The sequence below is a fragment of the Dysidea avara genome, chromosome 3 (assembly GCF_963678975.1).
Source record: "Dysidea avara chromosome 3, odDysAvar1.4, whole genome shotgun sequence".
NCBI classification, from domain to species: Eukaryota; Metazoa; Porifera; class Demospongiae; order Dictyoceratida; family Dysideidae; genus Dysidea; species Dysidea avara.
Window position 1 is genome coordinate 48832984 of NC_089274.1, and position 111796 is coordinate 48944779.

The 111796-nt window shown below is 38.4% G+C and overlaps 10 protein-coding genes and 3 long non-coding RNA genes across 21 annotated transcripts in view; 6 read left to right on the forward strand and 7 right to left on the reverse strand.

Annotated features, from left to right (window-relative positions):
• The window catches only part of LOC136251433 (putative defense protein), a 14648-nt gene extending 12384 nt beyond the window's left edge, over nucleotides 1-2264 (forward strand). The window contains exons 3-6 of the mRNA XM_066043887.1: nucleotides 1612-1703; nucleotides 1750-1835; nucleotides 2014-2034; nucleotides 2083-2264. Of these exons, the coding sequence (XP_065899959.1) occupies nucleotides 1612-1703; nucleotides 1750-1835; nucleotides 2014-2034; nucleotides 2083-2141 (258 nt within the window). The 3' untranslated portion in view covers nucleotides 2142-2264. The remainder of the gene's footprint in view (nucleotides 1-1611; nucleotides 1704-1749; nucleotides 1836-2013; nucleotides 2035-2082) is intronic.
• A 5805-nt stretch (nucleotides 2265-8069) lies between these two features.
• On the reverse strand, nucleotides 8070-24176 carry LOC136251434 (centrosomal protein of 112 kDa-like). Its single transcript, XM_066043888.1, has 29 exons — nucleotides 23937-24176; nucleotides 23772-23829; nucleotides 23605-23722; nucleotides 23488-23560; nucleotides 22631-23290; nucleotides 22332-22456; nucleotides 22219-22282; nucleotides 22092-22168; nucleotides 21656-21742; nucleotides 20001-20100; nucleotides 19831-19949; nucleotides 19636-19779; nucleotides 19487-19582; nucleotides 19369-19427; nucleotides 19188-19317; nucleotides 18483-18575; nucleotides 18296-18435; nucleotides 17879-18014; nucleotides 17035-17142; nucleotides 16393-16494; nucleotides 12277-12357; nucleotides 12083-12226; nucleotides 10940-11026; nucleotides 10646-10708; nucleotides 10538-10590; nucleotides 9698-9794; nucleotides 8587-8676; nucleotides 8473-8538; nucleotides 8070-8344 (listed from the first exon to the last, which is right to left on the reverse strand). The coding sequence occupies exons 1-29, from the start codon at nucleotides 24028-24030 to the stop codon at nucleotides 8165-8167; spliced, it is 3444 nt and encodes a 1147-aa protein (XP_065899960.1). The 5' UTR covers nucleotides 24031-24176; the 3' UTR covers nucleotides 8070-8164.
• LOC136251435 (uncharacterized) lies at nucleotides 23867-26469 on the forward strand. Of its 2 annotated transcripts, XM_066043890.1 has the most exons (5): nucleotides 23867-24613; nucleotides 24657-24829; nucleotides 24875-25001; nucleotides 25084-25806; nucleotides 25852-26469. In XM_066043890.1, exons 1-5 carry the CDS (start codon nucleotides 24197-24199, stop codon nucleotides 26386-26388), a joined length of 1977 nt encoding a protein of 658 aa, XP_065899962.1. In that variant the 5' UTR covers nucleotides 23867-24196; the 3' UTR covers nucleotides 26389-26469. The 2 variants fall into 2 exon arrangements, with proteins under 2 accessions (XP_065899962.1, XP_065899961.1); XM_066043889.1 differs by having other exon boundaries at nucleotides 23869-24613; nucleotides 25084-26469.
• Nucleotides 26429-28870, reverse strand: LOC136251438 (ribonuclease H2 subunit A-like). Of its 3 annotated transcripts, XM_066043892.1 has the most exons (9): nucleotides 28544-28858; nucleotides 28420-28491; nucleotides 27854-27977; nucleotides 27720-27807; nucleotides 27540-27677; nucleotides 27402-27492; nucleotides 27232-27355; nucleotides 26634-27186; nucleotides 26429-26584 (listed from the first exon to the last, which is right to left on the reverse strand). In XM_066043892.1, exons 1-8 carry the CDS (start codon nucleotides 28677-28679, stop codon nucleotides 27057-27059), a joined length of 903 nt encoding a protein of 300 aa, XP_065899964.1. In that variant the 5' UTR covers nucleotides 28680-28858; the 3' UTR covers nucleotides 26429-26584; nucleotides 26634-27056. The 3 variants fall into 3 exon arrangements, with proteins under 3 accessions (XP_065899964.1, XP_065899966.1, XP_065899965.1); XM_066043894.1 differs by lacking the exon at nucleotides 27232-27355 and having other exon boundaries at nucleotides 28544-28870; XM_066043893.1 differs by lacking the exon at nucleotides 27540-27677 and having other exon boundaries at nucleotides 28544-28861.
• LOC136251436 (hydroxyacylglutathione hydrolase, mitochondrial-like) lies at nucleotides 28680-34296 on the forward strand. Its single transcript, XM_066043891.1, has 9 exons — nucleotides 28680-28829; nucleotides 28975-29135; nucleotides 31130-31194; nucleotides 31247-31364; nucleotides 31416-31521; nucleotides 32003-32106; nucleotides 32154-32255; nucleotides 33770-33849; nucleotides 34138-34296. The coding sequence occupies exons 1-9, from the start codon at nucleotides 28685-28687 to the stop codon at nucleotides 34235-34237; spliced, it is 981 nt and encodes a 326-aa protein (XP_065899963.1). The 5' UTR covers nucleotides 28680-28684; the 3' UTR covers nucleotides 34238-34296.
• A 358-nt stretch (nucleotides 34297-34654) lies between these two features.
• Nucleotides 34655-36422, reverse strand: LOC136251439 (rho GDP-dissociation inhibitor 1-like). Its single transcript, XM_066043896.1, has 6 exons — nucleotides 36271-36422; nucleotides 35962-36164; nucleotides 35832-35912; nucleotides 35196-35272; nucleotides 35087-35150; nucleotides 34655-34968 (listed from the first exon to the last, which is right to left on the reverse strand). The coding sequence occupies exons 2-6, from the start codon at nucleotides 36155-36157 to the stop codon at nucleotides 34766-34768; spliced, it is 621 nt and encodes a 206-aa protein (XP_065899968.1). The 5' UTR covers nucleotides 36158-36164; nucleotides 36271-36422; the 3' UTR covers nucleotides 34655-34765.
• Nucleotides 36423-42882: 6460 nt separating this feature from the next.
• On the forward strand, nucleotides 42883-50179 carry LOC136251440 (regulator of G-protein signaling 7-like). Of its 2 annotated transcripts, XM_066043897.1 has the most exons (18): nucleotides 42883-43022; nucleotides 43246-43452; nucleotides 43589-43688; nucleotides 43781-43831; nucleotides 43886-43998; nucleotides 44051-44102; nucleotides 44802-44863; nucleotides 44921-45000; nucleotides 45156-45237; nucleotides 45715-45786; nucleotides 45839-45871; nucleotides 46285-46346; nucleotides 46407-46520; nucleotides 46923-47126; nucleotides 48179-48290; nucleotides 48392-48510; nucleotides 48929-49486; nucleotides 49722-50179. In XM_066043897.1, the coding sequence occupies exons 2-18, from the start codon at nucleotides 43258-43260 to the stop codon at nucleotides 50065-50067; spliced, it is 2355 nt and encodes a 784-aa protein (XP_065899969.1). In that variant the 5' UTR covers nucleotides 42883-43022; nucleotides 43246-43257; the 3' UTR covers nucleotides 50068-50179. The 2 variants fall into 2 exon arrangements, with proteins under 2 accessions (XP_065899969.1, XP_065899970.1); XM_066043898.1 differs by lacking the exon at nucleotides 42883-43022 and having other exon boundaries at nucleotides 43384-43498; nucleotides 43533-43688.
• Nucleotides 50098-58606, reverse strand: LOC136251441 (ribosome production factor 1-like). Its single transcript, XM_066043899.1, has 8 exons — nucleotides 58363-58606; nucleotides 52153-52233; nucleotides 52010-52105; nucleotides 51460-51613; nucleotides 51025-51107; nucleotides 50799-50977; nucleotides 50341-50467; nucleotides 50098-50287 (listed from the first exon to the last, which is right to left on the reverse strand). The coding sequence occupies exons 1-8, from the start codon at nucleotides 58546-58548 to the stop codon at nucleotides 50246-50248; spliced, it is 948 nt and encodes a 315-aa protein (XP_065899971.1). The 5' UTR covers nucleotides 58549-58606; the 3' UTR covers nucleotides 50098-50245.
• Nucleotides 58607-68216: 9610 nt separating this feature from the next.
• On the reverse strand, nucleotides 68217-78596 carry LOC136251445 (inter-alpha-trypsin inhibitor heavy chain H5-like). Its single transcript, XM_066043902.1, has 6 exons — nucleotides 78348-78596; nucleotides 78134-78289; nucleotides 69446-69589; nucleotides 69257-69391; nucleotides 68685-69200; nucleotides 68217-68634 (listed from the first exon to the last, which is right to left on the reverse strand). The coding sequence occupies exons 1-6, from the start codon at nucleotides 78400-78402 to the stop codon at nucleotides 68399-68401; spliced, it is 1242 nt and encodes a 413-aa protein (XP_065899974.1). The 5' UTR covers nucleotides 78403-78596; the 3' UTR covers nucleotides 68217-68398.
• A 387-nt stretch (nucleotides 78597-78983) lies between these two features.
• LOC136251448 (uncharacterized) lies at nucleotides 78984-80761 on the reverse strand. 4 transcript variants are annotated; one of them, XR_010699092.1, is made up of 7 exons: nucleotides 80513-80761; nucleotides 80243-80459; nucleotides 79566-80193; nucleotides 79453-79505; nucleotides 79250-79403; nucleotides 79158-79205; nucleotides 78984-79103 (listed from the first exon to the last, which is right to left on the reverse strand). It is a non-coding gene; the product is annotated as an uncharacterized lncRNA (long non-coding RNA). The 4 variants fall into 4 exon arrangements; XR_010699089.1 differs by having other exon boundaries at nucleotides 79566-80198; XR_010699091.1 differs by having other exon boundaries at nucleotides 79566-79648; nucleotides 79701-80459.
• On the forward strand, nucleotides 80757-83648 carry LOC136251449 (uncharacterized). Its single transcript, XR_010699093.1, has 3 exons — nucleotides 80757-80850; nucleotides 80900-81011; nucleotides 83194-83648. It is a non-coding gene; the product is annotated as an uncharacterized lncRNA (long non-coding RNA).
• Nucleotides 83649-93592: 9944 nt separating this feature from the next.
• LOC136248582 (uncharacterized) lies at nucleotides 93593-95182 on the forward strand. The gene has a single exon (XM_066040350.1). It carries the CDS (start codon nucleotides 93593-93595, stop codon nucleotides 95180-95182), a length of 1590 nt encoding a protein of 529 aa, XP_065896422.1.
• Nucleotides 95183-100864: 5682 nt separating this feature from the next.
• Nucleotides 100865-103541, reverse strand: LOC136251442 (uncharacterized). Of its 2 annotated transcripts, XR_010699087.1 has the most exons (5): nucleotides 103042-103541; nucleotides 102887-102974; nucleotides 102006-102618; nucleotides 100965-101959; nucleotides 100865-100908 (listed from the first exon to the last, which is right to left on the reverse strand). It is a non-coding gene; the product is annotated as an uncharacterized lncRNA (long non-coding RNA). The 2 variants fall into 2 exon arrangements; XR_010699086.1 differs by having other exon boundaries at nucleotides 100870-101959.
• Nucleotides 103542-111796: the final 8255 nt, after the last annotated feature.

A 111796-nucleotide genomic window follows, 5' to 3' on the forward strand; every position in this document is an offset into this window, starting at 1 on the left:
GTCTCTAGGATGATTTTTTAAAGACAGCATTTTTAAGTGGCACGTGTCACTTTTGGGGAATCCCTACTTAAACAGTACTAGCTACTGTACTGTTTGATTATGCCACATGGTAAAAAAATTTGAATCTAAACTTATTCTGCATGTAAGGCAGGTACCAATGTTTTGTTTGTTCTTTATGGTGTATTGAAGACACTGGTGCAGAACATTCCTGTCAAAACCACAGACAAACAAACTTTGGTGTTTTGTGCTCTTAACTCCAAATTATTAGCCAACACCAGGTTCAATCCCTAAACCTCTCTGCACCCATTTTATGCATAGCCAGGGGCATAGCTAGCCAGAAGGTGGTGGGGGGGGGGGGGGGGGAGGGGGGGGGGGGGGGGCAGGCATCCCCCACAAAACACTCGACATTGTTCATAATTGCACAAAAGGCTAATGACCCAATGATGGGCTAGCCAACATACGGTGTTGTATTATTACAGCTTATGTAACTAGCTACATAACTACTTCATTACTGATTGCTACCAGTTATCACTATCAATGGAAAAATTTTCGTCGAGCATCATCGCACGTGCCACAACTGTACTCCAACAAATTCGTCCACATCCAGTAGAACTATATTGTGAATATTTTAGTACAAATACAGTCATAGTACAAATACAGTCATAGTACAAATACAGTCATAGTTACTTACGTCTGTGATGCAGTCCTAGCACACTGGCACAGTATGACGAACTCACTCACTTCAGCCAGCGAAATTCAAAAGCCATGCCGGTTTTGGCACGAAATCCCATCTCTACACCTCTCCTGTCTGTTGGCAGTATTTGTTAGCTTGTAACAGATTGTCTGACTGACTGACAAAGTAAAAAAATTAAACTGGCATGCCACTGCACTGTACGAAGATCCAGTGTGATCAACTTGGGAAAATAAAGTTGGTCCATTTAACACTTTTCACCTCGTAGGCAGTAGGTTTGTAGCGTCATCGCATATCACCATGGCTTGTCATTTCTCAGTTGCGACTCTTGCGAAGTCACTTTGAGCGGGTCACTAGTCTTTTTAGGTTCGAAAAAAGCACTATCACGTGAGTAGTGTAGGTTAAATATAGAATTGTGTGTCTAATATTTTCATTACGGGGAAAACCCCTGGGGACTCGGGCATGCCCTATTTTTAGCACATCGTTTTATTCATTGCTTGTAATGTGCAAGAAATCATCACATTATTATCATGATTCACAAATGAGTTGAATATTGTGTGTACTCGCATAGTAGCGCATAAACAATAATTTGGGGTGCGTGTCAGTTACTGGTAAGCTTGTGATGGAAGTTTAAAAATCACCACTTAGTGATGGGGAGGCAAATACCCCCTTGTCTATGCCACTGTGCATAACTTTTTATCTGTTTAAAGTTTCAGTACTGACATACAACATAGAGCATAACATGCTAGGGGAGATGAATTACAGATGTGTTGACATCTGTTTGTTTGTTTGTCCTGTGTGACGTTTTCACAGTTTATTTTGTTATACACATACTTGTGCTATATTCTAAGCATATAAGTGTGCATTGACATGCAAACATCGCAGTAAAATTGTGATACTGTGATGCTTTGCTTTCACAGACAGCGGCTACTCATACTGGTAGAGAGGAGAAGACTATGGTAGAGCTATTGTGGATCGCTCCAGCTAGAGGAACTGGTACAATTTATTTCAGGTACTGTATGCTGCTTGTTGGAATGTTATTCATATGAAAAGAACAGGTATTCATTTGTTGATCGATATGAACCAACTAACAATATGAACATGTTCTGGGCCAACTTGACTACCAACAGTGTGATGGAAAGTGGTAAGGATAACTTCTCGTGACTATGTACAGTGAAACCTTAGTTGTGTTTTACATGGCTAATGTTATTTATGAGGCTCTGTTGTAGCTGGTGTGTCTTGTATGTGTATCTGTAATGCACAAGTGATGTATGATTTGTGGTAAACTGAAGTGTCTAATTTGTTTTGTCTTTTTCCTTTAGGTGCAGGTGGTGATGCTACAGGTAAGAATTGTTATATCATGTGATGACATGTGATGTAATATGATGTAGCCCTCCACTCCTACATCATATTGGTGGTGATCTTGACCACTCTACTGATGTTTCTCTAATATATGTGAACATTTTGACCACTAGTTTTATAGCCTCCTAACTTTCCTTGTGTGACATTACAGAGTTGAATATTAGTTATACAAAGTGTACATAACTTCAAAATAATGTGCATTACAGTAGTACTACTAAATGATCTATGTTTAGTTGAGATGGTCACTATAATGAGGTGGTCTTATTAATGAGGTCATGAAGTACACCTTAGCTATGTTTGAGACTTACTTGACATGGTCACTATAATGAGGTGGTCTTATTAATGAGGTCATGAAGTACACCTTAGCTATGTTTGGGACCTACTTGACATGGTCACTATAATGAGGTGGTCTTATTAATGAGGTCATGAAGTACACCTTAGCTATGTTTGGGACCTACTTGACATAGTCACTATAATGAGGTGGTCTTATTAGTGAAGTCATGTGGCTATCTGCTAGTGTTGTTTTAGTAATGCATTTGACTTTAGTTTTAGTTATAGCTGTAAATAGAAAAACGTTTTAGTTAAAATTTTAGTTTTAGTTACCATCATTAATATATGAGAGTAGTTAATAGTTGCCACACCAGTGTGTAAGAATATTTGACTCCATTTCTGGGTGAAATCCTTCGTGATAAACAAGATTATCACTATCCAGATGGCTGATTTGCTGTATACATAGCGGAGGGAGACGTAAGCGCTTGAGGAGACATTAATTTTTCAGTACTCTCAGCTTTTCTTGACATTTCTTGCTGTGTGTAGCTTTATCGTCGCATTTGCCCGTGTGCATTTATCATCCATGGTTAATTACAAGACGCTTAACAAATAATATGTGCTTAACAGATGCATACGCTTAACAACCCGACTCTACGGTAATTTTAGATGTTACATTTCAAGTGTTTTAGTTTCAGTTATGATAGTACTATATAATAGGGATTGTAAACATTTGGGCTTTTCTGGCCAAAATTGCACCAATGCAACTAAAATTCAACTTACATATTTGCTTCCCTATAAATTCTAAATCCCAAAGCCATGTGGGTATACATGCATGTATTTAAGTGCTACAAATTACACAGCTGCAAATTGAAAATAATAATTGTGACTGAATTTTGGAAAGTCACACATATGGGCGTGTGTGAAATAATTAGAATTTTCATGTTTAGTGGATTGCTAATAAGAGTAGGGCACAGTTTTAAAAATATTTCAAGAATTTTCTTGTAATTTAAGGCATTGAGAATGGCTTACAACTATTAACAAGTAGATGTTTACTATAAAGCTTGTGATTTGATCATTAAATATTTTAGGTGTCAAATGCGTCCATATGGGTGATTTTCCAAAATTCGGTCACAATTATATTGTTTGTTTTTCCATTAGCACTTAAATAATACAAGATACACAATGTGACAATATTAAGGTGCCAAGATAAACATGGTAAACACAAGACCAATGTACCACAATCAAAATGATCAAGTGCCAAAACAATTGCAGTAAATATGAAGACCAATTTAGCAGTCAGTGCATGCCACCCTTCAATAATTTGATGCACATTTCAACCCACCATATTTGGTTATGTAGTAATGAATGACATGATTCTTTTTCAAAGAACAAGTATAATACAGTGCATGTGATTTCACTATAAAGGGCTATTATTACAAGTTTAAGGAAAATTAGGAATTTTAAGGTTGATTAGGGCTAATAGAAAGGGAAACAGGAGGGAAGTTGTCTACACATATACTAGTAAACATTTAATCCCCATCTTAGTCTATAACCATGACTGAATTAGTGATAAATGTTCACTATCATATCTGCAGGTGTAGACGATCTCCCTACTTTTTTCTATGATCACTAATCATCCTTAATATTCCTTAAACTTGTTTGTTTACTTTTTGTAACTGATACTACTTCAAAAGAAAAGATGGTACCAGAGGTAATGTGATTTTCATCTGAACATGCACCTTACTTAAAAGTGAAGTGGCCATTATGCTGCTATGTTCAGCCCATTACACAGTGCTACAAATAAAGAACAGTAGGAGAAGCGCCTCTGCAATCATTCCAGTAACCATAAAAATACAGACGATTTGCAAACCCCAACTATCAAATTATTACTGACTCAAAAGTGAAGTGGCCATTATACGCTTCGCTTTCACCTATTTTCATCCTGTTACACAGCGTTACAAATGAAGAACAGTATTAGAAGTGCCTCTGCAATCAATCAAGTCATCACATTAAATACGGACAATTCCCATTTACAAACATATGCACCGCGCTACTGTGAATTGATACCTTGGGACTGTCAGCAAAAAGAAATGGGACACAAATGAGAACAAAAGTAAGTCCATTATGTGTACATTGTACATACTGTGGTATGCCAAAAGGCACATCCCAGGACAAAGTGACGTCAAATGGTGAAGACATCAAGCCTGTACCCTTAGCCTTTATTGAATTATGCTTGCCTGAAGGCATCAGGTAGCTAGTTAGTAGAAAATTCCTAAAAGTTTGTAACAATCTATCAGAAGCATTTAGGGTCATATTGGAGGCACTTTTGAGCTTGGTAACACCTAACCAATATATACTGCCAGGGTGCCAGTATGGTATTATGAAGCTGGTTTTTGGGTGATATTTTTGGTCAGAAAAACTGAAACCTCTAATGTACAGTACTACTGTACTGTACGATTTTAAATTCTGTGATAGTAATTTAAGTTAGCTACATTCTGCTTGAAAACATCACAGTAGTAACTTGTTAGCATTAAAGCGGAGATATCTTCATAGCAAAGCACTTTTAGTTGCTTTCATATTGACAATTTATGTATATAGTGAATAATTAGCTATAGTGTTACTACAATAATTAGATATATTCAGGGCCGCCCACAGGGGGGGGGGGGGGGGGCAACTGGGGCATTTTGCCCCGGGTCCCAGCCTGAAAGGGGCCCCAGGAGGCCCCATGAAGGGCACTCTGAATACCTGTTTAAAAAAGATCGATATACTCTAATAGAGCAGTCAGATCTAAATATTCTAATAGAGCAGTCACAGTATTCTTCAGAGGAACAGTGTAGCAAGCTTATAGATAAGGAGATGTGGTTGGTGATGGGTAGTTATTGTCATTGTCAGCAGGTTGTGACCTTCTTTTCTTTTTTTTTTTTTTTTTTGGTCTTCAACTTACAACTTGGGTGAAGGGCCCCACTTTAACTCTTTGCCCTGGGCCCCTTAATTTCTCTGGGCGGCCCTGGATATATTATACCATAGCAAAGTACTTTTAGTTTTAGTTAATTGTATTCGTGGTAAGTACTTTTAGTTTTAGTTTCAGTTGTTTGTAAACATTTAGTAATATTTTTAGCTATAGTGTAAGTTTCAATGTAAAATTGAGGCACTTTTAGTTTTAGATAACTTAAAGTAAAAGCTACCACTTTTAGTTTTAACTAAAGCAACACTGCTATCTACTTGACATAATCACTGTAATGAGGTGGTCCTATTAATAAGTTTATGCTTGGGATCTTATATTATAGTATTAACATACTGCAGTTATACCAGGACCATTGTTTTTTTAAAGATGTTATAATAATACAGTAACCTTTTTAGTTGATTTGTTATGCTATGATAGTGCTACTAATCTCAAAGTGTTGCTTCATACTGTAGTCAACTTTAATACACAGAATCGTAGGGAAGGGAATTTCCAACAGTTTCAGGAAACTCCTTTGAAATTTAGATTTCCAAGTTTACAGCATGCAAGTGCACCATTTAGTTTGGTAGTACAATAACAATGAGTTACAACATGCTGTACATACAGTGAAAGAATTTATAGAGAGCAATAAGCTTGTTGAGACCAAGATACTGTATATAGTATTATCCATGAATTTATATTATAAGGAACTCTATTATTAGGAAAGATCAGATGTCATAATAATATAACAAAAGTAGGTGATGCAAAACGAGTGATGAGTGTGAGATGTGCAAATAATTTAGGCAGCACATGTGATGACATTAATAAATTTTACAAGTTTTCAATTCTGCCATCTGAAATTTCCTAACAATGTTCCTCGGTGGCCATGAATAATTGTGTAAATGAGGCTAATAGAGTCTCACATGCATAGTTTATGCCTTGTGACACTTATGAGCTCATGATTGTTCCAGTCTTACATGATTCTTTGAATGTTGGTACTAGTTGCTTGTGCTGAAAGCCTAGAACCTGACCAGTAAACACAGTAAGGTACTATAAGCTGTGCAGTATGCCAGAATAATTAGTAGGTAAATATGTGGGAATCAATGCATTGCACATTTTGAAGCAATTAACAGTAAGTAAATCTTAATTATTTTCAAAGACAAAATATTCTAATAGAGCAGTCAAAAATTTTAATTACAGGTAGAACAGTGGAACCCAAGAGAAATATTTATTTATTTATCGAGGCCTTATACTTTATACAGCACAAATGCTGAAGGTATGTATTAAGTATGTTTGAAAAGTTGCAGTAAGTAGAGAAAATCAGATCTGAGTACAGTGGAACCTCGATTATCCGAACTAATTGGGGGGAAAGGATGTTCAGATAATTGAAAGTACGTAAGATCGAACATCCATACATTTATATACTGAGCTTAGCTCAACTACTCTAATAAAGCACACACTTTTGACAAAATGCCCTAATTGAGCAGTCGATTTGGTGTTCGGATAATCAAGGTTCCACTGTATATAGCCTCAATCCTGTATCCATCTGATCTATGCTCAAATGCTTTCAGGAGTCTGCCAGGCAGTCAAGATATTTTCTTGTTAATATATTTGTATTCATAGGAACCAGTTTTAATGCTTATTACAGCTATATATTGAATAGCTCTAGTGTCTGCATAAAGTATAATACTGGTGGAATACTATACTGAACTCACAGCCTAAAGTAGTTACAAGTTTTCATATAGGCTATCTGCAGTTGATCATGACTATAATTGTCTGGTGTTGACAAAGTTCTAGTGTTACTGTACACTGACAACAATTCCATGACTAATAAAGATTGTGATGTCACTGCTATTACAAAGAACAACAGACTTCTATAGCAAAGCAATAATCAGCAATGGACAAATTTCAATTTCATAATGAAAAAATCAACTGTTGCCCCTAGCAACCTAAATTTTACATTATTTGTAGGCATCAATGTCTTAAGTCACCTCTCCAAATTTTAAAAGGATAGCATGTATAAGTCATGAGATATGACATTTTGAAGTTGCAATTTTTGCATACATTGTCAAAGAGAGGGGCAACAGTTGCCCCTTCTCGGTAATCACACAAATCATGGGATTCAAAGAATGTCATATCTTATAACTTGGAGAAATTATAGTTGACATTCACACCTACAAATTATGTAATATTGAATTTATGGTTTTTGAATATGTTGAAATACCTCATTTTTGTGGCTGCCCAGAAGGGGCAACTGTAGCCCTCTCACATAGATATATATGGGAAAACTGAAAATTTCAAATTGTCATCACATATATATGCTATCCTTTCAAAATTTGGAGACGTTACTTTAGACGTTATCACCTAAAAATAATGGGAAATTCAGGTTGCTAGTGACAACAGTTATTTCTATATGCTATAAAGCCTTATTATGGAATTTGTCTATTCAACATGAAGCTGTTCAACATCTAGTACAAGTCCTACAGCACAATGACACATTACAAATGCTACCTAGCTACACTGAAGATGTTAAGAAAAACAATTAGTTCACTACAAGAAGTTAACAATAACAGAGAAAGTAGAATGTCACAAAAATTTTTGTATTATATCGACAACTATAGTAGCTATAGTTTTATTATTGTAAAGGCTAACATTGGCTGGTCGTGAATGTGTTTTTGTTCTATAACTAAAAAGACATAATCAATTTCAGAACTTAAAGCCAAACACTGAGCCAGACTATATAGCTGCTGATAATAAGCAATGATCAGCTAGCTATACACCTGTATATTGGTTATTTTTAACACATTTCACTGATGGCATTGACTTGTTTCATTATCAAATGATGTACAAAAATAAACATGATCTGATTGGTTCATTGATAAGGCTGTAAGGGGAGGGGTTCATGAAGATGATGAAGAGTTTAATTTGCTGCTGTTGCTGACTGGAGAGGTGATGGGAGGGGCTAGTAGCTTGCTAGTGTTGAGAGAGACACGTCTGTCCAGCTCCTCTTGTAGTAGAGATGCTCTCTGGCTTAGCAGTGATACCTGTGTCTTTAATGATGCTATTGTGTCCTCGTACTCCTAGAAATGACAATGTAGTATAGTGGAAATGATATAGCAAAATGATGCTGTAGAGAAATGGCCCACAATGACATGTTTACAATATAATAATAATATTATACAGATATTGTGTTATACGTATTACACACCTGTTTAACTGATGCAGGTAATAATCCTCTAACTCTTTCTTCATTTTGTAGTTTTAGGCGGGAAATCTAACAAACACTCTTGCATAATCTCACTCACACTACATACCCACACACCTTCTCATTGGACGCTAGCTGTAGGTGATGATGTCGTTCCTCTAACTGTCGTGTATTGTTCTGTACACTGTCCAGCTCCTGGTGTAGTGTCTATAGTGATAACACGGGGTGAGGGATGTGTGGTGCTCATATGAACAACTCTGCCCTCAAATTGAAGTTGTTCAGATTGGTGCATCCATTTGAATACTACAACAATGCTCAATTACTCTAATAGAACACACAGCTGAGGGGGTTGAGGTAAATACCTCATAGGCGAAAATTATCAAGGGACAAACTTTTTGCAGAAATATACAAAACTTAAAAAGGTGATACATGATGTGACTCAAGCAAATATTCTCACAAAGCTATCGCCACTCACAAAATTTATGAAAGTTTCCACACTAACAATATTCATGAAAATGATGTCAGTGCAGGTCTATAATGGAACAATCACTTTAGCAGTGGTTTGGATGGCTGGAATTCACAATAGTGGAGAGGTAGAATTAGTGGAGAGGTGGAAGTAAAAGAAAAACACAATTATCACACTCTGTGAATTATGGCAAAACATCCAATTATCAGAAGTTACCAAATAGTAGAAACAAGTGTGACCGGATTTTGGAAAATCAGTCTTAATGTCATAATTCACAACTCTTCTATTTATGACCAAATAAGGCATGCTAAACTTTCAATCAGCTTTAGTAAATATTTCAACAGATAATACAGGGAGTTGTGTAATTCTAATTGTTCCATGCATGATTATGACTGGAAATATTTCAGATATTTTATCAGTTTCACTGCTATCCAAATATTATATTGAATAAAATGTGGCAAACTTGTTAGCAATAACATTATTAATCTGTTACAGATCAACAGGTATGGTAGCATCTCACTTTTAAAAGCAATTGAATATATTTGGATAATTAATGCCCATCCTATATAGCCTGTTGAAATACTCTAATAGAACAAACACCAATTTTATTGAAATATTCTAATAGAACAGTCATTATTTTATTTTTGGGTTGAGGATCTAAGACACCACAAAATCAAGCAAAGTTTGGAATATTAATTTAGTAGTCTAAGACAACAAAACAAGTGATCATCATAATTTATTATTAATGGGGTGGTACTACACCTTTAGTTGGCTCATGTGATGCTGCTTGAGAGTTTCCTTGTCTTCTTCACAACGTCTTGCTAATTCTGAAAGTTGGTCTTCATGTGTGAGACGCATTCTATAACACATTAGATACACTTGTCAGCACTACACCCTATTACACTTTGCTTTTGTAAGGAACACCTACTAATATCATATTGCTAGAAATCTTCATAAGACACAATGCTGTTATCACAATTCAATAATCCTACAAATGTTTCTATCCTCTAATAAAGCTAGCTTATGAATTCTTTGTGCACTTTGATCAGATTATCTTGAAGTGTTTAGTCACAAGATGGTAACTCAGTACAGTGGAACCTCAGTTATCCGGACCCCACTTATCCAGATTCTCGGCTAACCAAACCACGGAAATGACTGCTCTATTAGAGTAGTGACTGTTCTATTAGAGTAGTTGAAAATACTGATATCTAAAAAAAATTTCTTCATGCTATTTTATACACAGTTTCAGAGATATGGACTTTTCAGACTTATGGATCACCCCTGGTCCCAAGGGGTTCGGATAACTGAGGCTCCACTGTACAGTCTTTTCACATTCAGCAGAATCATTGTTTTTAGCTACTAACTCTTGTGACACAGGTCAGCTGTTCTAGCAGCACTGTGAAGTCTTTTACAAGTGGAACTGTTCATTACAAAAGAAGAAAGCCATTTGATACAACAAATAAAACCCTTTACTTGTAAAGGACAAGTTCAGACACACAAATATTATACTGTTACGTAGTACATAGAAAACTATTAGTAGAGAACACATGTGTGCTTATTTGATTTTAGTAACAGCTCAGGTGATCACAACATATCACTAACTTGTCAGACACATCCTGAAGATGTCTCAGTTGTACCTGTAGACTAGTGATGGTCTATAATAGAGGATCACATGATCACTGTATACACAAAAGGGGTGGGGCTGAGTACCTCACTGGACTGAGCTGCACGCGCAGCATAGTCTTTTTCCAACTGCTTCAGTCTAGAATTGGTCTGTGGACAACAAGGAGGACATTGCATCACCAGCCATTCCCACACAACTATGTTGAACACATGAAATAATCCCAGACCAGGTAACTATATCTCCCAGACAATCTAGGCATGTTCCTAAGGAGTCAGTCAAACAGGTATCCTAATTATCAAAGTGTACAGGTCTGTGACATGTGATCAATGCCCTCTGGCTATAATAAATGTCTCAGTTATGTAATCTCTGTGATATAGTACCTTCTCCATGACAGTGTTCATCTCTCGATGATGTTCCTCTTGTAGCTGTTGTCTCTGTTGTTCCAACTGTGACTTCAGTTTGGATATCTGCAATACGTGATCCATAATTATGTCATATTACATCACACAACATGGGTATTAAGTAAACCACACGGCTATTATCTACTAAATAAGGCTGCGGCATTTATAAAGTTTCTTTAGCAATCTACTTCTTGGCTTAAGCCTTTCTATGTTACCCTTAACTTTACCCAATTCCCACTGTATAAATGGTTATTCACTATACTCCGAATATCATTTAGAGACTGTGGTGTTAGCTGTACTGAAGCTACTACTAAACAAGTTATACATATGTACATGTCTCGTACTTTATACATCACTATACGACAAGCAATGGAACTTTAAGCTAACAATACTGCTGTTATTCCAACTGTCACTGTAAAGTGACTGCTCTATTAGAGTATTTAGTTGGCAATCACAATGACTACTATGGGATGAACAACTTAGTAACATATAATGACATTACAACAAACAGGCCCCACACACACACACAGAGAGAACTGCAGGTGTTCACCAGCTGTTGGCTGCTGTTTGAGCCACATGAATTAGTATACACAAATCATTTACAGAATGTTGTAGTAAAATTAACAAATGGTAAGCAGCTCACTGTATGCTTTAGAATTTAAATGAAATAACTTTCGTGGTGAGCTGATGTGTCTTGTAATATGTAGTTTCATTGGTGGCCACCTTCTTATCAAGTCAGCAAGGTGTACATTACTACAGTGGCTTAGTACAGCTCATTTATAATCTACTGTTAGACCAAACAAGCAGTTAAACTAATAGAACATTTGCTTGATAAAGCAACCAACCCAGCAGGCAGAAAGGGTATAGCTACATAGCTGATCAGTTTATTTTCTCTCCACATGGCTAGCTAGTCACAGTAAACAAATAGTTTCTTAAGCCTACACTAATTCTATGGTTGATTCTTTCATCAGTGACCTCACTTATATAACCACAATCAAAACTATATTGCTGTCCCTGTGTCACCGTTCTATCAAAGCTCTCTCAATTTTATCCATGCAAAGAGTTGTTTTCCCTCAGTACACACATCATGATACTCATCACACTATCACATTTTTGGCTCACAGTAATTTCATGAGCTTGGTTTATTCTTTTCTTTTCTTGCTCCAAGCGTCGTCGTACATTAGTCACTTCTTGTTTACTTTGTGTTCGAGACTCATCAAGTTGTTGTTGTAGCTGTCGTACTTGTGCCCCCATTGACAATAATTCCTGTGGTCACCATGGTAATATTGCTGATTAATGTGGCACAGTAATCATACCTTACTACTCTGGCTGGCCTGTAGTTTAGCCTGCGACTTTTGCTCTGCTATTAATCCATTAAGTCTTGAAACAGTTCCTTCCTATAATTAGAACATATTATGGAGTTAGTAATATTTAATTTCATAAACAGTAGTGGTCCTCAATCACAAAGGAGGTTTAATACACAGCATGTAATAAATAGTCTGATAGAGTATATACACTTGTTATATTAAGGCTGCAGATCATGTAATTTTCACTGATATACTTTTAATTACAATTTGGATAGTTGGCATGCTACACTAGCCACGAATTTTTCACAACCTAGACATCAAAACACACGGTAGTGTGTCGTACGGCCCAAGAAGCCGGCGCGCAACACCCGTGAGTATATTGACAGGAAGGAAGAAAACGCAATTTTCGCACCTCCGTAGCTCTGTGCTGCCTTGATGAAACAAGACGATTTTTGCTGTGGACGCTCCCTCCACCTTCAGCACTCCACATTCCAAATTTGAGCGAAATCGCTTCAAGCGTTCCCGAGATATGCGACTTCAAAAATTGGCTTAGTTTCTTCGGTTTTTTTTTCTTCTTATTTTTCTTCCTCTTTTCGCACACTTACAAAAACTGCTATAAAACGCGAACGCCTTATCTGATTGCCTTGAAATTTGGCACACTGAAGCGGGGTATAAAGGCGCATCTCTGTACCAACTTTGGCTAGGATACGATAAACAGGAAAAGAGTTATGATCGATTATTCACGAAAAATAACACCAATATGTTGTCACGCCTACAGGGTAAACCGCGTATGGGAAGTAGCTGAAAATCGGTGGGTGAATAGGTTAACTATTGAACCTCAAACCTTTTGTGGTTTGAAAGAAATCGAGCTAAAAACCAGGAAGATACAACGAAAAAACCAACAGTGTGTAACAATTATGCAATCGAGATTAGCTAATAAAAAACGATTACTTGCCACGCCTACCAGATAAACCGCTTGGGGTAATGCTTTGAAAATCGCTGTATAGATGGAGTAATCATCTTAGAAAAGCTCTTCAATGGTGTAGAAGAATCAGACTTAAAGCCACAGAGTTATAACACGAAATCCAACTTGGTGCAGCAAGTGCGAGATCGAGATACTCTAATAGAGCAGTCACCCTAATAGAGCAGTCACTCTGAAGAGAATTCAAGAGATCAGCTAGAAACAGGTAAATTGTATAGAGATCAGCTACAAACAATTCACCCTGTAGAGTGATCAGCTACAAACAATTCATCCTGTAGAGAGATCAGCTAGAAGAAGTTACCTTGTAGGGAGTTCATGCAACTATGGAAAGAGATGGTTCAGCTAGAAGAAATCACCTTGTAGAGTTCAGCTACAAAGAAACTACCATGTAGAGAGTTCAACTACAAACAAATCGCCCTGTAGAGAGATCAATAGAAGAAGTAACCTTGTAGATAGTTCAGCTACAAAGAAACCATCATGTAGAGAAATCAGCTGCAAAAAAAATCACCTGTAGAGAGTTCAATTACAAACAAATCTCCCTGTAGAGAGATCAGCTAGAAGAAATTATCTTGTAGAGAGTTCATCTACAAACAAATCACCCTGTAGAAAGATCAGCTAGAAGGAGTCACCTTGTAGAGAATTCAGTTACAAAGAAACCATCATGTAGAGAGTTCAGCTGCAAACAAATCTCCCTGTAGAGAGATCAGCTAGAAGAAGTTTCCTTGTAGAGAGTTCAGCTACAAACAAATCATCCTGTAGAAAGATCAGCTAGAAGAAGTTACCTTGTAGAGAGTTCAGCTACAAAGAAACCATCATGTAGAGAGTTCAGCTGCAAACAAATCACCTGTAGAGAGTTCAGCTACAAACAAATCACCCTGTAGAAAGATCAGCTAGAAGAAGTCACCTTGTAGAGAGTTCAGCTACAAAGAACCATCATGTAGAGAGTTCAGCTGCAAAGAAATCACCTGTAGAGAGTTCAGCTACAAACAAATCTCCCTGTAGAGAGATCAGCTAGAAGAAGTTTCCTTGTAGAGAGTTCAGCTACAAACAAATCATCCTGTAGAAAGATCAGCTAGAAGAAGTTACCTTGTGGAGAGTTCAGCTACAAAGAAACGTTCAGCTGCAAACAAATCACCTGTAGAGAGTTAAGCTACAAACAAATCTCCCTGTAGAGAGATCAGCTAGAAGAAGTTTTCTTGTAGAGAGCTCAGCTACAAACAAATCACCCTCTAGAAAGATCAGCTAGAAGAAGTCACCTTGTAGAGAGTTCAGTTACAAAGAAACCACCACGTAAAGAGTTCAGCTACAAACTAGTGACCTTGTAGAGACATCAGTTACCTTGTAGAGAGTTAAGCTACAAAGAAACCATCATGTAGAGAGTTCAGCTGCAAACAAATCACCTGTAGAGAGTTCAGCTACAAACAAATCACCTTGTCGAAAGATCAGCTAGAAGAAGTCACCTTGTAGAGAGTTCAGCTACAAAGAACCATCATGTAGAGTGTTCAGCTGCAAAGAAATCACCTGTAGAGAGTTCAGCTACAAACAAATCTCCCTGTAGAGAGATCAGCTAGAAGAAGTTTCCTTGTATAGAGTTCAGCTACAAACAAATCATCCTGTAGAAAGATCAGCTAGAAGAAGTTACCTTGTGGAGAGTTCAGTTACAAAGAAACCATCATGTAGAGAGTTCAGCTGCAAACAAATCACCTGTAGAGAGTTCAGCTACAAACAAATCTCCCCGTAGAGAGATCAGCTAGAAGAAATTACCTTGTAGAGAGTTCAGTTACACAGAAACCATCATGTAGAGAGTTCAGCTACAAACAAATCTCCCTGTAGAAAGATCAGCTAGATTGTAGAGAGTTCAGCTACAAAGAAATCACCTGTAGAGAGTTCAGCTACAAACAAATCTCCCTGTAGAGAGATCAGCTAGAAGAAGTTTTCTTGTAGAGAGTTCAGCTACAAACAAATCACCCTCTAGAAAGATCAGCTAGAAGAAGTCACCTTGTAGAGAGTTCAGTTACAAAGAAACCACCACGTAGAGAGTTCAGCTACAAACTAGTGACCTTATAGAGACATCAGTTACCTTGTAGAGAGTTCAGCTACAAAGAAACCATCATGTAGAGAGTTCAGCTGCAAACAAATCACCCTGTAGAAAATTCAGCCACAAACAAATAGCCCTGTAGAAAGATCAGTTAGAAGAAGTTACTTTGTAGAGAGTTCAGATACAAAGAAACCATTCTGTAAAGAGCTCAGCTGCAAACAAATTACCTGCACAGAATTCAGCTACAAACAAATCACCCTGTAGAGAGATCAGCTAAAAGAAGTTACCTTGTAGATAGTTCAGCTACAAACAAATCACCCTGTAGATAGATCAGCTAGAAGAAGTTACCTTGTAGATTATTCAGCTACAAACATTCACCCTGTAGAGAGAGCAGCAAGAAGAAGTCACCTTGTAGAGTGTTCAGTTACAAAGAAACCACCATGGAGAGTTCTATGATAAATATATGTATTATATATATATATAATTTGTACATTTACTGATAAAATATTTAAAGTACATCTGCTTCACCTTTTCTTCTTCCTGTAGTAAAGAAAAAAAGACAGGTTAAAAAAGTCCCAAAGCTGGCCATAGGCTGGCTTTGGGGTATACAAATACAAAAAGAAATGAAATCTAATCCAAAACAGCCAAGCTGTAAAAAAACAGTGCGGCCCTCAAAAAGGTTATGGTGAAAAAAGATGTGAAATCCAAGGTGGCGGCCAAGAAATGGCTGTGATGGTAGGTTAATGGTAAAAATTTTAATAACGACAATTTAGGTGAATTTTTTTGCCAAGACCAAGTGGCACAAAAATTCACCTGAATTGTCGTTATTAAAATTTTTACCATTAACCTACCATCACAGCCATTTCTTGGCCGCCACCTTGGATTTCACATATTTTTCACCATAGCCTTTTTGAGGGCCGCACTCTTTTTTACAGCTTGGCTGTTTTGGATTAGATAATACTTAGCAGCGTGGTATCCGTGATGTTTGCTGCAACACACACACTTAACCTAGATTCCTTAAAGCTTAAACAACACACAAGCTGTAATAAACTCCAAGTATTGCTAGAGTTGTCAGATCTTGAGACAGACAAACACACAGACAGACCTTATCTTGTTGATATTCCTTCTTTACAGTCTCCAGTTGCCATTGGATATCTCTTGTTAACTGTGCCTTGTCTTGCTCGTGTTGTAGATGTAGTGTGGATACCTGATGGGAGGGGAGGTAGGGAGAACATAGTGCAAGGGACATATGAACAGAGCTATAATGTCACTTGTAGCCACCTCATTAATAAGACCACCTCATTATATTGACCATGTCATGTAGTTCCGAAAAATAGCTTCATGACCTAATTAATAAGACCGCCTCATTATAGTGACCTTGTCAAGTAGGTCCCAAACATAGCTAAGGTGTACTTCATGACCTCATTAATAAGACCACCTCATTATAGTGACCATGTCATGTAGTTCCGAAAAATAGCTTCATGACCTAATTAATAAGACCACCTCATTATAGTGACCATGTCATGTAGTTCCCATCATTATTTAGGCCAAATTTCGGTGATACAAGTAAAGAGCTTCACTGCCACAATATTGTATAATATGTGACACGTAAGCCAATTTGTAGTTCTGAAACTTTAAACAGCAAACCCATCAATGCAGCCACCTGCTTATTGAGGTCAATTTACTTGCTAAGCATAACTAAATCAGAATTTCTGCCTGGCTCATTTACCCATAGCAGCAAACTTACCTCTTTGTTTCTAGCTTTTCTCTCATCTTCTATTAGTCTCTTGTGGTCCTTAGAGCTCTTACTTAGCTGTCCTCTTGCCTGACTGAGCTCTGCCTCCATGTTCTGCAGCTGCAGAGAAAATTACTAGCCACGCCCACCAAGTATTACACTGGAACCTGCACAATATGGACACCAACAGTGTCAAGGTGTCCTGATAGTCTACGTCAGTTTAGGCACTTTGGGACCATAACTACCGTATAGCTGGTAATTTTTGAAAGGTTTTTATTTTCGGATATTTTGAAAAGGCCCTTCACTTCGAAAATAAATTCCCACGTCTGGTTGTTCTTCGAAAATAAATTCCCAATGATCCAACTTTTGGCAATTCGCTTGTGTATTCCTAGAGTTTTAGCTCAGTGTTACTGATGACAATGAGTAAACTGTATCATTACTATGCAAACCAGAAAACAGGTGATCCAGAATGGGAATTGATGCCGTCTGCTCTAGAATCTATGGTAGATAGCTAGATACAATCGATCGTGATTGAGCCAGTGAATTTACTCCACTCAAGACTCCCTCAGTCTTCTCTCCAGTACACAGGGATGGGGATTATTCCATCAGTAAGTCAGTTTTTGGCAAACATTCATGCATCTTCATAATTTTTGACACTAATTTCCATTTATTTGAAATCCATCTGGACTTTGAAATATGCATTCTTCGAAAATAAAATCCTTCGAAATTCAGATTTTGCTTCTTGAGTGAAATGTTCTGCTTCAAAAATAACCTGCTATACGGTAAGTAAATGTCTGGATTATGTAGGTATCCTCAAGTGTCCACATTAACAGGTTCCAATGTACATACCCTCTACCTCATTTTTCATTTGCTGGAACAGTTGTGAAGTGCTGTGCTCCATCTCAACCTTGTATTCTTGTAAAGCTCGCTCAGACTGTTGAGACCTGGCCAACTGGGACTGACGTAACTGGCCTGCCTGCTCCTGACTATCTCTAACAATTATAACAATATTTCCTTATTTGCTGTTACTATTATTAGTATTTGCACAATAATAAACAATAAGCCACTAGTTCCATGGTCCCAACCCCTGAAATCAGGACACTTCTCTAAGAAAGGTGCCAAGATCAGATGTCCTGATTATCAAGGTGTCCTTATTAGTGAGATGTCCTGATTTCAGAGGTCTAAATGTGTGTACACTAATACAAATGGGATTATGGACAAGTGTCCTGATTGTCAAGGTGTCCCATTCTTCCATTTGATAAATCAAACATACTTGAGGGCAGATTGCAGCTTGTGTTGTTTCTGCTTATATTGTTGCAACTTCTTCTCCAGATCAGCAATAGCACTGTGTGCCAGTTTGTCCCTTTGCTCTAGTTGTACAGTCATCTCTTTCTTGTATTGTGCCTTGAGCTCCTATAGTTTTTTTTAAATGTGGGATTGAATTTTGTGATGTATCTTACAGTTATCTGGTTGTGATGAGCACTCTCCTTCTCTGCCATTACTTGTTGTAACTGAATGACTTGATTGTTGACTTGTGTCAGTTGACTGGATGACTGAAATGGAAAATAAAGCATCTGCATTAGTGTGATGGGGCACATATGTGAGTGTATGTGTGTGCATGTGTGTTAGTAGTAGCAGTAGTAGTACATATGTGTGCATTATTGTATGTGAGTGTGCATATTACAGCATACAGGATTGTTTCAGCATTGCCTTTATACCAGCTAATGGTGATAATGGCATAAACCAAAAGATGTCGGTTGTGGTGAAGACATGAAGGCAACATGCAGGGAGTCACTCAAAATTAAATCCCGACCAAAGTGTCTCAAATGCTCCATGGCTAGTAGCAGTGCACTATATTAATACTCAACCAATATAAAATATAATCACCAAGTAACCACAAACACCATAATAATGAGGTCCATTAAAGCTAAAGAGGTGGGACAATTCATTATGTATCACACACGGACTATAGCATGTACTCATGTAATAAACCCCAGCACATATCTTCATTGCTGATTCATTCTATTTGTATAGTACATCGTAAGCCAAGCCTTGTCATTTCTACACTCATTAAATTTGGAGGGAACAGTGCTAACAGGATAGATGGGTGTTAGCAAAAGAAAGTAGTAAAATTATTATAGTGTTTATTCAAGATGTGACCATACCTCTTCTTCTTGAACTGCTAGCTGTTGTTGTAACTGTTGTACAGTCATGTCAGTCTGGGAACGGAGTTTTTGCAGCTTCAAATCCCATTCCTGTTCTGCCTGTTTGCTTTCATCTTCCAATTGTAATGCCCTGACAACTCAGGATAGTCTTCAATCTCAGGATACTACTCAGTATACTAACCTATCCTGCGCTTCATCAAGTTCCTTTTGTAGTCTGGCACACTGTGTCTCCATTACCCCCTATAAGACGAACAAGAATTTTGTCACTGAAGGTACTGTACTATAACAATAATTCAAACCTTTTCCTGCAGAAGCTTTGAGTGCGTGGAACTAGTCAGCCCCGCCTCCTTATTGAGTTGCTGTAGCTTCAGCTCTAGTTCTGTGATCACAAGAGTCTGTAATGATATAATGATCACATCATTATGATACTTATGACATCATCACTCACTGATTCCTGTGCCTGGGAATTATACTCTTGTTCCAATCTAGTCATACGAGAACTCGTTTCATCTAGTAGTTGTTGAATGTGTTGGGAATGACTCTGTTGTAACTGTTGTTTCTCCCTCTCATATCTCTTCATCACCTCCTCCAGCTGTTGGATGAATTTGGTGGACAGACAGGACATACTAACAAACAGACACACTTTACTGTCACACTCAGCCTGCACACTCTGCTTGTGGTACTGACTGGAATTTTTCCACTCCAAATATTGCTTCTCCTTCTGCTCTCGAAGGTGCTTGCACTCTCTTTCCAACTGTGCTTCTATGATTGAACAAACATGCAGCCACACCCACTGACAACCCTTCCCCTTACCTCTCCTCTCATGTCTCTTAACTAGTGTCTCGAGCCTCTGCAGCTGCAACCGGTAATCTGCTCTTGAATCTTCCAGCTCCTCATTCTTACGATCTAATACCTGAAGTGGAGTAGAGATAACACTAGAGGCTGATTAGTAATATCTGTCTACTGTCTGATACCCCAGAGGAGGTTGGATGCGTTCTAAGCGCCACATAAATATATTGCATTATTTTATTTGGTATTTCACATGACTCCAAAGTCTCAATAGTCACAATACAAAATTTGAAAAATGATGGGTTGGCTGGGGTTGATTAGATATTCGGATGGTCCTTCATGTAAGCTTCAAGGTGATGTACTCTGTTTGTAAAAGCGCTTGGTGATTGGGGTGAAATTAACAAGTTGTGGTTTGGTGTGTAGAACTTCTCCAGAATTGTCATGTACATATTCTATAATCAGAACAATGATACTTTACCAAATTAAACTGAGATCGATGCATAAACTTCTTCAATAAAACTAGTTTCGCATAATTTGTTTTAGGGGTGTGTAAATCGTGTCCAACCTCCTCTGGTGTTATCCCGAGTATCAGGAGCCCATAAGTGTTTTGCAGCACTTATTGGCTCCTAGTTTAATATTGTGAAAACTTTCCTTCTGTGTTGTACCCTGTATGTGTGTGTGTGTGTGTGTGTGTGTGTGTGTGTGTGTGTGTGTGTGTGTGTGTGTGTGTGTGTGTGTGTGTGTGTGTGTGTGTGTGTGTGTGTGTTGGTGTTGTGCACATAGCTAGTACGGATAAAGAGAAATGATTACGTTTATTGTCACGATTTTGATTCTATGCCATATAGGCTATCAGCCTTCTTGTAGGCCCCTTATTTTTGACCTATACTTATATGCAATTACTTTCAAATGTACCTGGCAATCATAAATCAAACACCGCTGAACAAGACAAGGTCAGTTGGACATTTGCTTAACACCAGGCCACCAGGTCCCCACTATACTGTGGAGCAATGTGAGTAAAGTTTCTTGTTCAAAGAAACAACCAACACCAACTGGGCATTGAACCTGGAACCTTGTGGTTTCCAGGCTGTTGCTCTAACCACTTGGCTGTGCTGTCTCACACAGCACACACGCAAACACACAGTATAATACACCAATACCAATACACACACACACACACACACACACACACACACACACACACACACACACACACACACACACACACACACACACACACACACACACACACACACACACACACACACACACACACACAAAGAGCTTTGGCTCGCATATCCTAGCATTTCCTCACCATCAAAGAAAGGTTGTGTTGACAATCTAATGAACATGTGAAAGTTTTCACTGTGGGACTCTACACTGACATGTGACAAGCATGTTACTAGAACCAAGAGTACATAATAATACTCTATTATTATGTACTCTTGCTAGAACATGATCACTGTATGGCTGCTACATGGGCAGTGTGGGTCCATGTGGAGCTATTCTTTACTTGTTACATTGCCACAACATTGTTGCAATGTGTACATCATTGTTGTTGTTTGTAATACTACTTAATATAAATATATCACACATGCAACTAGCTAGGTGTGGCTATTGAACAGCTAAAATTTGGGAGTACTCAATCTAAATTTCCTCAGCCCTACAATATGAGGTTATACCTGTTTCATGGCTAGTTCATGTCTCTTGTGTAGTTGTAGTTTATCTTCATTGTGTTTCACTTCAGCACTTTTCAGTCTCATTTCCATCTGTAGGAGGAGTGGGTTAACTTTGGGTAGCATGTACTACACACACGACAATTTCAAATTACACACACATACATACACATGTGTGACAATTTAGCAAAGTAGAATACCTTTTGAACTGTGTAATAAGGTCTGATGGAAACCGTGAACCCTAACTGTGGACACCTCAAACATTACCATGGTCTAACACCATACACAATTTAAACCCGAAGATATTTTACTAATATGGACATCCTACTAATAAGGATACTTGTCCATGGTTCCATTTGTATTTAACTTGAGACAAGAAATATGCTTTCTAAATACAAAGTGTGCAATTTGTTTCTTCTCGTTAAAGTGTACTCCTTTATACCTCTTTATTGTAGAGCCTGGATCGACTACTATCATGTTTTAGTGGTGATGTCACTTGGTAACCAGATGCCTCAGGACCTGAGAGGGAATACCCATACACAGGAGATCATGTGATCAAACAGGATTACTTGTAAATGAAGTACGTGCAGTCATGGGGCTAGCGATGGAGCCGAGACTGGGTACAGCTGGTGACTATGGCAACAGGAGGTGCAGTAGACACACTAACAAACAGACCACTCACTTGTGGTAAGGCCACTCTTGGCTGTGGTTTACTCTGTAGTAGTGCAGCAACGTCTGACACGTCACTTTCTGTTGATCCTTCTGTTGTTAAGTCAACAGATGAAATGGAAGAATCATCTAGTGTTCCTGTGTGAACGTACTCATATGCATGTAACATAGCATGTAAAGTGTTTGTGCATCTACATGGTTTAGTGTAGTGTGTGCATGGTATATGTGTTTCTGTGTAATGTGCTGGGAGTACACTTCAACAACTACACAAATATTATTGTGTACATGATGTCACTATAACACTCAGGTCACCTGTAGTCTGGTTCAAACTGTTCTCATCATCAAAAGTGCCATAGTTTATTTGATCAACATCATGACCAGCACTGTCCGCTTGTGTTGCATTTACCTGTGTCATCATTACCCCCATAGGGTAATGCTGTTGTGTCATTGTTGCTCCCATAGAATGGGGATACTGTATCATTGTAGGTTGATGTTGTGTCTTCATTAATGTATTAGAGTGTGCTACCGTTAACCCCATAGGGTGCTGCTGTTGTTTCTTTATTAATGTATCAGAGTGTGTCACTGATACACCGTGCTGTTGTGTCACAGTTAATCCACTAGGTGGATGCTGTTGTGTCACTGTCACTCTAGTGGGATGGTGGTGTTGTGTCATTCCCATCCCTGCAGGGAGAGGGTGTTGTGTCACTGTAGTAGGGTGGGGCAGTGATGCACTGCGGTGCTCACTAGCCCCACCCACTGATGATGGCACACGAGGTGAAGAATACCCAATCGATGCAGATTGGACAGATCTGCTGTCAATAATTGGTTGAGTTGCTTTGTGGAAAGGGTGTGGCTCCTGCAGCTGATGACGCACTGGTATTCTAGAGCCCCTCCCCTGGGGCTTTGCAGGTGTAGATGCTGCAGTTGGACCAGCTACACTTGAAGACCTCTGAAGACTAGTGCTAAAGCTCCCTACACAACACAGACAGCACATTCAGTCTTACTATTAGCTACCTGGGTAGAAAATTTGAGGGACACAAAAGTGGTTATATGATCTTAAATGAATATAGCAGGTCCAGTGATTATCCTTGAATTGTTTGCTGAGTAAACCCCAACTTTTAGAAAATTTTCACCCTCAAAATTTCTAACTGCACAGATGTTAAGCTGACCTCCTAAGAAAGTTGTGTTAGCTCCACTGGTAGTCATGAAGTCAGTGTGGACATCTCGGGACGTTTTCTGCAGCTATACAACGGGTATGACAGATACACAGGAAGAGGTATGCTTACCATATATGGCACGACACACTTTAACATGCCAGTAGGTGGGCTTGAGGTGAAGGGATCTCGTAGTACTCCTTGTTGGAGCATGTCCAACAACAACTTGCTATAATCATTACGTTCCTTCCTGCAACACAGTGATAATATAGGGTGTAGAACAATAGTTAACCAATTACTTCTGATTATTGCAGGATAACAATTTCTTGATCCACAATGCTGTGTGCCTCCTGTCATCTGAAATATTAGGTGCGTAATTCGGGATGCGCTTGTAATCGGTCAGTGTATTATAAACATCCTATTAGTGCCTAATGGCCCATACAATGGACCGGTTGGCGACTCACCTGATTTGTGTGGTAGTAGTTTGGCGTATGGCTTCAGCTGGGATATCGTCAATTTAAATTCCGTGTCTAAGTCGCTACCTGCGCCCTGTGCCATGTAATCGGGTGGCGAGGAGGCGCACAGGCCAGCAATCCCTTCTATCCAATATCGATTAGGTGAGGTGAATCATGGGGCCGCCTTCTCTCCGCCAAGACTCAAATCTCGCGTGATCTGCTTACTACCGTTACCATGACAATTAAGTGTGGATGCAGACGCTAATTAGATGAAGGCGTACAACAAGCCAACCCTCCCCATATTCGGGGAGAGGGATGTGAAGAAAGTTAGCTTTGGACCTGACCACACTATAGGCCAACAATATGATAGTCTGTATGATACTAGCATGACTGAGTATTTCAATAGACCTAATATTAAGAAGAGATTGTTTCAGTTAGGACTAACAGACGTTAATGGTAATGCTGTGACTAACACTGAACAAGAGAAAATATCACAAAAACTTAAGCAACTATTAAAAGAACGTGAAGATGTTTTGAGGAAGTTGAGGACAAGAGAAAGTACCAGAATTGCTCGACTAGCTTGTAGCAAAGTCATCAGACCATGTGCAACCTGTGAGACACATGATAGGATAACTACTTACCTCAAGACTCATTCGTGTCCTGTTCATTCTAACATGTCCTATCAGGTAAATAGAAGCAGTACAGGATCTTTATGATCATGTATCATAGACTGCACTGGACTCGGTGAAACTTATGGCAGACAAAGAAGTCAATTTGGCCAAGTTAGAGGTTGAGAACAAGAGACTAAAGAACTTGTGGAATGGTGAGGTGTTACGAATGGAAGAGGAAGCTTTGGAACAAAGACTAAAGTACGAGAAGAAGCGCAAACAACAGGTCGACATGTAAGTCAATGTAACTACACTACACCTGAATTATTATTGTGTTAGGGAGCTGGATAAACTGAGGCAGCAGAAAGAGGTCATGAAAACAATCAACTTAGAACAAATCAAGATAAACCTGTATGCCAAGATAAGGAGAAGGCTAGGCCTACAGGCCCTTTTAACCACACTGAGGGTAAACAAAGTGACCACTTACTTAGTACAGTTTCTATAACTAATTGGTGGTTTGCTGTCAGTAAAATTTATTTTATATGCAGGAAGCTGAGGATGGTGTGACAACTACTTTGTTTGGAAAATCTGGTGAAGTTGAGGTACCACCATCAGTGGCTGACAATGAGTTCCAATATGGAGCTGAGGTGACTAGTCAGCAGAGCAGGCCAGCAGGCAATGAGTTCCGATATCTACCGCCTCCTCCTTCACTGACACAACTGGTTAGACCTGTAAGTGCCCCTCCGTCACAAAGGACACCAAATCAGTCAGAGATCTTACTTGACCAATCACAACATGATCAGATAAAGAAGAGACCCAGTACATCAAGAGGTTACAGGACTGCTGACAGAGGACCATACATTCGCAGCACTTCTAGTGGTGTAAAACAAGCAATTGTCAGTCCATTAGTGAGCTCTGCTACTAATAAGACAGTCACCAATGTGTCAAGTGGTAAGTTTGACCCAAGCACTGACACTGAAGAGGACCTAGATGATGACACAATGCCACTGGAAGAGGCAGACACGATCCTAGCTGGTGGCTTATCTAACACAGAAATTGTAACACCACCAGGTAGTATGGCTACCTTAGAAGAGCCATCCACTTCTAGTAAGATACAGCCACAGAGACAGACAGGATCAGCATTATCCCTCAAACCATCCTCTTCATTGTCTTCAAGGCGGCAATCCAGCTCATCAGAGAAGAAAGTAAACTTCTCTCTAACCCTAGGACTGGCAGAACTACCAGGAATACCAGAAATCACCGAACCACCAGTGAGTAAACCTCAAGTGAACACAATGGTTTCCAACATTATTCAGATGGCTAAGGAACAGTGTGAAGCTGACCTGGTACCTGGCCAAGCAATACCAGTTGATACAACACTAGTTGATGATGAGGCAAATATGACAGGTGTAGACACTGCAGATGAGGGTACTCCCCCCGGGGAAGGGATTACCAATACAACTGACAACAAAGGTGACCACCCTTCAACACTGACCACAAATAAGCCAGATGGTGTGGTCATTACACAAAGCACCATCGATGAAGTAATGATCCCTCAAATCTCTTCTGAAGTGTTGGGAGAGGCTGTTCCTATTGCAACCAGCCAGCTTGTGTCAAAGAAAACCTCTAAACTTAGCACTTCTAAATCAGACAGTAAGGCAAATGTGACGAAGAAACGTACAAAACTGGACACACAAAAACCAAGCTTGAACAGAAGTACATTAAAGCCTGCCCAAAAATCTGCTAACACTAAACAGTCACCAGAAAGTAAAGGCAAGAATGCTGTACAACCATCGAAGAAGAAACTAAACTCACAATGGAAGCAAGCAATTTTGAAAAGTATGAAAAAATGATCTGTATAATATCACGTGACCGTTGTCAATAACAAACATGAATGGTGAATAATATTAATACAATTTTCACGTTACAAACAACATTTTCACACATAGCTAGATACTGTTAGTTTTGGTGCCGGGACATCAAAGGGTTTGATAGGTGAAGAGCTTCGTCATGTATCCAATTTCAGTGCTATATAATTTGATGCTAATTCTGCAGGAACAACAATAAATAATACAACACGAAGGAAGTATTTGCGTACCTTTGCGGTCATGAACTAACGGCGGCGATTTCTGGTACGGTGAATCCGCCCTCTTTGTGTAATGAAGGTAATTGAGAGGTAGCTACGAACTTTAACGCCTTATCGAAACTATCGTGCCAGAACACCATGGCTAGGCAACTCAGTAGGTACACACCAGACACCACCGCGTCTGCTATCAATACGGGCAGGAACGTCAAAATCAGTACTACTTCCAAAGGAGCTGTTAACAATCCCATCTTCTCCAACAGCGGATATTGCTTCAGTAGATAAGCCAGTTATTGTCTCCAAGGCTTGTATTAATATTCACCGACGACTAAAGACGTTATTTATACTTGTCTAGTTGCGAATGCAGCACAGCCACAAAAGCGCACACCGACAACACGAGATTTTCACGTTATGTAATGCATGAAAACCACATGTAAATCATAAGCACGTCACAAATTTTAAATTTCTTTCGCGAAAATATCTGTGCGAACTGTCTTGAGTGGTGGACCGTTTAGAAGAGAAGAACTGTGTGATCTTAGCACTGCCACCTGTGTCTTCATCATCTTCCCTATAATACAATATTGCAACACTAATATTATTATTGTCTGCAGACCAGTGCACTGGTAGTGATTCTGAAGCTAGGATGTTAGCCGCGGTGCTCCAACTAAACCTAACCACTGACGGAAACCCAAACACATGATCAGTGTTACTAGCAAGCCATTGCTTGGTAATAGGGTCTGAGTATGGGATGAAGTGATACACAACTGAGTGATATAGCCTAACCTGCTGGATAACCAGATCCAAATTCTTCATTGTCACTAGAGTGACCCATCTCTGGAAACTTCCAGCTTGAAACAACATGATCCCTTGCTACCTGAAGATCACACAGTCTATTAGTATAGTAACAATCAACTCCACTACCTTAGCACAAATGCTGGCACAACTAACAATGGGAAATAGACTATCAGCCTTAGCTGATACAGTAATCTTGATGTGGGGAAACTTTGATGACAACAGTGCTTGATACTTGGTGGGGTCCCCAACAGTATCAACGTACACCTTAACTACATTGTGATAACATCAGCAATACTACATGGTCACCTCAGTGATATTGATGTTTCTTTGTAACAACTTGTTAATCAAACCAGCAGCACTGTCATGAGATATGCTGTTCAGATTGTACTTAGTCCTGATAACGAGAGAATGAGTAATGACACACACAGACACACACACACCTTCTTAACATTAAATTAGAAATATAATTAGGAGATAATATCTCAACAATCCATCCAAGATGAGATGAACAATTTATTTTTTCAAAATATTTCTCTCTGCTTGCTTCACTGAGTGTCTTGGAATCTAACCAACAGCAGTGTACAGATAATAGACCAGTAAACAATACATCATGTATGTATGTCATCAGTATGGTCATCAACCACAACAAAACATCCTCCACCTCATTATGATGTTGTTTACTAAAGTGGTACATCAACTTCCATGTGATCAGCATGCACGCCACTACTTGGGACAATAAAAGGTGTCCTGAATTATCCAGGTATCCTGAATTATCAAGGTATCAGTGAAGTGTACTGATTTCAGGGGTCGGACCATGAATAAAAAAGGTGTCCCGATGTCAGTATGTGCAAACGGGACCGTGGACAAATGTAGGATTCCATATTAGTAGTGGTCCATAAGCAAAGTGCAGCGCCTAGATTTCAATAAATGAGCTATATAACACAAATGAGACTATGGACAAGTGTAGGCATCATGCAGGGCACCCCAAAACATTATTTTATCATACCAGCAAACCCCATGTGTTTAAGCTGATCCTTCATGGATACTGGACAATAACTGGCTCCATAGACCATCGGACCTGTCAAAGACAAGGATAATCACGTGATACTTATGTAGGGGTGTGACGTCACCTAATACTGGCCCTCTACCCGCCTCGTCTATTCCTAGTATGCACTCGCGTGATCCCACATCACTCGGCACGTCAGACCAGAGGGTACATTTCGTGTCAATATTGTCCCAAAATAAATCCAGATTTAGCGCCGCCATACTAAATGCACCGAATAATTTACCCAATCAAATGCAGGCGAATGTATCTTAATATTTTAAGGCGGCTGTGCAATTCGTTTCGCACTACACGACTCACTCCCGAGCTCACTCCAGTGATTATCCTTGCTGCTAATTGTAGAGTATTAACCAGTAAGCAAACAATGTACCGTTGGTATCATATGGCTTCCTTGAACTTTGTTGTTTACATCGTAGATTTATTATTAACCCCCAGGAATTATAAATCTGTTTACCTGTGTCAGAGTACATGCGAGTGATGTTTAATGACATCTTACAGGTTCACCAAGAGTTCACTACAGTCACTCAGTTCAGACACTAGAGCAATTGAAGGACATGAGGGTACACATCATCCCAGCACTACAGGACAATTACATGTACCTGTTGGTGGACGAGGCCAGTAAACAAGCTGCCATTGTTGATCCTGTGGAACCAGAGAAGGTATCCTCTTACCAGCATTATAGTCCCATTAGTGGCCAGACCACGTTCCCCTGTGCAATGGGTATAGATGCCTCACACTACCTCTTCCATCCAATCATGAAAAGCGGTGTGGTCATGTGGCACTGCTGTACAGTGAAACCTTACTTAGTGGCCACCTTACTAATAAGGCCACCTTCAGCATAAGTATAGATGTATATTTGCCACACTTTGTTATAAGGCTAGCATCCACATACATATGTACTGTGCAGAAAAAACTGTTTTCTCACAGTTGAGTGGGCAGTCAAAGTATCACTGGAAAAGTTGCTGCTCCTAAGTGCCTAATTTAACTGCCAAAAGCCATACCTAGTATTCTGCAATATACACTAGCCATTGTTCTTCAAGAAATGCTGGAATAACTGGTGAATTCCTACTTTTCACTGTAATAAAACTCTACTATAGTATGTTCACGTTGAGCTGAATCCTCAAAAACATTTAATAACTCATGGATGCAATTACACACGATCTTGAAATTTGGCTCATTTGTAGTACTGCTTGACCCACTAAAAACATTTCAAAATCTTTTTGTTCAAATGTTTGTCATAATATTTACGGCCAATCAAAATTTTCACAATACATTTCCTATGGGGAAGCCATATAAGTACAGTGTCCATTACAGCCCTTTCCCGAACTTGGAGTGGAGCCAAACCGTACATGTCTGTTGTTGACACCTTTGCTGTTACCAATATTCATCTGGTTGGCTGAAATGTTAACTCTGTTGAGAAAAAATCCACGTTTAATTTTTAGCTGTTTTTCAGGATTCAGCTCAACGTGAACATACTATATATAGTTATATAATGTCAAATGCAAATTGTTGATACAGTAACTAGTCAGAAGTTGATATTGAAAACCTTGATGAGGTTTTCAGTAATAGGGCCACCTCACTAATAGGGCCACTTATCGTGGATCCCATAGGTGGCCCTAGTAATGTATACGTTTGTGTGTGTTGTGTGTGTGTGTGTGTGTGTGTGTGTGTGTGTGTGTGTGTGTGTGTGTGTGTGTGTGTGTGTGTGTGTGTGTGTGTGTGTGTGTGTGTATTATAGTTATCAATACTGTATGTGTCAAACATCAGTACCATTCATGTTCTATAGCAGATATGGTTGAACACAATTATACAATGTTAATATTCAACACACATTACCACATAGCCGGATAGCAAAATACTAGTCAGGCTATGTTCCTAAATATTGAAGCATTTAGAGTAAGTAAAATGCTTCGATTGTAGTACTCAAACTATATTTATTTTGTAATATATGGCCTCAGTTTGAGGATTAACACACATCTGTAACATGCATTACAATTATAGTGGTATAGTTAGTAGTGGAATGGTTAGTAGTGGTGTAGTTAGTAGTGGTATGGTTAGTAAGGTATGGTTAGTAAGGTATGGTTAGTAGTGGTATGGTTAGTAAGGGTATGGTTAGTAAGGTATGGTTAGTAGTGGTATAGTTAGTAGTGGTATGGTTAGTAAGGGTATGGTTAGTAAGGTATGGTTAGTAAGGGTATGGTTAGTAGGGGATAGTAATAATAGATAGTTAAAAGTTGGTGGTGGTTGGTGCTGGATTAGATCTGAATTCCACAATATTAATCTTGAGTTGCTGTATTTTTTTTGTCCTTGAGTAGATATGATCGTGGCCTCTGATCTATACTACTCAAAATGATTAGTTTTGGTCATAGCCTCTGATCTATACTCTTCAAAATGGTAATATTAAATCCTCTTTGAATATTATTTTGGCAAACGCAAGCTACTAAATTGAAGAAAATCCTGTACTAAAACAACATTATTCGCTAGCTCTGCACAGTGTATTTACCTTTATCTCCTTTGTACAACATTATTATCTCCTTTGCTTGTTCTATTAGACATCAGTGTATTCAGGTACAACCATGGCTCAAATTTATTCAATATTTTTGTGATGTAGCTGAGGCCGTTATTATACAACTGATGGATATATTGTTTTTAGGTAATGAATGTTGTTAACAAGGAGCAGGTCAAGTTGACAGCAGTGTTGACCACACATCATCATCTGTGAGTAACGACTCCACCTTCTGTGTACTGTACATGTCATTGGTTGTCACAGTGACCACTCTGGGGGTAATGCACAGATCGTTACCATGGTACCCAACCTGTTAGTCTATGGTAATGACGATAGGATTGCTGCACAAAACAAACCAGTGAAACACCAAGATAAGTTTCAAGTGAGTTGTACATACTCTATTACTTTAGCGCACTTTTCATTGTGTTACCAGGTTGGTCAGTTGTCCGTAACAGCATTGGCAACACCCTGTCACACCAGTGGACACATTTGTTACTATGTGGAGAGTGAGGATCATAAATCTCGTGCTGTGTTTACGGGTATGCGTTTTTGTCTGTCCTTGTGTAGTGTCCATGTGTGTGTGTGTATGTGTGTGTGTGTGTGTGTGTGTGTGTGTGTGTGTGTGTGTGTGTGTGTGTGTGTGTGTTGGTGTTGGTGTTTGATTCCCGACATAGTTATCAGGTCCTCATTATTACAACTAGTAGACTATTTCCCCAGGTCCTCGACTGAGTAGACTACTTTCCTGACTGGTGAGTTTCAGGTAGGATTTATATATGGCTAGTACAGCTTCCTGTGGGTTACTGGTCCTGCCCCAGGAGGATTTGCTGTAGGAGATGCCTCGGTGTTCCACTGGGTAGGCATGACCATGTACAAAGCAACTGTTAGACTTTTGTGTGTGTGTGTGTGTGTGTGTGTGTGTGTGTGTGTGTGTGTGTGTGTGTGTGTGTGTGTGTGTGTGTGTGTGTGTGTGTGTGTGTGTGTTTGCCTGCATGTGCGTGATACATTCACTTGTCACTACAGGGGACACACTGTTTGTTGGTGGTTGTGGAAAGTTTTTTGAGGGTACCGCTGAGGAGATGTTCCATGCTTTGTGTGAGGTTCTAGCCAGCCTACCAGGGGACACGGTACATTGATAGTATTGCGTGTCATACTGTAACATGCTATGACACAGCAAGTATATTGTGGACATGAGTACACTGTCAAGAACTTGATGTATGCCAGTCACGTGGAACCTGCCAGTGATGCTGTTAAGGGAAAACTAGACTGGTCTAAGGTAACTTAACGTTTTAGAGTCAGAGAGGATGGGGAGGGGGTGGTGGTTGCAAGGGGGCAATTTACCCTGTGCCCTAGCTATCCTGTCGGGCAATGTGTCATTTCCCTATTTTCCTAGGGTCCCACTTTCCTCTCAGATGCCCTGTTTAAACGATGAACTTGTGTGTGACCTGCCCACTGCACAAGGAGACCTGTTAAGAATTCATGAACTGTGTACAGCACAATAGAGTGTACAGTACTGGGGTCATGATCACGACTAAAGTACACAGTTCTTAGAATGGTAAAATGGCTTCATTCTTGACTGCACTTCAAAATTCTAGCATTCACTGTTTCCTATTTACATCATATCCTGTAGTGAGTCCTGGTAGATATACAGTTTCAAAGCTGGTCTTGATGAGCAGCACAGCCCTATACATTGGCAGGGTGGATATACCACTCAATAGGAGATTGGTGGTGGCTGTTTGCAGCAAGTATAGCATCATCATCATCATCATCATCATCATTGTCTTAATGTACCACATACTCATACTCTAGTCTCGTAAATTAGAGACATCTTGTGGGGTTACAAATGTCACTGTTAGCAAAGCAGTAAAACTAGATGTATCTTTTGCATAATTCAATAAGGTGTTGTTGACTCCTTTTAACCATTCTTACACATATATGGTCAGTTAAATTTCTCTATTCCAAAAGCATGTTTGACACTGTCTGCCACACCAATAAGACACCATCACCCTGGGATTAGAGGCTTAACTGATAGTAGGTGTGTTCACTGTCACAGTCTTGGTCTAAGTCCTCTGCTGAATGTTGTCATGAGCTCCACTGCCATCTCTTTCTACTCATCGGAAGTATCTAACACTATGATATGTCATGTTTCCTTGACCTTTTCCAGCTACATGTACTTTATTCTCCCCTCTCTCTCGTTACTGTGTAAACGTTCAAGTTTTTTTGTTTTTTGTAAATGATATCTTTTTCTGTAATTGTTTGCTGCTTGATATACTTTCTGTACCTCATTGATCCCCTTTAAATGTTGTATAAGTTTTTATGTTATTTGTTTTGTACTGATGTGCTTGTAATGTTTGTTGTGCTTTGTTTGTTTATTTATCTTGTGTTTTTGTAGGTGATACTCCTATAGGTGTTTGCCTTTTGTACCCACCTTACCTACACTTTGTGGTTAAACAAATAAAACACTGTCTCAGACTATAGTGTATCAGTACTGGTGGGTAGATGTACACTTCACTGAAGTGTTGAGTGAACAAGACTCAATTGGAATCATGTTGCACAGATTAATGACAAAAGTTTGGCGGAATTTACCTTTATTTACTAATTAACTATTTGGTATTGTGAATTGACTAAATCATCAACTTGATTTGCATTTCAATTTGCCAAACTAAATTCATGACAAACTTTTGTTGTTTATGGTATTGTGGATTCCTTTATTGGCTATAAATGGTACTAGAGTCCAGATTGTCCCATTGTATGGACACACCTCTCATGCATTACTATTTGTTTCCTTAGGAGAGACGCAGTAATAATGAGCCAACAATACCATCCACCATCAGTGAAGAGCTTTCCTTCAATCCCTTCATGAGAGTCAAGTAAGTGAAATGGTTTGTCATCATCACCTTTATCAAAGTACATGAACAGTGTATATCTATGTGCTTTGTTTCTCAGAACCCTCACAAACCTTCTTTCAGCCACCCCCAACACAATGCACGGCTTTCTTAGCTAAGAAGAAAGCCGTGCTACATTATCCATATTTTTGTTAGGAATATCCGTATCAAGTTATCAACACAACTGCCATGTTTGGTTACACTCACTATGTCATAGTGTATGTTATGACATGTCATTGACCTCCTCTGTCATCACAATACCTCCTCATACAGGGAGAAGACTGTTCAGGAGCACTGCAGCACAACTGACCCACTAGCTGCCATGGCCTACTTGAGGAAAGAGAAAGATGGGTTCAAATATCCTAACTTGTGATTGGTCATTTGCGTTTATTTTTATATTTCACCTATTACATATTAAGATTTGTTTTGTGATATTATTTGAGGGGTTGGTCTTTATCATGAGTGTCTGGAGTGGTGATATCTACTGATCATGGTTGATTGAACAAAGCAAGTTGTTCTAAATGCTTAGCTTATGGGGGGACTAGGGATGTCAACCTCAGCTATTAGTCAGGTAATTTCCCAGCCTCTGCCCTTTAACAATGTGCTTGTATGACTTCACATTCCATTATAACAATGACATCTGACCTTGTTGCTAATAAGGAGGTGTGGTGCTGACCTGGCAATACTTGTGGTTATTACCAAATTACAAAATTGACCACTTGTGAATCATGAGAAGTTCACTTTAGTGCAATGAAATCCCCCCCCCCCCCCCCCCAATTTATGCAACATGTACTTATCATTGCTTTATTGAATACATATCAAAGCTACGACACAAAATAGATAAATACTATGGCTGTCAAAAAAGGCAGTTTAAACTGTTTTATTCTTCAATTACTCAATGTTATGATGCAGGCCAGTCCTTCTTAATTTCCAGGCCCCATTCCCATTCCAAGTACACATTTTTGTCGTCATCAGTGAATTTGCTTTTTACAGTGTAACTTCCACGGCCCATCATACCACTTGGTGCCTCATCTGGCTTGGTGCTAAACACATGAGGTTCTGTCTTTGGTCCATAACTCCCAACCATGTGTTTGCTGGTGTCAACTGCATGGAACAAGATGAAGTGTTATTGAAATGAAAAAGGTTTGGTTCTATTGATAGTGATACTCAAAGTTAATTGTTCATTTCACAGTGACTATATTTCGTTTAATAGTGCCATTACCTTTAATTCCCTTCCTGTATGTCAACTGTACATATCTTAATCCAGACACAATCTCTCGTTGAACCTGTGAAACATACAAAATGGTTGGCACAAAGAGTCACTTACCTACCCTGAATTGGATTCTAATGATATAGGTGCAACCTTCCTTGATAGCAAGAGGGTTCTTTTTGAACTTTGACAAATCACCTGATGAAATAACAAGAGAAATGTTATAGCCATTTTGATACTGATTGATAGGGTAGTACACTACAATTAAGACCTATTCATACCAATCATCATAATAATTGCTATGCTGTGACAACAGGCTGGAAATGGTATTCTAGCATAATCTGAACAAAACCATACTATACAAGCCTCCATTGCTGTAATATTCATGTTGCTATGATGGTGGGCTTTTAATAGAACAATAACATCCAAACATGCCAGATTCCTGTTACAACTGTTTGGATTATCAGCACAGAGGTGTCATACACCCAACAACAACTGCTGTACTTGTAACAAATATGTTAAGGAATCGAAGTCACAAGTTACTTCACCAGACAATGCCTAAATTCACTGGGTTATCTGCTTCAATCATTGTGCTCATTAACCAAACTTAGTTTCCTAATTGATTGGTGACATCAGCAAAAATGTATTTATGCAGGCTGTCTTTGACAAGAATTAGCATTTGAGTGGGTTGAGAATGCAAGTACATTAAAATAATAGAATACACTATTACTAACCCATTAAAACAACACAATCCTACCTTGTAGGTCCAACTCCAAATCAGGTCTGTCCGCTACGGATAAAATCAGCTTCTGCAAAATGATATTCGGACCACCCTCGTCTGCACAAAACAAACAAAGTTACCGCTAGTTAGCGCGCAAATTATCAACCTTTGACATTAGCAGTCGCTCCCAAGAGTTGCTGTTTGTACTTCACCAGCGACTCATCATCTGCGTCCAAGTCTTGTAGGGTTTTCAAGTCCACTTGTTTAGGCGCCTTGTATCCTGGAGTATCTCCATCGTCACCTACAGTAGCCCCTGGACTAGGCAAATCACCCTGAGGTGGTGCATCCGTTGACTCAGCCATGGCGTCTCTGTATAAACGCGACCAACGTTAATCAACAGTCAACACGAAAGTTGTGACCCGACACTAAGTTCCGATCAGATCAAACCCCTTACAACGCCACTAAACTTGCTAACCTTTACAGTCTTGTTTACTGACAATCAACCGATCGAAAAGACCAGAAGACAACCAATTATTTGGTGCGCATGCGCCAATAAGTACGCCCTGAAACGGGCCTCTGGGAGACTGCTTGCTTCATGGAGTTTTACAAGATCGTGACTAGATGGGCAAGGATCGCTGAAGCATGAGCAGGAGTGACTTAGTGCAACTTTCAGAAACGAAAAAAAAGTTGCAATGTTTTTCACGTGCGTGATTATGATTATGATTATATTATATTGGAAAGACAGCAATGTGCTGATATACATCCAATAATATAAATTGACTTATAAAGGATGTGCTGATATACATCCACTAGCTGCGTGATCAGGTTGGATCCGCAGCTAGTGCTCTGCCTGGGTAACTGTTTCAGTTCTATGAATTTTGGCAGCATGCAGTGCATGTGGCCCTATACAATTCAAAGCATAGCTACTATATTAGCTAGCGAAATGCAACTAAACAACACAATACCAACAACAAAAATGGAGTAGCTATAGCTAGCTAACTAGCTCAGTACAAAGACACTAAACTACAGTGCTTAAAAGCAGATTTAAAGGTAACAAAGTAACGACATCAAGATCAATCAATGTAGGGGTAACTGAATTGTTCCAAATTACTGCTCCACGATAATAAAAAAGCACTTTTCCTAATAGAAATGCCATGCAGTTGTGGTGACATTACCAATTAACTTTGGATGGACATAGCTAAGGTCATGATTTAAAACATTGAAACTGATTTAAGGCAACACTGATAGTGCAGGCGTCAATGAAAAGACTGCTGCTGTTAGGTAACGTCAAAAGTTATCAACCATACATCTATTGCTATATGATTTAGCATCAGAAAATCAGGAAAATATTGATGTTGTCACCTGGAAATTTATAGTATTGCATTTTCTAATACATTTGCATTCAAAATGCAATATTACAAAATACTGAAAATGCCAGGTGATAACACCATTATCAGTTTTCCTGATTTTCTGATGCTAAATCATATAGTAATAGATGCCAGTTGATAACTTTTGACGTTACCTAACAGCAGCATGCAGTCTGCTGCACTATGTTGCCTTAAATTTGCATTCCCATATGTCTGTACGGTACATTCTATTTTTTATCATAACTTTATGTCCATCCACACTTGGTAATGATAAACAAATGATGCTGATTGTGCGGCCCATCAGTTAGGTTTGAGCTCTGATTTCTTTTTTTAAGGCTAGCTATGTGATTAACTAAAGTTTAAGGCTAGCTATGTGATTAACTAAAGTTTAAGGCTAGCTATGTGATTAACTAAAGTTGAATTTGGCTATATGTCCCCAAAAAATGGCCTCCCCAGCATGCAATTGAAACTATGTTATAACACAGTTTGTAAATCATTTATGATTGCATGGGCCTGATTCTTTCCGCATTGGACTTTTAACTGGGTAGCTATAGGTCTGGAGGGATACATGCATGCTCCTATATATAGTTAAAAATAGATACCAAAAAAGTCAGTCAGGCTGAATTTTGAGTCACTAAAATTATAGGTCACTTTCGCTGGGTGACTTTTATATATACTGAATTTGTGGACATATAGTGCATGATGTACTTTTTTCAAGTTGGTGAAGGACCCCCCTGCCTACAGGCTTAGCATTTTTCATAATGTGTGGCTGCCTAGCTAAGCTATACCATATTGCATTACAGTTGTACCGATTAAGTAGCTAGACTCCTTTTGAGGTAAAAGTAAACCCTAAAATGCTAAAATTTTGAAACTTGTTTTATATGAAGAACATGTAGCTATTAGAACAATTAGTTGTGGGTGAGTATACAGCTGCACATTAATTTCAATCTATATAGCTAGCTCTGTATATAACAAAAAACTGTCCTTGTGCCCGGCACTAAATATTTGAAAATCAATGGACTGTAAATCTCTACATCTTTATGCCTGTCCTTATATGGGTATAGCCATTGGGCTCAGACGCTTGCCAATTGTGGTGTGATGAAAACATAGCATGCGGCCTGACTGCATGCTGGTACACAGTACAAGCACTGAAGAAAATACTGAGGAGCTAAGGTACGGAATTAAGGGAAGTCAACCCTAGAATGCTTATATAAATTTTGAAACTTGTTCTATGATGAAGATTATATAAGAACATGTACTAGAACAATTAGTTATGCATAAATATTGCGGGTGGGGCTCCATTGTGCAGATATTCTCATCGGAATGTTACATTTCTACTATCTTCAGCTGAATTCTGCCACATGTAGTGATAAAACATCCATTGTTTTAGTGAATAGCCTGCAAAGATCCTACAGATTTAAAAAAACAATATAATTCTTTATACACGTATTATATGCGAATTCCACCCTATAGTAGTAAAGAATAATGGTGTGTTTAAAATAATTCACTAAAACAATGGTAGTATGCTTTATCATTGTGGCAGAATTTTAAGCTGAAGATAGTAGAAATGTAACATTCCGATGAGTGTATCTGCACTATAGCCCCTACAATTGCAGAGCTGCATAAATTTATGTTTTAATTATCTCTGTATATAGATGATATGATGCCAACGCAATCCAGCATCACTGATGTGTGACTGTATGTGTATGTGCATGATATTTTGCAAAGTCTCTCCTATAAAAAAGAGAAGTCTCATATAAAGTCCCTGCATGCACTCATCTCACTTAAAGCCAAACTGTCTGTCAGATACATGTATAGAGGTGAACAGACCATATTGAAATTACACAATGTTATAATTGCTATGTACATACATAATTATAATTGCTTTACAATGTAGTCTGACTCAGCTGTGTCTGATGACTGTTTTATTAGAATATTTAGTTGAGTATCTTGACCTAGCAAAGTGAAATCCAACGTGCATAAGAACTTGAGCCCACATATAGCCACCTTTCTATATAATCTATATAAGCTATTCTATATGACATGCATGCACATGATTCGATATCATGTGATAAAAATGGACTATCTTGAAATACTATATAATTTCAGTTGCTGAGTCTATCTAATGAGCACCCTATGAAAAATTATGTCATTCTTTATGGCCACAACAGACATCAATACTGACTTGCCAACATACATTATGTTTTACAGAAATCAGAAAATCAACTAAATGAGCCATGCACCGCTGCACTGCCCGCATAATTGCTACTTGACCTCATGTGATCTTCAGTTTCGAGTCAAGCAAGAGAACCTTAAGAATTCCTCTAGTCCCACTTCCTGCTTCAATTCAGTAATCTATGGATGAAAGACAGACTCACAAGTTACTATAAACACTATACCTTTGTATATAGGTATAGGTTTTGTATTTTGTGTTTAGTGTACCCTCGAGCTCTGTATGGTATAGTATAATACTCAACTGGTATAATGTTTAATAGACTAGCTATTGTATAGTTGCTTGACATGAATGCATTCATGACACAGTTTGCTTGAGTGAATATATCTATACTGTAGACATCAACTCCATGGCATGCATAGATGCATGCATGACTTACTTTGTGGGAATTCCAATGTGAGTTTGCCACAAAATGTAGCTAGTGATGATCACAAAGTCGTATTTCAGTATGATGTGCATACAATTGTCACTTGAATTAAGAATCTAAATTAGTTGATGTGACTTTTCTGTATAGTAACTTAGAACATGCAGCTTATATTCTATTAACTTGTATTGCTATCCCATCCATCCATGGCATGCTGTATATTCAGTACCAAGCATATTAGCTATATAGATACAAATAATTAATATACATCCATTTTTATGTGGCTCCGTAGTGCACATCAGTCTGCGTAATGCAGCTGGGTCATTTCACATTCATATACTGTTGCTATGAGCAATATGGTTGTAATTTCAGTAGTCCACTGATGCATGATCTGTAGGTGCAAAAGGTTAATGATTGGTGAAAAGGTTCCATGGGAAATGCAGTTCAGAGATACAGTACATGGCTATTGGTTAAACTAATTTAGCTAAGCATGTAGCTATGATCTGTTATTTGCTATAGACAACCTGTGAAACCATACATGCAATCAAATTAGCAACAGCCTGGCAAAGTGACAGTACTACAATTGCTACATCTGCAAATTGAAACCTTGTTTAATCAGATCACTATTAAGGTCACTGCGCACCCAAATTGTGTCCAAAGTAAACTGTCTAATGTAGTCACCTGTACTAAGGTCAATTAAGCAACCAGAATAGATCACTTGCATCATGCAACCATGGAGTGGCACATGCAGGCAATTTCCTGCACGAAGGCATTGTATATACTAGTGCTGAAACGATTATTTGGTTATTTGACTATTCAGTCGGTATGACACTATTCCATTCATTAATGCGCTATTAGTAGTTTGTACACTGTATTCCGATGGAAAAACCAACCTTGAAACTTAAGAATGTGAATGAAGTGATGTATTTAGAAAAGATAGAAATAGCTCTTAGGCTTTACCTTGTTCCCTAACAAAAGGTTTCAGTACTTATTCAATATGAGTATAAGCTTTAAAAAAGAAGAAGGAATATTGGGTCATTTTGGTCACAACTATTCGAATAGTAAAAATTGCAATTCATTTCAGCACTAATATTATACTCTTCTTAAATTGCTTATGCTTATTACACTGTATATACTGCATGGGATGACTAACTGTATAAAGCTGCATGCCATGCATGAGCAGTAATGCATGCATCATATGGTACTGCATGCCTTAGATCATGTATTCCATACAATGCATATATGTACATGATGCAATGCATGCTGCTGCATGGCTGCATGCATGTATATTAGCATTCACTTATGCATGTATACATTTGAATTAACACATTCTGGCATGGCATGCACGTACTGTAAAAATAAGTATATAATTAATACTGTGGCAAATAGTGACGTCACTGGTAATTCTTAGTAATGGTCACTAAAATATGCATGCACTGACGTTCACTATTACCACAGTACTCTTTTTACAGTGTGTCCTGTCCTGTCAGACTGCACGACATAATTATTATGATACAACCTATGAAGTTCATGAAGTTCTATACCGATACAGCCGGGTGTGCAAACCTGCATGATAGTTGAATACTGCTGCATGTTGTATGGTAGTAGAAGATCATTAGACACTGCAGCTGTTTCAGGCCTATACACTGTACTGAATTCAGCAAGCAAACAGCACATCATGCGCTGTGCATGTCAGCACATCAGAAGCAAAATCTTACTGGGTAAGCACACCATTGGATCATGCAGGATAGAAGCCACTATAAATTTGTTCCACACTGAAGTATTGAGAGAACTCAGCATCTTAAATTGTATATACAATTTGTCATTTAGTTATTAGACAACTATTCAGCATAGTCTTCAGTTACATGCAGGTTTCTGACTCCCTGCTTCACAGGCTTACTGTTAGTCTCCTTGCAGGTCCCTAGAGGGATAATTGTCTATAGGGACTCAAGCATTACAGCATTTTTCTTAGCATCATGATACAAAAGGGATAGCCCATTTAACTGTTCTTGATAAATGATATACTTACCAACTGTAGTATAACTAGTCAGGGTTTTGATAAGCTATATTATCATTAAACATATTGCCATACATCATGTGCAGACAGTCGAAATACGTAACAAAGGTATGCAATTATAAAATTCAAATAATATATGCTGATGGTGTGGCAGCATGCAACCCGTATCGTCAGCCTTATAGAGAAAAATAAGATTATATTTTACACTTTGGGTAGTCAAATATTCAGTGGCGGTGTCCATTTCTGCTCTGCATTCAGTGTTGGGCCGGGCTGGGACAAAACCATGACTGAATCGATAACTTAATTGACCATATATCAGTACCTTAATTGTTTTCAACAAGCTATAGGATTTTGTTGTATCAATTAATTTTCACTCAGTTCCTTCAATATAGCTGGTTGCTGCCATCTTTCCTTTAAGAGACCATCCAGAGACAATTCTTATCAGTAGTTTCCAGACATGTTACTCGCCTTGGTCAACAGCAGAGATGTGTCGATGGCTGTGATATTGCTGGATAAAGAGTCTCAGTCTGACTTTGACAGCTATACTAATATGAAGTCATGCAGTCATATATTGAGTGCTATAGGACGAACTGTGAGAAAGCAGCATGTATGCAGGCCGGAGTCAGAATCTTTTTATTTGAACTTTCCCAGATGAGGTGGTAACTTGATGCTCCCGCAACATGCATGCCGGCACTGGCAATATATCAGTGCCATCATGAATGCAAATGGGCCGCAGTCACTATCCTAGAGGTTACTACATGTGGCAGGGAGCATGCATGCATGGGAGTCAGAAACATGTTACTGAAAAACTCTAAAAGAAAATCCCAGACCAGGTGGTGACTACAGACAGCTTGCAGTCTAGGCAAGTGCCCGAGGAGCCACACAGCCTGCTATAATTAATATGTAATTGTATACATGTACCTACGTATCTAGGACACAGCTAAAAAACAGCAGCTGATGATCCCTGTTAAAATAAAAAGTTATCTCAGAGTCACTCTGGCCTGTGAATGCAGGGAACAAAAACACACACTAATAAAATTATTCACACAGCCGGTCGTCCATTACGTGTGGAAAAGCCCTGCGGCTCAGCTGATTGACCAAAACGACGTCAAGTATCAAGATTATGGCGCATGCGTAAAAGGCGTTTAGGCCTAAGAGGAAATAGGTTTGAGGCGATAGAAACGGTTGTGGTTTACGAGAAGCGAAGTGTTATGAGAGCGGCGTGTAGAAAGTCGAGAAGGTGTAGGTGAGTTAGAATTACACTAGATTACGTGGAGTGTATGTTTGTTCTGTTGTACATTATCGTTTCGACTTATGATGTGAATGTGTTTAAAGATCGGTGTGAATTTCTATAAATTCTTTTGTATCGCACAAACCATTAAGACGTTACACAGGGCAATAACTGAATGCACGTTATATGGTCACTGAATAGCACACCCATCGAATAGCTATTAAAATAATTCTCGCAGATAAAAAAAAGCATGGATGTTAGAAATCTGATAAAAGTGATCTCCCATCCGGGAGAATATGGTCATTCTGGAGACAGCCATGTTAGGAGGCCTATTGCACTGGATGTGAGACAGAAAGGACAAACTTTACCACAGAGAATGGATCATTCCCCAACTGAAACAGATGCCATTAATACTTGTCGGAATATTACACCTATCTACAAGAGAGTAAGAAACAAGTAGCATGATGTGTGAATTGTGTGACTTGAAGGCTTTATTAATGTACATGTATTATTAATGTACATGTATTATTAATGCACATGTACTTGAAATTTTTTTGATAAAATGTCCCCCAATCACACAGATAGAATCAGTTATAATGAGAATGCTGCACACTGATCGTGGTTTGCCGATGAAATCCAACCGTACCTTATTCCGCAGTGGATCAGCTAACTGTTTTACAGGTTAGTGACATTTGTGTTATTGAATAGGTTCTAATTTTATATGGCTTCAAAAGTCATCCATTAAACTGTCGTGGTTCTGCTGTACATTACAGGGGCAGACTTGGTATTGTGGCTAATAATTGATCTTGGTATCCAGAGTAAAGGTATACACATGTGGTTTATACTGCCTGACAATATCTAGTATTATTAATATGTAGTCGAGGCTCTACACCTTGCTACAATGATCAGCCATCTTGGTTACATCTATCCAGTGGACAGGACCCATCTTGGTCAGTCTATTAAAGATGATGGGACACTGTACAGACTACAGGTACGTATGGATAAGGCCTTGCTCATCTCATCTGCGTGTATTTCTCAACCAGACAACTAAATATTGGCCATCGCAAATTGTTGGTGATATGGAGTTCAAATATGGTAAGTGACTGTTTATTTGTAACTAAGGTTGTTGCTGCTGTTTGGGATTTTGTTTCAGTTTTAATTTGCTGGTATTAGAAATGGGAAGTGAATGGCTGTCCAATTGTATTAGCATAATAAACTTGGAATGCATCATTAATGACTACATGTTATTTCAGTCAGTGAAGACTGTGTGGTGTCTGTTTAGTTGCAATTGCTTAATACCACCACTTAACCATTCATCCGTTAATTAGTTCAGTACGGGTGTTGAAATGTTTGAAATCACATTAGGGATTAGGGAATGGAGGACAATCCAACAATATGTTTTTTTTATGGCAACTTGTTTATAACAAATTGGCACACCATCTCGATGTTTAGCCCTGTTGTATATTGTTACTAATGTTGTCCCCACTGCTTGTGTTGTGTGTAGCTGTGACCACCACTACACTAATAAATCTGAAATAGACTAATCTGAACTAGACTAATCTGAAGTTTTGTTTTTTGTATTATACAATTTGGGCAAGTGGCAGGCAAAGGGACTTGATTACTAACCTGACTTTACGCTGTTAGGACACAGAAATAAAGAACAACTACATAAGAACCTTGTAATTGACTGAGATCGGCTTGCATACTACATGACTTGCCAACCATGCATCCAACTCTGTGCTCAAACTCATGTATTTAAGACCATCAAGTGTTTATGTAAAACTTACTCTACAGGAGTGTTTCTGGTTCGGAAGCTGCTCCACAAAGGAAAGCTTAAAATACAGGATTATGAGCTGGTGAGTGTAGTGTGATGTGTTACACTTGTAGTGTGTATGTACCATTTGTATTAATAGGATACTATTGAGAGGATGAAGGAAGATGTGTTGAAACAATACTGGCATCGTGTGGTAACTGCTGCTAAGGAAGAATATGGGTAAGTGTGTGCGTGCGTGTGTGTACACCTTCACCAGTGGGACATGGTACAGCCTCACTAGGGGATATGCCTGTACTGACACCTGAGTAGTGCTCATGTGATCCAGTGGACTGTGTATATAACAGAGATTATCATCCATTATCCATTCTACGTAGGGTACTACGACAACAAAAGAAGAGTACTCGGGCAACAATGGAGTCACAAGAGGCAGCATTTTGGTTCTGTCAGAAGCCACCAGTAAGTGTTACAGAATTTCTTGCAAGCTAATTTTTTGACTGTGTATATGAGTTATTTCATGTATATACATCTCTTGAAATATTTGCTGAAAGTAGTCTTGTCTACGGGAAAATTGTTATTATTTTACTGTGTAGAACTCACAGAAAGAGTATAAAACATTTAAATTAGTCAGTGGGAAAGAGAATTGTGTCGGTTGAGTGTTGTTACTGTATGTGTCACATGATACATCTGTGGAAGTTGTTTCATGTACCAGAACATTACCTGATGTTGATATAAAACTTTATTTCTGGGTACATTCACAACAAATATGGATAATGTGGCACTTGCTTCTTGGCTCGGAAATCTATGCGTATATTGTTGGGGCGGCTGAAAGAAGGTTTGTGAGGGTTCTGGTATACACTAGAATACTTGGTATTAATACTGAAGTGTTGAGGTTGAACTATTGGATGTGGTGAATAATCTAATCTCTTGTTGCAGCCACCTCTTAGTCCGGCCACAGACTGCATGTTGTCCAGAATAGCCATGCCCCTCACTCTGCACTGTGAACAGGTGTGTGTAAACTAGTAACAACATTGTTGTACATGTTATGCTAACTACACAGGTTGATTCTTACGAAGACACAATGAGGAGTGAGGTGAGCCTACCATATACGTACAAATTTTTGAGGTATCTAGTTTTCATGGTTAACAAATTTCAGTATATTTTTGCTTGTTTTATACTCAACTTTTGAGGGTGAAATTTTGCAGACAGCAAAAGCAAAGCAACCATGATATCTACAAAAATTATGTTCTTCAATAATGTGTACATATATGCTCTAATGACAAGGGCTCTACATAATTGCTAAACCGAAGGCCCTGTGCTGTGGTACCTGATTGAAGTAAAGACGCCATTACACAGCTGTTTTAACTTTTCAACGAAATAAAATAGAACACAATTACTGGCTGCTCCACCAGATAGCTACCAAACTGCATTATGCACATACATCATACTCCTTGTGGAGATTAGAGGCCTTTCATAGTGTTTGATTAATAATTCTGTTCATTTCAGGTCACGTTTCTTGAAGAGAATCTCTTGAAGCACCGTGCAAACATGTCTACAGCTTTAAAAAGGTGTGTTGTGTCCGTCTGTCTGTCTGTCTGTTCACACATGTTATTGGTTCTTGCTCACAGTATGAAGAACAACTGCAAACAATACATGGAATACGACCCAATCATAACACCTCCATTTCCTAGCAACCCCTGGGTCACAGGCAGCACGTTGCTATGGTCTTATAAGGCTTCATTGTAAGTGTGTGTGTGAAGATATTGGAATATATTTTGGCATGAATATATTGATAATAATAGCTGGTTATTGTTCACAATGGAAATGAGTTTCAATGTTTTGGTTTCAATTTCCTGTGAATATTTACATTGTATATAGGCTAAACAATAGATACAGGGTAGTTAATATTTTATTCCATCAAGAACTCGTACCATGGAACTGTAGTAGCTGGACAGAAAAGTTGAAAGCTGGTTTTTTTGTGCCTTATATATACTGTCAGAAATCTTCATCTATAAACTTATCTCTTGTATTAAAATGTAGACAGACACCTTAACAACCGTCCATGGTCCCATTTGTATTTGTATACACACATTTAGACTCCTGAAATCAGGACACCTCACTAACAAGTTTTGTTCTACTTGTAGTGTTGAAAATGCTAACAGCACTCGGGTGAGACAGTGGGGTTACTCGCTGGATGAGTTGCTAAGTGACAAGGGAGGCAGGAAGGTGTTTGAAGAATTCTGCAACAAACAATGCTGTGCCGAGAACATTCGTTTCTGGACAGCCTGCGATAACTTACACTCAACACGTTTGTCAATGGTCCCTGTAGAGGTGTATAATATCTACAGGTCAGTATTGGGTGTCACTTGTCATTAATCACTTGTGTGTCTTGAATGAATAAAGAAGCTTCTAGTGTGTTTGTTGTTATGGTAACAGTATTGATTAATTCATTAACCACATGGTGTGTGAACAGTATATAAGATAATGGTAAACATGTACCTGTGTTGTATTTGTGTTGTATGATGTGCTAATTATAGACTAGGAGCTTGCATGCAAAATACAACTAGGGGTTCGAAAGAAGGCTAAAGCCGATTAGATTCTCTTCCATTAAATGCAGAAAGTAAATAGTCATCAAGTAAGGCACTTACTTCTCAGTTGGGCAATTGGTCACCACATTAGGAGCTCTACTGGTTATAACTGACTAGCTTGATATCTCTGCAGGTGATTATTATTTTATTATTATTAACACTTTACAGTGACCAGCACCGAAGGTCTACAACAACATGTGCTGTAGCTTGATATTTAGGGATGGTGAGGCAAGAGCCTTGGTCTTTGTTAAGGACCATAAAGACACTGTACATTTAGTCTACAGTATCTGAAAAGGAGCACTGCTAGTCAAATTTAACTGACAACAGCTCCATGTATAGTTTCATCAAAATGAAAGTGCTTCTTGTTAAAAGATTATGTTGTTGTGAATTAACATGATGGGCAGACAACTAGCAAATAAGCATATGGCATTGTAGTCACCAAGATGCAGAAGTGTTTTAAACTCCACGGTTATGTAGTTAGGTTGGATTGAGGGACTACAGGCTGCTAACAGTGTGTGTGGTGTGTATGTGTGTAACTTAATAGCAGTATTATAATGATGATGGATTAAATTTCACTCTTCATATATACATACGTTTAACTGCACCTACTAATTTACAATATGTTAATAGCAGTAGTACTATGGCTACCACTGATGTTATAAAATTAATTCCTTCAATGCGGAAAATTGTATTCAAATAATTCTAAATACTTTTGAGTTCTTTAATTATGCATGGCATGTTACTCCATGTATGGTATTAATAGGAAGAGCATTGTATTTAATGACTATTACATTTTGTTTTTGTTGCTTCAGTGAGTTTTTGGCAGAAGGCTGTTTGAGTGAGATCAATGTTAGTGCTGAGATAAAGAAGGAATGTATGGAGGATATGAAGACACCAAGTCGTTATGCATTTACTTCAGCAAAGGTAAGCCTTCTGATCTCCTTTTATCATAAGTTGAGTTGATTAAAGAATTCCTTGTTATTCCTTATATGGTAACCACATTATTAAAACTTGTCATTGTTTAGAATCAAGTGTACTTCCTAATGAAAGAAGACATTTATCCAAGATTTGTAAAATCCGATTTCTACAAGAAGTTGCTTAAGCCTAGAGTAGAAGACTCTGGGTTACTGGCCTTTGGTCGAGGGTAAGTAAGTTCCCTGTCTTGTGTGACCAGATCATGTCTGGTTCATGTCACTTTCCTGGAGTCTGGCTTGTGACTACCCTTTGTAGGTGGAAAAACAGTCACTTAATAGCTGAGCTAGTAACGAAGTGCTGGCAAGCTGAAAGTGATTTTATTATTGTAAAAACAACTAGGGAATTTTTTGAGAAACTGTTTTAGTGTGAGCTAACCAAGCTAACAGATGTTGTACATGTGTTGACACAAGGCTGCTCACATGCTAATAAACACCTCTTTGAGTTTGTCATTCTAGCCTTTATCCCACCTACAAACAAATAATAAGAGTTCAATGTCAAAATTCTACTCAGGCATTCAGTAGCTTACTTTTGGCTCCTAGTAATTAATAATAGATGTGCTAGTATTCTACTACTCCTTGTTTGTTTAGGCTGTTCTCACGTCTACGTCGATCAAGATATGGTCACCCTCATCGCAACTCTTCAGTCCCAGACACTTCCTCACCATTCCGAGCAATCGACAAGAACCTTACTCCATTTGGTGGCCACCTTAAACCTTCAGCATCTCTGGACAGCCTACAAGTACTGGGAGCATCTGCTGGCGATGCTGACTTGTTCATCCAGTCACTGATGAAACCTTGTAATAATGTTTCTCCCGCCAGAAAAATATCTGGTTCTCGTAAAGACAGCAAGATGTCACTACAAGATGGTCCTCGTAGAAGAGTGTCTGCTCCAGCCCCACCTATACTAGTCCACCACACAGATGGGACCACTGCAGTACTGGAGAGTACAGTGGAGGAGATGGATAGCAAGACGACAGGCAGTGGGGCCTTGCCCGTGTCTCCTTTGGTGAAGTCATCTTTTCAGTATCCTGGTGAATCATCAAAGATACGAATGATGTCATCTAGTCTGGACTCACTGATAGTAGTGGACAGTGGAACTTTGAAAAGAAGAGCCAAACAATATGCAGAGTTAAACCAACAGCTAAAGTGAGTCAGTGTAGGGAAACCTACTGGTACAATATGCTATAGAGATGCCTTCTAGAACTAGGTATAGTCAAAGGTCCATAATAATGGACTCTTGGTATAGTGGAATATCTTGTCCATGGACCAATTTGTGTTAATGTACACACATTTAGACCCCTGAAATCAGGGCCATTTGTATTCACAATTATTCACTACATACAGGAAGACCCGTTAACCTTATCATTTGTTCTACCCACAGAAGTGACAGTGATCTAGATATCTCCAAACTTGGCAGAGAAGACAACAGTGAGCCTCGGGAGCAGCAATTGCAAGCAAAAGACAATGAGAATACTCTTATACCAGATCCCACCCGATTATCCCCCAACATATCACCACAACTACACAGCAGCTCCAGTACTAGTTCACTAAGTACTTGTAGTGCCAGCAGTGTACCAGTAGAGTCATCCCATCGAGCTCGCTCAGTATCATTTTACCAGAACTCTCGTATTGAGCAGATGACTAGTTCTACATCAAATCTTACTGGATTAGTTGACCCCAATTTAAAGTCGCATGTTGAGGGCTATGGATCACACCAAAGCCTTTAAAGTGTTCTGTACATGTCATTTGTTACCCAGTGACACACGCGTATTGTTTTCATCACTTCAATCACATGACATAATATTACATCACTAATGAATATGACCTGTGTGTACTTCATGTAATGAATTAGTGTTGGGTTGTGGGATGGGTGAGTCATAGGAAGGGGGAGGGGGGTGAAGTGTTTTATAAGTGGAACTTTCTCCTGCTTATATCCATTTGCTTCCTCTGTAGAGAAGAGAATAATGATACATAGATGTTACACACTGCATCACACTCACATTGTGTAACCAAATATATTCTCCAGTTTTAGAGTCAAATGTTCCATGTTGTAATGACCTCAACTTAAGAGTGAACCTTGGTCCAGCCTCTTGTAATTGTACCTTAGTGGAACTGCTAAACACGTACCTATAACAACAACCTTTAATAACCTTGTTCTATTGGAAACCGGTGATCAAAAATTAATATAATGGTATAACAACTGGCAATAAACTGGGTCACCTGTCTAAACCAGCCATCCCCAAATGTGCCTGTATAAAGTAAACCATGGCCAGCACAAATTTCCACACAAAAAAATAGCTTGGAGGTGACCAGATCCACTATGATAGAACTTGCACTTCAACCTGATTGCAGTGGAAGAACTACCAATGCTTGTGATAGTGTTTGTTAGAAAAATTATATTGTGGTCTACACAGAACTTTTCTGGACTAAAACACATATCACACAAAGTACAGGGTACCTGTGTTGTCGGAAGAAGATATAATCTCTTTGATTGTGGAAAGTAACAACTCGACGTGCCCTAAACTGTGGATCATGTGGAAATAACACAGCCAGCATGCGTGCTATGGTGTGGCCGAGACGTGTAGTAAAGTTGTTCAACACCACTTCAGGATAACACTCTGTTGTGCATATACGTCTCTGTAAAACACTCAATACAATATGCCTACATACCATGTATCACTAACCTTTATTTGTCTAACAGGTTTAAAGTTAGTCAGTTTAAAATGAGCAGTAGGACCATCTGGTAGGTGAGTGTGTAATATACCATCTGAGAGATATGTTAAGGAATTGTAGTGACTTATAGGATAAGCTAGGTTACAAATTTGCTGCAATCGTGACAAACATGTAATATGTAGCACTTACTTCTTAGCTAGGAAGGTCATGTATTGTGTTGAGGTGGCTGAAATTAAGGTTTGTGAGGGTTCTAAGAAGTGCCTGCTATCAATTCAAGACTTATGACAGTTAGGGTTGAATAATTGATGCTACGAGTTGATGACCAATCTTCTCTGGGTCTCAGCTTTAGTGAGGAAAGGTTTCAACTAAAGTGTACATCTGTATGGCACAGTGTGTTGTTACGACAGAAAACACTCTAATAGAACACACAACTGGCTGAAGGATACTGGGTAGTCGTCTGTCTTGGTTCACTATGATGATGTCAGTGTATCCATGGGCAACAGCCACAGGAATGATCTTCTTTATTCCAACATTCTTTCTTGAGCGAACATCAGAATTAGGTAAAGTAGCAGACAGCTCCCTCATAAACAGGTGAGTCCGCTATGGACAACCACATAACACACTTGGACAACCACATAACACACTTGGAAAACCACATAACACACTTGGAAAACCACATAACACACTTGGACAACCACATAACACACTTGTGACACTGAGCCTGTAACAATGACCAACCAATAGTATCCTGATTATTAAGGGGTCCTGATTATCAAGGTGTCCTGATTATCCAGGTCAGTTTATGTACTAAGGGATACTTTCCAAATTATAGCAATTGTGAGACAAAAATTTCTTTGTCGCATGATATGTTTACCTGAATCCTGTAATTTTCTTATCCTCAAAACTTTTAACATTAAAAAAACAACAACATTAATGCATTTTCAAACAAAAATTGCAAGCAATATATGTATACACAGAGTAATTGGAGATCCTTACTCGTGATGGTCGACTGATGGATATAATCAGGACCTTTGGTGTCACCAGTCTCCTGAAATATGGTGCCATTTCATCTTCTTCCTCATCTTGTAACACCTGTAGTGAGCATGTCACTGAGATCATGAGACAAGCAAGAAACTAACCTCCTCATCATCAACTTGAACAATGGTCTCATCTGACACTCGAGTGTTCTCTATTGTACGAGGCCTCTGTTTTGGAGGAACCTGAAAACACACACACAAGTGTGTGTTAATCATGAGCATTGGTGATGTATACATAGAACATCAGACATGGTAAAGGGCATCAGATTTAATATGGGTAAACATATTCTAAAGCAGAATGTTTTGACACACACACTATTTCTATGTAAGAACTTGCTCATTGACAAAGGCTACTCACAGGGTACTACAATAAGTACCTTATATATAACAGTGTCACTACAATGCTTCTACACTACAAGGCTAAGAGCAACCCTCAAAAGTTCCATCATACTTTCTGACACGTTTTGGCATCACCTCAATCCTCCTAGATGTATCCATATATTGAACAGTTTCTATCCCAGAACTCTTAAGGAATGGAATACATCACATCTTAGATGCACTTTAAACATTTAAATGATGATCAATTTGATTGTATAACGTTCCTTTTAAACTAGGCGTGCGCCCACAACCGGCTGCGCCTGGTTTACTGAAATTGTTACCAGGAATAGCCTATCCCTTTGAGTTTGGAAAGGGGGCGTATGCCCGACATACGCAAACAAAAATGAAGAGCAGCTTTGAGGCTTTGTCGAGAAAATTTGTGGGAAAAAACACAATAGTCAAACTATAAAACAGTTTAGAAGATACTTATGTATGTAATATGTTGTTAAAAGCAGTTTGTTTAACAAGCATCTCCTTAGCAGTGCATAGCAACGTAATTGAATAATTACAAAAATTTCATGAATTACAAAATTCGAGAATTACAATAAAATAATTATGCATTATTGCACAACATAATGAAGTAGTAATAAATAGTTGGTTAATTCCAGATGAGTTAGCTAGCTGCATGGCGCCTGGTTTTTAAAAGTAGCACAACATCAACTTGTTTTCCTGGGAGTGTTTAACAGAGCTGCCTTCCAAGTATAACCTTTCAGGATACTTCCTGCCCATTAGCATTTAAAAATATTTCCTGCATAAAATGGATGCATTTTTGCCCTTAAGAAAGATTTCTGCTGTGCACACAAAATTAGTGGCCAGACCTGTCTTAATAAACGTGTCTTATTTAAGTTGTTGTTGTTTCGTTTCCTGATTAAGGAGATATTGAACCAATACAGTTTAAAATTCCACTGAAGTCTTGAAGACAAGAAATTCTATTTAAAAATCACTGTCACATGTCAACTCCATAAAAATATTACTGGTTCAGCTGAACACTCAGCAGTTACGTTGTTTCTCGACCAGTTTGGTACTTCCTTGGAGTTTGCTATTACCTCTACAGCATCAGCAGTGGGAACAGCATCAGCAATGGAAAGATAACTCATGGTGGATTATAAATTTACAGTATCTACAGGGGCGGATCTAGGATTTTTACAAAGGGGTGGCTGATCATGAGAAGTGAACAGGGATTGATACAGCCAGATGTTTTGTGATTATAGAGAACCTGCAATATACTGTACACTATTTGTTGTTGGATTTTATCTATTGTTAGTGGGTTGATATAAATTAGTGTGCAAAGCTGCAAAATTAGGGGGTCTGGGGTATCCCCAGAAAAATTTGAAAATTATGCTCTCTACAATGAATTTGAGAGTGATTTCTGCAACTCTAGAATTATAATATATACTCACTGTTTGTTTGGCCGGTAATAAAAACATCTGATTACAAACTTCATAGCTGCAAGTGTTTTTGTAGAACATTTACTTCTAAACTGATATTTGATTTATTCATCACCTGCTGCAAAGAATCTAAGACTTACACTTATTGTAGGATGTTATATCATTTCATAATCCTATTTACAGTTTACAGTGTCTACAATTACATCATTACTATTAAGTACAATGTGACAAACACCAAATGAAAATTGAAGTTTCATTTAGCTATACTTAGAGATTCATTCATCGCTGATGACAGTGAGAAAATTCTTCTACTGCTTCTGGTGTTAGACCACATGTACCTTGATGACAATGTAGTAGTGCTAAACCATTCAGCCTCTCTTGTCCCAGGCTACTCCTTCAAGCAACCTAAGTAAACTGATTGAGTGTTCACATTCACAGCTGGTTACTGGCAGAGTAGCCATTATCCTTAGAAGCACATGTATATTTGAATAAAAGTCACTATCTGCATGAGGTAGTGCTTATTCTGGAGTGTTCAGTTGGGAAGCTAGCTTGTGGTCAGCCGTCCAGTGCTGCTGCCACATTTCAAGCTCAGCATAAAAAGATAGTGCAGATGGAAGATCATCTTCATAGAGCCGCAAGGTGGACTGCAAGCTTTCCCTGTCTATCACACTCCGTGAAGTGCTAATTGTAGATGGCAGTATTTGAATGAATTCTACAATGTTTTGAGAATGACCTTCTTCAAAACGTGATTCTATTTCATGGATCAAATGATCCATTAAAGGAATTGTAAGATTTATACGATAATAATCATTGCAGGTTTCAGCTTGTGTATTTTCATGGTGTTGTTGCTTGCTGGCTAGACATGGCACACGTTCTTCCACACCTACACTCTGTGCTATGATCATAGATTGGCTGTGAATACGTGAATGGAAAACATTTGCATTTGACCGAGCTTTCTTGAGAGTTTCTTTCACATTGGTAATTTCATGGTGAGCACAAGCTATGTCAACATATGGTCCCTGAAGTTTGCACTTAAGCCGCTTTGTGTAAGCCAAAACATTGTGAGTGGCTACCAATGTCACAGTGAGAGAAAATTGTGACATTGCAAGCAAGAAAGATTGAGCATCTGACCTTGTATCCCTATTCCATTCACCACCACTACTTCCTGCAATGCTATCAAAGCAACAGACAATGGGAAGGAAAAGGTCATAAAATACCTCAAATGCATCATGGCACTCCACCCACCTAGTTCTGCACATTTCCTTCACTTTCTTCCTTTTTTCACCAGCCACAACATCCTCTATCCACTTTTCTAACGCTAAATGCCTTTTAGGTGAGTATTTAAAGAAGCGAGCTATTGCATCAGCAGTCTGCATCATGTTGTTTACTTCACGTATATCACAACACTTCATAACACACAGGTTGAGTCTGTGAGATGCACAGTGTGTATATATAGTCTTAGGGTACTTCGAAGCAATGCACACATCTGCACCCTTTGACTAGCCTGCCATTGCACCTGCACCATAATACACCTGGCCTCGCAAAAACTCTGGCTCTAGTTCCTAGTCAACAAGTTTGCCAATCATGTTATTTGCAATTGCTTTACCTGTCAGCCCAGTTTCACAAGCATGAGAAATTGTTCACATGGAATGCACACATGGAATGCCATCTTCATCTACAAAACGAATGCTGATAGATAACTGCTCAGTGTTTGCGGCATCAGTTGCTTCATCTGTAATAACGGGAAAAACCTGGCCTGTTTTATTTTACTCAAAATTTTATCCTACCACAAGCTTTAATCATGTCATTTTGTAATGTTTTGCTGGTGTATATGGCATTTTTGCTTGCCATTTGAAGGTACTCTTTAAGAACACAATCACCAGCATCTATGTGAAACTGCAATAATGCATGAAAATTACCACTATGGCTGTCAGCTGGGTCGTCATCAATCATTTGACCAATCATCACGATGGCCAATTGCTTAATGGCCACAAAAAATTACAGTAGCTGCAATAAAATGTAGTTTTACACGATTTTCTTCCACTGTTTTAGCTACCTGAGAATTGACCTGTTGATCAATTGATACAGCATTGTTTGCCATTACATTAGAGAAAGCCTTTGCTTTCTGTACTGCAAGCAAATGATTAAAATGCTCATTTAAGATGTCACTGGCATGCTTTAAATTGGTAAATGGTCGATTAACAAGCAATCGTTTCTGTTTGAGCAAACAATACTCACAATACCCACCGTTTGTATTATGTCAACCAACTATGCTGAAAGTGTCTTTGCTGCTTTCTAAAAGTGTGGGCAGGAAATTTGTATGTGGCACTGGGTATGAAGTGATGATTAAGGAAATAATGTTTCTCATGGTCAGTGAGCTCTCTTTGTCCGTTATTCTTATAATTCACTACTCGATGGAAGTCTCCACAGCTTACAGCTGGATCCAAACTATGCCCAGAACTAGCAGCTATCTCATCCATGGATTGCATTTCTACTTCTGTGGTAGCTTGTTCTGCTTCTGTGGTAGCTTGCTGTTCTGCTTCCAGCAGGTGCTTAGTTGTCACAGCTACCGCTGATGGGCCAGCTCCATCAACAGCTTCATCTGGAGCAAAGTCATCATTTACTGGCTCACTGGAGATGTCATTAAGAGATAAATAATCAACCTCAGAAGATAGTGATGGTTGGTTTGGCACAACACTCTGCTGACTATCAGGAGAGCCTGTATTCCGCGGAATACGGAATAGCGGAATAACGGAATAAGCGAAAATCACATTCTAAATATTTTGTTATTGTTTATAGCCTCTATAACATTTTAATATACATACCTCACCTCGTAGAGAACACAATCACGATGGCACCAATCCTCGGGGTGATCTTTAAATAGGATATGTACAAAGATATTTACTCTAGAACAATCTAACTAAGCTAAACTATTGTTAAATACACTTCACTACATAATCGCTAGAAAACTAGAAGTTCTTTGTGCTATACTTGCTCATACCAGCTGTCACACACGAGCAGCTAGCTAGCTAACTGGCCGAATAGTTTAGGACAAAACAATCCACCCCCTAGGTAGCTACCCTCCGGCCTGCATGCATGGAATAATCTGACCTTTCTTATAACTCTGCTACCATTTCCTAAAGTGTTTCAAATAAATTCGGAGAATAATACTGCTTTCAGCTCCCAACATCAGAGCTCCAACAACACTTCGTATATAGCTAACTCTAATAAATTTCGGGCAGTTACTTGTGTGTGACAGCTGGTATGAGTAAGTACAGCACAAAGAACTTCTAGTTTTCTAGCGATTATGTAGTGAAGTGTATTTGATCGTAGTTTAGCTTAGTTAGATTGTTCTAGAGTGAATATCTTTGTACATATCCTATTTAAAGATCGCCCCGAGGATCGGTGCCATCGTGATTGCGTTCTCTACAAGGTGAGGAATGTATATTAAAACGTTATAGAGATAACAAATATTTAGAATGTAATTTTCACTTATTCCATAATTCTGCTATTCCGCTATTCCGTGGAATACAGGCTCCCGACTGTCAGAACTGCAGTTCTTGCTATAATAGTATTGTATGAGACATTATATCAGCTATATAATATGCACTATGTAATTTTCACTTTCACTGACATTGTACAGTGTATGTAGTTCTAGACCTCTTATCTTTGTGTGACTGTAATGTGTGATTAGGAGTGCTGTTACACTTTTCAGAACCACCACTTACATTTGACGTTTATATAATTTTCTGTACTTTTTGAGCTAACAAAACAATTACTAACTAGCTAATAATTAGCTATGCTGGATATTTAGACAGCAATATCTATAGTGAATAATGATGCTAATCACTTGATCACCTGTTACTAGATGCAAAATAGTCAAAAAGATTTCTTGTATTAGATATAGAAATACTTCTACAAGCCATTGTAAAAACCACTCCCAAAAATATAAGGAAACCCACAATTAAAAGTTTTGCAACTATGGAAATAAAACCCACAATCAAACTAAAATGTTTAAAGTAAAAGGAAGCCCGTCTCCTGTCTCTAGTCATTATTGGAGCAGTTTAAAACACCAGGTACAGTAATACAAATATTCCGCCCCTGATCTAGTATAGAAAGATGTCAGTGGAGGTGCAGACATAGGTGTCATCAACAACCAAGTTTCCAATCCCTGGTGGGTAGAGTGTCTATGACTAGTTGACTACCGTACAACAGGAAAATATTGATGAAGAAAAATTTGACGAATTCACAGCTCTAGATCACAAATATACATGCCAATTGACTGCTTAATCTCGGAATGGTTTGATGAAGTTGTTCTTTCTAAACATACATACATATAGGGATGATATTTTCCCAGCTGGACAGACAATCCATAGATGGTTTAGCTAATACATTATATACATAGATGGTTTAGCTAATACATTATATACACACAATCATAGATAATGTAGAATATACTATCTATTAAAAGCTTAAAATCCGTGGATTCAAAATCGGGCAAAATAGAGGTGACTAGATAGCACATAATGACAATAATAGAGCTCACATCCTCCCCAAGTTCCACTTGTTCCTCGGCTTGTCGTTTTCTGCTTTCCTTCTTCTCTCGCTTTTCCTTCGCTTTGCGTAGTCTTTCTTTCTGATAAAATATTTGTCTCCTCAACTTGTTCTTGATAAGACTCGACCGAACTCCTTGTTTAGAGACGGCTGTATCTTCGTTCTTCTCGTCACTCATGATCAGCAGACAACCTAGCAGACAACTGGCACATGTAGTCACGTGCACTTCAAATATCTCAACGCCACAATCGAATTTGCCGTAAATTTTGGTTGTGCTGTTGTAGCACGTGCCAACCAAAGATTTCATACATACATGTGAACAGAAATATGTGCATGGGGGTAGAGGAGACAAAAGTCTTCTAAAATCAATCATAACTCATGTAACTACGGCTTCAGTTTTCCATTCCTTTTGTTTACGCTGATGATACCAAATGTCTGAGACAAAGAAGTAGTTTAGACACAGTTGAAGCTGACTTCATATAGACAATCTCTTCCACTGGAGTGTTTCTGTATTTTTAAGTTTGCACATTTCAGTACAATTCTTGGTAGAAAAACGACAACAAACCCCGCATAGCTGCTGTTGAAAGTATCAAAGATTTAGGAATATTAGTATAGCGGCACAATCAAAAAATTGTGCACTTTTTCATAAAGTCATGAAACTTTCCACATAAATAGTAGTCCTCAATACATCTAATTTTAGATATAGTGCCATCGCTGATTTGACCTTTGGTGACCTTTATGGCCATTTTTGTACAGAAAATCGATCATTTTTGTCTTTAACTCCCGAGGCAGTAATTAACTTGTTAAAATATGGTACCAAAATAAAGATCTTGCTGATAGAAACAACTTGGTTTGTATTTGAAGTCAATAGGTGATTTCGTTACTAAGTTATAATAATTTTTATTAGCTGCAAAATTAAACCTGCCCTCGAGGTGTGAATTACCTGTGGGCATATAATTATACATAAATTTATCAAATTTTGCAGCTAATAAAAATGATCATAACTTAGTAACGAAATCACCTATTGATCATGACTTCAAATAAAAACCAAGTTGTTTCTATCAACAAGATCTTTTGTTTGGTACCAAGTTTTAACAAGTTAATTACTGCCTCAGGGAGTTAAAGACAAAAATGACCAATTTTCTGTACAAAAATGGCCATAAAGGTCACCAAAGGTCAAATCAGCGATGGCACTATATCTAAAAATACATGTATTGAGGAGTACTATTTATGTGGAGTGTTTCATGGATTTATGAAAAAGTGCACAATATTGCCAGTTTTGGGGGCTACGCTGCTATACTATACAGTATCACAGGACTTAACTTGGGATAGACACTATAAGATGATATCAGAAAAGCCTATAAGATGCTTGGATTAATATGTACCTTAACTGATGTGACTAAATTTAGTGATACACTAAATTTAGCAATTTTAGCGATTTTGGTTGTTTCACCAATATCAGTACAAAATCACTAAATTTAGTGTATCGCTAAATTTAGTCACCTTAAGGTAGAAGTTTTTCAAGCAACAGAGCAATCACGACCAGAAAAAAGCTATACATCTCACTGATATGTTCTCAAGTATTATACTGTTCACAAGTGTGTAGACCTTTCTTAATCAAACACATCAATTTGTTAGAAAGAATACAGAGACAAGCCAATGAATGGATTTTGAATGAATATCATGTGCCACACAGGTCTCGTCTGATGAGTCTATAGTGTTACCATTAATGTATGGTTATGAAATAAATGACATTATCTTCTTCATAAAATCTTACCTGAACATCCATCAACGTGTTTTAACATTGCTGAGTATGATGTTCAATTCAGTAGCTACCTCTAACACAAGATTCGGTTCATCTCAAAAAATGATCCACCATAGGTGTCCATCTAATAAGGACCCGCCGATTATGCTTATTATTTTACCTATTTAATATGCTGCACTGCTCAAAATTTTGCCTATTATGCTTAAATTAACGCTCAATGTTTACCTATTATGCTCAATTATGCTCGACATCTATACCTCAATTCCCATGTTTTCCTAGTAAATTTGCACTTTATAGTAAATAGCAAGTTGCTGAAGCACAGACTCTAAATCCTTGCTTGTCAAAATGCATGTCACAGAAAAGATCGATATACTCTAATAGAACAGTCAGCTGTCTGACTATTCTCTGATTGTTCTATTAGAGTATATCGATCTTTTTCTGTGATATGTATTTTGATAAGCAAGAATTTATGGTAATGTATAAGTGTTCTGCCTATTATGCTAGCATTATGCTCAATGCTTTCAGGCACCTATTATGCTCATTATTATGCCAGCATAATCGGCGGGTCCCTACCATCTAACTTTGCACAGAATTTATTTATTTATTTATTATTATTGATTAGCAAAACCCATTGGGTAAATCGCTAATGTACAAAAACAAAATTTTAGTGTCTATGCATTTTGCAAAATTAATGGTTTTTGAAAGTAAGTAAGTCTATATTGTCAAGATCTTCCATATCTAAATTGTTCCAGTCTGGTATTGATCTTGGTAAGAAAGAGTTACTATATCGATTTGTTCTGGCATACAACTGTAATAGCTTCAAGGGATGGTTTGCCCTGGTACTTGTTGCAGGAGATAACACTGGCAGATACTGATTTGGAACATAAATTAATTTGTTTACAAACTTAAACAACAGCATCAGACGTGCCTGTTTCCTACGATCTTCCAGTGTTGGCCATTTTAATTCCACTAACATTTCAGTTATACTGTCCCTATGATTCCTTCTCCAAGGTCTATTTAACACGAAACGTGCAGCACGATGTTGTATCATCTCTAACTTGTGAATGAGTGATTGTTGATGTGGATCCCAGATAGAAGAGCAGTGTTCAATAGATGGCAAGACAATCTGTTTATATGCATGTTCTTTTAAGTGAGGTGGACAATGGTGGAGAGTTCTTCGCAAAAATCCCAGTAGACGATTAGCTTTATTGCACACTGAATTTATGTGAGGGGTCCATGACAACTTGTTATCTAAAAGTACTCCCAAATAGTGATGTCTCTCAACAACTTCTAAGGGGATTTTGTACATTGTATAGGAGAACTCACTAGCAGAATGTAGTGTAGATATCTGCATGATGCAACATTTTGAAACATTAAATTCCATTTGCCAAATATCAGCCCATGATGATAATGTGTCAAGATCACTTTGGAGTATCTTATGATCTTCGGGTGAGTAGATAGGACGATAAACTAAACAATCATCTGCAAAAAGTCTCAACTGACTGTGGATGTTAGTTACAATATCATTTATATATATCAGAAACAACACTGGACCGAGCACTGATCCTTGTGGTACACCTGATGTTACACTGCAAGGTGAAGACTGCCTACCATCAATGATTACTTTTTGTGTACGATTTGTAAGAAACGATTGTAGCCACTGTAACAATTCACCTCTTATACCATAGAAATTCAGTTTGTGAGCTAGCCTAGCATGGGCAACTTTATCAAAAGCTTTTGCAAAATCAGAATTTTACTTTCACCGCCTACCATGTCTATATGAACTCTCTGCCAAGAAAGGTTCATCTGTTCCTATTTGTATTATCAAATGTAAACTCTATACATGTGGGAACACTTTATCAAAATTTTGATGATATTAATATTCATTCTTTTCATTACAACTGCCCCTATTTCCACTGTATCGATGACACCCTTACACAGAGAACTTACCTAATAAATTCTTTTATTTTTGTTTTCCCTTTTCTTTAGTTTGAGTCCCTGGCAGCACTTGTCTCTCAGTACCTTTATTTGTACTGTCAAAAAATATTAAGTTTTGCATTGCATATAGTTCTGGTCTTTTCAGTGGTGGAGTCACAAGCCATTATTCATGTTTATGCTGCATGACTTACCAGGAATGTATGCTAGTGTGTCTCCTCAGACCATCACTTATCATAACTCCTTATTGTCCTGATATAGTGATTCACAATAAATCAACAAATGCAGTTGTGCTGTTAGAGCTGACGTGTCCTTTGGACTCTATCCAACATTTGGAATCTGCAAGAGACCGAAAGCAGACCAAGGAAGATTACTTACAGATTTTATTGGAACTGGATAGATTGGGAACCCCTTGTTACTACAATACCATCAAAATTAGTGTTCTTTGCCATTATTTACAATCATCACTGTCCTCACGGTGTAATGCTCTAGGCTACACTCAACAAGCTACAGCAATTTCACGGTCTCAATGTAGAAAATTACTTGATGAAGCTGCTGGGTTATCTATTACTGCATCTAGAAGAATTTTTCTAGCAAGGGACTGTGCTGAGTGGTCAGTAGAAACATAGGACTTTTTTCATTATTCTTTTATTTTGTTTGTTTGTTAGTTTGTTTGTTGTTGTTTTGTGTGTTTGTTGTAATTTCACTCCTTGCCACACCCACCTTATGGTCTTCCATGTTGTGGTCGCATGTGCCTGAGGACACACCACACTTTCAATTATGTATGCATTATTTTCATCATCATTGATGGTTCTCTCCTCTCTAGCTAGCTATTAAAAAACTGGCAGTTTTTGCATGGCTAACCAGACGCAACATGATAGGGTAAATATTTGTCCACATCAACAAGTCAATCGAGAATTTTTTAGCAATAAGTCATGATTAGCATTCATTTCTATTCTGATGATTATATAAATTTAATAGCTAATTGGGTTCTTGAAGTCACTATCATTATAGCTATATAGATAGATATGCAATAACCTGGAACTGGATACAATTGTGCACAGCCAAGTCTAAGTTGAAGCCATAGCAAGCCAAATACAGGGTCATAATCAGTGATTTTTCTACAGCCACACTTCAGAATGGATAATTATTTAATTGTGGAGTGTAATAAGAGTAGAGATAGCTATGCGCATTATGGTATAATTGCTAAGGCAGCTCAAGGATTTTTCATGACTGATTTCTGATCAGGAGGATATTTTGGTAAGACAAAGAAAAAGAAGATAACTAATTACCTGCTGAGAATAACTGCCATCCACTACAACTATATTAATATCACTGATAAAGTACATGAAAATCCTTACTTATAGCTACATAGCTTGCTACTGAATGCTGTGACTGCATGCTTTATTAGAGTAAATGACTGCTCTGTTAGAGTATCTCGATCTGACTGCAAATCCATTGACCTGTTTCCAGAAACCTGAGAAATCCACCCCGAATTGTATATAATGTAACCACCGGTTGTACTATATACTATAGTCCACATGGAGGTTACTATACAGTAAAACTAATCAAGAAGGATATAACTTTTCTGGGTTCATTAATTTTCATGCATAATGTGGGAAATCTGGAGATTCCAAATGGCAGAACAGTGTAATCAAGAATTGGGGTGGACAAGGGTGCCATAAAATAGTCTGGCTTATATTTGTATCTCTGCAAGTAAACTACATAATATTATTTTGGTTGATATGTAAACTTTATATATAGGTCCTTGTCAAATCAGTAATGCAACATCCATAATCACAGCACCACTGTAGGGCTGAATTTATGGTTGCTCTGAATGATGTTGTAATCAATTGGGAATGTAGTAAATCATTTACAGTTAATAAATAAAGTGGAGCCATTTACACTACCCCGAGGAACATTGGTAACTTGTGACCATTCAGAAGAGGTTCCACAAACAACAACTCTTTGTCTTCTGTTTTACAAAAAAAATAGCAATCCAGTTCAACAACATGCCTGTCAGTACATAAGATTGTAATTTCAATAACAAGAATTTATGTGGAACCTTATTTGAAAATCAAGGTACACTATACCACATTAATATTACATCATTATCAATGTATCTATATAGGTATATAGCTATGCTATGCCTACTAATACTGTTTGCCAGACCATATCTCAAGTTTAATTACATACAGAATGAATCTAATCATAGTGATTCAAATGTAATCGATCTCTATTAACTACCATCCTTTCAGAGACCTGTATGATATTACAATTTGCCTCAATTCATGCTTTCAACAAAACTCAGTATAATACATGTAGCTAACCAGCCATGAAAATCTTGGGGCCTTACATCTAGGGAGAGAAGTAGGCATTACAAATTTCTACTCAGCTTTACAGTGATTAGATCAGTAGTCAGTACCCTGAATTACAAGAAATTCTGTGAAATATTATAACAAGTGCATAAGTGCTTTAGTGGTGACAAATATGTATACATTAAGACTGATTTTCCAAAATCCGGTCACTAATACAGTAATTGACTGTTCTATTAGAATATTTCAATATTTAAGTCTTACTACATACCTAAACAATTTTGACTACCTCTCCATATAATTATACAAAGAACTACAACACACCAACACACAGACAAGCACAGATACATACATATTAAGTCATTCACTATGTAATAGCTACTGTTTTGTTTTCCACATCTTTAGTCTCTTCCTCTTCTCCTTCCTTCTTCAGTTTGCTACCAAATTTCTCTTGAAGCTCCTCCTACAGAAAATCAACATATATTAACTAGGCATATAGTTCAGTGACAACTAAGAATGCAGGAAGAACCCCATAGTTGTTACATTAAGCAATCACTGGTCATATAAGTCAGTCTACACAACATCTCCCCCGTAAGTCAAACTCTCAGATGGTCTGGGGGTGTATGATAGTTCCAGTCTGGGAGCACATACCCATGGGAGACAGTAGAGGGTCCTTCATCAGCCAAAGATTCACCAGAGTGTCAGTTCTAAATCTCAAATGGATCTGCACTTCATCCAAAATGATTTCTACAACATGTGATATGATCTTGGAGTGCTGGCTGAACGTAGAACTGTTCCTGGAATGTGCTGTCCTCTTGCCTCAACGCATGCAGGCTGATCTTCAGGCAAGGTCGGTAATGTTCTAGTATGATATTTGTCATACTAGTCCTTCTGGGATCTCTTGTACAGTTCATCCAGAGTTCTGAAGTTTCTGGTGTGAGACCATCTAGGTACAAGGTTCTGTGTCAGCTATGGAAGTTTGTCCTTATCCTCCTCCCCATCAACAGTTCCACTGGGTTACGTGAACACCGGGGCAGTGGGATTGCTTTATATGTGTCTGCAGAATGCTGTAGTAAGCATTTCAGCCAACCCATTGGGTGGTGGGTTTGTGAGTATATTTGTATTATTAGTGATCATATAAATATGCTAAGCTATAATCCTCAGCATATTGATCAAGTAAAGCCTAAAAGTGAAGGAGAGGGGGGGCTTCAGCCCCCAAAGCCCCCCCCCCAAAAAAAATCCACCCCTGCCTATAGATTAAGATGTTGTCTGATGGGGTTTAAAGGACATGAATAAAATTTTAGACAGACTGAACAGTAGATCAGTGTTGATACTCCATCCATCTAGAATATCTACCTACTTTTGCAGATCAAGACTGTCATTTATATCAGTTATAGTCTTGAAGCACTTTGTGTCATCTGCAAATAATAATAATAATAATATTGAAGCCTCCTATATGGCACTACATAATTCAAGTACACAACTTCCATTCAAAATACTCTCAGATTCAATCTCGTATCATTCAAATTTCAAAATTTTCCACTTTCAACATTGTTATTCTAACATGCACCTATTGTTGTGCAATTGTGAGAGGGTGTATCATGTACATGTGCTTGATTGTCTGAACCTACCCAAACCTTTCCATTAACAAATGCTGCAGAGAGCCATATCTATAATCTAAAGGTAGTATATAATATCTACAGGCAGAAATATGCATGTTTATGTGGAAATGTCTCCAAATTGCAGTATTTTATATATATATAGCATCTATTTTTCAAAATTTCCTAGGGGGGGGGGGGGGGGGGGGGGGGGGGCATGCCCCCAGGCCCCCTAGTTCCAGCATGCTGTGAGATGTGCAAACTCCATCCAAGAGGTTAGTACCTTGAGTTAGCCCCCCCCCCCCCCCCCTCCCCCCCTTTATAAATCCTAGATCCGCCCCTGGTTATATATATATCCAAAGTTTCTACTCATAGAGATCTGTGTATCATTATTTCATCAGATTTAGATTGGGAACCCCACCATCAACACATAATTTCAAAGGTTTTCCGGATGTTATTAGTTCCTTTTCAACAAACATAACTACTATATCCGAGAAACAATTTTCTTGTTAGATCCCAATTACTGTTTTGCCCAATACTATGGAAACCATACCTATTAAAAGATATTAGACAACTAGTACAGCTTCAGCGTCACACAACAAAGTACATATTGAATGACTTTACCAGTAATTATAAATCTTGACTACTTGAGCTCAAAACTTACCTTTAATGTACATTTGGGATATCTGTGACATAACGTTTTTTATCAAAATCCTAAAAGCCCCTACCAACACATTCAATATCACTGACCATGTTAAATTCACTTCAGGAACGCACACGATTAGGATCTAGCAATAAACTACAACATGTACGAAGTACCAATGTTTCCAACAGCAACTTCTACTCCAACAGACTCCCTTGAATATGGAATATTTTACTGATAATAGATCACAATATTAACCTACCTACTATCAAATATATACAAACTTACAAACTTTCTCTGGAATCATTTTGAACTTAATTTTGAACTTAATTTTGAGACAACACATTCATTTTTTCTTTTGCTTGTCCTTTTAATAAGTCCCTCAAACCACCCAACTTTGATCACCTGTAACCCCTGCTTTAAATGAGTTTTATTATAATATAAGCAACTATAACTAATCTTAATAATTACTATATAACTACTTACTCTTGGCTACTGGCACTGGATTCCAGTGGACCTTCAGAATACATTACATCTTAACAACTACTTGTGATTATATTGTACACACCTTGTTGTATGTATGCTGTAAAGCAAATAAAATAAATACACAAATATATATCTGAAGCCATTTGGTGGACCTTTTTAGAAGCAAATTGTGGTCTATTATCAGCTGCCAAATCTTGCAAAGATAGCCTTGAGGTGGTACATTACACTAGGAGTTCAGCCTATGTATTTCCAATAAATTGAGAGTAATAGTTCATTACTGATAGATAAGTAGAACCATTTAGTTCAAATAAATCTGTAGCTGTTATATATGTTTCCATGGGTATGAGGGTAAAGGTGTGGTGAATTCCTTAGCAGGGATCATAGTTTTCTGACATATGGGACATGATTGTTCAAGCACTTCAATTTCTTCAGGCCACCAGACTGAACATGAAGCTTGCGTTGTGTTGTAAAATATTAGCATACTCCCTATCCTATGCCTATCCTATGCCTATCCTATGCATGCAAAAGTGATTATCTCAGTGTACACCAACTCTCCAGGAGTAAGCACAATGAAAGAGTACAGCAAATTTTATCCAAAAGACCAGTGGTTGTACTACCTGACAGTTATGTGTGCACTGCAGTGAAACTATGCGTTAAGGACACATTGGAACCAACCTATCTGTACAGTATATCTATCTCATTGTATTCCACCTCTCCTGGATCTCAAGATGGTTTGGTGCATATGATTCCATAAATACTTATATATAGGAGCTGAGCACAATAAGTTGTATGACAGCAAATTTTATCAAAAGACCGCACCATCTTTGTGATTGTACTACCTGAGTTATGTGTGCACTACAGTGAAACTGTGTATTAAGGACACCTTGGAACCAATCAAAAGTGCTTGTGTGTTTAGTGTGTAGTTCTGCATATGTTCCAGCAAGGACAATGCTAATATTATAATTTACAAGGCAACTGCTGTATTAGCTATAAAATAGCTACTCTAATAGAACAGTTGTGTTGCATGATATGCTTAAACCAGGCAAGGGTTACTGGGAGGCCCAACAATATTAATTCTTGCTACTGAGCACTGTTTGTTCCATGTACAGTGATGACTATAACATTATTATTGATGAATACCTCTAAATGTACACACATGGCCACAATAATTCCTATTATTGCAAAAAAGGTAACTACATAACTATAACTATGAAGTTGCTACTGTTTTTATAACTACCAACTAAATTGAGTTTGATTCTCTCATCACACAAAATAAACTGTGAAGTTTACAGCTTGAATTTGCTGTACTGGAAGTGTGGAGAGAAGATACTCTCCACAATGTAGTCAGTATACTTCCCTTCTATGATCCCTTCTGCTTGATAGCCATACAATGGTTTAGCATGTAGACACATCTTTTCAGTACGCAGGAAATCCCAGGCTGCCTTCTCTTCAGTTTCTATCTGCCTTCCATTGAGCCTCAAAACTCCATTCTCAATCTCTGGTTCTCTACGAAGGAACTGACCTGTATAATACTCCATTGTATTATGGAATGGAATGGAGTATGGAACTTACCCATTATTCCATGACAGCCATCACTGATACCATTATCATCCATCACAGCCAGGTCAAGATGTTCATTGACAAAATTGACCTTAAATGACAGTGTTGGCTTCTTCACTGACACAATCATATTAGGGTGTTCTCCCTTCTTCAATTTCTCTCCCAGTTGAATTGTGGCAGTTGTGTTATCCACCATAACATGAACTGGACGATCACTGAGTACTGTCCTACTACCATCAAGGAGGACACTTCTGTCACTGGCTGAGATGGTGATCTTGGTGATGTCCTCAGTTTTACATTTACCCTCACAATTGTTCGGTTGAATCATAATACCGATGTCTCCTAAGAAGGTGGCATACTCCTTAAAATCCTCCTTCTTCTCAGGAGGAATAAAATAGGCATTAATGTTGATGGTGGGGTCAGAAATTAGGTTGAATGCAAAGTAAGCTAATCCTTGCATACTGTAACACAGTAGCTGTCCATCTGATAATGGCACAGCAAAATGAGGATCTTGTCCACAATATACTCCTGTAAGTGAACATGCCAATAGTAATTTGATGTCTTCAGATGATATCAATGCTTACCTCCTGTACATCCAAAACATTGACCATTTACACTAAACGAAGTTCCTCCCAAAGTAGAACAACACCTTCTTTCACTAACACCCATTCCATTAGCCATAATTGTTCCCGTGCAGTCAGCAGTTGTGGAATGACAATCTACATGCAATAATGTAGTTAGTATTACTGTTGGTGAATGTGCTGATGATATACCTCCAGGACATGATGAACAGGTGCCATCAGCATCACTAAAAGACACTCCATTAAGACCACCACTGCAACAGTGATTCATGTCAGTAGGAGACGTGTTGCTAGTAGCTCCAGTACAGTCACATGCTCCAGTGTAACACATTGGATCTGTACAGTGATAGATAATCTAGTCAACAGATAATTCCTATGGGTAATTATGAAAAATCATATGCATGGGAGTAATATTGGGAAGGAATTTCTATTTGTATGCTGCACTATAATTGTGCAGAACCACAAGCAGAGTTTTTGTACACTGTAATACTTATGGTGTCTTATAGCTATGTAGTCAAAACTTCTTTTCAAGGAAAGGTCTGGTTAAATGTATGTAGGCTCAGCTGTCATGCAGCTGTGCAAAACATAACTCGCATGAAAATAAGCCACTGAAAGGCAAGCAGGCTATTTTAATAAATGAAAGAAATGTGACTGACAACCATTCCCATTGTATTCATTCTTCATTCTGGAAGAATACAATCACACTACAAGTACATGACTTATCACTAGTGGCAGATCTAAAATTTTTAAATGGGGGTTACTGGAAATGTCACAACATAATGAATTTATGGAATAAAAAGAGGGGTTTTGGTGGGATCTGGGGGCATGCCCTCAGAAATTTTAAAAGATTTTAAAAGTTCTAAGTAATAGTTTGATTTCAGACCACATGTATGTGTTGAATAAAGACCTGTACTGTAAATGTCCTTTCATTATAGCCAGTTTTGAGACCTGAATGGCCCATAATTTAGCCTAATTCATCCATACCCATTCCTCTTTCACTTTGTAAACACCAACTTACCCTCCCCTCCCACCACCCCTTTTGGAGCTTGCCCAAAACATTCAACATCGAGTTAAAAACTATCTAAAATCGTGGGAAACTTAGCTGTTGGCTACTTATTTTATTTATTTATTTTCATTGCTTTACAGATACACATGAGAATTACAAAGGTAGTGAGGTACAAAGAAGATAGGACAGTACAATTGAAAAGTGATCTGAAGGACAAATGGCAATCAATGCCAATAACCTATAAAAACTATTTATCTAACTACAGCTTAAATTAATTACAATAAATGATAGTTACAAGGGTAAGGGAGCTTAGAATAATCACAACAAGGGCTGGAAAATACAGTGAATTTAAAAAATGATACTTATGCTTTGGTAGGAAGGAATTCACAAGAAGTTTGCAGACATTTGCCATACTTGGTACACATAGCTTCAACCATTAGTAAGCTACAACACACTAAATACTTAAAACCAGTATTTCTCGATAGTATAATAGGTGATAATACCGGTTTTCCCAGGTAACATATACGTAAGTTCAGGCTATGACGTCACTGGTTGGCAAATGCAGCGTGGGTCTCAAGTACTGGCTAGGGAAAAACAAATTTTCATACAAACAGATCACAAATATATTAAAGAAATAAGAAGGAACTAAGAACTAAGTCATTTTGAGACAAAACTTGCGTGCTCAAAGACTTGCCAACCATGCAGCTCAGCACCATTCTGTGCTCAGTACATAGCCCGAACTTATGCATAGGGTTGTTTACTAAGGTAAACTGTCAGTACATCAATATTATAGCTTCTGGACTAGGTATACTGCTGGCTGTTGAGCTAAAATTTAAAAGGGTATTTCTAACTGCATGAAGAAGCCCATCTATAGTTTCAAGTCTCTCATACTAGCCAACAAAGATTGAATAACACAGTACTCACTTTTCACTGTATGCATGCAGTCCAGGTACACAACAAAGTTAAAAAATTTATGCACTAATTCTGTTAAGCAATAAATAAATTATAACACTGAACAACAATGATAACATGTTCTGAACACAATACTGATACTGAGTGTAAACTGAGATCTGTATTTTACCAAATCCTTTATGTGAAGGAAAAAACAGTACCATACTTGTTAAGGTGACCTCAAGTTTTAACGATGCTGAATCTCTTATAGGTATTGTGAATTGCAAAATTTGTAGAAATAATGAAATTCACCTGGCTGTGACCATGCAGGCACGATTCTAAGGGGGATCACTAGTTTCTGGAAACCAGTCAGCTTTTTTTTAAATCAAACAACTCATTAAAACAGTGAGAAAATTTAGGTATAAAACGAGGTGTATCATGAAAAGACAGTAACTTCTAGTGATCAGACTGCATAAACTGCTTCCAAGCTTTGAACGTGTTAAGCTTTTGTGACTTCTGCAACCATAGATAACTATATCTATGCTGCAACTCTTTGATAATGTATCAAACAGGGCCGGAGGAGGCAAAATTGAGTTGGTCAGGCCATTGTATATGTTGAAATTATTACCATATACATGGTGTTGCCAATGAGAGGAGTTGCTGTACAGTGTGTGAGGTAGGGCCCAAACGAACTTAGGTGAATTCGAAGGTTCGTTCAAACGAACGAACGAACATTCGAATGTGGGTTGAACAGTTCGAACTATAGTTACTAATTTGACAGTGATACAGTTAAGCTATCCATTTTGCTTTGTTGCATAATGATGTGGGGGAGGCCAGACATATGGTATTAGACATTTAATTAAGTTATGTGTTGATGGTTTAGTGGTGGTCACAGGCCATGCCTCTATGAGGCTTTAAAGTTTCTATGTGGTGCCATCACTTGTCTCAACTGTATAGCAGTAGTAAAATGTACTTAAAACCTAGTAATCACAAACAATTTTTACTTGTGGTATTCAATTTCAAGTTTTCTCAGTAAAACTGTTGAGTCAGTACAACTGCATGTGTGTGTTGCAAACTTGTGAGATGCATTTAACATTTAATATGCTGTGATTTATAATTTATAAACAGGAATCAGCTCCATTTAAAAGTTTGAAAGATTCGTGAACTTTAGCTGATGAATGTTCGAACCCTGACAATCCAAGTTCGTTTGGGCCCTAGTGTGAAGCACACTCTGCAAAGTGCAAAGCACGAGCATTCTAGGGGTCTGAGGGCATGCCCCCACAGGAAATTTTTGAAAATTAGACACTCAGATATGCAATTTTAGTGATATTTCACTGCTAGTTAGCAATATAAATCTCAAGCCTATCTGTTGTTCTTCAACCTTTCTATACTATGTATAATAGGTAGGTAATTGTAGACCTGACATACAGGGGACACAGCATGAAACTTGTTATACGGCTCAGCTAGTGTACAGTCAGTAGCAATTAGAAGTTCAAGGGAGTCTGGGGGTTGCAGGGGTCTGGGGGTGCAACCCCCAGGAGCTGCAGAATTTTTTGCAATTTACAGGCTTGAAAATGCCTTGAAATTGATGTTAAATTTCTAGCTAGCAACTTGCAATCTTCCCCCCAAATTTCACAGGGAACCCATGCAGCAGGCCACCTTATAGAACAGCCTATAATTAATTTGTTTTTAGTATTTATGACTAGGCAGCTAACTGTATACAGTGAATTTACACAGTACCAATAAAAAGGACAGCTACAAAAATGCAGTGTACTACTAAACTGGTTTGTATGCAATGAAGTGAATGAATCATCACGTAAATATACTGGTGGACAATCACGAGATCAATCACTATTCGAAAATGGCGCAATGTGGGGTGAGACTGGGAGTTTGCTCAGCATCTTGACAGGACGAGTGGGTAGTTGAAGAGGAGTGATTTCTACTCAATATCTGATCCAGATGACCCCCATGTAATGTATGGGTGTACAACTTCCTGTCACAGAATGAGGTGCCTAGTTTGTCACTGCCAGCCCTTCCCCCAGTAAAAGAAGCCAAGCCAAGAAATGCTAATTATTATTTTATGAAGATGAATTGTGATATAAGTGTGTTGGTTTAGAATCAAAGGCACCTGCTGTACACGTTATAAATGCCAACTGTCAGCACCGTGACATGATATGTAGAACCCACAATCATTTCTGTACAAAATGATGCAAATGCTATGCTGTACTGTAAGGTAATTGGAAGTACTGTACGTGTAGTTTTGTGCTGTAGTTAGGCTGAGAAACTATAGGTAACTACTCATGCCATGCATTTTCAATAACATCTGTGAAATGTACGTGTAGATATGATCATGCATGAAGTAATATAGTTTGAGCTGGTCAGCTAGTTGGTCCAACTACAGATTATTGGTCTGGCTCAGGCCTGACCAATCAGACTGTCTCCTCCGGCCTTGTCAAATCTTTCTGTATAGACTTAGAGTGTCAAGATTTAACTGCGAAACAATTTATTATAGGGTGATTTAAGTAAAATGTAGCTGTAATTAAAATGTCTCAGAATGGACCCTGGCTGCCCCTGATGGTTTTTCTGCCTTTGAGTTGGAAACCAGTCAGCAAATTTTCTAGAACTGCCCCTGGCTGTGACTATTTCATATCCTGCATGCAATACCAATCTAGTATGTCACTGATGATCCTATGATAAACAACAAGAAAGGCCAGATACCTGTCCTACAGATCTAGACCTTCAGTACATGTGCAGCAAAGCTCAATAAATAAACAACATGGATGCAGGTTGATCATCGATGATTTGGCCGGTAGCTAGCTATTTTGTAACTACATCATATGTTACCAGCATTCTCTATATACATCAGTGTGATGACATCCTCAAAATCTGCCGCTTACTTTACTTTCAACTTTTCTAAAGGAGATTATCAAGGTCTCTGTAATCACATGATTCATTCTGATTTCACACCATGTCTTTTAAGTCACGATATAGAGTTTATATGGCACATCATTGAACAGTTACTGGTGGAAGGTATGCAATTGTTTACTCTGTTGTACAAGGTTCATTCATACCAAGATCCCATCCGAAATAATTCTGAGATAAGGCATTGCATCAATCGACTTAGAACACTCCGTCGTAGATACAAGTGTCATCCTACAAATCATATCTCCAGCGTCATCAACTCCATTGAAAATACACTTCAGGACAAAATTAAAATAGCTAAGCAGAACTTCGAATTACATCTTGTTAATTGTTACACCTCATCTTATAATAACAAAATATTTAAATACCTTAGATCTATCACCAAGTCCAGAAATATTCCATCAGTCATGAACCTTGAGTCTTTGAATGTTAATACTGACCACAGTAAATTTAATCATATTTTCATTCAGTTTTCCATGATCCATCTTCTATCCCGAAGATTGATGACCCCCCAGCTATACACAACTCACTACAATCAATTACCATTACTGTTACAGATGTTTATCAAGCTCTAATCTCATTAGATGTCAACAAATCTGCTGGAATTGATAACATCTCCCCTAGAGTACTACAAAGTTGTGCTGTAGCTCTTAGTGAGCCACTTCATCACCTATTTATACTCAATCACTCCACCACTCCACTTTACCAACCTGTTGGAGAATCCACAAAATTGTGTCCATATTTAAGGCGGGCAATTCTAATTGTGTTAAGAACTATTGTCCTATTTCGTTATTATCTATTGTATCAAAAGTTCTTGAAAGATTAATCTTTAACAAGATTATCTCTCATATTAGCAAATCTATCAGTCCATCCCAGTAAAATTGTTCTACACTACAACAGATGCCAATTTTCACTGATCAAATCATTAACAGTCCCTTACAAACAGATGTTATTTACCTTGACATCAGCAAGGCTTTTGATTCAGTGTCACATAGTATCTTACTGATCAAGCTGTGATCAATGGGCATAGCTGGTACTCTATGGTCTTGGTTCAAGAACTATTTGACTAATCGCTATCAAAGGGTTTCTATCAACAATTGCTATTCTGATTTACTTCCAGTAGTTTCTGGTGTTCCACAGGGCAGTATTCTTGGCCCCTTGCTGTTTTAGTTTACATCAATGACATGTCTTCATACATTCATGAAAGCCAACTACTCAAATTTGCTGACAATGCCAAGTGCTTTATCCATGTTAGTACACTCTCTGATCATAAGGCTCTTCAAGACAACATCACTGCTCTTTTAACTTGGTCAAGGGTTGTTGATCTGGATTTTAGTTTAAAGAAATTTATTCATTTATCATTCAAACGTAAACTCGACACCTTATTCTATGTCCAATTCAATTATACCTCATGTCCATTCTCATAAAGATCTTGGATTAATATTAACTGAAGACCTAAGTTGGGATAAACATTACAAAGACATCACTGCTCGTGCATACAAAATGCTTGGACTAATTCGCTGTACTATTGCCCCCACCCATTCACCTTCTACATTGGTCAGACTGTATGTATCATTGGTAAGATCACAGTTACTCTACTGTATGCAAGTTTGGCGTCCTCACCTAATGAAAGATATTTTAAACCTTGAAAGAATTCAATGTCGTGCCACTAAATACATCTTGAATGATTACACTAGTTGTTACAAAGACCGTTTGATAAATCTGAGGCTCCTTCCTTTAATGTACATATTTGAACAAGACATACTGTTTGCTATTAAATCAATCAAATCACCAACTAATCGGTTCAACATCAATAACTACATCACTTTCAACTCTACCAATACTAGATCAGGCTCCAACAACAAACTCTTGTTACCTCAACATCTTAACAACATATCGCGACATTCTTATTTTCATCATTTACCATCCCTGTGGAATGCCATACCAATTCTAGACCTAAACATGTCAGTTTGTTTGCTGAAATCTAAACTGAAATCATATCTGTAGGACCATTTCCTGACTAACTTTAATGAGAACAACAACTGGACTCTACATTACTTGTGTCCATGCTCCAGAAGTCACCAAACTAAACCTCCAACTACCAATTTTAATCACTTATAATCTTAACCATGTAACTATGTAATTACTTAAGTAGTTAGTATTAATTGTACGTATTTTATGGCTGTTGGTAGGCATTCCAGTATCCGAGATATTTAAATAAAAAAATTCTCCGTATATTCCCCAATAGAACCCTGGCACAAAATAACAACTCGCATTTAACTTGGGATTGCCCCGTAGTGCGAGCTCCAATGAAGATAAAAATCACTATGGGGTTTGTCCACACGCTGATCATCATGAAAATCTTAGTTTTGTTGTGCGCGTTACATATAAGTAAGTTTGTGTTGTTTTGTAATCTTTTCATGCCTTGTAATGTATATAGAATACTTTAAAACTTTTAAAAATGTACTGTCGGGTGGAAGGTAGTCACTGGTGCTTACTTTAAAGTGCGTAGTTACTTCGCTCGGGTTAGCGATTTTCAGCTCCAGAGCAATTTTCTGATGGCTGTGTCATCAGCTCAAAAATACAAACCACTTCAAAGTCAGCATAACAATGCTGTAATTGAAACCACAACTCCACCTTAGGTATTGTTGCATCATTGTGGCACCTCCACTTCAGTTGTTTACCTTTATAAGTTGTTAACTTGATGTTTTTACTTACTTGAGATAGTCACTTGCCTATGGGTATGCACTACTGTATTGAGAAGCGTGCAGCAGGTGAAACATATTTGCTCACCACAAAGCATACAAAAATCAATGAGATCCGATAAGATCTGAAGTTACTCTCATTACATGTACAAACTTGCAGCTAGAAGCAACTGCAGTTGCAAGACAGTCCAGATTGCTAGATGGCTTCCTGCCATTTTCCCCTTTAAAATGTATGGGGAGCCCTGGAGAAAAAATGTACCTTTTTCCAGTTTTTAAGCACTGTGCATGCCAAAGTAGCTAATTCCAACCCAACAAACTATATATTTCTGAGATCAGCAATCAATGCTCTATCTATTGAGCATATAAAAGTCCATTTTTCCAAAATTTAAAAATCGGCTGGAATGCCTACTGTTGGTTGCTACGTACCAACAGACCTTTGGTTTTTTTACACCATAAAGCCTAAATAAATACTCTTTACCCCATGCATGCGTAGAAGGGGACTGTTATCTGTTTAAGGTGGCGCTGAAGTAATTATGTGAAGCCGTACAATGCCCATTTGTCACAATTAAAATTAGCCCACGCGCTTAATTAGCTATTTTAGGATGGTGGAGAACTCCGGTTGTGAACCATGTAGTCCAAGTTTAAAGGGTGCTTATGATAGCCTGTAATGTTGTAGCGTAGCATGCCAAGTTCCGTGAAATCACCCGCTTTAATTTCGTGGCTATTAAACTCTGAACTTACGAGCCGATTTTAAAAATAACTCACCCCAGAAACAACCTAGCGCTAAGCCGCCTTGGCTCTTATGGTTTCTCACCTTGTAGAACAACTCTATGGAATCCTTTTTAACGATAACAACGTGGAAACTGGTTAAAATGCAAACCCGCATTTTTCAACAAGTGATATCACGCCCGTCAACAGCGAATCGCGAAAAATCTTTCCATAGCCCTGTAAAGAAACGCTTCACCAGTGCCTCTGCCACATTTTGAGGGTCTATGGTACATAAATATGGAGTTATTTCACGAATTGTAAGACAGTGTAACTGGCCAGGGCACGCTCCGTAAAGCAGTAATCACGCGATGACAGCTGGTGTTGTTCACCGTGAAGTTACCAGAGTTTTGACAAGGTGATGAAGTTAGTACGTGAATATCGTTACTTGTATCAGCAATAGTAGCCTGACAGTCTAATAGAGTTGGTCCTTTCAATATTTCGAAGCGCTTTGCTTTGTTCTACTAGTTTTCCGTGTTTTTTCGCGCATGGCCACAAACATGATGTCCCATTAGCCTTGTAAGGCTTCATTTGATTACTTCAGCGCCACCTTAAGGACATTACTCAAAAGTGCTCGCAAAAGTGGCATACCTGCGGCGGGGCATGGCATACATGATCCAGATCCATCGTCGTGAGACATTCCACCTGAGGCACAACAATCACTCATTGACATTCCAGTGCTGCTTGCTGTACCGCTGCAATCTGAGGTCGACTGGAAACACTGTTGTTGTTGAGCACTAGTCGTTTCTACAAACAATTTTCGGTAATGGCACTCTGGAGTCGTGCACAACTACAGACTCCTGACCTTTGAGTGCTGCAAGCACTAACCAACTGATCAAAACAATCATAAACCGTTCCATTGTAGCAAACCACTCAGAGCTAAATGTCCTTCTACGCCGTTTCAACTATCAAAACTGATCGACCCAATTGTCACAGTGCCAGTTTATAGCTATCCTAGCTGCTCGGTTTTCGTGAAATAACCCCCCACACAAACCGTCAGACTAGCTGCCCCTAGCTTGAATTGCTCTCCTACGACCACAAAAATACTATCTTATTCACGACCGACCCTAGCTGCGCCCCACTTCTCGATTACTAATTACTAGACTGGAGGCGCCCACCCTCTTGTGAAGCGATGGGCAGAAGTATCTTGATAGCGTAGCTAAGTATATTAGAAGTAGCTAGACACAGGAAAATTTTACAAAATCAAATGCAGTGGAACGGGTACATCCATTCACCGGACTGATTAGTTTTTCGTGAGTTTATAAATCTAACTACACTGTTAAAACAGTTGGTTGGAAGGTTATCCCAAAACAGGGATAAAGTGGCTGACACATATAGCATACCAAATCCAGGGATAACGGTTATCCCAACTTTCAATAGTATGACCTTTATCCCATATGGGTAGGATGAAGGTTATCCCTACGCTAGTATAACGGTTATCCCCAATTGTTATTTAGTATTTAAATAATTATTAATGTATTTCAATTACAGAAAATAAATGCTGTTCAAATAGTCAACTCCAACTTCTGAAGTGCTCGTGAGATGTTAGGACCAGCATGATCTGCAGCATTGACAAGCAATATAGTTACAGTTCTTATTCAAGCATACACCATACCTTAATATTGTAAACAGCTAACAACACTTCATATACAGTCCACAGAACCTGCCAAAACGTTATACATTGTTTCTGGTACACTCTATGCTTACAATTTGTCATCAATCTGCATTGCAGCAGGGAATTCCACCTAACAGTAGGGGCGCTAACAGCAAGACAGATGCTACTATAATTTTCAAGTAACAGGCGGGAATAGCTGTCGGGCAAACAATATCCATCACAGTGTGTTATCAAAAGGCAACACCACTAGAATGTCAAGTCGTATTATTAGTATCACAATTGCTGTAATACTTACATTTTGTATACAACATGATGGAGATGGAATATCAGGAGCATACACACTACAACCTGTAATAATAACATGTGAGATGACGGCAATTCTTATTCAACTATTTACCACATCCATACCTTGGCTAATTGTCAAGACTCAGTGCAGAAAGCATGTTGGTGTTGCAACAAGCCAGTCATTAATCAATTACCAGACACAATACCTGCATGGTGTACCTGCATGTATGTAACTGATGATAGGAATGTGTAACTAACCTGCCGGGCTGTCTCCTATAGTATGTTCGCGTTGAGCTGAATCCTCAAAAACATTTAATAACTCATGGATGTAATTACACATGATCTTGAAATTTGGCTCATTTGCAGTACTGCTTGATCCGCTAAAAATATTTCAAAATCTTGTTGTTCAAATGTTTGACATAATATTTACGGCCAATCAAAGTTTTTACAATACATTTCCTATGGAGAAGCCATATAAGCACAGTGTCCATTACAGCCCTTTCCCGAACTTGTAATGGAGCCAAACCATACGTGTCTGTTGTTGACACCTTTACTGTTACCAATAATCATCTGGTTGGCAGAAATGTTAACTCTGTTGAGAAAAAATCCACTTTTAATTTTTAGCTGTTTTTCAGGGTTCAGCTCAACGTGAACATACTATAGGTTACTTGGCTGCCACTGTGCACATAGCAGAACATAACCATATCAGCATGCACACTACACTCAGTGGGTAAGATTGGCATGATGTCAGCTGTTCTGTAAAGGGTACATAATGGCAGCTATCCACTGTAAACACTCACACTTTGCTGTAACAGCTGGCAAACTGAGGTTAGATACGTAGCTTCGTCACCTGGCTGAGTTATGCATTAAAGAGATCCAACTGTCTGAAATTTCACTATTCGATGTACCAGTCATTTTGAAGCAGCCATGAGACTGCAACTTTAGCACCGTCTTGCCAGTCCGTCAACCAGTGGTTCCACAGCACTGTAGATAAACTGTTTGCTGCACTTTCCATATCTAAATTACAAAGTACTGTACACCAAGCTGAATATTACTAGTAGAAACGTCACCTTCGTATTCTTCAGTAGGTCAGCTGTTTCAGTCAGTTGCGAACGGCCTTCCTGTTTAACGTATTGCAAAACCGACCCGCTTAGTCAAGCTGCCTGTTCTTGTAGACACAATAACTCACAAATTTTCAAGTATCTTCTTTGCCAAAACCAGTTTATTTTATGAACAAACTGAACGAACTTACAGAGGAATTTTCAGTAATATTCGTTACCACGGTAACTTTCGTCGTTAAGTAACGTACGTAAACGCTACGTCACGGGAGTGAGTATTAAATGGAAAAAATGAGATTATCTCGTTGCATCAGTGGTTGCATGCTGCCAGCGGGAGACTCTAAGCAAAAGTAAGGTTATAAATACTCTAGAGCATTATCTCATGCTGTACTTTTGTAGATCAGAATCATCGAAAATGTTCAGTTGAATATACGGGTAGTCAAGCTACCGTTCCTCAACTTCTTTTCCTACTCCATTAGTAATCTACTGTGACTAATGCAGTAAAACTAAAGTGAGACGTAAATACTATATTAGTGTTTTGTGATCATGTACAGTCGATTTCGGATTACTTTCTGCATGCAATTGAACAATTTACATTGTGATTGTTCAAACATATGAACTAATTGTTTGCAACCTAGCTCATTTACTTGTATAACTAAATACTAGTACTATAGTATGTTCACGTTGAGCTGAATCCTCAAAAACATTTAATAACTCATGGATGCAATTACACACAATCTTGAAATTTGGCTCATTTGTAGTACTGCTTGACCCACTAAAAACATTTCAAAATCTTGTTGTTCGAATGTTTGACATAATATTTACAAATTTTCACAATACATTTCCTATGGGGAAGCCATATAAGTACAGGATCCATTACAACCCTTTCCCGAACTTGTGATGGAGGCAAACTGTACGTGTCTGTTGTTGACACCTTTGCTGTTAATTACCAATAATCATCTGGTTGGCTGAAATGTTAACTCTGTTGAGAAAAAATCCACTTTTAATTTTTAGCTGTTTCAGGATTCAGCTCAACGTGAACATACTATAGCACAATAGATACTCACCCCACAATGCCAGGAGTGTACATGTAAATACGGCAAGTAGACATTCACATTATCACGTTTGCAAGTCGCGTGTGAATTGTTCAAAAGCAATCTGAAATCAACTGTGCTAGTACTACCTGAGTGTGTACTGGAGTCTGTTCTGACAGTGTTGTCACAGTGTTGCTGCAATTTGTAACCACAAACAAAGTAATTACAATAGTTGCTTATTTTAAGTTCATCAATTCCAGAAGCGTATCCAGGATATTTCCAAAGTGGCTTCCAGATTTAGCAGTGAGGTACAGAGGTCTGGGGCTGTGTTCCCAGCCACTGACAGATTTAGAAAATGCTTCAAATTTACTAGATTTTTGATTTCATGAATAGTAACTATTTCAATTTGTACTTGGTTCCTCATGATGATTTGTGGCTGGTCAGGTATATATTGTAGTGACCAAATACATTTCCAATTAAAATGATTTAGGTACTTTAAATTTCAACATTTTTAACACCCTTAAACTGTGTGCGTGCGTGCGTGCGTGCGTGCGTGCGTGCGTGCGTGCGTGCGTGTGTGGCTCACTACTGATAGGCTGAAGTGCTGCACCAGCATAATGCTAGTTATGAACACTACTTATACTCTCTAATAGAGCAGTCAGTGGAAACTGCAATTGAGCACTCCAATGCATTGTCCAAAGCTCCTTAAATTGATACTCTCTAATAGAACAGTCACTTTGTAGTCAATTACTCTAATTGAGCATTCACTGATTAAAACTTTCAAAGATAATTGTAAGAAATGTTTTTGAGCACATTGGGAACACTGAAGAGCATAACAGGTAAAAATTTCATGAAATTTTACCCAGCCCTCAATCCAGGTCAGTCCATAAAACGGGTCAGATCTGGATTACCTGCCCAGGTGACCCACTGAGTCCAGACAAAATGTGACGTAGATGACCTTGTTTCAACCATGTGTGTATGTGCTGTGCACGCGTGTGTGCATGTGTGTAGTATGTAGAACTGAGCCAATAATTTCCAAAACATTTGTTGATTATGTGTCATACACTGTTCCTAATCAGGGACGAAACTAGCACTTTAGTGATGCTAGTATACCCAAAGTGTCCTAATTTTAGAGGTCTAAACAACTACAAATGAAACCATTAATGGTGTCAAGGTACATTTCCTGATTTCAAGTACTGTATCGTCAATTATGGCCCGGACACTTATTATGTTCAGGCAAGTGTTTACCCTAGCCACAAGACTGGTGACTATAATTTACAAGACCAAAAATCATATTCCTTGGAATCAACTTGAGGTTTTCTCTTCTTGATATATTCCATAGATTTCAAGTTTAAAGGAATGCTGTAAAATGCTTTTGCTTCACTGTTTTGTACTAGGAGTTCCTGTGAAACCAGGCATTTATTTCTGTTGTACGACTCTATACCGTATCTAGCAACTACTGTGTGTATGATATAATTATATGGGACTGGCCGTAGTGCACCATTAGGAAAAATATGAGTATTATTTTATCATTAAATTTCATGATTTACTTGTTTGTTTAGCGTCAAATTATGTTCAGCCAATGTAATAGCACTGAGAGAGTTATGTGGACTATTTTGTATATTTCTTGAATTAAAATGTATATTTTCTTATTCACAGGCATTCTGAGAAACTGAAATCAAGATATTGGGCCAGGGGCTGAGGGGTGCATAAGAACTGTGAAGGAAGAGAACATTTAAGTAATATCTAACTGTCACTAGTAGTAATATCTAACTGTCACTAGATGATAACAATACTCCATAATGTGTCCGTGGTTGGACAAAAGTTGTGATAATGTATGTGCTTACTTGCAGATGGATGTGTAGACTATAACTGACCGAACATGCATGTTGTATTACAGTACATTGTCAAGCAGCATCATGATGAATTATTTACATACACAAAGTGTGGAACTCTCAAGTTGTTCGTATATAGATCACCACTAGTTCCCTTTAAGAATTGTATTTACGAAAGGTATTGCTAGTATACCAAATAGCCCTTGGTCGTTGAAATACAAACTCATCAAGTACAAGTAACACAAACACTAGTTATGCTATAACATTGTGATCACAAGTAATGTTGTTCATTGAATTATGCAATAATATTTCAGTTGAGTTCCTTGCTTGTGAATAGTTTTCACAACTGCTTGACACGTAGCTGATGAGTTACAAACTTTGATCAGACTCTAGAGTCAGGTATGTTCAATCCAGTTGGTACTAACAAGCTGCTCATTAGGATTCATGCCTCATTTACCCTGCAACAATTATAAACAGTTCACCCTGCAACACTACTAATAAGTACAAGTACACAAAAATTGGCTTTCGCAGATAGTGAGGAAGATAATATAACCTGATATGCATTTAGTAATGTTTGACATTGTTTGTATTTTGTACAAGCAATGCTTCCTTTTTATCATGTCACCTTGCAGGACGTACACAGTAATTTTGAAAAGAGTTTTCTCTACAGCTACGAGTATTATAATTACCTGACTGCTTTATTAGAGTATCTCACCAAATAATATTCTTCAGAACAAGCATTGCTATTACATGACAAACACTATTTACAAGGCGAAGGCTCCTGTTTCATGAAAGATCCCATGATTTCTGTATATCTGCAGTTTGAATTTATGTAAAGGGGTTTCCTGAAACTTGCCCCTGCCTTGGAAGTACAAAACTCATGTAACCTAGTAGATATTTTCTGTTGCATACAAGATTGTGTGTAAGAAATTAAAAGTATGCACTAGTCACTCTGAACTGCTTAGCTATATTTTACTTTAAACCGGCGATCATACATGTATATGCAAGGGAGTATCATGCTGGTCTGTGTTGCACACTACATTTGAACCCTTCATATGCCTTGAGATTTTGACTCATTGTTACTAGTAGCAATATTGTGTAGTCTCAAGTCTCGTCTTGATTGTATATTGACTTTGGTAGACTGTGCAGCAAGTTAGTCTCGTGCCATCCACCCCTTCACAAAAGTAAGGATCTGCAGCCGGTGAAATACAGATACTAAATAATCTCAAAAGGAATTCAATTAGACAGTGTATGTAATTGCTAGTTATGTCAGATGATTACCCTTCAAAAGCATTGTGTTGCCAAGGTGATTTGTGTGTGAATGTGATTGGCACACACTACCAAATCTGAGTGGTAGAATCATTTAGTATCTGTATTTCACTTTTTGCAAAGGAGCAGGCGGTGCCAGACTAGTCCCTGTGGCACCTCCTTATGCAATGTGTATGTACATGCATGCAAAGTTTTAATAGTTGTCCCACTCACTTTACATTAATCTAAATATTACTCCATTTTATAGCTGCCACAAAATTTCACAGATGCATATCGCCAGGAGTAATATAATGTACAATTGTAAAGGACCGGTTGTATCATATTTCTACCGCTCTGAATCCTCTTACATCTGTGCCCAGTGATCCGAGGCGATCCTGGGTACCCGAGCAACTGACAAACCACTTAGGTGTCCCGTATTTGCTGGTGTTCCACTCTCTGTACTTGAATCCATTCCAGATCATTAAGTAGATAAATCGTGACACTGCATGCACTGGTCCGCCAAAGCACCCATCCGGCAGCATAGTAACGAATCATATAATAAGCGCCGCATAAAGATGACGCGCTGCGCTTTAGATTGAAATACGTAGTAAATGCACGGAAGAAAACGGAATAAGGACATCGCGAAGGTATAAACGTTATACCTGTGAAGTTTTATACCAACTTGTAGGGATAACCTTCATCCCATATAGTATAACCTTCATACCAAGTCTTTTTTATACCAACTAGGTAGGGATAACCGTCATACTCCTTGGTATAACCTTCAAACTTCATTTTTAACAGTGTAGGCTCGGCCTAGATTCATAATTAGCCATTGTTCCAACTGTTTACAGTCGATTGCAGAATCCTTGAAAAAATATGCCGTACCGTGAGTGTTTCCGTAAGTCTCATTGTGGGCAGCGGCGGAGGAAGTAGTTGATATGAGGGGGGGCTCCGCTGGGCTGACCCAGACTTATTTCTATAGTTTGGTAAGGTGAGACCAAAAAAAAAAAAAAAAAAAAAAAAAGGTCACAACCAACTGACAAGAGTTTTCCACCTCACCAGCTACCATTTCTAGCTGATAAATTACATAAAAATCCTTACATAGCTCGCTACACACTGACTACTTTATTAGAGTGACTGCTCTATTAGAGTATCTCGATCTTTATCACGGTCTTCAAGAAAGATAATTTCGGTGTGATATCATTCTGAGGGGGGGGCTAAGCCCCCCCTCAGCAGACCGAAGGGGGGCTTTAGCCCCCTAGCCCCCCCCCTTTCCGCCGCCTATGATTGTGGGTAAATTTTTGTTGTCCTTGCCGCCACGGATTCAACAGCTTTTTCCTCAGTCCGGCGTCAAGAAAATCCATCCCTCCTGGAGGAGACTGAGTGTGGCCCCGACTAGACATTGGGTGACCTGCAGTTCGATTCCTGGGGTTGGAAGGATTTTTTTTTCTTACTTTGGCCCCTTTTCTGTTACACCTTTTCAGCTATAAGTCACTAAGTCTAAGTCCTTGAAATTAGGTTAGGTAATCCTAAGGCTGCAGCACATGTTGCTGCAGACCTTCAGTGCTGGTCACTGTAAAGCATTAATACAATACAATACAATACTACAAAGCCCACGGAACGTTTACGGCGGGAAGAGAAATTTCAACAATCTGCAATCGACTGTACTGACATGTATAAAATTCTGTCCCGTTCCGTAAAATCATAGGGTCAGGGGCGTATCTAGCCCAAACATGATGCCCGGGCAAGCCCATTTACCCTCGCATTTACCGGTACACCTAGTCTAGTGAACAATCTGTGTGGGTTCATACGTGCATTCATCAAATTGTTGTTTTCAAGTGCATGGCACGGCTAGCTACAGTTATTAACTCTTATCTGTATGCATATATAATAGCTCATCAGTCTGCAATCACTCCATACTAGTCTCTAGCTACGATGCATGTAATCGATTGTGGGACTGCAGCATCACGTGCCACACAAAAGGATACTTCCAACTCATACACAGCTTCTAATACAGACGATTGCGCGATCTTTGCAACAAAAACCGTCAAGCGAAAACCGAAAACGTGATCCATTTGCTTTGAAAAGGTGCCGAAATACGTAACAAGCTCACGTTTCCATTGACTTCCTGTGTTGCATAGATTCCGAAATCGTCTGTAGTTCTTGCGCGACAACAAAAACAAGCGAAATCACGTGCATAGGATTTCGACCAATCAAATCGATTTATTTTTGAACTTCAAACTATAAATACCACACGTGACATCCGCTTTAAATTTGTCGACGCGCAAGAACTATTATTATTGTTTACTGAGCAGTCAGCCCTGCTGGTGTGCTCAGGAACTACCGTATAGCGGGTTATTTTCGAAACAGAAATTTTCGTACAAAAAGCAAAATATGAATTTCGAAAGATTTTAATTTCGAAGAGTGCATATTTCGAAGTCCGGATGGATTTCAAATAAACGGAAAATCGTGTCATAAATTATGAAGATGCGTGAATGTTTGCCGAAAACTGACTTACTGATGGAATAATCCCCATTCCTGTGCACTGGAGAGAAGACTGAGGGAGTCTCGGGTGGAGTGAACTCACTGTCACGATCACGCTCGATCATAGCTAGCTCATAGTATCCTAATCACCATAGATTGTAGAGCAGACGGCATCAATTACCATTCTGGATCACCTGTTTTCTGGTTATTGGTACAGTAATGATACAGTTTACCCGTTATCATCAGCAATACTGAGCTAAAACTCGAGGAATACACGAACGAATCACCAAAAGTTAGACGGTTGCTTTCACTTGTGGGAATTTATTTTCGAAAAACAACCGGACGTGGGAATTTATTTTCGAAGAGAAGGGCCTCTTCGAAATATCCGAAAATAAAAACCTTTCGAAAATTACCAGCTATACGGTATTAGAACCTGTGTAAGAGTTCTCAATGGTGGTCGGAATTCCTCAATGGCGGTCGGAATTCTCAATGGCGGTTGACTGATTCCTTTTAGACAACGACTGAGTGTGCAAGCAGTGTACTGGAATTTTGAAAGTTCAATGGGAATCCAGGTGGGATATAAATTGTGAAGTTCAGTGATTGTTTATTTTTATTCCCGGGATTTTGAGATAGTTACAACCTGTATGGACATGATTAGAAGTTAGGTAGCTGTTGAGCTGGCAAGACATTTCATAGACACAAGATAATTACTAAAGCAGCGGATCACGTGGTTGTCATGGCAATCGTAATGTAATGTACAGTAGCTAGCACACACACCTTGCAGTTATTAATATTTTACACTAGAAGCTAGTAATACACAACTTCTCAATGGTGTAACTGTATGTGCAAACACTTTCAAATATAACTAGCACAAGGAGGCCATGCTATTATAATGTCATGACATCCTGAAGTGCTGCCGGGTTATAATATAACTTTGTTGAATTGCATGTGTGGCTGAAGGACTGCATCTCCATTGTTCACCTTTGTCAAAAGTCTCACTCCCAAGAGAGATCCAAGGTTGGAGCCTCTGGTATTGTAAGGGCGAGCTAGTATCTGGTATAAGGTATTCTATATCACCAGCGAAAAGAATTGTAACAGACAACTGTCTTGCAATTTACTCTACTAGCTGCTAAACAAAAAACCAGTGGCTATATCAGGCTGATAAAACATCACATGACAGTGGTTTTTCCCAGGTCCCCTAGCTATACGAGCAGCAGGATGGAGTAATGAATAATGATATTAATGCATTCCTACATCGTAATCTTTATCAATGCCCTCCCACAATCAAATGTAATATTTATAAAGCAATGGTTTGCCCTATTATGGAGTATGCTTCCTCAGTCTGGGACCCACACACATGTGTTAACATTAATCAATTAGAAGCTGTACAGAGATCTGCCGCAAGAATGTGCTATAAAGACTTTTCTAGATTCTCCAGTGTTTCCACAATGTTAACTGATCTTAATCTACCCACCCTGCAGAGCAGAAGGAAAAAATTAAAATTACAAATGCTGTATAAAATCATTCATTGTTTAGCTGATATTCCAGATGATTGTTTAACTCCCGTTCCCTCCTTTTTATGAAGTGGCTATTTTAATCAACTAAATACTAGAGTGGACAGTTTTAAATTTTCCTTCTTCCCTTCAGTGATTAAACTATGGAATAATCTACCCCAGAACATTGTTAACGCTCCCACATACACTGAGTTTTGTAATGATTTGGACACTTTTATAATTACACCTGTGCATTATAATCATACATGATTCCTGCACAGTACACAATATAATAATACTATTCAGCAGCAGTTTGATCGTAAGAGTCAGTGACACATCTGGCTTTCCATTCTGTCGCTGAGCTTGGCTCAGTAGTGTCATAGATTATATATTCCCTACATAATCTATGGTAGTGTTTTGATCTCGGTTTTGTAGTCTGGACTGAAACGTTCAAAGTGAAAGCTTAATAGCTGCTAACATGAAGCAATTTACGATTGTATTGTTCAGTTGGTTAATGTTTGAAGAAGAAAAGATGAAGTAGATGTACTTTAAATATTTTATCAGTAAATGTACAAATTATATATATAATACATATATTGATTACAGAAATCTCCATGGTGGTTTCTTTGTAACTGAACTTTCTACAAGGTGACTTCTTCTAGATGCTCTCTCTACAGGGTGAATTGTTTGTAGCTGAACGATCTACAAGGTAACTTCTTCTAGCTGATTTCTCTACAGGGTGATTTGTTTGTAGCTGAATTCTGTACAGGCGATTTGTTTGCAGCTGAGCTCTTTACAGAATGGTTTCTTTGTAGCTGAACTCTCTACAAGGTAACTTCTTCTAACTGATCTTTCTACAGGACAATTTGTTTGTGGCAGAATTTTCTACAGGGTGATTTCTTTGCAACTGAACTCTCTACATGGTGGTTTCTTTGTAGCTGAACTCTCTACAAGGTAACTTCTTCTAGCTGATCTCTCTACAGGGTGATTTGTTTGTAGCTGAACGATCTACAAGGTAACTTCTTATAGCTGATCACTCTACAGGGTGATTTGTTTGTAGCTGAATTCTGTACAGGTGATTTGTTTGCAGCTGGCTCTTTACAGAATGGTTTCTTTGTAGCTGAACTCTCTAAAAGGTAACTTCTTCTCACTGATCTTTCTACAGGGCAATTTGTTTGTGGCTGAATTTTCTACAGGGTGATTTTTTTGCAGCTGAACTCTCTACATGGTGGTTTCTTTGTAGCTGAACTCTCTACAAGGTAATTTCTTCTAGCTGATCTCTCTACAGGGAGATCTGTTTGTAGCTGAACTATCTACAAGGTAACTTCTTCTAGCTGATCTCTCTACAGGGTGATTTGTTCGTAGCTGACTTCTGTACAGGTGATTTGTTTGCAGCTGAGCTCTTTACAGAATGGTTTCTTTGTAGCTGAACTCTCTACAAGGTAACTTCTTCTAACTGATCTTTCTACAGGGTGATTTGTTTGTAGCTGAACTATCTACAAGGTAATTTCTTCTAGCTGATCTCTCTACAGGTGATTTGTTTGTAGCTGAATTCTGTACAGATGATTTGTTTGCAGCTGAGCTCTTTACAGAATGGTTTCTTTGTAGCTGAACTCTCTACAAGGTAATTTCTTCTAGCTGATCTCTCTACAGGGAGATCTGTTTGTAGCTGAACTATCTACAAGGTAATTTCTTCTAGCTGATCTCTCTACAGGGAGATCTGTTTGTAGCTGAACTATCTACAAGGTAACTTCTTCCAGCTGACCTCTCTACAGGGTGATTTGTTTGTAGCTGAATTCTGTACAAGTGATTTGTTTGCAGCTGAGCTCTTTACAGAATGGTTTCTTTGTAGCTGAACTCTCTACAAGGTAACTTTTTTAGCTGATGTCTCTACAAGGTCACTAGTTTGTAGCTGAATTCTCTACATGGTGGTTTCTTTGTAACTGAACTTTCTACAAGGTGACTTCTTCTAGCTGATCTTTCTACAGGGTGATTTGTTTGTAGCTGAACTCTCTACAAGGTAACTGCTTCTAGCTGATCTCTCTACAGGGAGATTTGTTTGTAGCTGAACTCTCTAAATGATGGTTTCTTTGTAGCTGAACTCTCTACAAGTTAACTTCTTCTAGCTGATCTCTCTACAGGGTGATTTATTTGTAGCTGAACTATCTACAAGATAACTTCTTCTAGCTGATCTCTCTACATGGTGATTTGTTTGTAGCTGAATTCTGTATAGGTGATTTGTTTGCAGCTGAGCTCTTTAAATAATGGTTTCTTTGTAGCTGAACTCTCTACAGGGTAACTTCTTCTAGCTGATGTCTTTACAGGGTCACTAGTTTGTAGCTGAATTCTCTACATGATGGTTTCTTTGTAACTGAACTCTCTACAAGGTAACTTTTTCTAGCTGATCTTTCTACAGGGTGATTTGTTTGTAGCTGAATTCTGTACAGGTGATTTGTTTGCAGCTGAGCTCTTTAAAGAATGGTTTCTTTGTAGCTGAACTCTCTACAAGGTAACTTCTTCTAGCTGATGTCTCTGCAAGGTCACTAGTTTGTAGCTGAGCTCTCTACATGGTGGTTTCTTTGTAACTAAACTCTCTACAAGGTGACTTCTTCTAGCTGATCTTTCTACAGGGAGATTTGTTTGAAGCTGTCAAGCTGAACTCTCTTCAAGGTAACTTCTTCTAGCTCATCTCTCTACAGGAAGATTTGTTTGAAGCTGAACTCTCTACTAGGTAACTTCTTCTAGCTGATCTCTCTACAGGGAGATTTGTTTGAAGCTGAACTCTCTACAAGGTAACTTCTTCTAGCTAATCTCTCTACAAGGAGATTTGTTTGTAGCTGAACTCTCTACATGATGGTTTCTTTGTAGCTGAACTCTCTGCAAGGTAACTTCTTCTATTGATCTCTCTACAGGGCGATTTGTTTGTAGCTGAACTCTCTACATGGTGGTTTCTTTGTAGCTGAACTCTACAAGGTGATTTCTTCTAGCTGAACTATCTCTTTCCATAGTTGCGTGAACTCCCTACAAGGTAGCTTCTTCTAGCTGATCTCTCTACAGGGTGACTTGTGTGTAGCTGATCTCTATACAGGTTTCTTGTTTCTTGCTGATCTCTTGAATTTTCTTCAGGGTGACTGCTCTATTAGGATGACTGCTCTATTAGAGTATCTCGATCTGGCACTTGCTGCACCAAGTTGGATTTCGTGTTATAACTCCGTGGCTTTAAGTCTGATTCTTCTACACCATTGATGAGCCTTTCTAAGATGATTACTCCATCTGTACAACGATTTTCAAAACATTACCCCAAGCGGTTTATCTGGTAGGCGTGGCAAGCAGTCGTTTTTTTATTAGCTAATCTCGATTGCATAATTGTTACACACTGTTGGTTTTTTCGCTGTATCTTCCTGTTTTTTTAGCTCGATTTCTTTCAAACCACAAAAGGTTTGAGGTTCAATAGTTAACCTATTCACCCATCGATTTTCAGCTTCTTCCCATACGCGGTTTACCCTGTAGACGTGACAACATATTGGTGTTATTTTTCGTGAATAATCGCTCATAACTCTTTGCCTGTTTATCGTATTCCAGCCAAAGTTGGTAACGAGATGCGCCTTTATACCCCCCTTCTGTGTGCCGAATTTCAAGGCAATTGGATGTGGCGTTCGCGTTTTATAGCAGTTTTTGTAAGTGTGCGACAAGAGGAAGAAAAATAAGAAAAAAAACGAAGAAACTGAGCCAATTTTTGAAATCGCATATCTCGGGAACGCTTTAAGCGATTTCGCTCAAATTTGGAATGTGGAGTGCTGAAGTTGGAGGGCATGTCCACAGCAAAAATCGTCTTGTTTCATCAAGGAAGCACAGAGCTACGGAGGTGCGAAAATTGCATTTTCTTTCTTCCTGTTAATGTACTCACGGGTGTTACGCGCCGGCTTCTTGGGCCGCACGACACACTACCGTGTGTCTTGATATATATATACGATATGTTAATTGTTTAGCCTCTACCCTTGACTGGATTTAGCTATAGTGTTTGATACGTTAGCACAAGGAATGGTAGTATCTTCAATTCAACGTAGTGGCTATTCGTCCGGTTCCGGACGCTGATTTCACCAGGCTATTCGTCCGGTTCGGATCGCGTGGTCCTGTTCGTCCAGTTTATGATTATATAGCTACTGGGTCGAGACAGCACAGCTGATAATTGACCCAGGTAATTACAAACAAAAAAAAAAACAACATTTAACATATACATGCATACATAAAATTATTTATTGTGTGATGACAAGGTGGTTGGTAAAAATTTCTGTGGATTGCTCTTCAATAAAATTGTTAGGTAAAGTGTTCCATTCTCTTAAAGTATTCGGAAAGAAACTTCTCTGATACGATACAGTGGAACTGACTGGGATAATAAATCCAACCAGTACTACAGTGTCACCCATAACTCGAGTATCAAAACACACTAGTTGTATGAAAGTAAGTTTTTGGGTGAGTTAGAGGCGAGCTAGGGTTGGAGCGAGCGAACCGAGCGTCCCGGCGAAGCCGGGCCAACCCTAGCTCGCCTCCAACTCACCCAAAAACTTATCTTCATACAGACAGTGAAATTCATCATTGTGCTTAACAGGCAAACGTCATGTTAGGGTTAGGGTCGGGTTCAGCTTTGGTTTCTTCTTCACTGGGTATTTCTTCTTGTATAGGTTTCTTCTTCACTGGGTATTTCTTCTTGTATAGGTTTCTTCTTCACTGGGTATTTCTTCTTGTATAGGTTTCTTCTTCACTGGGTATTTCTTCTAATCTTGTATAGGTTTCTTCTTGAATGACGTATATAAGGTAGAAACTAAGAGAGGTCAGTAGCTGGGAGCCAAGTAGGTACAAGTTGTTTCTGAAGTTGTTGCTTTACATACAATAGAGTGGAAACCATGTGCTAAAAGAGCAAGGAACTTTGTCTCCCTTGATGGGAAACCTGCTTTTACCAAAGCCAACGGGAAACCATCAGTTAAATTTGCTGACTCAATGGAACACTCACTCAAAGGATATGCTGACGATGTCACTTTGATCTCCTGTGATATCGATGTTCATAAATCAGTTTTACAAACAATTGACCTGAAGGCAGCAGATTTGGACTTGACTTTTAAACTATCTAAATGTATTTCCTTTCTATTTGATGGCTCCAAAGTTGCGCCAATGGGCTTGCCATTATCCAAATGTACAACTAGACCCATCACAGAAGGCCAAACCAAATTTTTAGGAAAGTTAATTGATGTCTCTTTGAGTGCTACCAAGAAAGCTGCAGGCAAGCGTATGATAAGCCATCTTACTGACCTACTTTCTGCATCTGACTCACTCCCCATCCGTGGTGAGTACAAACTGTGGATTTACCGGAACTATATTCTCTCACTGACACGGTTTCATTTGTGTGTTGATGCTGTCTCCAGGGGGACCATCTCCAAGTTAGAATCTATTGCCACACGGTTTCTGAAGAAATGGCTGAATTTGCCCCGGAGTGCTACACGAGTTATTCTGTACTACCCAGGTGTTTGTTGTCCTAGTATTTCTCATGTCTCCAGGGAGGCAAAACTAAGTTTGCTAACCTGTGTCAGTGCCTCCTCTGACTTGCGGCTCCAGGAACTTAACCTCCATTTGCGTCTTGGGAATGTTGCTCTACAAATCCAAGACAATGACTATTCCATCCTGTCGATTGCTCAAAAACAATTATCTGCCTTCCCATCAGCTCGGTCGTTATATATTAAGGCTAAGCACCAGTTGTCAGATTCCATCAAAGCTCAATGCAAAGACCATTTACAGTCACTAACTGTTCAGTCAAAGTTTGAGAGTTCCGCTGAACTAGAGAGCTCCTGTAAAACTTGGAACAGGCTACTGAAGGGATTCCACCCCGGTCAATTGTCATTCCTCCTTCGTGCAGCATCTGACACTCTACCCACCGCTGTGAATTTACAGAGATGGTCCATCCTATGTGAAGCGAAGTGTTTGCTTTGCGATTCACGGCGCCCAACAACTGCTCATGTTTTAAGTAGCTGCCCTGCAGAATTAAATCAACAGCGGTATACCTACCGTCATGATCAGGTTCTTCGTGTTTTGGCCACTAAACTTTCTGAAGCATTTGCTGACATCCCATTTGTTAAAGTGTTTGCTGATATACCTAATTTCCATGCTGATAATTCTCCACAGTCTACAATTCCGATGAGTCTCCTTATTACATCCTACCGTCCAGACATTGTAATATATAATTCCCAGAGTTCTTCCATCACTCTGTTGGAACTAACATGCCCTCTGGACTCCATCCATCACATCCAGTCTGCTCGCAATAGGAAGCAGAGCAAAACTGAGTATCTGCAGCTGTTGGCTGAATTTGATCGCCTAAATATTGCTAACTATTATGACACCATTGAAATCACGGTACTTGGTCATTTTCAAGTGTCTTCCATCAAGAATTTATCTAGTTTGTTAAACTTTGTTCAAGCTGATATAAGGATTTCGAAGCACATTATTAAGGAATGGTTAGATGCTGCTGCCTCTGCCAGTATCTCTGCCTCTCAGAGAATTTTTCTAGCACGAAACTGTACAGAGTGGTGCACAAATTAGACAGTTTTATTTTTGTAATTACAGTAATTAGTCTTTTTTGTTGTTGTTGTTTTTGCCTTGCCATGCCCACAGTGTAGTCCTCTACTTTTTGTGTTCGCATGCTGTCCGAGGTTTCACATGCCTATTTGTTTTGTTGTACATCTTTTCATCACAATTGTTAATGATGGTTATCTTTCAGTGGTTACGATCCTTGCCTCACACATTGGAGGTCCCGGGTTCGATTCCAGGATAAGTCAAGATTTTTGTTTCGTTTGAGGACCCTTTTTTGTCTAAGTTTTTATTCACGTGAACCGAGCCGGACGAATAGCTTGGTAAAATTGGCGTCCGGAACCGGATGAATAGCCTCTACCTATTTTCAAGGACGTCATTTTGTTGTAGTAATCTTTACCAGGGCCGCCCAGAGAAATTAAGGGGCCCAGGGCAAAGAGTTAAAGTGGGGCCCCAGAGGCAAGGAGGTTTCCATTCTGAATCACAACTTCACCCAAGCTGTAAGTTGAAGACCAAAAAAAAAAAAAAAGGTCATAACCTGCTAACAATGACAATAACTACCCCTCACCAACCATATCTCTTTATCTATAAGCTTGCTACATTGCTCCTCTGAAGAATACTGTGACTGCTCTATTAGAATATTTAGATCTGACTGCTCTATTAGAGTATATCGATCTTTTAAACAGGTATTCAAGGGGCCCTTCATGAGGCCTCCTGGGGCCCCTTTCAGGCTGGGGCCCAGGGCAAAATGCCCCAGTTTCTCCCCCCTGTGGGCGGCCCTGATCTTTACCGCATACTTAATGAAAAAGAAAGAAACACGATGTGTGCATGCACACTGTACAAATTTGTGAGACTGCATGATTTCTGAGAAAGCATGTGGTGTATCTCAATATGGCAGTGTTCCACACTGGTTTGATGATAGGTCTGCGCCTATTATGCCGGCATAATCATAGGTCACCAATTTAGTGAGAATAATCCAGGAATTATAGGATGGTTACAGGCATAATTTTAGAATAATCGGACGACCATGGGAATAGTCGGTGGAATTAGGGGGCGTGTCTCTTCTTGATTAGTTAGTAGAAGAAAGAGTTAAACTACTACAAATGATATAAAGCTGACAGGAGTGCTGGCTGAAAGTAGATGAAAGCCTCTAAAAGATCGATATACTCTAATAGAACGCTCAGATACTCTAATAGAGCAGTCAGATCGTTTCATGTTACCAATTAGTCTGGCGCCGCCCGCCCCTTCGCAAAAAGTAAGGGTCTGGTGAAATACAAATACCTAATCATTTCAAAAGGAATTCAATTAGACAGTGCACGTAATGCTTGTTACGTCAGATGATTGCACTTCAATTCGAACAAAAGCATTGTGTTGCCAAGGCGATTTCTGTGTGAACGTCATTGGCATGCACTAATTGGCTAGCGCCGAATCTGGGCGCTAGAAATGATTTAGTATCTATATTTCACCAGACCCTTGCTTTATGCGAAGGGGCGGGCGGCGCCAGACTAGTTACCAATCTGCAGCCAGCATCAGGGATTTAACTGCACGATTATCTGCAATTCTGAAACTTGTACATCTTATACCAGTGTATCTTCTTCAAGTCTTTGAGCATTAGTATCTACCTAACTTAGTACAGTAGATACAACATATTATTATAATACACTAATAGTTAAATACACTTGAATTATTGCTGTAGATAGTTATTCTAAGTCTGCTGTAACTATTATGGATAGAAAAATGATGTGTAAGGTGGAATGCTTCATATATGGCTATTAATAATTCGGACAAAACTACTTATAGCAGCATCTTGAAAACTAAGCGACTAGCCACAGATATATACTGAATGAGAATAATTATGGAATAATAGGCTGGATACAAGAATAACAAAAAGAATAATAGGAGGGAAATTCTGGAAAGAATAATAGGTAAAATTTTGAGCATAATAGGCTCAGGCCTATTTGATGACGTATAATAAAACCCCAGAGTTGCCCTCCACCATTGGTAGTCCACATATTGGTAATTCTTAAAGCAATGTCACCCCAGGGAATTCCTGAGATACAAGCCCTCAAAATTTGTTTTTTTCTTATTGCTTAATTGCACAAAATCATAATGACATACAATTCAGTTGTCATATAATTTGACACAGTCCAACGGTAAATTTCAGTGCAAAACATTTGGTTAAATTTTTGCAGAGTTATGGAATTAACAATGTCATGCCTACAGCAACTATTTTAGTCTATAGATAGATTAGTAGTGGCACTTGGCATATAACCACATGTACATGTGTACCTAGCTATGCAATGTGTATTCTTACATGTGGACAGCTGTGTGCTATGCTGATGATGGTAGGTGTCCTACTGGAATTACCACTAAGCTATCAAGTGCTAATATTAGTGAATGTTGTGGGAATACCCTCAGTGGAATATTCTATTTGTCACCAGATGGTGTTTGTATGTCATGTCCAGGTGAGTTCATAACTGAATGTATATCATGTCATCTATGTACAAAGCACTCTGACCCTGTTCCATGGTGTGTAAGTATGATCTAAATCTTATTAGCATTTAATTAGTTGATTTGTTCATTTTCAGTTACACATTTTCTTGTCCTTTTATATAGTCCTGCAAAGTGGGTAGAACATTTTTCCTTTTCATGTGGATCAGTTATATAGCTGAAAATCTGCATGATCTTAATATTAACAAGTACACAAAAAATTTTGGAATTTTGAGCTAGAGTAGGACCATAGCATATTGATAAAAAAGTACAGAAACAAGCTAGCCAGGAGTAGTGCACGATATTAAATCACAGTAAATCAATAAGAAGTGTTATAAACCTACTGTGCTTAAGATACCATAACGGAAATGCACAGTAGGGATACAACACTTCTTATTGTAACATACATAAAACTCCTTCTTTTTGACAATGTGCTGTGGTCCCTACTCTAGTTGAAGATTCCAGAATTTTTTGTGTATTTGTTTGTTAACTGTTTTTGTAAAATAAAATTATTATGGCCAGTGAACCCACGCATACCACATTAAAATAAAGAAATGGCACTGCATGCCCCAGCTATTCATTATCATCTGAAAAGTGAAGTACCCATTATGCTTCATTGTCAGCTATGTTCAACCAGTTACACAGCATAATGAATCAAGAACTGTTTGAAAAACACCTCTGCAATCAAAGTAGCCACGGCACTATGAAAAATACGGACGATTTCCATTACGAAGGGAAGCCATCATGTGCTACCACCAAATTGACTGTCAGCAAAGATGAATGGGACACAAAGGGGACACTGGTAAATTCAGGAAAATACATTGTACGTACTGCGGTATGCCAAAAGGCACGTGTCCAGCTGAAGCGACGTTGACAGTGAAAAAGTCAAGCCCGTAGCCTTAGCCGTTATCAAGTTACGCTTGTCTGAAGGCATCAGTCAGTCAGTCAGTCAGTCAGTCAGTCAGTCAGTCAGTCACTAGAAAATTTTGTTTAAAAAATATTCATAGTAACTTGCTGAAAGCATTTTGGGTCAATCTGAAGGCTTGTTTGGGCTTAGTTTTACCTAACCACAGGGGCGGATCCAGACTTATGGAAAGGGGGGGTCAAAATTAACTCTAAGACACTACATTGTCTGGTTTGGTAAGATGAGACCCAAAAAAAAAAAGGTCACAGCCAGCTGAAAAAAGCTGTCCACCTCATCAACTAGGCATTTATCACTGATAAAGTGCATAAAAATCCTTACATAGCTTAATTGCTACACACTGCTCTAATACTGTGACTGCTTTATTAGAATATCTCGCTCTTGGTATACTAAAAATTTTTGGAGGGTCAAGAGCCCCCTTTGACCCCCTGTATCCGCCCCTGCCTAACCAATACTTGCTTCAGGGAAAAGTAAGTCTGGTTTTTGGGTGATATTTTTTCATGGGCCACACCCACACCTTTGTGGTCCGTACTGTATGATAGTCAATGGATATGCTAAGCATATAAGGCTTTGTACAGTATATAGCTGAGGTAGTTATTTCATTGATAGCAAGATATCAACACATTTTTGTGTTATGGAAATTAACACTGTGAAAACTTGTATTGTTTTGTTGCACAACGATTCTATGGATGGTTACAAAAAGATTAGGCCACATAATAAATATTGTTCAATATATCAATTGCATTAATTTACATGGTAAACTTATCCTCCACACTGCATGACAAAAAGTCACGACGTATAATAATTTATATTTCTTCATATTGAATAGAACAGTACTGTATATATCAGAAGCTGACCCACTGGAATCAAATTGCAGAGATGTAGTTGTGTTGTGATGAGGATTACTATTAGATGCAAATACCTTCGATTGTGGTATGCAGCTACTTTTGTCGTCTCCTTGAAAGTAAGCTGCCAAGAAGATATTCCTGAAGAAAAGTTGTGCTTTCCTTCCCTTTCGTGAACAGAAATGTCGTTGAACGCAATTTCAACTCCCAGTCCAGGTTTACTGCCATTGAAACGACCGAGATCTAAAGACAGCTCAAACCAGCGCGAGAAGAAATCCAAAAGAAACAGTACTTGCCCAATATGCGATGAAGTAATTAAAGAAGCTACAAAGCACAGGAAAGGTGATGATGCAATCTATTGTGAAGGCTACTGTGACGCGTGGGTACATCGTAGATGCACTGGGTTATCAGCAACGAACTTCGCGACATTAAGAGATGCTGGCGAAGAACACACGTTCTTTTGTCTATACTGTGAGATCCAAGCGCAGAAGGCAGAAATAGACAGCTTAATGTCGACCATTACTACACTTCAAACTTCTCTAAATGATCTTAAACGCAAACTAGACCTTGTTAATCAACCACAGCAGGCTTCTACTCAAACTGTTCGTGCTCCAGTTGTTGACAAAGTTTCAAACACTGTCTATCAAAATGCCACCAACATTGATAGGAAATTCAACATCGTTGTGTATGGTGTAGCAGAAAATCTCCAAAATACCAACAGACAACTCCGAATGAAAAAGGACATGGAAAACGTGATGGAGGCTCTGTCTGCAACTGATATTGACATTGAACCTAGTGATATAAAAGATTTGTATCGTCTCGGCAAGTATGACCAAAAGAGTGAGCGTCCCAGACCCCTTCTGGTGAAGTTCCTTCGTTCAAACACAGCAATTGACATCCTAAGTTCTAAGTCTAAGCTTGAAGCTCCAATCTACATAAAACCTGATCTAACTCCCCAGGAGCGTCAAAAGGAACGCTTATTATTGAAGGAAAGGGGATCCCTAATTGACAATGGTACCGAACGGAGATACATCAAAATAAGAAATGATTCCTTATACCTCAACAAGCTTCACTGCAAAGTGAGTACAGATGGTAACAAATTAGAGTATGTAACTGTATCAGCACAGCCACTTAATAATACCTCTGCCACAAGCATGGAGTCATCCTGACTCCCTGTTTCCACTATAACTAACTCAAATCCTGACTCAAATTCACAGGTATTTACTAACTCTACTAATAACCCAAACTCAAATAATGTATTAAGTGATTTGAAACTGTCTATTGTAAATTTCTGTAGTGTTACTAACAAACGAACCCAACTTGAAGTTTTTCTGGTTACCTATGCAATTGACATCATTATAGAGACAGAATCACATTTGAATGAATCTATTCTAAACTCTGAGGTTTTCCCAAATAATTATCAAACATACAGAAAGACAGAAACACTTCTGGTGGTGGTGTGTTTATTTCCATAAAGAGCTCTATACCATGTACACAAATTAATGACAATTCAACTATTGAAATAGTGTGGGCTCACGTTCATCTTGACAAGAACAATGACTTTATCGTTGGCTCCTTTTACTGTCCTCCTCACTCAAGTGATACAATACTTGACAACTTGCAGTCTTCCATAGACACGATTAAGCAAAAGTATCCCCACACTCAAATCATTCTTGGAGGTGACTTTAATTGTCCAGGTATTGACTGGGAAAACAGTACACTAATAAATTCCTATGTATCATGTCACTTTCGTGAAAAACTTATTGACTTATCACACAACTACCAACTGTCTCAGTTAGTCACCTTCCCTATAAGAGCTCAAAATGTTTTAGACTTATGCTTTACTACTAATCCTAATTCTGTGATATCATGTGAACCACTTCCAGGCTTGAGTGACCACGACGCTGTTTTAGTATCCATCAAGATTCCTAAACGTGTAATCAAACAACATCCCAGAACTGTTTACCTTTACAAGCTAGCTGACTGGGAAAAAATAAGAGAGGAATTATCAGACTTGTCACATGATTACTTTGAAATAAATCAAGCATCACCCCAAAGCTTAGATGAAAATTAGTCCTTCTTCTTACAAAATTTACAAGAAATAATAAACACTCATACTCCTACCAAGAAATTAAGTACAAGAATTCACCTTCCCTGGCTGTCTTCTGCTTTAATACGACTCATACGTAAAAAGCAAAGAGTTTATAGAAGAGCAAAGCGTTATTGTCGAGATAGTGACTGGAATGAATATAAATCATTACAAAAAGAGATAGATCATAAACTAAAGTACCAACACAAATCCTACCTGACAAACCTAACTTCATCACCAGACAGTAACAAAAAGTCTTTATGGCACTACATCAAGTCACGAAAACAAGAAAACAATGGTATTAGTACATTAATAAATCCTATAAATGGTCATATCATAACCAATCCTGTGGAAAAAGCAGACACCCTCAATCAACACTTTCAGTCTGTCTTTACATCCGAAGATAATAGTAACATTCCTGACAAAGGTCCATCCATCTTTACCTACATTTGAGATTACCGAACAAGGAGTCTACAACTTGTTAAGTACCTGTGACACATCCAAATTCCCAGGACCTGACTCCTTGCATCCGTATGTACTGAAGGCCACAGCTGCCGAATTATCTCCCATTCTAACTCATATTTTCAAACAATCACTAGAATCTGGTGAAGTCCCATTACAATGGAAGCATGCCTATGTCACCCCAATATTTAAAAAAGGTTCCAAAGCTCACCCAGGCAACTACCGTCCTATCTCACTCACCTCAGTAGTTTGTAAAACAATGGAGAATATCATCGTGAGTCAAATTATGAAGCATTTGGAGGACCACAATATTCTTTCAGACAACCAGTTTGGATTTAGATCAAAACATTCCTGTGAGACTCAACTACTCATTACTGTTAATGACATTGCAAAAGATATTGACAGGAACCTGCAAGTTGATGCTGCTATATTAGACTTTTCTAAAGCGTTCGACAGAGTAGCTCATTCTAGACTTCTCTACAAATTAAATTACTATGGTATAAGAGGAACTGTCTTACAGTGGCTAGAGTCCTTCCTTCATGGTCGTACCCAACAGGTTGTAGTAGAAGGCTCTAGATCTTCTACATGTCAAGTTACATCTGGTGTTCCACAAGGTTCCGTACTTGGTCCTGTGTTGTTCCTAATTTACATTAACGATATTGTAACAAACATCAAGAGTGAAATTAGATTATTTGCTGACGACATTCTACTCTTTAAAACTATAGCTACGCCCAACGATCACAGAATACTGCAAATGACTTAGATTCCTTAACACAATGGGGTAGCAACTGGCTGATGGAATTTAACATTCCCAAATGCAATATTTTACAATTTACAACCCACCACAGCAAAAGCACTTTTACATATAAAATGTCTAATATTCCATTGAATATTGTATCAGAGCACACCTATCTTGGTATCCGCCTCCATCATACACTATCATGGGAACCTCATGTTAACTATATTTGTGGAAAGGCAAACCGTCTTCTTGGATTTCTGAAAAGGAATTTATATAATGCCCCAATACAAATCAAAGAACACTTATACAAACAATTATTGTTACCTTCTATTGAATACTGCTCAGCCATCTGGGATCCTTATCACCAAACAACAGTTAGCAAATTAGAAATGATCCAACACCGAGCTGCAAGATTTGTTCTTAATAAACCATGGCACAGATCCAGTCAACAACACAGTATTACAGATATGCTTAATTACCTTCAATGGCCAAGTTTAAAAAGTAGGAGAAGGAATGCTAGACTTATATTATTATTCAAGATTGTAAGAAACTTACTGGTGCTACCAAACCATTGTTTACCCCAGCCAACCCCTGTATCATATACTCGTGCCAATAATCCCCTCAAATTTGCACAGCTGCAATCCAGAATTGATTTATATAAGTATTCTTTTTTGCCAAGAACAATTATTGATTGGAATAACTTGAAAATTGACAACATTGACACAATTAACCTTGACACTTTTAAGAACATTATAGATAAGCTAAACAATTTGTGATTTGTAATGCACATTAGCGTGTTGCCCCTGGTGGGCTTTGCTAATTAATAATAATAAATAATAATAATTAGAAGTGTAGTAACTAACCTTTCTGATATAGCAACTGACAATAGTCAGCATTTTTGTAGTGCAAACTAGCTCAAAGTTTTACTGCTCAGCCAACCATGCAATGACTACAACGGTTCTAACTGTACAGGTTGTATTATTAAAGGTCATGGAGGCTTGCAGTTTCTCACAAAAAAATCTTGACAGTATTGGTTAGGTGTAGCCCAAAAGCTCCTTCAATATAACTAGAAACACATGCTATGGAATAAGTGACCAGATTTGTAAATACCCAATGCAAGACTAAATTTTACACTATAAACCATTGATTACAATGGGTAAATTATTTGTGTATTTAAAAAATTCCATAAATTTTTAAAAATACTTTGTTCTTTGTGAAGAAAGGGTCTAATGGTAAAAACCTGGATATCATCTTACCGTATAGCAGACATTTTTGAAAAATGATGCTTGATAGCAAGTTTGAAAACTATATTTGAAACAGTGCCTTCATCACTGTGCCATGCCTTAGATAATTAGCTGGTAAGGATTCGTAAGTGAATACAAAACCTTTATATCATTGTACTGATTACCTGCAAGCTGTGAATCCAGTTACAGTGTCTGGAGCCCTGCCCCCATTATTGAAGAGGTAAACAAAGGGCAAGAACAGCCTGATCATGATCCCCTGTGGACACGCATAGACAAATGTGCAGTGCTAAATTCTGACAAAGAGTGTTTCTTGACTTACAGACACTGACTCAACAACAAGCAAATAAATGTTGTTCATGCTCTTTTAAAAAAGCAGTTCACAAATGCAGTTTGCCTACAGTCAACTTTACTATAATTTGTGACCAGATTTCACATAACCAGGCTTCCACACACACAAAATCAAACTTACGTTTTTACCAGAAATGGATTGCTAGCCTAATACACTATCATATTCCACACTGTACTTCCTTCAGGACTGGCAAGTCTGGTTTCTGTGGCAGCTTTCTTCCGACCCTGTCAAATCCACGAGTGGGAGATTGGTGCCATTGAATGGCCATGGCTTTGTGATAATGGTGTGTAGTGAGCTGGGACTTCACAGAGAGCTCGCCAATAGTGTTCTCAGTCAATTTGGAGTGATTTGAGGGCCATGGAGAGCCCAAACTTGGCCTCTGGATTCCAATCGTCTTCTTGCTTCATTTTATACCCCTATATTGAGCCCGCCCCCCATCCTCCCACCCTATTACTATCACCTGTGATATTATTACCCGCTCGAGAAAAGCTGCCCAAAACAGGGCTAATTTTGGGTATCAGAAATGTATACACCCACTCAGTGATAGCTAGTAAATAGATGCATACTTGGTGCAAATTTTGTTTGCACAGCTGTAGGCACTGGGAAGTTATTACACAATGATTACTTAAAATCGCCATATCTCCTAAAGAAGCTTTGTGCGTCGAAGCCGGGTTTTGTCAAATTCAGTCACATTATAAAGATTTACCAGTAAAAGTGATGACAGGTTCACAATTAGCAAACTCCAATAACTGCATGTGGTCTGTTTGCAGTGGCAGTGGCTTCAGCCCATTGTAAATGGGCAGGATCTGTGTAAGGTGTTCAAGAAGCTGGAAGAAATGAGGCTCTACCTTTATGAGAAAAACAGTCACTGACAATATTTAACTGATTTTTATTTTGTGTGATACACTCATAGTGTACACAAGTACACAAAAAAAATTGGAATTTTCAACTGGAGTAGGGACCATAGCACATCGGTAAAAAGTACTGAAACTAGCTGGAGTAGTGCATGATATTAAATCACAGTAAAACAATAAGAAGTGTTATATCCTTACTGTGAATTTCCGTTATGGTATCTTGAGCACAGTAGAGATGTAACACTTCTTATCGTTTTACTGTGATTTAATATCATGCACCACTCCCACCTTGTTTCACTACTTTTTATCGATGTGCTATGGTCCCTACTCTAGTTGAAAATTCCTGTGTACTTGTAATGTATTAATCATAATTATATTGTTAATACTTTTCCAAAATTGTAAATATAATTCAAAAATGTATTCCTGAAGCCATTCAGGGTGCAAATGTAAATGATAAGTTAATTAACCAAATAGTTCACCACTAGGCTTGAGTCTGTTATGCTCCAAAATTTGCCTATTATGCTTTTTGGCATTTCTCAATTTTCTGCCTATTATGCTTGTTTTCATGCTTTTCAGAAATGTATTATCCTTTTATTTTGTGTGCTTTTTGTACAGAGAATTCTTTGTATGATACAATGTAAAAGTGTCACTTCAACTGCAACATAAAAATAATAGTAATATCTTGAAATTGGGATGTGCTCTAGAGTTAATAGGTATAGGGGGCATATCTATAGTCCTCAGAAGCTATAAACATTTTGTTGTTTAGTATTTTTGTAGTTTTGTATGCAAATAATGCACCTATAAATGTAAAGCCCCACTACCACAGGTACGGGCTGAGGTGGGGGAAGGTGGGGATTTGCATCTCTGAAAATTACAATTCCCCATTTACTGGGGAAGTACTGGTGATACAACCCCCCACATACCCCGACAAATCTCCCAGTAGCGAAACCCAGGGTTAGTCGGGCTTTGTACAATCGCTATCGCATATACGGGATCTGTCACAGTGTAGCTATTCCAGTTGTCAAGCAGGTTCTAGTGGTGACAGATAGTAAGTCAGCATCCATGAAATGCTGCATTGGTGTGCTTCTTGGACAATGACAAATCCCCACCACCTCGGGGGAAACTTAACGATCCATTCCCCCACCAACCCCAACTTTCCCCCACTTTCAGCCCATACCTGTGGTAGTTGGGCATTACATTGATAGGCACATAATTATGTATAAAATATTATGCATGGTTTCTGATTCTTCTGAGTTGTAGCAATTGGTATTCAAAGGACAGCAACTGCTATGTATGGAGCACCATGCCAGGAACATGTTAGCCTCCTGGGGATAAGCACTTAAAATGGTTCTTATTCTATTGCATGTGATGACTGTTATATTAGATTGTTTGACTGTTCTATTAGAGAATCTTGATTTTTTGAAACATTTCCTGGTTTGATATTAACTCCTGTCTCACTATAGACCTGCAGAAACTTCACTATTTTCAATGTCCAGACATTCAATAGCTATAGTGACTCAACACTAATTTTATTATCATCAGAGCTTCTATTGTATTGTCTTCCAATCGAGCTTCCAATAGTCATAATCATCATTTTATCACATTTCATTATTCAAAATCAGACGATGAGACACATTACATATTTACCAAATTCAATGATTAAAGCTCAGCTAAACTGCTTTGCTGTGCCTTGACTAGTTGGCACGTGACTTCATGTGTCCTATAAAACCCAAACCCACGATGAAAAGCACTCACTCCATTGAGTGTAAACACTGTACTGCATTTTTCTACTTGTTCATTTCACCATCCAAAACAGTGACTTTGCGACTGTTATAGCAGAAGTTATACCTATAGTGGCGGAAATTAGCCCATTGTGCTCTTAATTATGTTCCATTATGCCTGCATTATGCTTTATGCTTCCATCCCCTGTTGTGCCAAGAATTATTCCAGCATAATTGACACAAGCCTATTCACCACAGAGAGGGAGAGATCAACAGCCTGGACTTCATTGGACTCATGAAGCTGTGAACAAACCTCACCAGCATATATACCAGTTGTGAAATTGACCCCTTAGGAATTAACTCTTTTACAGATTTATTGACTCTAACATCCAGTGGTTGTGGTCTATTAATACAGTTAACTATAACACCAAAGTGATAGGGATGTTGTTATCTTTAAGGACTTCAAGCACTTGAGCCTTGAACTGATCAAATATTACCAGACAGCTCTGGTTATCTGGTAGCTTGATACTTCTGCTTTACATATGGCAGCAGAATCTCAGCAAATTAAAGTAGTCAATCCGTTGGCCCAGTGATTTTCTGTTAAGGTCATGGAAATTTATCAGTGGGAAAAGATCTTCTTGTGGTTCCCTTATGGTGGCAGAAAGTAGCCAGACATGGTGACACTTAAAACTGCAATGATTTATCTGTTATCGTCTATGCCTTCATATTTGCAACTGTTTTGCTTCCTTCTGCCTCCATGGTCCAGTTCCTAATAGGAATGTATTCCAATATGGTCCCAATTAATAACCAAGTCATCTGGAATCTCCTCAAGCTCCATGATTGCCTTCATGTCATAGACAAATTGGGCAAGGAAGAAAAATTGTAGCCGGTTGCCTGGAGGTTAAATATATAAACCAAATCAAATTGTGTTTCATTTTCTTCAAAATTTACATTTGATATTTTTTCCTTTATTTGTAGCTTTCCTTTTCATGAAGTTCATTCGTATCATCAGATACCTTGCCCAGTACTTGACAATCACAATGTTTACCACTACACCATTCACTTGCAACTGCTGCAAGAATGTCTCCACATATTTAGCTCTTTACCCAACAGTCAATGCAGTAATTTCTTGGCTTTCACCTGGTCCACACAGCGCATGTAGATACATACTTCACCTTCTAACTATGCAAGGTACTGGGAGAAAGCTTCGTTGTTGATTAGCTTGCTTTTCAGATTCCATCTTAGAAAAATGTCACATTGCTGATGTAATTACAATTTCAATTCCACTGCTGTTTTGGCAATTATGAATGCCAAATGCAACAAAAATCAGACAAATGTTTATTAAACATCAATACTTTTACATCACTGAAATTCGTCACATCGACATTATTTAAGCAATATGATTGGTGTTTTGTGATTGATGTTTCAGTATCAATCTAAAAACATTAATGATTTCATATGATCGATGTTACAGCATTGGTTCAAAACATCCATGATTATGCATAGATCTCCGAAAATCAATGTTTTTGATTGCTTCGATCAAAAAAACATTGATTTAAATCGAGGTGACGAATTCCTGTAAACATTTCAACCAGCGGCGGAGGAAGTAGTTGATATGAGGGGGGGCTCCGCTGGGCTGACCCAGACTTATTTCTATAGTTTGGTAAGGTGAGACCAAAAAAAAAAAAAAAAAAAAAAAAGGTCACAACCAACTGACAAGAGTTTTCCACCTCACCAGCTACCATTTCTAGCTGATAAACTACATAAAAATCCTTACATAGCTCGCTACACACTAAGTACTTTATTAGAGTGACTGCTCTATTAGAGTATCTCGATCTTTTCAAGAAAGATAATTTCGGTGTGATATCATTCTGAGGGGGGGCTTAGCCCCCCCTCAGCAGACCGAAGGGGGGCTTTAGCCCCCTAGCCCCCCCCCTTTCCGCCGCCTATGATTTCAACTGTGAATTTTAAAGTAGCATTTTAAGTGCTTCCAAATATACTCCATAAGTGCAAGCATGTGCGAGGGGTATTCTTGAAGGTGTTGGACCTTTCTGTATTGCCAAATATCTGGTATATTCCATGAATATTAGAAGATTGCACCTCATCTTCATTGCAAGTAGGTGATTTGATGCTACCCTTAGTTGATAAAAGGTACTCACTCACAGTAGAATTTTCTGTTTTGATTGCTGAGCTAGGCATTAACATTGATAAAGGCCCTTCTAGCTTTGGCAGAATTGCTTCTACTGCTTCCTGCTTTGTAGGTTCCTTGCTAGTGAAGTACTTCCATAACACTGTTTCACCATTTTCACCTTGTATAAATTTCCAAGGATCTTGTTTATACAAGCAGAAGTGATTATAACTTTTCAGTAATGACCATACAAATGTCAGACCAGCTTTATGGTTGCAATCATCCAACAACACTATTTGCCTCACAATACTTACGGTGTACAATGGCCCCACATGGTTAGTTAATCTCCTAGCAAGAGAACATTACTACCCATTTCTGCTATCGAAGCTGCTACTCTAGATAATTTTACTAATCAACTACGTAAGTTATTAATTGTATAACTATATTATCGTAACTTTTTTTTTTTTCTTTTTATTGTAATATATGCACTATAACTCACTGATTGATTATAACTAGCAATTATATGTATGTACTGTATGCTGTAACTTATTATTTATGAATAGTAATTATAATCAACACATGCACTGTTTATTATTAGTAACTGTAACATACACATTGTAGCATACATACTTTAACTTATTGATTGTAACGTGTTCTGTGATTTACATTCTAGGCAAACCAGCTGTGCTGCCTGCCTAGTAATTAATAATAAAAGAAGAAAAGAAAAGAACATTACTATAACATCAACTAGAGTAACAATGCAGGTGAGAACCATGCACAGCCTACACACAACCGACTAATATCAGACCAAACAAGGAAATGGGTGGCAATCTTGCTAATTGGTTGGTAAATACCTGATGCCGACAATACATATTCCCATTCTTTCACATGCCAACAAATAATCACATTCCTGTCATAGGAATGATCATAATATAGATTATCCTTTACTACTCCAATTCTTTCTACTTGTAGCCTAGCTGAATATTGTGGCTATTCAATGAAACACCAAAGATTGCTAATAGTTTATGCATGGGAAAAAACTAATTTACTATTAACATCATTTGCATGCATTCAAATATTTCAGCTGAAATAATTAATCCCCTGCTATATTATCCTTGCCTTTACCTGCTGCATCCAGCTACGTATACCCCAGTTTCTTGTAACAGAAACATGACAAGTGTAATAGATCTATAATGAAGTGTCTAACTATACTTCAGGCAAGTGTTCGCCACGGGGTAGAGGCTCAGCCGTGGGTAAGCAGGGAACAAATTTTCTTCTTTACATTCATTGATTTAAGCAAGTACATACTAGTCCTGTACATTCCACTAGTGACCAATTGAGAACAGTGGTGTGATCATAGAATAATTAATTAGGATTGTGATAGATTTAATGTAAAACATTTCATTAATTTCCATGATAGATTTATTAGCAATCTTTGGTGTTTAATTGAATAGCCACAATATTCAGCTAGGCTACAAGCAGAAAAGAATTGGAGCAGAAAATGGATAATCTATAATTATAATGATTTTATGACAGGAATATGGTTATTCATTGGCATGTGAAAGAATAGGAATACGAATGGCAATGTATATTGTTGTCTTGTATAAACAAGATCCTTGGAAATTTATATTTCCATAGCTTTTGCTAAAATTTACTGATCCATTAAAAATAGGTGGTTTAGACACAGCACTTTCCATCCAGCTAGCTACTTCAAGAAATTGTAAAAATGTATGGGAAAATAGATGTTGGGACATTAAGGATTAATATTTTTGCTGTCTTGCATGAACATAAACAGCAGATAGCTTTTGCAGCACATTCTTTAGCATGTATTTTTGCTCAATAGTTAGCACTGGACAGAGCAGCAGGAGTAGCTATTAAAGGGAAAGCAGCAATAGCAAAACCAGGTGGAGGAGCAACAAGTTGCTGGTAGTATAGCATCAAGTTGTACGTATGTAGCTAGTACAAAGTAGTAGCAGCCAGCAGTAGCTATACATGCAGCAGGGGTATAGCTAGGAGAAGGAACAGCAGTAGTAGCAGTAGCAGCAGCAGCTAGGATGCAGCAGTAGCAACAGAAATAGCAGCAGCATGCAGTATGCATGCATTTTCACACGGATGCCTAGGGAAATGTGTTCGGGAAACAGGAGTACCCTGAGAAACACGTAGTCTAACTATGACATAGACAGCCGGACACTGCCACCTGCAAACTTTTTTCTGTAGAAATGAACCATACATGCATGTAGCTGGTGCTTGTTAATCCAGTAGCAGTTACTTAACTATTGTGACATAGACTAGGTCCTAGATTCACAATTAGCCATTGTTCCAACACTTTAGCATGTGTTCCGTCCTGTAAAATAGTAGTGTGATATCTTCCGGAATTGTTCCGTCCCATCCTGTTCTGGAAAGCAGGTATTCCCAGATAACTGTGACAAAACTTTTTGTCACACGTGCCACATGCTTTGCTGGATCCCAGTCACAACAGCCATCAGAAATCATCGCTAGAGTGTGAAGGTGTAGCATCACTGGATCATAATGATAATCGTATTCAGAAAGCCTACCAGTGAGTTATTTTAGCACAAATTCGATCAGGAAGCTTCCATTACTGGTAGTCTAAATCAGTTATTGGTATCTGCGCTATTTTAGAGACTTGAGGAATAGCACAATAATCACTGAGAGAAACAATAACCTATACATTACAGTACTGTATATTAGAGATTATGGAGTGTAAGATATTGTATTAATTGTCATACTAGTTGTCTGATAACCCCTCTGGATCGCCCTTACTC

Excerpts from the sequence above, each read along its gene's own strand:
- LOC136251438 (XM_066043892.1), bottom strand. The coding sequence starts at position 28,679 with ATGGCGGCGCTAAATCTGGATTTATTTTGGGACAATATTGACACGAAA. Across the intron at positions 28,492-28,543 it reads GGGTAGAGGGCCAGTATTAG|GTCCGATGGTCTATGGAGCC; the intron begins GTGACGTCACAC and ends TGTCTTTGACAG. Across the intron at positions 27,356-27,401 it reads TGGATCTGGTTATCCAGCAG|ACCCTATTACCAAGCAATGG; the intron begins GTTAGGCTATAT and ends TCCCATACTCAG.
- LOC136251440 (XM_066043897.1), top strand. The coding sequence starts at position 43,258 with ATGGATGTTAGAAATCTGATAAAAGTGATCTCCCATCCGGGAGAATAT. Across the intron at positions 43,999-44,050 it reads GGACACTGTACAGACTACAG|ACAACTAAATATTGGCCATC; the intron begins GTACGTATGGAT and ends TTTCTCAACCAG. Across the intron at positions 45,872-46,284 it reads AAGACACAATGAGGAGTGAG|GTCACGTTTCTTGAAGAGAA; the intron begins GTGAGCCTACCA and ends TGTTCATTTCAG.
- LOC136251434 (XM_066043888.1), bottom strand. The coding sequence starts at position 24,030 with ATGGCACAGGGCGCAGGTAGCGACTTAGACACGGAATTTAAATTGACG. Across the intron at positions 22,169-22,218 it reads TGCACGTACTTCATTTACAA|GTCCTGAGGCATCTGGTTAC; the intron begins GTAATCCTGTTT and ends ATTCCCTCTCAG. Across the intron at positions 11,027-12,082 it reads ACCAAGCTCATGAAATTACT|ATATCCAAACTGAAGTCACA; the intron begins GTGAGCCAAAAA and ends CACGTATTGCAG.
- LOC136248582 (XM_066040350.1), top strand. The coding sequence starts at position 93,593 with ATGGAACACTCACTCAAAGGATATGCTGACGATGTCACTTTGATCTCC.
- LOC136251435 (XM_066043889.1), top strand. The coding sequence starts at position 24,197 with ATGAAGGCGTACAACAAGCCAACCCTCCCCATATTCGGGGAGAGGGAT. Across the intron at positions 24,614-24,656 it reads ATTCTAACATGTCCTATCAG|ACTGCACTGGACTCGGTGAA; the intron begins GTAAATAGAAGC and ends CATGTATCATAG. Across the intron at positions 25,002-25,083 it reads CCCTTTTAACCACACTGAGG|GAAGCTGAGGATGGTGTGAC; the intron begins GTAAACAAAGTG and ends TTTTATATGCAG.
- LOC136251439 (XM_066043896.1), bottom strand. The coding sequence starts at position 36,157 with ATGGCTGAGTCAACGGATGCACCACCTCAGGGTGATTTGCCTAGTCCA. Across the intron at positions 35,273-35,831 it reads TTTGGAGTTGGACCTACAAG|GTGATTTGTCAAAGTTCAAA; the intron begins GTAGGATTGTGT and ends TTATTTCATCAG. Across the intron at positions 35,151-35,195 it reads TCATTAGAATCCAATTCAGG|GTTCAACGAGAGATTGTGTC; the intron begins GTAGGTAAGTGA and ends TATGTTTCACAG.
- LOC136251445 (XM_066043902.1), bottom strand. The coding sequence starts at position 78,402 with ATGGAACGGTTTATGATTGTTTTGATCAGTTGGTTAGTGCTTGCAGCA. Across the intron at positions 78,290-78,347 it reads AGTGCTTGCAGCACTCAAAG|AAACGACTAGTGCTCAACAA; the intron begins GTCAGGAGTCTG and ends AATTGTTTGTAG. Across the intron at positions 69,201-69,256 it reads ATGTTTTGGATGTACAGGAG|GAGTATATTGTGGACAAGAT; the intron begins GTAAGCATTGAT and ends GTTCACTTACAG.
- LOC136251436 (XM_066043891.1), top strand. The coding sequence starts at position 28,685 with ATGCACCGAATAATTTACCCAATCAAATGCAGGCGAATGTATCTTAAT. Across the intron at positions 32,107-32,153 it reads CCAGCCTACCAGGGGACACG|CAAGTATATTGTGGACATGA; the intron begins GTACATTGATAG and ends GCTATGACACAG. Across the intron at positions 33,850-34,137 it reads AATCCCTTCATGAGAGTCAA|GGAGAAGACTGTTCAGGAGC; the intron begins GTAAGTGAAATG and ends CTCCTCATACAG.
- LOC136251441 (XM_066043899.1), bottom strand. The coding sequence starts at position 58,548 with ATGAGTGACGAGAAGAACGAAGATACAGCCGTCTCTAAACAAGGAGTT. Across the intron at positions 52,106-52,152 it reads TTCAAGTTGATGATGAGGAG|GTGTTACAAGATGAGGAAGA; the intron begins GTTAGTTTCTTG and ends TGCTCACTACAG. Across the intron at positions 50,288-50,340 it reads AATATATTTGGTTACACAAT|AGGAAGCAAATGGATATAAG; the intron begins GTGAGTGTGATG and ends TCTTCTCTACAG.